The sequence below is a fragment of the Leptodactylus fuscus genome, chromosome 1 (assembly GCF_031893055.1).
Source record: "Leptodactylus fuscus isolate aLepFus1 chromosome 1, aLepFus1.hap2, whole genome shotgun sequence".
In the NCBI taxonomy this organism is placed as follows: domain Eukaryota; kingdom Metazoa; phylum Chordata; class Amphibia; order Anura; family Leptodactylidae; genus Leptodactylus; species Leptodactylus fuscus.
The window spans coordinates 262,186,955-262,319,026 of record NC_134265.1 but is presented as its reverse complement, the minus strand read 5'-3'; the positions used below and the strand labels follow the sequence as shown (position 1 = coordinate 262,319,026).

General features: G+C 42.1%; 4 protein-coding genes across 5 annotated transcripts; 1 reads left to right on the top strand and 3 right to left on the bottom strand.

The window, feature by feature from the left end:
- Positions 1-18,792: 18,792 nt before the first annotated feature.
- LRIT3 (leucine rich repeat, Ig-like and transmembrane domains 3) lies at positions 18,793-36,227 on the bottom strand. Its single transcript, XM_075286402.1, has 4 exons — positions 35,919-36,227; positions 32,198-32,670; positions 24,562-24,867; positions 18,793-19,969 (listed from the first exon to the last, which is right to left on the bottom strand). Exons 1-4 carry the CDS (start codon positions 36,032-36,034, stop codon positions 18,876-18,878), a joined length of 1,989 nt encoding a protein of 662 aa, XP_075142503.1. The 5' UTR covers positions 36,035-36,227; the 3' UTR covers positions 18,793-18,875.
- Positions 36,228-44,793: 8,566 nt separating this feature from the next.
- Positions 44,794-53,259, bottom strand: RRH (retinal pigment epithelium-derived rhodopsin homolog). Its single transcript, XM_075265390.1, has 7 exons — positions 52,956-53,259; positions 50,958-51,148; positions 49,815-49,914; positions 48,004-48,157; positions 46,809-46,977; positions 46,111-46,289; positions 44,794-45,591 (listed from the first exon to the last, which is right to left on the bottom strand). Exons 1-7 carry the CDS (start codon positions 53,092-53,094, stop codon positions 45,489-45,491), a joined length of 1,035 nt encoding a protein of 344 aa, XP_075121491.1. The 5' UTR covers positions 53,095-53,259; the 3' UTR covers positions 44,794-45,488.
- Positions 53,260-59,266: 6,007 nt separating this feature from the next.
- Positions 59,267-74,033, bottom strand: GAR1 (GAR1 ribonucleoprotein). The gene is made up of 7 exons (XM_075286799.1): positions 73,963-74,033; positions 68,461-68,663; positions 65,243-65,397; positions 64,248-64,307; positions 60,339-60,501; positions 60,117-60,209; positions 59,267-59,654 (listed from the first exon to the last, which is right to left on the bottom strand). Exons 2-7 carry the CDS (start codon positions 68,660-68,662, stop codon positions 59,644-59,646), a joined length of 684 nt encoding a protein of 227 aa, XP_075142900.1. The 5' UTR covers position 68,663; positions 73,963-74,033; the 3' UTR covers positions 59,267-59,643.
- A 7,362-nt stretch (positions 74,034-81,395) lies between these two features.
- Positions 81,396-122,012, top strand: CFI (complement factor I). 2 transcript variants are annotated; one of them, XM_075286736.1, is made up of 13 exons: positions 81,396-81,615; positions 89,137-89,383; positions 90,257-90,419; positions 91,398-91,573; positions 96,359-96,469; positions 99,522-99,629; positions 105,482-105,526; positions 107,451-107,486; positions 111,687-111,787; positions 115,103-115,206; positions 117,953-118,236; positions 119,855-119,956; positions 121,730-122,012. In XM_075286736.1, exons 1-13 carry the CDS (start codon positions 81,553-81,555, stop codon positions 121,945-121,947), a joined length of 1,758 nt encoding a protein of 585 aa, XP_075142837.1. In that variant the 5' UTR covers positions 81,396-81,552; the 3' UTR covers positions 121,948-122,012. The 2 variants fall into 2 exon arrangements, with proteins under 2 accessions (XP_075142837.1, XP_075142844.1); XM_075286743.1 differs by lacking the exon at positions 81,396-81,615 and adding an exon at positions 86,728-86,774.
- The last annotated feature ends 10,060 nt before the right edge of the window (positions 122,013-132,072 follow it).

The following is a 132,072-nucleotide window of genomic DNA, read 5'->3' as shown; positions in this document are numbered from 1 at the left end:
TTTATTCATTTTTTTTTTACACATCCCTTGACTTATCTGGTCATAAGTCAAGTGATGTATCTGCTGCTCTGAGGGGGGAGGGAGGAGGGGCTAAGTGCACGGGAGCGAGCCTGGAGGGGGGGGGTAGTTTACCCTTTGGGGGGAAGGGGCCGCCAATACAGACCCGGCATCCTCTGTAATAGAGAGGCGGATGCTGGGGAGGGTTAAACGTGGACACAGGTGCCTGCAACATCGCTATGCTCCTGCCCTGCATGAAGCCGGCAACGGCAGGAGCAATGCTGTTATTCCGCTCCCCCGCCCCCCCCCCAACGGAATAGCAGCATCAATTAAGTTCACACAATCATTAGGCTAATAGATATCTTCCCCATTCTCCAGCTTGGACAAATGGCAATTATATTGTAAATAGAGGGATAAGATTTTTTTATTTTTTTTTTTAGTTCGTGGAGTTTTCCTCTGCAGACTTTTTTTTTTTTTTTTTTTGAAATGTAGATTGTGAGCCACATATAGGGATCACAATCTACATTTTTCCTTATCAGTATGTGAGGAAATCCACACAATCACGGGCAGAGCATACAAACCCCTTGCAGATGTTGTCCTTGGCAGGATTCCAACCCAGAACTCCAGTGCTGCAATTCTAACCACTGAGCCACTGGGTTGCCCCAATAGGAGATTTTTGAAAAGATACAGGCAATTTCTATAGAAATCAGAATTTAGGCATATCCTGACAAAATCTCATAGAAATACTTATGGAGCGCTGAACATTCCTAACCCTCTGTCACTAATTTTGAGAGCTTGCTGAAATAAGGAGTTTCCTAAATTTCTTACTTTTTTTTTTTTTTGCAACATGAAAAAATGACCTTCACTACTCTAAGCACAATTTGTGTGTATAACCTGGGAAGAATGACACAAAGAAAACAGAATACTGTGCATAGAGAATGGCAATTCTTTGCCTTTCTGGGGATCAGTGGCAGGTGCGTAGCTATAGAGGAGGAAGAAGTAGTGATCACTACCAGGCCCTGGAGCCTTACAAAACACCAGTATTATAGATAGCACATGATAAGTGGAGACCCCCATTACATATTTTGCATTGGGGCCCAGGACCCTCTGATCAGGGGGTATTCTTCATGTCCAACATTTTATTAAGGGAACAACTCTGAAGCTATTAATATTTAACAAGCTCGAATGTTAGCAGGTGAGGATCTGGCACATACAGCTTCACATAATGTAGGTGTAGGAAAAGTCACCCAGATAATGTCCTCAACTCTCAAAGCCTTTGCTGTGTTGTCTGACCCAATGTAAAAAGTAGCGAGGATCACAGGCTATACAAGTACTCCCTCAGAACAATTCTGCAAATGTTATCAGTGTGTAATTATGTGCACAGCGTAACATTCACTGTACTAATGAATAAAATCCTATCAAATTCACAGTCCAATAGTAATATTCACAGCACTTGGGCCATGAAGTACTAAATGTAAAAATTCCTCTGATCAGCCATTTATATCCTCAGATATACTGACCAAGGAATTTATATAGAGGAAAGGGGATAGTTAGAATTTTGGTATGTGTTTAGTGATACATTTCAGGACATATATGATGGAACAGAGGTGTTTTATAGTTAGTACTTTATGATCAAATGACACCTCTGACAGTTTTTATATAAATATTTTTTAAATATACATTTTTTGAGAATTACAGGAAAATAAAAATGAAATACCATAACCTTGCCTAATCATGTGTGCAATGAACAATAACAATATATAGAATAAACTAGTAATACTAAGGACTTCTATGTGGAATGGTATTAACCCCCCGTGAATTAAACCAGTAAGGGTCCATTCACACGGAGGGAAATGGTGAAGAATTTGGTGTGGAATTTCAGAGCTGAAAAAAAAAGCCTCCCATTGACTTCAATGGGTTCCTTTTTCTGCTAAAGGAACTCATTGAAGTCAACGAGAGGCTTTTTTTCAGCGCTGAAATTCGACACCAAATTCCTCACCATATTCCTCCATGTGAATGGACCCTAATACTGTACAATAAAAATTCAACATAGACTGGTTGCCTGGGTTATATTAAGAAAAAACAACAACATTGAAGTCTTATGCAAATGCTTATGCTTATACTTTCACTGGCACACTGCTTGCCAGTGCGTTTGGTATTCCGTTCGGGGGGTCCCCATGCAACTCCACCGAACGGATTACCAACGCAGATGTGAATGAGGCCTTAGACTCACACATAAGAAAAAATTTATCAAATATTTTTTTACATTTGATAATTTTTGTACAAATTATGGCAAGGCAGACTCCAGTTAAACAGATCGTTAAAATAATATTCACCAAACACATTGATGTACATATTGCCTGCTGACCTATGTGCTTTATTTGTCACAAATCTTTATAATAAAGACATTCTTTTAATCCACTATTTGATAATCCGGGATGGTGAATAATCGACCAGTTGTTTCAGGAACAGATATGCAAAAGTTGATACATTTGACAAGTATAAAAGACAGAATAGAATCATTAAATAGAATGAATAGACAACAATTAGGAAATGGCTCTTAGTACCCTTATTTGTAGTACTGTAGGCCTACACTTTATGTAAAGTTCCTTATCAAGTACTATCCTATCAATAGTTTAACCAATAATTTATTTTATCAGATAACTTGGCACAATTACATCATATTGGTGTTGGATTAATATTGTACATGTATTAAACTGGAGATTAAAACAAAGCATTTGAATTTTGCTTACAAAGCATTGCAATGAACATATGACTGTAAATGATCCCTTATTAAATTCCTGTATTAAATGACTCCTAGCATTCAGCAGTGATATAATGTTTAGCTTACCTATGCTGTATGAAGCCATAAAACAGTAGTCCTGCATGAAAGGCATAGTAGGCCATCTGGGCAGTGGATCACACTCAAGGGTGTGTTTGCAGTTCTCAGCTAGTTGACATGCTTAAATTATGACACCAGACAGAGAACACATCTCATCGCCAACATCTAGATGGCAGAGCCTACCATCCACATATCCCTAGAGAAATTTTAGCTTTGTACTGACTTCAGACTTTTTCTCTAGTAAAAGGTGAGCAGGCATGAAAGCAAGATTTGATTTTCAAGAATGACTCTTTCAACATGGATCACATTGCTTGACCCCTAAGTAGTTTTGAACACATATGACCAGCTGCTTGTAGAATAAGCCAAAGAACTGGTCAGTGGTCCAAATGTCAGTGTGGGAAGTAAGAGACATCCTAGAGCTTGGCATTCAGGCTTAGCTACTGAACACACCCTTCTGAGGGGGCACAGCTGCAGATTCTGATGCTCCAAAAGGAAAGAAAGGACAAGGAAAGGTTATGTACAATGTGAACTTTGCTTCTCTGCTCTGCAACTGTGCTCAATGAGCAGCTATGAAGTATCAAGAATGCATTTGATCATGTGTACACTGCCACACACATTCTTGAGAGCACATAAAAAGAACTAAAATGTCCCCGACTCTGCCACATTGTGACACAGCAGGGACATTGTACAGCAGAACAATGCTACCATGTATGTGTTTCATTGATTCATCGCATTCTGATCTAATAAATAATCCCTGAATATTTCTAATGACGCACATTAATAATTACTAATGGCAGCATGGCAGTTCTCCCTTTATTTGTGTTTGTTTCCTCCTAAACATCCTATGACATTGGCCATAGTATGTGTGAGATAGGAAAATTAGCTTATGAGCTCTACTCAGGACAGTGGCTAATGGTCTGACTGATATGAATGCTAACAATTTCTGTATAGCACTGCAAATATGTTGCGTTATATAAACAATGGGAAAATCTTCCAGAAATGAAGCATTGGCATGGCTTAGAAGAGAGTAGTTAATAAAATCAAAATCTGGGCAGTGTGTAGTAAGCAAATAGCATTACTCATAGCATTACTCATAGCATTTAAAGGAGCTGTATCATTGGGAAAAGTCATTTTTAGCTAAGTACATACTTGCACAGTCTTTAGAAAGTCTATTTCTCACGTATCTTTTGTATGTAAATTGCTTCAGTAGTTTTTGAATAAGTAAGTTTTTATTCATATGCAAATTAGCCTTCTCCATGCAGTCCGGAAGTGTCTTTGTGCAGTGTTTGCTATTCTCTATGTGTATGAGAGCAGAGAGGCTGATTTGCTGATGACTCATCTCTCTGCTCTTTTACACATAGAGCAGACAGTACATAGACACTTCCGGAGTGCACGGAGAAGGCTAATTAGCATATGAATAAAAATAGACTTATTCAAAAACTACTGAGGCAAATTACACACAAAAGGTAGGTGTGGAATAGCTTTTCTAAAGGCTATGCAAGTATGTGCTTAGCTAAAAATGACTTTTCCCAATGATAGAGCCCCTTTAATAAGATTTGCGTTAATTTGGTTTATGTTGATAGTTGTCAGGAATGTTATCGGAACCCAAACTGGGTTCAATATTCTGATTGTCAAGTGGTGTCAAATTATTTGCAATCCACATGAATATATCTCTCGTGAGTTCACGATGGAAAAACTAGTTTGATGCACACAATTGGTGTCAAAGCAAGTTTTTGTTTATTGAAAACATAAGATTTTATACAGGAAAGTAAATGGTGTCAATTATAAAAGAGTATGCATAGAAACAGATAATTATGATAGATCATTGGCTGGAGAAGCCTCTTGGCACACCCCTTACTCATCTACATAATAAAAGCACATTAGTCATATTAGTCCTAAAAATTACATATCGCAAGGAATGCTTGAACCTTAGTTTTACTTTGGGAGAACACTGATTCTTAGCCCAGCTATGGGGGGGGGGGGCTTCTTACATAAGCAGTGTTGATCATCCCAGATTCCAAGCTGAAGGACAAGTTACAGACACAATTGTTGATCAGTTATGTTGGCCTATGTTGTCTGCTGTCTGACCTTGGCTATAGTACATTCTTATTAAGAACTGTAAGCTTCTTCTGTTTCTATGATTTTTAGGAAAACTAAGAAAAGCAAGCTAAAAATTAAAGAGAAATCACATTTCTACAACAGAAATAAAAAAAATACATATAAATTTAGATTGCAAATGGAATATTGCCACTTTATATAAAAATATAACCATACACATTGCATAACATTGGCTGGATCCATTGACTATCTAATTTGTAAGGCGGTGACCTGATTCTGTCCCAAACATAGATGTCAGGAGAAAAAGGGAAAAGGCATGTTAGTTTTCAACATGCCCCATCCTTTGTTCTCATAGGAGATAAGTGACTGACGTAGGTGTCTGTCAATGGCCTATTCCCCTCCGTGTGAATACATGAATGGAGAGCACAGGGTCATGGATGTGGAGGGGTTGGGAGGAATAGCTGTTGCCACACCTGTTTAAAGAGGACCTTTCACCACTTTTGGGCACATGCAGTGTTATATACTGCTGGAAAGCTGGAATTCAGCGCACTGTCAGCTTTCCAGCAGTATATAACACTGCATGTGCCCAAAAGTGGTGAAAGGTCCTCTTTAAGGTGCACAGCCACTTTTACCTGTGACAAAACTTGTTACTGTTTATGTCACATGAAATGTCAGGAGATTAGGAGAATTCTTTGCACTGTAGCAACCCAAGACTTGGTCATTAATAGAATACTAGAACATTGTTGAGACATTAGCTTTACCCCAACCCAGGTAGGTCAATCATCAACATACTCCTGAATACACAAATGGACAGCTGTTGTGACCTTCTAAGAGAATTTTGGAATTAATTTGGTTCATGTTGTTAGCTGTTACTTAGTTTACAACTATTGTATTGCCGATTTATTTAATAAAGATAACCATATACTTTATATACTATTGGCTGAACCTACCAACTATATAAGGTTAGATTCACATCTGCATTGGTGACTCTGTAGAAGAATTTTTCTTTCTGCCAATCTCACTATAAAACCGGCGAAAATTATGCTGAAAACTGTGAATGCAACCTGTTAAGACTAATGTGAAAAATAATGTGCAGTCACAACCATGTATTCTATCAGGGTCCAGGAGTTAGCTCCCCGTCAATCAAATATTGGTGGTCTGTCCTAAGGATATGCCATCAATATTAAATTTCCAGAAAATCCCTTTACAGAGAACCTTTCATGGTCCAGGGCACAGGCAGTTTTATATACTGCTGGAAAGCCGACAGTGCGCTGAATTCAGCACACTGTCGGCTTTCCCGATCTGTGCCCCGGGTAAAGAGCTATCGGTCCCGGTACCGTAGCTCTTTACAGTCAGAAGGGTATTCCTGACAGTCAGTCAGGTACGTCCTTCTGCACAGCAGTGCCTATCGCGCTGTACAGTGTGAGCGAGGATGAACGTCCCCTCCCTCTGCTCACAGTGCTCGTCCATAGATGAGTATTATCAGGAGGGGAGGGGGGAGTTCCTCCCCGCTCACACTGTACAGCGCGATAGGCGCTGCTGTGGAGAAGGGCGTACCTGACTGACTGTCAGAAACGCCCTTCTGATTGTAAAGAGCTACGGTACCGGGACCGATAGCGCTTTACCCGGGGCACAGATCGGGAAAGCCGACAGTGTGCTGAATTCAGCGCACTGTCGGCTTTCCAGCAGTATATAGAACTGCCTGTGCCCCGGACCATGAAAAGTTCTCTGTAAAGGGATTTTCTGGAAATTTAATAATGTAAGGGGCTGTGGGTCCTGATATAGAACACTCCGGTAAGGTACCTCTGTAACTCCTAATCCACAGACACCAATGCCTCTCGGGAACCCCCAAAGTTCTCTCACTAACTCCAGGGCAGCCTCCGGTTGTACCTTGGAATAAGATGGCTTTGACCTTTGTTTAACTTCTAGGATGAGTTCTCCTGCTGTCTCACTCACCAAGATGTCTGGTGCTAGAGATGAACTTCTATACTTCTGAATCTCTGGACTCAACTACTAACCGCTGAACTAAGCTTCTAACCGCTGAACGAACTTTCTTACAGCTGCTAGAGAATATAAACCCTTTCCTTAAACCCCACCCTGTTGTCTGTGTTTGGTCATGAGGTAGTATGCATCATTCAAATAACAAGAAATTGCAAAGATAAGTGCGTATGTACAGTAAAATGGCGGACACAGTGTACTTAAACCCACACAATAAACACATACACAGACAAGACATACAAGACAACCTCGGGGTACATGTAACAAGCACAAAACATATAGCAGCATTGCTCTGGGATTCTGCAGCATGCGAGTGTCATCTTTTTAAGTGGTTGGGGTCTCCGTCTTTAGGGTCCCTAAACGACAGAGGCCCAGACATTGTGTGAACCTAGCCTTACCTGCATTGCTTAGTTTGTAAGTGTTCAAGTTCAAGACAAGTTCAAGTACAGAGTCATGTCCCTGACAAAGAATTCTCTACTGTTTTCATGAGTGGCTACTTCCTAACCTTCTCCTTCTGCTCTGTATGAACATGTTCTTTCTGTTAGCTGTATTGATGCCATCAAGCTACACTGTGATGAACACAGCAACCACGTTTATTGCATAGCTTTGAAGTTTGTACCATATTAGGAAAGGTCCTAGACAATAGGGCATAGGGCCTGCATGACGGGGGGAGGATTAGGGAACACAAGGGTTACCTAGACAGTATTTAGAGCGGGTGAGGGGAGGAGGGGGTAAATGGGGGGGTGGAGTCAGAGCTAATAAGGGGAGTGCTGGGGTCAATCTGATAGTTGGAGCAGTAGAGAAGTGGTACTCACCAGTTCTTATGATGGCTGACTTGGAAGCATTGATGGCTGCAGTGCACGATGGCCAGGGGTTGGAAGAGAGACTCCTGGCTGCGGTACAGGAGCTCCCAGGCCAAGGAGCTTCTTCCCTGGTCCAATCCCCCCCCCCCCCCCAGCAGTCTCGGCCACCAGAGCATTTTTTCCCTACGGCGGGGCCCCATGGCGAACTTTTGACACGGAGCCACCCCCGACCGACACCCACCGAAGACCCCGACCGAATCCCCACCCCCGCATTCCTGCGCTCTCTATCATGCCCCATAGCTTCCCCTGTACACAGTATTATGCCCCATTGTGGCCCCTGAACACAGTATTACGTCCCATAGTGGCCCTTACACACAGTATTATGCCCCATAGTGACCCCTACACACACTATTATGACCCACTGTGGACACCCATGAACAATTATTATACTCTGGGGTCTTTTCAGACCCCAGAGTATAATAATCGGAGACTGAAGGGGGGGTACCAACATAAAAAACATTGTTACTTACTTACCCCCGGCTCTGCTGCAGTCCTTGGTGGTGTCAGCCCTCTTCAATGACGTCACATGACCCGGGACGCAGGTGCGGGTCATGTGACGTCAGGGACAGAAGTAGACCCAAACCTGCCCCAAGAGGTAAGTAACAATGTTTTTTATGTTACCTTACCTCCCCTGGACCTCCGATCATTATACTCGGGGGTCTGAAAAGACTCCTGAATATAATAATGATGTTTGTGGGGCCCGTGGCGTCAATTACCGATCCGGGCCACTGCCAGGTCCGTAAGTAAATAGGGCCCGTTACCGGCTGGAGTAAGGCCTATTAAGAAAAGAAAAAAATGCAGCGTTAGCGGCTGTCACCGGGCCCCTAATGTCCCAGGCCCTGTGGCAACCGCTACCCCTGCTACCCCGACACGCCACTGATTACTAATATACACCCCGCTACCTCAAATCCCCAATTACTTTATAGAGAGCAGGTGGGGAGGACAATATACTTGTTTCACTGTTTTTCCTGCTCACACTCTTTCTCTTATTGATATCACCAACTCCTCTATACTCTGACTGCAGGTTCATTGAATTAAATGGAGTTGGTCATGTGATAGAGAGTCAAAGCGTCAGCAGGGAGGGGTCAGGAACAAGAGCACTGTCCTCACCAGCTGCCCTCTGTAAAGGTAATAAACTGGAGACGGGTGTATATTTAATAATAAAGCTTATCAGTGCATTCCATGCATTGACTAAGTTTATCACTCTCTGGATATCCCCTTTAATGATGGGGACCCTGAACTATAAATTCTAAGGCCACACTTAATTCAGCCTTTAAGGGTTATGTAGTAATCTTACATTAACTTAGTGAGCACATGAAGTGAAGTTAGACTCAGAGAAGCATAAACTGTATTCCTCCTGTATGCAATCTGAAGATGGCAAGGATCATTCAACATCAGTACAGATGTCCTTCAGGAAGTTCTGCATTTGCTGAGCTTATAACTAGTATTAATGGACCTATGGACTTTGTACAGATGATCTCATGCTTTCACTTCTCGAGTCTAAGTGGGAACCTTGGACTGACCTGCGACCGTAAACCTTCGTGAGACCATGATCTTTTGGTAGCCTGATGATATTTTTCATGTATAAAAGTTCTTGCCTTTTTATACCCTTTGCATAGTGTGTAATTATGATGAATACTTGATCTTCTAAAGGTACCTTAAAGGGTACCTCCGATTATCAAATTACTTTTCAGAAATGAATAGTGCAAGTGAATATAAGAAACTTTGTAATAATCTTATTAAAATAATATGTTTCCTTCTCTACTTATGAGGGTGCATTCACACTGAGTAAACGCTAGCTTATTCTGAACGTAAAACACGTTCAGAATAAGCGGCGTCTAAAGCAGCTCCATTCATTTCTATGGGAGCGGGGATACGAGCGCTCCCCATAGAAATGAATGGGCTGCTTCTTTCACTCCGTGCAGTCCCATTGAAGTGAATGGGGAGTGCCGGCGTGTACGCTCCGGCATGAGCAGAGCTTGCCGTATACGCCGGCACTCCCCATTCACTTCAATGGGACTGCACGGAGTGAAAGAAGCAGCCCATTCATTTCTATGGGGAGCGCTCGTATCCCCGCTCCCATAGAAATGAATGGAGCTGCTTTAGACGCCGCTTATTCTGAACGTGTTTTACTGCATAAACTATTACCAGAAAAAAAAAAACGATAACCCCTTTAACATTCAGTATGTGTTTCTTCTACCAGTATAAGACCTGTAACTGATAGAGAAGACTCTAATTTTGGTGAAACTCCCAAGTCTTGCACATGTACATAAATATGAAATGGACGATATAATATTGTTGTAATATTTTTAATTTGAGTAGTTTATTTTCTCTTAGAAAATCCGCCCACGAACTGAACAGAGAGAGAATAAATTTATTAGCTCCTGGCTGAGATGTCTCTATGAAGAGTAGCAGCGAGATCATGTCCACTATGTGGAACCAAAGCAGGTGAAGTGTTTGTGTTACGATCTAGAACAGTGTTTTGTTTCTACTGGGGTCCAGCATCCTGTGTTATGTCTAACATTAAAGCATAAAACATGTCCTTGCATCCATACAAACTAGGATACTGAGGGTTTTTTTGTTTTTTTTAAATCTCCAATCATACCGGTGCATTCATATCTATTTATATGAATAGGACTATTCACATGAGAAATTTTTAGATGGTCCATTTTAATGGCTAGTGTGTAAGGAGAGTTCAGACAAAAGACAAAAAGCACAATATAGATTAATTTTAATTTTTTTTTATTGACTAGCAATAAGCAACATTGTAATAAAGTTATTACTGGCCCTTTAATAGATGATAAAATGGATCACTGACTCAAAGGTCAGGCCGGTGGAGAGAACAGAGTTTGCTGCAATCAGATCACCATGTCCTGAGATGCAAAGCCAACCAACCCAAAGATCCAGAGGAAGGCGAAACAAACTGCCCAGGGCAACCTCAGGTGGGCAAAAAACTCCTTCCTGAACCCAGAGGTGGAGATCGGATATTTCCCTGGATCTCAACTGTCCTGCTGCATACTGCTGTGTATATTGTTCTCTTTTTTTCTGGAAAAGAAAGAAAGAAAGAAAGAAAGAAAGAAAGAAAGAAAGAAAGAAAGAAAGAAAGAAAGAAAGAAAGAAAGAAAGAAAGAAAGAAAGAAAGAAAGAAAGAAAGAAAGAAAGAAAGAAAGAAAGAAAGAGCATATAATCTAGTACACTACACCTCCTGGCCCAAAGAGCGTACAATCTAGTACACTGCACGTCCTGCCCCGAAGAGCATACAATCTAGTGATCTACACCTCCTGCCCCGAAGAGTGTACAATCTAGAAGACTACATCTCGTGCGCCAAAAAGCGTACAATCTAGTGCACTACACCTCCTGTCCCGAAGAGCGTACAATCTAGTGCACTACATCTTCTGCCCCGAAGAGCGTACAATCTAGTACACTACAACTCCTGCCCCAAAGAGCGTTCAATCTAGTACATTACACCTCCTTCCCCGAAGAGCGAACAATCTAATAGACTACACCTCCTGCCCCAAAGAGCGTACAATCTAGTACACTACACCTCCTGCCCCGAAAAGCGTACAATCTAGTACACTAGACGTCCTACCACGAAGAGCATACAATCTAAATGACTACACCTCCTGCCCCGAAGAGCATACAATCTAGTACACTAGACATCCTGCCCCGAAAAGTGTACAATCTAGTACACTACACCTTCTACCCCGAAGTGCGTACAATCTAGTGCACTACACCTCCTGCCCTGAAGAGCGTACAATCTAGTACACTAGACGTTCTGCCCTGAAGAGCGTACAATCTAGTACACTAGACGTCCTGCCTCGAAGAGCGTACAATCTAGTACACTACAACTCCTGCCCCGAAGAGCGTTCAATCTAGTACACTACACGTCCTGCCCCGACGTCTTACTATATGGAACCAGTTGCCATTAGATCCACATACAGGGGTGATGGGGATGCAGCAGTAATCTGCATCATAAACCCTCATGGCCCTCATATTACATGGCCACAAATTGTAAAAGTTTTCACACTGATCTAAACACAATTTCTGTGTTCGTATCAGCATGCCCTTTGCTACTGCCCCCTATAGATTCCAATTGGAAACTATGTCAAAGATCATAGGGTGTAGATTTTTCCATGCAGAAAATTGATTTCCTATGTCATGGGGGGATAAAAAGCAGCCGGTTCTATCTTTATGTGAATTCAGCAACAAAAATGGTGCTGAAACTGCGTCGCGTGATCGCAATCAAATTAGCCCAGACGTTACATCAAAATTACAAATCATAACAGAAAGCTAAAGATTATCCTCAGATTTCTGCTGCAGTTTTCATGGCCAAAATATATGTTGGTTGTGGGCTTACTCTAACAATATCAGGAAAATGTTCCTGAAGACTGTGCGAAGGACTGAGCCAATATAAGGATCTGCTCACACGGCGGAAAATGAAGAGGAAATTCCTCTTCATTTTCCACCATTGGCATTTTTGCGTGGGTTAGCGTGATGGGATGCCGATGCAGGACATCAGCAGGCATCCCACTCCTGATTAGGTTTATTCAGGAGCGAGTCTTGAACCGCAAATTCCACGGGCGGAATCCACGGCAAGATCAAGCAGGACGCTTCATTTTTCTGCAGCCTTTTGCAATCTCTGCCTCCCATTGAAAACAATGGGAGGCGGATTTGGGAGGAATCTGCTCTTGATTCAGGGGCAGATTTCCCCCCAAATCCATGGCAAATTCCTCTGTGTGAACTGACCCTAAGAGGCTGTTCACATCAAATTTTTAGCCTCCATTTGATGTTTGCCTTGGGAAAAAGTTCCCAGATATTTCTCCAGTGGGAGACTAGAATGTATCACACTATATAGCAATACAATGTGACAAGTCGCCTATAGGATTCTACTGTAAAAATTGTAGACCGTGTGTAAATATAATATAATTTCTTTTTAACTGTATACCATTGTATGGAATAACACAATCTACTATACTACTACATACCTCAAAAATGGAATACTGTACCAGTCTGACAGACAAAAGGCACTCCTTTAGCCTCCATAGAGTGAATGAAGTCTTATGGATATGCCTGGCTGATAACAGAGAATAACAGCATTTAGCAACCAGGTTTAGGTTGCTTTGTTTTTCCCTATTATGATAAAAACTACCTAATAAAAGAGCCCCATTAAAGTGGTGGTATCACCCCTATGTCCATATGCTCTATATAGATGTCACAGAAGGGAGGTCCTAGTTTGTGACCCCTCATAAAGCAGAGCAGAAACCCCCTGATAAAGAAGTCCATACTCTGGAGTGACCTTGAGTGACCTTGTATAACATAGGGTCAGGGGATAATCGTATACATCAGGGAGAGAGAGAGAGTGTGCCTACATAGGCAGTACGGAGACTTACAAGTCATTTCTGCTCCGCTAGGGATTCTGGGTAAGAAATATGCAAATCTATTCTCCAGGATGTAATTAGGAGAACAGTGCACTCTGTACGCCGCCCTTACCTTGTATTACATATTCACCCATTCTTTTAAAATGGGGCAATGTAATACCACATGTGTCCTGAAGAGGGCACAACTTCCCCAGTGATAACAGCTGCGTATTTGGAGCTAGACCCATTACCATCAGCAGATTGCCAGCGGATCCCCATTTAGAGCAGTCTTTTTCCAGTTAGGACAACCCCTGTAAGGCCGGCTTCACACATGGAACGTTTTGTGCTTTTTTGGAGAGGCAAAAATAGAGCCCAGATGGGCACATTTTACCTAACGTCAGGTCAAGGAACGTTATTTAGAATTCCTTGTTACTGGCTCCAGACAGACAGTCCTCCAATTTCACATTGGACTGAGAAAGTGCATCAAATTGCCAGATTTGAGGAGCTTTTCAGCTGGTCAAGGGGCGCACATGCTAATTATTTGAAGATATTGGCTCCGTAGCTAAGATACCATGGCACCACGCTTACCATAGACTCAATTAGTTAAACGCCTCCCTATATGAGGAGGATACCTCTGTCTCTTATAACTTGCCTTTCTTTTTCCCTCTGTAACTCACCTTATCTCACAAATACACCTTTCTACTCTTCTCTCCTCCCCTCCCTACCCTCACCATTCTTTCTCTATGTTTTACACCTGGATGTAATAAATCTACACTACAGAACTAGCAATTGGCAATCTCTGTTAGAGACTCTATGTACTACAATTTACTACTCAATCTGTAACGTTGCTCATTGTTACTAGAGATGAGCGAACAGTAAAATGTTCGAGATTCGATATTTGTTATGAATAGCATCTCAATATTCGACTATTCGAACGAATATCGAACCCCATTATAGTCTATGGCAGAAAATGCTTTGCTACAAGGGATCCTACCATTCAACTCAGGAGAGTCACCAAGTCCACTAAGACACCCCAGGAAATGATGCCAACACCCTGGAAAGCAACTGGGACAGCAGGGGAAGCATGCCTGGGGGCATCAAGTACCTTTATTATGTCGGGATCCCCTGTCAGCTTGTGATATGCCGGAATGCATTGACCAGCATTGATTGGCCAGTCTACAACATTCGGCCAATCAACGCTGGTTCTGCCTGAGGAGGCGGAGTCTAAGAGCCATCCACAGCAGTTTCCATTCTGGTCCGATTTTAGACTCCGCCTCCTCCGGCAGAACCAGCGTTGATTGGCCAAATGCTATAAGACTGGCCAATCAACGCTGGTCAATGCATACCTATGGCGAAATGAAGCAGAGCCAGCCATGCGCTTAGCTTGGCTATTCCTCCTGTCACACACATCTCTGGTGTAACATAGCCCAGCACACACTCAGCACTGCTACATCTCTACACTCTGTTGTAGAGATGTAGTAGAGCGGAGTGTGTGCTGAGCTCAGCTACACACGAGATGTGTGTGACAGGAGGAGTAGATGGAGGGTTGGTTGGGTGTAGTGCTGAGCTGCTACAACAGAGATGTAGCAGAGCTGGCCGATGTTAGCAGAGCTGAGTGTGTTAGTCTGCTGCATACCTACCAGCTCTCCTACATCTACATCTCCTACACACTCAGCTCACCTACATCGGACCCTACACGCTCAGTTTATTGGTATAGACAAGCTGAGTTTGTAGTATCGGACACTACACGCTCAGTTTATCGGTATAGCCGAGCTGTTTGTAGTATTGGACACTACTATTTGTTGATTAAGCAGAGCTGGGATTGTAACGACTATCCTATTCACTACACAGCATGTACCCCATGCTGTGTAGTGATTAACCCCTCCCCCCCACTCCCACTGGTGTCTGCTTACCTGCAGCTCTTTGCTCTTGGTCCACTTCGATCCATGGTCCGGGTTTCGGAGCGCCCTGCCCCCTCTCCCTGCCTATTATTATAGAGAAGGCAGGGCTTAGAAGAGTGTGGGCGGGTACTGGGTGGAGATACTCCCCGCCCACACTCTCCTAAGCCCCGCCCCTCTCTCGACTAGTATTATAGAGAAGGCGGGGCTTAGGAGAGTGTGGGCGGGGAGTCTCCCCTCCCAGTACTCGCCCACACTCTCCTAAGCCCCACCTTCTCTATAATACTAGTCGGAGAGAGGGGGCAGGGCATTCTGAAACCCGGACCATGGACCGAAGTGGACCAAGAATAGGAAGCTGCAGGTAAGTGGACACCGGGGGGGTTGGGGTTTGTAGTACTAACACGCTCAGCTGAGCTATTCCTTAGTACTACTAACACGCTCAAATCGGCTATTACACTAAGGAATAGCCAAGCTGAGCATGTTAGTAGTACTAAGGAATAGTCAAGCTGAGCGTGTAGGAGAGCTGGCAGATATGCAGCAGACTAACACGCTCAGCTTGGCTATTCCTTAGTACTACTAACACGCTCAGCTGGGATATTACACTAAGGAATAGCCGAGCTGAGCGTGTTAGTAGTACTAAGGAATAGCCAAGCTGAGCTAGTCGTGTTAGTACAGGAGGAGTAGCTGGAGGGATGGTTGGGTGTAGTGCAGAGCTCTTTCATCTCCGGTGTCTGGAGTAGCCGGGCTAACCGCACGGGCTCTGCTATATCTCACTATAGGAATGCATTGACCAGCGTTGATTGGCCAGTGTACGGGCATTCAGCCAATCAACGCTGGCCAATGCATTCCTATGGGAAAAATTCAGCTCGCGCATATCGCAAGCTCACAGGGATCCCGACAAGATAGAGCCCCAAAAAGCTGGGTGAGTGACCTTCCCCCCTAAATAAAGGTTATCCCTAGCTAACCCTGCCTGTAGATCTGTCCCTGTCTCACATTCATATAGTTCAGTCCCAAATTAGTCGAATGGTAAATCCACCATTCGTCTAAATTGGAGGTTATCTGTTTCTGGCCGCCAATTCCTTTTTCCGATTATTTTTCACTGCCTACATTGTCGTATTTCCTGAATGGAATTTTTAGTGAGTTTGCCACCTGGTGTTCAATTGGAATCCAACACCTCGAACGGCCTGATATTCGATCGAATATCAATTCGATCGAACGCCGTTCGCTCATCTCTAGTTGTTACACTTTGACTCGAGATTGTTACTGATTCCCTTTTGTCTCACATACGACTGAGGCTTGGTTCAAACATCAGTATGCCATCCGTCCATTTAAATTCAGTTTGAGACTTTAAACCGGACTGATGCACATACTGATTGTATACTGACACCTTTTTATGCTGATGGCAAACCTGTCTGTCCCCTAGTAAAAGTAGAAAATTGTAAACAGAGTAGAGATAAGGACATTTATTATATGAGATATAGACATTTATTATATGTCCTTATCTCTACTCTGTTTACAATTGCTACTTTTAATCCCCTTATCTGTCCTCTAGGGGATGGACAGTGTTTGCTATCTGCATAAAAAGGTCTGCAAGGGCCTTCGGAAAGTATAAATCTTTTTACACTGGGGTCAGATATTGTTATAGGATAGTTTGCTCTATCAGTGACATATTTCTCAGAAGCAATTTCACAATCTAACGTGCTGCAGGTAGATTTGCTTGCAGTTTCTCTAAGGTCAGTGGTATGTACGGGCTCATCTGAAGCAGGGTGGATTTCTTGTAAATAGCTCAATTCACACTCACTCTCACCACTTTCTTCACCTATTACGTTGGGCTCATCAACAAAAACTGGCTAGATTGGGCACACTTCTCTACCTGGGTTGTTGCAACATTGACATTAGGTACACAATTCCTGCCCTGACCTCCTCTGCATCTGATACTATAGTAGTAGCAGTTATTGATATACCCCTTTAAGAACTGTAATAAGTTTACTGCCTGGGGACTAATGTCCCGGGCCCTGTGGCAGCTGCCTCCGCTGCTATGGCGGTAGTTACACCCCTGTATGACATCTAGTTGGTATTGCTTCTTTTACCTGCTGCTGGTTCCTGAACTCAGTCTGCTGCCCCTCCCCCCACCACATCACCACATTCAGGAATTGGGACAAGCAAGCTGTGAGAGGTGGGGGAGGGGCAACACTCATAGCAGCAGATAAAAGAAAAAATACCATCTAGATGTCACCAATGGCCTGCTGGGACAAGGTAAGGGAGGGGGCAAACATTTATTTTAAGGGGATCACAATGGCAGAATCTCTAGTGCTGGGACCAGGGGTGGGCGAAGGGGTAGCAGCCATTAGGGGCAGCACACGTGGCTGCTCCTCCCCCACAAGTGCTACCCCTAATGGTACTAGGTGAAGCACATGTGGGGGGTGGCAGAGGAGCTGTGCTTGGGGGACTGCTCCTCTGCCACTCCCCACATGTGCTTCACATAGCTGCCCTCAGTGACACCGTGTGCTAAAGCCTGCATCGATTGCAGGTAATAACCCCTCTGGTGTCTCGGTCAAAGCTGACCGAGGCACCATTTTACCAGTAATCGTAGGCACCCTGAGCAAGCTCCGGGTCCTATGTCCTGATTCTTTGACAGTCGGGAGCCTTGTGAAGACTCCCCGACCTGTCATTCTATACTTTCTATTGCAGGCTACTCTATGTAGCTTGCAATAGAAATGCCAGATTTTTGCAATGCATTAGCATTATACTGCATTGCATTAGTGATCAAACCCCCTTGGGTTCAGGACCCCTAGGGGTGCAAAAAATAAAAAATTTTTTTTAAAAAAGTAAAAATAAAAAATTCTAATAAAAAATTGAAATCACCCCCCCTTTCCATAGAACACATATAAAAGTACTTAAATACTGTGAAACACATACACATTATATATCTCTGTGTCTGAAAATGCCCGCTCTACAAAAATATTTTTCCTATACAGTAAACGCCATAGCGGGAAAAAAAGTCAAAACTGCCAAACCCACATCTACCATCTTCTATCAACAAACTTTAATTAGTGTTTCACAAGGTAAACATAAAAAACTGATCCGATTTTTTTTAGCAAAAAACTTATGCACACTGATGCAAATGGATGCACATCCGTTAATGGATCAGTTTTTTTGATGCGTGAACTGACATCAGTTTGCATCAGTTTTTTAATTAAAATAACGGATCAGTTAAACTGACGTGAAAAACATGATGTGAACGCACCCTAAGGGTGGGTTCACATCTGCGCCCGAACTCCTTTATGCAGGTTTCCGTTTCCTGCCCGAGAAACCGGGCAGGAGACGGAAACCGGCAGGCACTTTTCAAACCCATTCATTTGAATGGGTTTGAAAAGTTGTCTGGCTGTGGGCGTTTTGTGCTCTCCGCGGCAACACCTGTTTTTTTTTTAGTCGGACATGCAGGACTTTGTGTCCGATTAAAAAAACCTGGTGTTGCTGCGGAGAGCACAAAATGCTCACCGGCGGGCAGTGAATGCAGGTTTCCGTCTTCTGCCGGCAGGGTTCCGGCAGAAAACGGAAACCTGCATAACGGAGTTTGGGCGCAGGTGTGAACCCGCCCTTAAGTTATGTCACTTGATTGCTGTAAAAGAACGCAAAAAAAGGAAAACCCAAAGTTTAACCCACAGCTCTCCAACTACCATGTGATGATGGAATTTACTTCTGACATTATGAAAGGTAACTGAGGTAGTCTCCATAAAAGAGTTGTTATATTAATGAACATTCACAGTTTTTGGATTTTTGTGATTTTATTTATTGAAATCAAAAATAAAAATAGACCAGATGTAAAACACAAGAAAAGACAACTCTGTAGAATAGAATATTAGCAGTAATATTCAGGCCTGGATCCTTCACTTTTATAAGTCCCCTGTGAATCCATACTTGACCTTGAGCACAAAAGAAGTCTCTCTGATTCAGTTGTGTCTCTGCGTGTCCATAGCTCACCACCAGTGTTTATCGATCGAGGCCTGAGGGAAAGTGTCTCAAATTTAACATAGGTCTCTTTTAAGAGGTCTTCCTCACCTGGAGACTGGGGCTTACGTTGTAGTTTTATAACTTTATAAAGCAAGAAGATGATGATTGGCAAAACAACAATACAGGCTACACTGCTGGCTATTACTAAGACAGACACCTGGGACTCACTCTCCATAGATTTAAGTAGAACATCTGTAGAAAACACAATGCATTGGTCTTTCTTTGGTTGAGCTGTCTTTGGGCAGACACAGGCCATGTATTTTGTGTTAGGTTGCAAGCCATCAATTGTTACTCTATTTTTACTTGGATCTGTACTCAGTCGTAGCATCTCATCTTCGCCATACTTGGAATAGAGCACGGTCAGAGATGAGCTGTTTGTGGTGTTCAGGGTCTTCCATGTTAGTGTGACCCGATCCTCTGTTTCACTAATAACTCTCAGATTACGGACAACAGAATTTGTTTCTGTATTAACACCTACATTTTTAAGGGCATCTCCTTCCTTATTGCCTGGAGACGGTTGTGTTTTCTTGCCACCAGCTGCCTGTGTTTGACCTTTGGTGGTTTTCTGTGGTTTCTTCTCTACGTTTCGGATTGTTGTTGATGTTGCAGTAGTAGGTACTACTGTTGGTTCTTCCGTTGTTTGTGCTATTGGTGATGTAGCTATTACTGTCGGCATTGGAAATGAAGCTGTGCTTGTTTTGATGATTTCTTCTTTTTCCTCTGGTAGCATACTGATAGTCTCGTCTGCTCCTGCTCTCCATCCTAGCCGTGATGGTGATCCTGTTGTGGTGACCACACCAACCACTAAGACAGTTATTGATGCTTCTGATATGCCTGCCAAATTTTTAGCCTTGCATCGGTATTCTCCTGCATCTTTGTAGGAAATGCCATTCATACTTAGAATTGACCATCTGACACCATCTGCTGGAGACTCCTGGATAACTGTTAAGAAAATAAACCACATTTAGAAAGACATTATTTCATTAACAGTGATATGAATATCAATTTTGATATGCAATAGGCTTAAAATAGAAATTCTTCAGCATGTGTTATATTCATGAGGCTTTTGTCAAGGATATTAGGTAACATGCACTAGTTTAAAGCAAGTCACATATATTGAGTATACCTTTTCTGTGCCAAAGTGCCATCTTATTTTTCTCATTTTATCACATATATAAATTAAAATCACATTTTAATTCATATATAAATTAGCTGTTCTGCATATCAGGGACATTGGCATATCTGCCAGAGCAGTAGCTTTTACCTGTGGTCGCCATCCATCACTGCCCTCTACATCAAGAATGACAAGTGTCATGGCTCAGGTTAAGATTCGCCATTGCAGAAAAGCTGCTTCTGTTGCAGAGTTTGCTGTGTTTTTTGTTTTTTTTTAGCCAACACCAGTAGTGAATTTTGCAGAAAGAATAAGTATAATTGCTGGCTATATATTTCCCATTCCAGTTGCAGTTACTCTTGGCTTTGGCTCATAAAATCGTAGCAAAATTTTCAACAAAAAAGCAGCTTTCCTGTAACATGGGGCCTTAGAAATGATTGGTTGTTTCATCAAATGTGACCACATTTAGATTAAAAGTTGATCTTCTCAGCAGCAACATTGAATTTTAACTCAAAAAAGTCATGTGCGTTATGCAACTAATAGTACAACATCATATGAGTGGTTTATAAGCAAATTTGGTTGTTTTCAACTCCACTTGAAATGGAATATATCACCAGTTTTATTTTTTATCGATTTACTGAAATATACTACGTTTTTCTAATCTGTTTTTATTTTCAGATAGTAGATTTTGTATTCTTTTTTCTAAATATTTTGAGGAATGCCATAATCCCTGATCTTCTCATCTGCTCTGTCAACAACCTTTAGTGATACGCTTTACAGTACAGTCATGGCCATAGGCAGAGATAGACTGAAGCCGATTTATGAAGGTCATATTCAAGGCATGCTCTGTGCAAAGGGAGTAGATAAGCTATAATATCTTCTATTGTCAGTACCAGATGCAATAACAGGGGGTATGTGTAGTTATCTATAGAGGTGTTATCTTCTACTATAAATCCTGTCTGTTTTGTCTGTAATAGAAATAAAGTGACTCCTAAAAACTAAAATTTTAAAACTAAAATCAAACATTCTTAAAAAAATATGTTTAACGTAAAACTTGGTTTACTATTCTTGTTCCCCATTATTGATATTAAAAGGAACTTGACAGCATTTCATGACACTCTAACCTCAGGTGGCATTAAAGGGGTTGTCCCATCACAAGGATCCTATCTATACTGCTTGTTAATGTGGATGTAAGACTTTTCCTAAATACATTGCTTCAGCAAAACTGCTTTGTCCACTATCTTACTTTATTCAATTCGTTGTTGACACAGCCCTTGACTTATCTGCTCAAAAGTCAAGTGATGTATCTGCTGCTCTCAGGGGGGAGGGAGGAGGGGCTAAGTGCAGGGAGCGAGCCTGTGTATCTAGCTATTCCTGTGTCTACACCACATGACCTAACTCCCTGCTCTCAGATAGGGGAGAGGAGCTGCTTTCATTTCTTATGTTCTCCCAGTTATCAGGCTAGCTAATTCAATTGTGTTCATTATGGCAGACACAGGCAGTCTCTGTATGTAACACAGAATGGAGTTGCTCCTGCCTGTACTTAATAGTCCAATATTGTGCATATAGTGTTTAAGGACCTTTGATGACATCACAGGCCCTTCAGTCACCCCATAGGATCAAGATATGTGGTGGGTGGAGCTACACACTAATTTGGGGGCAGAGCTAAACAGCATGTTGCATGAGAAACCCCGCCCACCAAATGATGCAAGAAACCAGGAAGAAAAAAGATTTTACAGCAGTGAAGACTGGTGAGTATGCGACGTGGGAATACCCCTTTAAAGGAGTTCTCCATGATTCGATATTGATAGATGTCAAAATACAAAGGACATACTTTATTGTGAAATATTGCAATGTTTCCAAGGCCAGTAAGAGATGCACTAAAGTTATTAAAGGGAATCACCGCCTCCTTTCCTCCTGATAGTACTCATCCATAGACGAGTACTGGGGGGGGGCGTTTCTCCCCGCTCTCACCGTACAGCGCTATAGGTGAAGAAGGGCACTCCTGACTGACTGTCAGAAATGCATTTCTGACAGTGAAGAGCTACGGTACCGGCACCAATAGCTTTTCACCCGGGGCACAGATCGTGAAAGCGCACTGTTGGCTTTCTAGTGGTATATAAAACCACATGTGCCCCAAGTGATGAAAGGTCCTCTTTAACAAGTGATATCTCAAAATCTATGGGGGCTACAGAAATTACATTTTTTGTCTTTAAAAAAACACCAAGATGGCGGCTTTAGTTCTCGCAGCTCCGGAGTTAGAGCTGTTTAAATTTACAGTGTCTAAACGAGCTGTATTCGGGGTGAACAGTATTGCACTGGGCTCAAGCCCCGAGTCCATCTTGTCCACAACTGTAGGGGGATTAAGAGGCTCCAGCCTCTTAATCACTTCCGGACCGCCCATAGACTATATACGTCCGGAAGGTGGTTGTCTTGTTTTGATCTGACAGGACGTACCGGTACGTCCAAGCAGAACTCAGGAGCTGCATGAGACTCTGAGCCCGCTGTTATTTCAGTCGGAGCTCCCAGAGAGAAGGCAGGGAAGGTTTATTACCTTTCCTGCCTTCTCAATCACTGTGTATACAGCACTACATGAACGCGGTATACACAGCTATGGGCGCTGCCATGATGCGGCTGCCCTCTGACCCGGTGGTCACGTGATAAATTAGTTAAATGAGACATATGAGAAAAATGTTACAGCCCTCAAAACTGCACATACAAAAAAAAACCTAAAATATGTCTGATCCTGCACCAGAAATTGGCCCGGTACTGAAGTGGTTAATAACTCTGCAATGTCTCAGGAGGTCCTGTGTGCCTGAATTGAAATTCATGCTAGTTATGGGCTGGCATAGATTTCAGCTATAACTCACAGCAATTCTTCTGTGTATTCCCTGCTCTGCCCATCTTGAACCCCGCACTCTTTTTTATAAAAGTGATAATGAGGTTGCAAAAGGCAAAGAGTCTCATTTTGTTGTGCAAAATCCATGTCATATGTCAAAAATTTTGATTTTTAACATGCCTTGTGCAACAGAAAACCGACCTACAAGGCATGATAAATCAGTCCCATAGTTTGGAAAAAGAGCTACGCATGAGGGGACAAGCTAGCAGAGTCTTTTGGGCAGTTCCTTTCTGACTTCTCCACAGCCAGATCAGGTCTATTTCGCTAGGTTCACACCAGCGTCTGGACTCAGTTATCAGGTTTCCGTCTTCTGCATGCAGAAGACGGAAACCTGTCATGCCAAGTCTGGCTGTGAGCGCCGGTGAGCATTTTATGCTCTCCGCGGCGAAACCGTTTTTTTTAAACCAGACCTGTTTTGTGCAGGAAACCTGTAGAACGGAGTCCTGGGCGCAGATGTGAACGAGCCCTTAGTCTAGTACAGGGGTGCTCACACTTTTTCAGAATGTGAGCTACTTTATGAACTGACCAAGGCAAAATATCTACTACCCATTTCTTGTGGGCGGGGCCGGGGCGGGCCTGTGGGCGGGGTGGGGCAGAGTGGGCCTGTGGGTGGGGCCGGGCATGTGGGCGGGGTCAGGCGGAGCGTGAGAGCAGGAGACAGCGGCGTTCTGTGGCCGCCCAGGGATCCCCAGTGTCTGCTTTTTCACAGCGCAGGCTGAGAGTTATCTCTGGACACTGACAGACTGGGGCTGCGCCAGCCCTGCCTGCCAGTGTCCGGAGATGACTCTCAGCCTGCGCTGTGAAGAAGCAGCACCCCGGCTCCCTCCATCCCTAAGAGCAGGGAGCGCGTCATCCCCTGGAGCTGCTGCTGCCCGGCCTGCAAGTGTCCGGAGTGCTTGTTCACAGCGCAGGCTGAGAGTCGACTCTCAGCCTGCACTGTGAACAAGCAGACACCGGGGATCCCTGGCTGCATCCCGCAATCGACCCATACGTCCTTTGCGATCGACTGGTAGATCGCGATCGACGTATTGGGCACCCCTGGTCTAGTAGGTTAACATATTGATAGGTCTCATATGGAGAAACCTGTCAACAAAAAATCAAGATTATTTGTCAGGTTACTGTTCATACTGTACTGTTTCTGATGAGAGACATACCCATCACCCTTATTCATGCCAATTATTAAAGATACCTGTCATAAATGTAACAGAATATAATTTGGCATGCTTTGTATAATCATCACATGTTGTTTGCAGGAAGTCATGCTGGGGACCTTGAACATGAGTAACATGTACTGGGAAAAGAATTCCAAAACTCACCTTTGGCATTTAAGCTTCGGAGAACTGTAAACACAATTTATTACCAATATGTTATATGTTTACCCCCACCTGTACTTTCTATATTCGCTGCAAGAAACATCATAAAAGTTTGTATGGAGGAACGATTCAATACAAATTGTAGAGATGGCAGGAATATGTGGGCGATCATTTATGCTTAGTCTCATAACAATGACATGTTAAACATCACCTGTATAGTTATTAGCAGAGTTGTTAGTCCTACTCCAGATTAACTGTGGGGTGGGGTAACCGGTAGCATCACATCGCAGGAGAACATTGCTGCCCAATGGGGATGTAATTTTGGTGGCTGATGTCATCACAGAGGGTTTGAGACATTGCTCTAGTTCAGCTTTTTGGAAGAGGATGCCTGTCAGAGATTCAGGTCCACTGCAGACCACAAGCATATCCAGGAATATCACTTGTGGATCCACTATCTTGGAGAGTTCAATAAGCTTGGAAATGCGGCAGTCACAAAACCAAGGGTTGTCTTGAAGACCTTGAGTTGAAAAACAATAAGAAAAATAAGAAAAATGTTTACCTCAAAGTTTGCATCTTATAAGAGATCAGTGATAAAATGTGTATACTGTATAAAGAGTATACAGTGGTTACTTTACCACTACATGTCAATGCTTTCCAATGTACATATTCAGAAGATAATGGATTTACAAATACAGTACAATACTACCTACAAAATACAAATTTCTGCATGGCATCCTACATAGCTTATGGGCATTATTATTACATGACATGGATGACAAGTAGCAGGTCTAATTCTTTAATTGCCTATATGAAAAACATTGCCAATTATAAAGATATGAATTCTATTTCATTACATTTTTATTTAATGCCAGCTTCACAAAGTCCAACTACTGCTAGTATATTACCAATGTGCTGATAACCCCAGAGAACGGCATGCAAGAGAACATCCTCATATAAATCCACATACCCAATAAAGATACTAGCGAGCAATGGTGCAGAACAGCAGAAAAAAAATTGGATTTCACTTTAGTGTTTGCCATCCAGTGGTCCTGAATTCAGGAAGAACAAACTGTGCTTCTTGGATTGCTGTTTTAAGGCTTTATTATGCATACAAAAATAACCGCCTAGGGCGCCTCCTATGAGTTAGGGTGCAAAGAGAGATCATCATTAATCACTCCATGGAAGGACTGTGTAGCAATTGGTGACCATGGTTTCCATTGTTCACCACTCAGACCCTTTTCTACTCTGGCCCCTCACATGTGGTGATGTGTGCACCAATATACACTATATCAGTACAGTCACGGTTCCCAATGTTCATAGCACATCAGTGTGCAGTGCCTGGAGGAGAAAAGGAACAAGGATCTAAGAACTTTGAGTAATGAAAACCATACCCACTAATGGCAGGGTGTCATTATACTGTGGCGTGGGGCATAAGGGGCATTACGTTCTATCTGGGGCACATAAGGGTTTATTATACATTGGGGCATTATACTGTTAGGGGAATTATAATTTGTGGGGAACATAATAGGGCATTAAACTGTGATGGCACCAAGGTAGCACTATAATAAGCGAGAGCACAATGGTGGCATTATAATAAGATAAAGGGGAGAACACAATTCCTCTAAACCAGTCTTTCTCAAAGTGGGCGATAATGCCCCCTTGTGGGCGCTGGAGGCCTATAGGGGGGCAGTAAAGGGCACAGAGAAGATTGGGGGCGTTGAAGCGGTTTAGGGGGGCAATGGCTAATTTAAAGGGGTGGTATCATAACAAGGATCCTATCTATACTGCTTGTTAATGTGGATTTAAGACTTTTCCTAAATACACTGCTTCAGCAAAACTGCTTTGTTTGTCCACTATCTTACTTTATTCACTTCATTATGGACACTAGCACCTGGCCCCATGCTCATTGCTGAGGGAGCCACATGACTTAGCTCCCTGCTGTGTGGGGGGAGAAAGGGTGGGGCTGAGTGTACGGAGCCAGCCTATGTCTGCACCACACATACACATCACATACACATCACCTAGCTCCCTGCTGTGAGTTAGAGGGGGGTGGGGGGTGGAATAAGTGCTGCTTTCTTATATAAAGCATTCTAAATCCTACTGGGCTAAGGGACCTGGTCTCTCTGTTCACTAATATAAAGCTTTATTATATAGAGCAGTCTGCTAGTGGGCAGAGGAGCCAGGTCCTTTAGGATACTCCGTACAAGGTAAATCCAAGTCTTATTTTCACATGACACACATAATTTAATTATTAACATAATGACTGCGATTGTGATTCTTAAGATGTAGTAAAGTAAAAAAAATTTGGGGGGCGCTAGAAAATAATTAATTCTCGAAGTGGGCGGTAGACAAAATAAGTTTGAGAACCTCTGCTCTAAACTGACTAATGTACTAAAATACCTTTACTGGGCATGCTTTGCTGTGTCAGGAAATAAGCCACTGCTATAAGTGTCTGGGGTTTCTTGTCACCCTCTGCCTACTATAATACAGATGGATACTCACAGAAGACAAGGGAGATAGCTGTCAACCAACAACTATCTTCTGTGTATGGTCAGCTTTAAAAACAAACTTAAATGTATGACCCGTGGCCCACGATAAGTATCATTCCCCATGTTTAGGCTTACTGCTACAGCCTGCATAACAAATTCACATGAAAAGTCGAGTACCTTTGCACAATGCTCTACTTACTAAGTTCTGATCCTAATTTACAAGATGTATTATAGCTGAGAGCTGAAGTCCCTAATTCCTTGCTGGCTCAGTGCCTGAGCAGACCTTGCTCCAGGCATTTGCATTCTGGGATTCATAACCTTTATACCAGGCACTGAACTGTATCTTAAGTAGAAAACAGGTGCTAAACTAAGCCGTAAAGCTGACCCCAAACTGACAGTCATTGGCCCAGATTTACTATTGTGGTTACGACTAAACATTGGAGTAAATATGATGCATCGCTGGCATTTTCAATTTGTTAGCCATGTAGCTGTGGCTTCTCAAAAATAGGGAAGCAGCTTAAATGCGCCAAAATTATGTCATAAAATTCTGTCTAAATGTAAACTTAACTAATAGTTGGAGTAAAGGTAGACTTGACAGCTGTTGTGATAAATCTGGTGTACAGATACTGCTATTAGTAAATCTGGACCAGTATATGTTGCAATACATTGCTCACCAACATACATTTACTGTCATTAGAATAGAATACGCTTTCCTCACATGTATTTTTCTCATGTGATGAAACGTTGGAGCAGATTTTTACTAGCCAAAATAGTTTTTGTAATGTACAGATGACATTAGTCATTAACAGTCAGTTTATAAACTAGTATTGTATGTCTATGGGCTCTGACATGCTCTCTGATGCAAAAACGTAATAGAATAGAAATATACTGGAATTTGTCCAGGGCTGTACATAGCAATACATGCAAACATCAGGTGACAAAAGCAGTTCTGCACAATATTTTGTTGTCACTGAGATACCCAGAGTTACTTTCTGCCCCCTGTTGACAATAAATGTATCCATATACCTACTTTCAGAATCTCTTGTTCCTATTAATGTTTGCTCCAAATAATTGGCCCAATAATCTGGCTGTGTAAATATACTTTCGACACAATTCTATCTACAATATGTGCTTCGCCTGACTACTTAAACTGTTACGTGATGTTCTCAATTGACAAGAATTGTAGATGTTTGCCTATTTAATAGCAGAGTGCATAACAGAAGACACTATAGGACAGATTTATTAATCCTAAATGTGTGTCACAACCCCCTTCCGATCCTCACTTGTCATATTGTGAAATAGTGGGGGTTGGGTGGAGCGGGGGGCAGGGATGCCAACAGATTCATTACAACAGTTTTCTAGGATAAATTATAGTGGCATAAGTTATTATGGTGTAGATTTCCATTTCAACACCCCCTGCCATGGCCTGCCCAGCTTCGCACCGTGCTCCACCCATATTAGCACAATGTAGTGAGCGTAGCATGGAAAGGGTGTTGTGGTGTCTAGTGCAAGAAAGAGTGTAGAGGGTAGAAGGTGTACTGTAGAGATTGATAAATCTGCTTCATTAGATCTCCTCCTCCAGCCCTTTGTCACCCTACTATTATCTACAAAGAGTATGTTTTTGGAATCTTCTGGGCATGTTGTCATGTTTTATAGCTCTTTAAGACAGACCAGACTGCTACATTGTCCTATGGATAAAGTCCCATATTTCATAAAAAAGTACCAAGGGTGTCATATGTCATTGTATGATATACAAAGGCTTTACATTCAGAGATTTTTGTGGTCTACGTGCTCTATGAACAGAATCTAAGTAGACGATTACACTGCCCCCTAATGAAACTGTTCAACAACCTGCTAATGGAGTTCCTTCCAAATACGAGTATATTTATAATACTATCAACTTCCTCTTAGACATCTGAATATACTGTAACTAGAGGTATGATGTGTGAAACCAATTTATTGTTCCACAGGTAACAGAATATCATAGTGCTGGGGGTGAATAGTTATGAATTTTGGTACTTTATGCTTAATTTTTTCTTTCTGAATATCAGTGTCTGAAAGGTTAATAATAAAATCCACAGGGATTCAATGGTTAGACTGTAAAACATGACAAAGTCCAAGATTAAGGGACTACTTTTTTATAGGTTCCATGATAAACCAAAGGGCATTTGGCTTAGTCACGTTCCTTTGGTCCATGCTTAGTAATGGATTGGTCTGTCTTGTGCACACAGTGTAAGATTGTGGAATGGTTGATTTGGGACAATTCATTAATTAAAAGACTTAAAAGCAGGTGAAATAAGGCTGAAGGTTTAAGATGTGTTGTTTGAAGTCATGGCTATCTGCCTTAAACACATGACTGAGATTAAATGATTTCTGGAGTACAAGGCTGCTAATTGGGAAATCCCTGCTAATCCTGCCTCTCATAGCACAGTTAACTCTGCACAAGACTGGAGCGCTGACTATTTATTCATTGCTGCACGTGTCAAGTAGCTAAACTAACCTAACGTCTTCACTGGCAGAGATCTACACAAAGTAGTGCCCCATGGGGCAGTACAGAACATTTTGCCTAATTTTAAACAGCTATTATATTGATATTTCTATGACATTTCCTTTAACAGAACTACACTGCAAATTAGAAATGCCAGATATAGTCATGGCCCGGGTTCTAATATGAAAAAAATACAAATAAATAGGGATCAAAAAATGTGTCTTGGAAAAACCTAAGGCAATAGCAACATCCAAATTGTATAGCAAAAAACAACAAAATCCAGCACTGAACAATAGTTAACTTTTAATAATTTGTTGTAGAAAAAGGTCAATCCATAATACAGTCCAAATTATTCCAAAGGAGCAGAAAAACAAAAAGTCCATGAAAACAAAACATGGCAAAATAAGATCCTACATATAAACAGTTGAGCTTATGCGAGGGCTTCTTATTCATAACATGCTATGAGTAAGAATCCCTCGGCTTTGAAACACGTAAGCTCAGCTGTTTATATGTAGCGTCTTGTTTTGTCATGTTTTATTTTCATGGACTTTGTTTTTTCTGCTCCTTTGGAATAATTTGGACTGTATTATGTATCTGCAATAAATTATTAAAAGTTAAGTTTTATTGTAGTCTCTTTCAGGGCTGGATTTTGTTGTTTTTTTATATTCAATTCATCTACACTGCAAATTAACACAACAGATCTTAGGTCCCATTCAGATCTGCGTTTGGATTTCTGTTCAGGGAATCCGCTTGGGCCCCCCCCCCCCCCAAACGGAAACCTATACAAATTAAAAAGGGGTTAACTAAGAAAACCACACAGACTCCGTAGACTATAATGAGGTCTGTGGGATTTCCACTTGGTTTCCGCACAAAACATGCGGAAAGAAAAGTGCTGCTATGAAGCCAGCACATCAACTGCTGGACCTGATACTAAATTCTTCACCTAGTAACCTATCAATTACACCCTTGGCAAAAAGCATGTGCTTTGCATTCATTTATACTTCAAGTTGGGTTGGTTCACGGATGTCAGATATAATCTAATGACATAAGTTATCTTATGGTTTCTTATGACATCAATTTTGTTTCTGTGATGAGAGTGCTACCATTGGGTGTCTACCTGAGCTTGACGGAGAAACGTTGTATGCAGGGTTTTTCCATCTGTCAATATATGGCAGATTGATGCACAGTTTATCATCAGTTGTTCTAGACCAGTGCTTCTCATACTGTGGGAGTTCACAAGGAGTTTTTTGGTCAGGATTTTGAGGCATAATCCTCCTCAAAATCAGCCTCCAAAAAAAGCCTCCCAATAGAGTTCAATTCGGAGGCTTTTTTTGGAGGCTGATTTTGAGGCAGATTCAGCATCAAAATCATGACCAAAAAACTCCATGTGAATCTTTCTGAGGCGGGGGTCACTAGTGGTTGAGGCGCAAGTCCCTTCAGGGATTCTAAAACAGAAATTGCACTGATAATGCCAGACTTACATTATTAATGCAGTCAGCTGTTAGAAAGGCTGAAGGACCAGTTATGACATAATCACAAGGTACACGGGTCCTTCACCCAAGCTCTTGTGTGGAGATACAGCCATCATAGACGGGTACTGGCAGCAAGATATATCAAAAACAGGGACATAGGGATTTTCTCAATGACCATCACAAGATGATTGACTCAGTAATCCAATTCTGTACTAAAATGTATAATTAAATTACTCCCAAATCCATCATATTATTTAGGTCAACTATCATCAAAGGGGTTTTCTGGAAATGTTACATTTGGTAATAGATCTGATGTGGTCCAATTCCCAGCCAGCTTAGAGAAGCGCTACATCGCCTCATTATTTACCAGTGAAAAGTAGAAGAGGGGGAAACAGGTTTTTACTCAGAATTTTACTCTGGTTAGATATATTATCAGTTTTTTTATAATCACTTGTACTATTGATTTCTGCAAAGTTTGTTGAAACAAAAGTGCCTATTTAAGGATTGCCGGATGTTCATACAAGTCATGTTACCCTGTGCCACAGTAAATATCTGTATCTCAAAAGAAAACCTATATGAGATGTATAAAGATATTTAATAATAATAATTAGTAAATCAGACAGTGTTTAAAGGAGTATACCCCAAACCACCCACCCCACCCCACCTCCCCATATAGCGGTCACCAACTAAGAAGACAAGACTCAACTCATACTCCAAATCAGCCACCCCCCCCATACTCTCCCCCTGTTATACCCCCAAATCAGCCCCCCCCATACTCTCCCCCTCGACTCCAACCCCCCCCCCCCCACACACACACACACACACTTTACTAGCTTTGGCAATGCCAAATATCTATTTGGACGTGCCAATAAAGCCTATTTGATTTGATTTGAGTCTGTCACCAGATCCCAACACAACAACCTCTTTGGAGCAATGGCATTACCCTACTTGTTCCATGGAACTCATATGCCTATTGACAAAAACAGAGATATCTTAGCAATGGAGGCAATGTTTCACAAGGGAAAAACACAGTTTGTTTCAGATGACCCTAACCCATCTATCTGTGGGGCTGGTTGATATGCTAGGGTTTTGGTGACAGATTCCCTTTAAGTGAATTGGGATGAGTTATAATTTCAAGCACAGCCTGTGACCCAAAATGCAGCAGTGTCTGAAAGAATTAAAAGAAAAAAAATAGAGCCCTTATTCTAATCCCTTTAACATCCAGAGATGCAGGCTCACATGTTTAGCTGTAGCACAACTTGTCCTGTTGAGTGGTGCAGTAGCATTACATAACCCATTCAGGCAAAGCATTTGCTGGGCCACCATGAACTCCCAAAATTTTGTATTTAAAAAAAAACGTACTTATTGTAATCTTCAAAGTGCAATTTTAGACTTTACCTAGTATGACTCTTTGGTAAAGTTGCTCTGTACCCCTCAATGCTGGGTCAGAGAATGGAGGCCAGATGTCCAAGAGGTCAGAAGGCAGAGTGGTGAGCTTGTTGCTGGATATATCTAGGTATGTAATGTTCTTTAAGTAGCGCGCTGCCTCTGCTGGGATGGTTGCTATCTTATTGTTATGCAAGTCCAGTGTTCGCAGTCGAGGCATCTCTAATAAAGATTCCCAAGGAAAAATTGATATCAAGTTTCCATCCAGACGTAATTCATGCAGCTGTTTTAGATTGTAAAAGCTGCTTGAGTCAATGCTAGTAATAGTGTTGTAGGTGACCCAAAGATATTTCAGATCGACCAGGTAATAGAAGGCTTCAGTGGGAATTCGACGGATAACAGTTTTTTCAACCCGAAGTTTAACAGTGTCAACAGGAACATTGACAGGAATGTCAAACATGTCAGGATCATTGCACAAAACAGACCTGGTATGGCAAAAAAAAAGAAATTGATTTAAAGAATGGTATATACAAAGTGAAAAAATGTATTAGGTTATTAAAATTGCACAGGTATGGCACAAAATTTATGGCATAAAATGGCAAAATTGCTGTGTTTTTATATTTTTTCCCAGATAGAGTTAACAAAAGTTAATCTATGAATTATAGTTACCCTAAAATAGTGCCACTGAACACTTACAAACAAACATGCCCTCATACAGTTACATTGATGGAAAAATAAAAAGATCTATAGGACCTGGTATGTGACAATGGAAAACCACAAAAAAAAAGGTTTTGTAATCAAGGCCTAAAAGAGGCCGATCCATAAAGGGTTAATGTATTGTAGTCCCATAAACACCAAAACTAAATCTCCTCCATTTTAAGATGCAAGTTTAAGGTGAATTTAATCGCTGATATAGAAATCTAAGGTATACTTAAAGAGCACCTTTCACCACCTCACCTATTCTAGTTCATAGCATCTATTAATAGGTGCCACGCCACTGATCCAACAGTGGAATTTTCTTTCAAGCCTCCACCATTTCCAAGTAATAACCCCAGTTAGTTTTGGTGCCTGATGAGCTATATAAATTCTGTAATGTCAGAAGGGCAGTGTCAGGCAGGGGGTGTGATCCAGAGTTCCAATAATAGGGGGCAGTGTCAGAGCTCAGAATCACACCCCTTGCCTGCTCCTGCCTGACACCACCCTCCTGACAGTACAGAGCCTAAATATCATATCAGGCACCAAAACTAACAGCATCCATGCTCAGGAACAGTGTGAGGCTATAGGAAAATTCCAACTGTGCCAGAATCAGTGGAGCAGCACCTATTAATGATGTAAAGACCAGGACATGTTGGACGTGGTGAAAGGTCTTCTTCAAAGGGGTTATCCAGCATTAAAAAGTATGGTTGCTTTCTAACAAAAACAGAACCACATCAATCGATGAGTAGTGTCTGCCATTGCCACAACCTATAGGCAACTGATATTGTTTCCATAAAAAGAGGGTGAAGTCGCATCATATTATTTCCCCCCCGAATCTGGTGCAGATTCCTCCCGGATTCCACCTCCTATTGTTTTCAGTGCGAGGCAGAGATCACAGCAGGATGCAGAAAAAAAGAAGCGTCCTGCTTAATCTTGCTATGGATTCCGTGATTTGAGACTCCCTGCTGATTCGGCCCATTCATCTGGATCTAGTCAGCAGCGGGAAACCGTGATGGAATGCCTATACGGTGCATATAAATGTATCAGTAGTTAGCATGCGTGGCCATCATTTTATTCACTGGAGTGTCAAGGCAGTCACAACATATATAACCATAAGTCATTTGAAGGACTACTTCCTTCTTAACAGGGGTGAGTTGAGGGTGGTCTGAAATTGGCCACAAAAATAGAATAGCTAAAATAAAACAAATGTAAAGTTATGCAGTTGATTAAAAATAATCCACATGCAACATAGGGTAACTCTGCAAGAGTTAGGGGGGTTAATATGGGGGGAGGGGTAACGCTGCAAGAGTCACTGGTAGAGAAGGACCTGGGTGTATTTGTAGATCATAGATTAAATGACAGCATGCAATGTCAATCAGCAGCTTCTAAGGCCAGCAGGATAATGTCATGTATTAAAAGGGGTATGGATTCATGGTACAGAGATGTAATATTACTACTTCATGGGCTAGTTCACACGGAGTAAAATGGTGTGGATGTTGATGCGGGAAATATACATACAAATTGTCACCATTTTAACAGCAAAAAAAAAAAAACCAAGCTGACTGATGCAGTTCTAGTCTAATACTCACTGACCAGGTCAACCATTTAGTGTTTTGCTATTTCTTTTAAATAGTTTTTAGTAAAAAAAAAAAAACCCAAAAAACAAAAACAAAAAAACAACAAACAAAAACAATCACACACAGTGTCATAATTGTTGTCAATCATTATTATAATTAATCAGTATGCAGTAAAATGACTTTAAAAAGGGCTGGTGAGAGCCAAAAGGCAACAGAAGAGGAAATACTCATGCAAGTACTAACAATAAGAATGTGGGTGGCAATAGTACTTCTGGTTTTGGTGGCACTGCCAGTAGCCGTAGGATTGTTGTACTTCCTGAGAAGCATCATATCTTGCTCCCTGGACTACCACATTATTCCATGCTATACTACCACTCATGTTGCCACAGCTACTACCACTGCAACCACAAACTCAGACATGCCCTGTGGCCTGCTCCATCATATTATTCCATGCCATACTGCTGCTAATGTTGCCACAACTTCCACAACTCAGCCAGACATGTCCTGCGGCCTGGTCCACTATACCACACTTTGTATCCACTGCTTGCCAACCCTTTTCCCCTTGATATACATGTCACTTTCCTTTGGCATGACATAACTTCAGCTGTGTTTGTCTTAGAGAGCTAGAAATTGGATAAATAGGTTCATAGGAGCCCTGATGGTGTTATACACTATACAAGGTACAGTGGTGGTACTGTACTCCTGTAATCTGTTATGGGTACTGAGAAGAAGGATTCTTCAATCCAATAACAATAAAATAGAGAAAGTTCAACATTCCAATAACGTGTATGCAAGTTCACAAGATTTATTGACATTGCAACATAACACAAGACATATACACAAAAGAAAATCACTATAATATTTCCAATATATCATCCAGATTTCAATTTGCACAATGTTTCGACTCATATGAACTTTTCTCAAGTCATATCTGGGAGCTTGAGCTTCTCTATGGTAATTTGCTGGATGCCTCCTGCACATGATTGAAATGTCACGGTTTCTCTATTCTAGTGTCATACGCTATGTTTTAAGCCAATTTAAGTTGTGGTTTGTATCAAACTTGTTCAACCCAAAATGAATCTGGAACCTGAGACACCCAAATCTAAACAAATCTTAAGAGGTTTGCCTATCTCTAGGACTGGACTGTTGGGATAGACTGTTACATTTATATAGTTCAGAGACAACTGAACAAGTGTATAGTACTGTAAGTATAGTTATACAGATTATAAATAAACAGCTACAACTCATATTATCTACATTTCCTGAAGACTGTATAGATATTGTTGGATTTAACAGAATACAAAAGTAAAATAATGACCATTATACAAAGAAACCTCGATTCAATAAAATCATCTACATGTTGGCATAAACTCAGAGCTAAAATAGTTCATTTCATAATCCTTATCCGATCAATCGATCTAATTCGTGCTGTTTATAGATAGTATTTACAAAGTACTCACCTTGCCCCAGTCCCATCACTTCTACCATGAAAAATACAAGTGCACTGTGAGGGACAGAATGCCTCAAGTTTGGCAAAAACCTGTACTGTAAAATAAAAGAATATATAGAAAATCATGGCTTTACTGCAGCTAGGAAGAAGTCATCCAATGTTGAGACATCATTGTCCATGCCATGCAAGTGGCATTCTGTGAAATGATGCTGGAGTGGTATACACTCATTTAGTAATAGGAGATTACATGAGATTAACTGAGATCTAGAGTTACTTAACCTTCAAATGTGTTCTTCAAAGGATTGCAGGGTCACATTGAGCAGATGTAAACATAGTGCAAAGTTTTATTTCATCAAGTAAATCTTACACTAAAGAACGGACATATTTAATAGTATCCAACAAATATTGATGGCTCTATTGATTTAATCTTCATTCCCATCTTCACCATTTGCACAAAATCATGGGGAAATAAAACAGCTCGAGATACAGTGAAACCCTTCGCTTGAAAGATTCACACTGGCCCTTCTATTTGTCCTACTTCTAAAGATAGTTATCATGTGTACCCATATTACAATGCCTTCTTTCTCTAAACTCATTGGGTCTGCTAAGGTTTGCCTGACTCTGACTCACACCTTGTCCATGAAGGTGTCCAGTGACTTATTCCAAGCAATGAATTGTTTTGACTATATATGACTGCAGTCCACAACTTTTCTTTTTTGCTAAGCAACAGATTCTAGGCTTTTAGCAACTATGACCTTTATTGTTAGTCGTCAAGATTAAGATATGAGAAAAAATAGTAATAACAGATAATAGACAATCAAATGACAATATTATTAGGCAAAAAACATTCTACATTTTAGATGAGATGCATTTTATTGACCCGACTCCCAGACATTGTAAAAAGAGTTGTCCACTTTCAGACCATATTATTTCTATAATGAGAAGTTCTACAATTTTCCAATAAACTTTCTGTATCAATTCCTTAGTTTTCTAGATATTGATGTGCTGTCATTCATTCTGCTTACTTCTAGTGGATAAAAATCAGTCCATGGTCATGAGATGAACACACAAGGGCACAGCCCATTACCAGGCAGATGTCTGAGTATTGTGCTGTGACTGTAATGAGCTGTGCACCTGTGTGTTCATCACATGATCATGGGCCTTATACCACATGACCATGGACTGTATATCACATGACCATTAACTAATTTTTATCCTCTGAGAGTAAGCAGAATAAATGACAGCAAGCAAAGATCAGAGAAAGTATGTTGCAAAATTGTAGAACTTTTTATTATACAAACAATATAATTTACTATCATGGCTATAAGTGTTGGCACCCCTGAAAATTATTGCAATTACAAATTTTTTGTTATACACATAGCAAGATAGACATAATGTCAGACAAAAATCCAAAAATGGGCCAGACAAAATTGATTGGACCTTTTTGAAATTGTTGGTAACTTTGTTTCAAACATGTGATGCTCGTTCAAACTCACCTGCGGCAAGTAACAGGTGTCGGCAGTATGAAAATGACACCTGAAACCAGATAAAAAGGAGATAAGTTGACTCAATCTTTGCATGTGTTTATGTGTGCCACGCTAATCATGGAGAACAGAAAAAGGAGAAGAGAACTGTCTCACGGCTTGAGAACCAATATTGTGGGAAAATATCAACAATCTCATGATTACAAATCCTTCTCCAGAGTACATGATTCTCCTTTGTCCACAATGCACAACATAATCAAGGAGTTTACAACCCGTGACACTGTAGCTAATCTCCTTGGATGTGAACAGAAGAGAAAAATTGATGAAAGGTTGCAACACAGGCCTGATGATGAGAGACCCTCAGCTATGTATTTTACAGTTATCTATTTTGCCTTGGTGAGTTATCACCTGTTCAGACTCCTCATAGGGTGGCATTTATGACTGTTAATAAAACCTATTTAGCTTCAGGAATGTCTTCTCTGTAACCAAAGCCCTTTGTTGTTCCATACCTAGCTCCTAATTCCTTACCTGTGCTAACCTCATTATCCCAGAAAGTGGGCATCCTGGAGCTGTGAATTGAAAGACCTCTGAATACACAAACCCCAGACCTGGAGTCTGGAAGCCATACTTCAAAGGAAACATGGTTTTCTGATAATTTTTGCCCAGGAGGACAGGTCACAGTTGCACCGTTAAAGGGGTATTCCCACCTCACATACTCATCAGTCTTTACTGCTGTAAAATCTTCTTTCTTCCTGGTTTCTTGCATCATTTGGTGGGCGGGGTTTCACATGCAACCTGCCGTTTAGCTCCGCCCCCAAATTAGCATGTAGCTCCGCCCACCCATATTGGACTATGAAGTACAGGCAGCAGCAACTCCATTCTGTGTTACATACAGAGACTGCCTGTCTCCGCCATAATGAACACAGCTGAATTAGCTAGCCTGATAACTGGGAGAACAGAAGAAATGAAAGCAGCTCCTCTCCCCTATCTGATAGCAGGAAGCTAGGTCATGTGGTGTAGACACAGGAATAGCTAGATACACAGGCTCGCTCCCTGCACTTAGCCCCTCCTCCCCCCTCCCCCCAGAGAGTGGGCAGATACATAACTTGACTCATGAGCAGCTAAGTCAGGGCTGTGGCCACAATGAATTGAATAAAGTAAGATAGTGGACAAACAAAGCAGTTTTGCTAAAGCAGTGTATTTAAGAAAAGTCTTACATTCACATTAACAAGCAGTATAGATAGGATCCTTGTGACGGGACAACCCCTTTAAATTCCTCAGGTGCGCAAGACAAAGACACACAGTTTTAGTCCAAACGCAGTAGTGTTGAGAGTAGGGGAAAGGTCTAGACATGGAGCTCATTACCCAAAGGGAATTGGGGTATTGTTCTTGGTGTCTACACAATGGGAATCTCACCACAAACCCCATCATACCCCTCGTCTGACTCTGTGGTCATCTGGCGAGGAAATATGACAATTCACGGCTGTTTGGTTTCAAAGATGAAGGGTTGGACTTCCTCCCTAATGACATCACTCAGGGTGGAACCTGGGAGGAGACTAGGGAAAGATAAATGGTCTCACCTGAGAAGATAGAGTGAGTTCTGACCCTGGGAGCCAAGTGAGCAGATTGAAGCTCCTTGCTGGCCTAAATAATGCGTTCTTAGGCCTAGGAGGCAGGCCTCAGAGACTCATTTTGGTATTGTTTCCTTTCTTTCTTTTATTCATTTTATTTTATGTATTGTATTGTGCTTTTATCTGTATTTACTTGTATTCCTACATATGTTAGTGGCTAATGCCGATCCACTTGGGTTAATAAATATATAAAATTTATAAAGCTTGTTTCATATTATCCTATAAACCCAGGCACACTCACGGGGGGTAAGTGGAAAGTAAGAAAGAATGGTGATCGCAGTGTGCTAAGCGGCTTTCACAACAGGATAGTCTGGATCTGGATGGTGGAGAAGCAGCCCCAATCAATTTCCAAAGAAATTCAAGCTGCCCTGCAGGCTCAGGGTGCATCAGTGTCAGAGAAAATTATCCATTGACATTTTAATGATATGAAACGCTATGGCAGGGAACCCAGGAAGACCCCACTGCTGATAAGGAGACGGAAAGATTTCAGGGGTGCCAACACTTACGGCCATGACTATATCTCTTCATATTGGTCTGGAACTGAACAATCCCTTTAAGGCTAAAGTTACTAAAGTAAATTGTAATGAAAAGGTTTTAGGTTGAACTGTTTATTGACTCCTAAAGTCCCTGAAAGTCTGCTACAACCTTTCCTTTAAGTGTTAGAAATGGGCTCCATACATGTCTCATCGAAGGTTCTCTAATAAGCCTCGATTACCAGTTTGTCCCAATGGAATTATCTGATACAGTTATGTCTCCCAATATTCACAGGCACCAACCATAGGCACCTACTGGCAGAGATGAACTAGTAAAGTCCCAAAATTCATATGGTGCTCTAAACTGTGACCTACCAAACTCTGAAATCAGAATGTTTGATAGAACCTAAGGAGATAAGATGGTAAAGAGATAAGAAATATTGTAGTTTACAGCTGAAATTGGTACAATAAGACAAGGGAAGAATTATCAGTACCATCATGATCTGCTCCTTCTCTACTTCATATCTATTGTATAGTTATCAAGTGATTTTATGTGTAAAGGAACAGATGATAGCACTTTAATAGTCTTTAATCTGAAGTAATATTTATAAAATTCATTTATGTTAACTAGTATAAAGCTCGCCATACATGTAAAATATGGCTAAATTATCCTATAATTGCAAGTGTGTGGGGTCCTCCTAGTGTGGGACAGTTGGTAAATATTAGTGGATATAGGGATCAGACATGGTGGATTTCAAAATGCATGATCCTTTGATCTCATGGAGAATGAATATCTACCAAAGGGATGTGTCAGCTGCTTATTTAGTACTTCTCACTGAAATGTATACATGCTTGGTCAACCAAGAAAGCCCTCTTACATCTTGTGTCCCCGTATTTTCTCATCTCTTGTAAGAGCCCAAGAGCAGGTCCATTACTCCTATTGTTCGATATGTTAATTATTGTGTCACATTGTAATGTCTAATATTGTCTGTCCATGTACCATCTGATTTATAAAGTGCTTCAGAATATATTGGCGCAATATGCTATATTATATTATTATTAATTATTATTATTATTTTATTTATATAAATCCAACATATTCCGCAGCACTGAACAATATACTGGCACTATATAAATAAAACGATCATTAATATGATTTTATTTATATAGTGCCAACATACTCTGCAGCCCTTTACAAATAAGAGCCTATATGAGCCTGTCACCAGCTGGTACCTGTGAATATACAGATACTAAGTACATAGAGTAAAGTAATTTCTAGATAGAGGGGTCAAGTTCTGAGGAATAGAGTGGAAAGGATAGCTTAGTATAAGAAATTTTATATTTGTCTGTGGAGATGTAGAACAATGTGATCAGGTTGTATGATAAGCCTGCCTAAAAAGATGTAACTTTAGGGCATGTTTGAATCTGCTGTAGATGAATATTAATCGGATTGTCCAGAATAAAGTATTTTATGAGCTTTATGAGCGAGTGTGGTAATTTTATATTGTACTAGCCTCTGCCTGCGACTTGTTGTGATGTGTTGTTGGCGTTGATGATCCGCCTATATTCAGCAAATTGCTAACATCGATGGTTCACCTGCTCTGGCATTTCGGCAGTTCTCAAACTGTCTTGCTGCTGAACTTGTTCCTCGCGCTGTGCCTGTGATTGTTCCAGCATCTCATCAGCTGGCTGGGATGCCATATAATGAGTGTGTTGTTGGCATTGATGATCTGCATGCTCCAGCATTTCATCAGCTGTCAAGCTGGCCTGCTGCTGAACATGTTCCTCGCGCCGTACCCATTATTGTTTCTGGCATCTTAGCAGCTCGCTGGGATGTCTTATAATGAGCGTGTTGTTAGTGTCAATGATCCGCCTACTCCGGCGTTTCACCAGCTCTCAAGCTGGCCTGCCGCTGAACTTGTTCCTCGCACCATGCCTTTGATTGTTCCAGCATCTCAACAGCTCATTGTGACACCATATAATGAGTGTGTTGTTGGCATTTATGATCCGCCTGTTCCGTCTTTTCGGCAGCTCTCAAGTTGGCCTGCCACTGAACTTATTCCTCGCACCATGCCTGTGTTTGTACTGGCATCAAAGCAGCTCGCTGGGGCACCATATAATGAGTGTGTTGTAGGTGTCGATGATTCGCCTACTCCGGCACTTCAGCAGCTCTCAGCTGGCTTGCCGCTGAACTTATTCCTTGGTATCGTGCCTGTGTTTGTTTTGGCATCTCAGCAGCTCGCTGGGACGCCATACGAGTGCGTTGTTATAGTGTTGATGATCCACCTGTTTCAACATTTCGGCTGCTCTAAGAGCCGCTTGACGCCTAGCTTGCTCAATCCGCCTGACCTCTGCTTGAGGAGAAGTCTGTGACTTCTGGCTACCTTCATAGCTCTTGTGGTTTTAGAATTTTGTGACAAATTAGATTTTGTTTTACAAGGCATGTTTAAAATTGGCAAACTACCAATTTGGATTAAAGGGGTTTTCCCATCTCAAATGCTTGCAAACAATGGACTCAGGGGGCCACACGGTGGCTCAGTGGTTAGCACTGCAGCCTTGCAGCGCTGGAGTCCTGGTGTTCAAATCCCGCCATGGGCATAAAAACATCTGCAAGGAGTTTGTATGTTCTCCCCGTGTTTGCATGGATTTCCATCCCATATTCCAAAAAAAGACATACTGATAGGGAAAATGTACATTGTGAGCTCTACGTGGGGCTCACAATCTACATTTGAAAAAAAAAAACAAAAAAACAACAACAATGGACTCAGTGTTATCTGTGTGTTTACATAGAGAGATAACAGACCAGGCTTTGTCAGCAACCTTCAATTAACTGAGATAATGATGCTGGCAGGAACAGTTTAATGTAGTATATGAACATAAATTCATAACAGTCGTGAAGCCATGTCATTTACTGGGATAAAAAGTACCCTGTGTTAATCGAGATTACAAACTATCTATGTGCCAAATGTAATCCAAATCCATTCAGCCGTTTTGATGTGAAAGAGTAACAAACATACAAACTTCCACATTCATAATACAGTATTAGAAGGATTGTGTGGTGGATGGGCAACCAGTGCAGCTACTGGAAAAAGGTTGTATGATTGTGGTAGACAGGAGTGAAATAGTCATTTGAAGATCAGATTTCTCATGTTTATAGACTGCACTGAACTCTATCATTTAAAGGGGTTACCAGTTCCAGAAAATAAATGTTATTGTTTATATAATAAAAAGATATAAAGTTTCTAATACACTTTCTTTATCAATGTCTCATGTTTTTTTTTTTAGATCTCTGCTTGCTGATATTCATTGTTTACTTCCAGTATATAAAAATCAGTTCATGGTCATGTGATGAACACACAGGTGCACAGCATATTACCAGGCAGATGTCTGAGTACTGTGAACCTGTGTCCGTCACATGACTATGGACCGTATATCACAAGTCCTTGGACTGATTTTAACCACTGGAAGTAAACAATAAATAACAGCAAGCAGAGATCTAGAAGTCTTTGAGGAATTGATACATAAAGTATATTAGAAAATTGTAGAATTTTTCATTATACAAACATTAACATTCATTTGCTGAAACTCAATAACACCTTTAAGGTGTCTTTAAAGTAAACTGACTAGATACACATAGAAATTTTTCCCAGTATATTTTTACAATTTTGCCTTCAATTATTTATTGCTTCTTGATCACATAAAAAGAAGTCTGAAAAGTCAGTATGTGATTAATTCATTTCACAGCCAACCACCATGTTCCATGAGTTAGCAAAGCCGTGTCAATTCTGTAGGTTTTAGTAAACATCTCATTTCACATGCTGTATTCTCACTGTTTATGTAGTTGCTATAATTCATCGCTGCCTTCACTTATGGAATACCAGGAATATTTGTACAGCCACTAGTTGTTCCCATCCCTGGGTCTACTGATCAGGTGCTAAAAGTGGAAAATACTTCAGGAGTCTCATGTAGCTGTAATTTCCCTCTCTATATGTATAATTCAAACACTTGCTGCAAATGTAATGATTAAAGAAGCATAAAATTATTTTAGATGTATACAATTATTATTTATTTTTAGAGTATTCCATATTGATTTATATTGGGTTTACATAAGTAATATGAAATAAGTATAACAACTTAGTGGCCAGCTATGAGGGAGAGAGGACTCTACCTGTTAGAGCTTACAATCTACAAAAATGGCGACCATAGCTTATTTACTGAGGTTTGCGGAAGTAACAATACTCAAAATATTTCAGACTACAAGTACCAGCCAAGTATGCATGGTTATTGCAATAAGGAGAGGTGAATAAGGAGCTGCACTATATCTCTTAGGAACCAATAATCAGACATGTTAAAATCCAACACATCCAATCTTTTTTTCCCCAACATCTGCCATTAGTAAAGAGCTGATGGCCCTCATATACATTGGATCTGTGACCTGGCTTGGACAAGTTCTGTCTAATATGTACGGGCAGTTCTAGCTTGTAGCAACAAAGCCATAAAAAGAATAGTGGCCAAACTTTCCACTGGAAGAAAAAACTGACTGCAGGGTCCAACCCTGGAGTGGAAAACAAGAACACAATGACAAATTCAACAGGATTGTTGAACTGGCTATCTGATTATATTGTGATATAAACTGGAATATTCATAGGTATTATTTATTATTAGGGTTGAGCAATTGAGATCGGAAAAGATCGGATCCCGATCAGCGATCGAGTAAATTTCAAGATCAGGTTTCGATCCCGTCTAAAAAAGTTCGGGAACGGAATTCCGATCCCGACCGCTCAACCTTACCTGCACAGAACTGCTGCCGCTCCCGGGAGCTCCCAGCCATTGTTCTCTGTCTTCTCAGTCATTCACACGCCGGCAGAGCGCCGTATGCTTAGGAGAGTGTGGGCGGGTAATGGGAGGGAAGACGTGAGTCTTATGCCAGAAAAGGGGGTCGTGTACCATGCGAGTGCCAAAAAAAAGGGGGTCAGTGTGGGGGCTGTAAAAAGTGGGATCATATACTCTATTTGGGTGAGCATAAAAGGTGTCATATACTGTGGGGGAGGCTGAAAAAGGGGGTCATATACCCCATGGGGCAAAAAAAAAAAACAGGGGTCATATACCACATGGGGACAAAAAAAAAAAGGAGTTGTACGCTATGTGTGGAAGCCATAAAAGGGGGTCATGTACTGTGTGAGGGCCAGATATGGGGATTTTCTTTTTATCTGCAAATGGTGGCTCCTACAATTTGAATTACAGGGGCCCATCACACAACCAAAAATAGCCGGGTTGAGTATCTTTTTTGTGGGGAGAGTGAGCACCTTTGTATAGTTTGTCTCTGATGGCAGAGAGTCTAGGTTCAACGCTGAGCAGAAAGACAGTTTTTTGAAGAGCAGATGTTGGATTAAGAAAGGATCAGTCATTGAATTTCAAGAGGTAATGGGCAGCAACTTATCTCCATTTCCTTGATAACCACAACCCAACATTTTAACCCAACCCTGTTAAGGCAACCTTTGAATCGATGCCTCCATTGCCAAGATATAATTTTTTTTGTCACTATGCAAGCAAAATACTGGAGCAATAGAGTGTTGTGATTGCTCAAAAGACATAAGAGGGAATTCTCTTGTTGTTCCAAAAACTCAACTGCATTTTGACATACACAGATAAATCTTGACTGATTTGTGAAGGGAAAACATTATTTATTTCAGGTGACCCTAACCTATCTGTGGGGTGGGGTTGATAAGCTGGGTTCTGGTGACAGTTTGGCATTTATCTTTATGAGGAGTCCTATCTAATATGTATTGCCAGCTTAAATAACCATTTCCATGTACAGATTGTTGTCATTATTTTAGTGAAACACCTGAATAGATCATTTTGTGCAAATAGAGTAAATGATTAATCTTTCCAATGACCAAAACTGCTTAGTGCATTGGTTTCACAAATTGTTTACTATTTTTCCAGTAGACTTCTATTGTTGTCCATACAATGAGGCAAAATTGAAGGTACATTATGTCAATGTGCTTTGGGAAACACTCATTGGAAAGTGGTTGTCTAGTGTCACTTCTTGACGTGACTTGCATTGTACCATAGACAGGATTGCTCTCCTGAACCTGAAAAAGAAGACAGTGTAAATTACTTAGGTACGCAGAACCACATATACAACATATGGAGAATTTTTAGCTAAGCAGCCTTTAGCAGCTTAGCTAATGTCTGCTTGCAATGTCTTTTAAAGTCTGGGGTCATGAGGTTATTTCACCAAGTAAAGGACTCAGTGGTTTGTCTGCATCTATGTTCATATTGCACACAGTGTATGGTTTCCTGTTTGCATCAAGAAATTTTACAGGGGTACAGTATTTGCACAACAAGAACATAGATCCCTATGAGCCCAATATATGAAGTGAGTATCTCTTTGGTATATGCTAGCATAGGTATTCGGTTTACACTTTATAGAAAAGCATCAAATTCTCTGTTTTATTTTTTTCACAATGGTGTAGCCTAGGGGCAACACCTGTAAAGGTATGGTATATAGTTGTATGTATTTGAGTCATTCATTGGAGGTGTATGTTGGATGTCTGAATTGTACGTGGAGCCTAAGAAAACTATTTTATTAAAAATGTGGCAATACTTACTTCTTATTTGCAATGACATAGATGCAAGGATTGTAAAAAGTTGAAGACTTGGCAAAGAGAGGAGCTATGATAGCCATTGCTGGTGAAATTTGTTTAGGATCCCCAAAAGATGACCATAAGCAGACAATAGAGTATGGGGACCAGGCTATGAGAAACATCAGAATCATCACTACAGACATCTGCAGACAGAAACATGCAAAAAAAAAAAAAAAACATTAACATTATTAGCTGAGAACCAAGCCTCAAGTTCTGAAATAAATTTAACATAACCAAAAAATGTATAGTCAAGCAATATATGAGGCTCTTCCTCTTAACCACTAAACTCCCATAAAAGTAAATAGGACTTACGGAAACAGCGTAGCGCAGCAATCTATGCTGTTATTATAACATCAGGAGCTACAGAAACGGCAGTACTATGGCTGTCTCTATAAGTTACAAAAACAGCGTACAATAACCACATTCTGCTGTCTCTGTATCTCCTGACCACCTCAGGGAGGCAAAGACAGGGTTATTCCCATTTCAGCCATGAAAGGAGTACCCAGTGCTGTCCGGATTAGTCCTTCAGCAGCTTTGCCGATTTGTGCATAAACCTACCATGGCAGGAAGCTTTCAGACTACCCCATACACCCTGTCATTATCACTGGAAGTCCAGTAGAGGTAATGTCTCAGACTACTAATATTTTACTTTTCCTACCTACCTTTGTAACATCAGCCTGATCAGACCAATCCACATTGCAACCTCCAAGGCTGTTTCTGCTGTCATACCCCTTCATAGTGCGGGACACATTGTAGTAACAGTAAAACATCACCATCAATGGCACAAAAAAATTTACAGCAACTACAGTCATTGTGTAGGATATAAATGACCTGCAGGATAATAAATAATAATACGTTTATCTAACAATCATAAAGCTTTATTTCTGCAAATATATAACATTGTAATATAGAAGAATATGGCAAATTGTAGAAAGACAGCATCAGGTGACTGTATACTTACGAGAGGTGACACAGATGGTTGTGAGAGCAGCTGCAAGAGCCAGTATAGCTATAGATACATTATATTTAGGTCAGTCAGTCAGTCCTGCATTGAGAACTGTAGATGTGGAGTGGATGGGGTTGGAGGGAAAAGGGAGTATATAAATAGAACAATAGAAAGATAGAAAATTTACAAATTTAATGTAATGCCAAAAATTGTAGTTGGTTGGCAACATATAGTCAAGGAGGAATTCTGGGGGAGAGGCTGTGGCACAAAAAGAGGAAATGATTACTACGTGGAGGGCACTAACTGGAAATGAAGGGGCAGCTTGTATGCACAGACAAGTCTTCATGGCAGACTAGGCCTAAACAAGGAAGGAAAGGGTACATAAATGCTGTTATATGCACTGGATGAAGGTTCTGAGGAGAAGTTATGCAAGGGGACCCAAGCTAAGCTTTTGCACCAGAGTCGCTGGGAAAATTTGTCCCGTTACAGCAAATGCACGTGCCACAGGTACTACGGACTACAATCACATTCTTTAATGTATATGTAAGAAAATTACCATAGTGAGACATTAGTGTGGCTGCTTAGTAAGTGAAAGTTTGCATGAGATTGATTTTGTTCCATTGCTCTGATCTGTCATAATAAATCTGCCCCAATGTACTCGGTCAACATCTGTCAATATATATATTTTTCTGTCCGTTGTTCTGATCCTATGAAGGACTAAAGCAACAAACAAAAATGAAGCTAATGTGAAATTAGCCTAACAACATATTTGATTCTACTAGCAAAATAATTGCTGTGTTTTCCAAAGTAAATGTAGCAGACTCACTGATGTAAAAGATTTATATACAAATGTAACAGATCTCTATAATTCTTCCTCAATGTACTGTGCAGAGTAAAGGAGCACTTCTTACGCATCATTTTTCCTCCAGTTAATAGTACATGTGGCTCCTGTTGGGTCTGGGGCATAACTTGACCATCCCACAATAGGCATTACAGACCAGAAGACGGCATTTATCCAAGCTGCTATAATCATCGCTCCATAGTGAAAGCTTGTTATTCTTCTTCCTATGGAGAGAAATCTTTTACTAGAGCAGCTGATGGATCCAAGTAAGAATATATAACAGAACCTCAGGAAGTGCTCAGACATCTGTCCAATTGTGGCCTTTGAACATGTTATTAGATCAGCAGACAATAAAACTGAGGTAGTAACTGCAATCTACTGTTTTCAAAGAAGATAGCAGTACTAGAAATCTTGGCATGTAATCTACAGCTGGCTCCAGGTTTATCACTACTCTGGCATGCGGCCATTTCCTCCACTGTGACACTTCTCCTCTACTAGAATACTGCAGGCAATAATGGTGACCTCCCAGTGACAGACTCCAGTACTTCTGCCTCAGTACTAATACACATACTTGCACAGCAATAGTACACATCACAGTTAGCAATAGTCAGACATTTTAGAGGAGGGGGAGTTTAAACATGTTTCAAGTAGAAGCATAGCCAAAGCTCCTTGGTAACCGTAGAGGCTTCCTTTGTAGTGCTTAGATATTGCGGTTCCTATTGGGGTTTACTGCACTTTTTATAGTAATCAGGTGAATACATCTATGTATATGTTTGATTTTTGGAAACTACCTGGCAGGTGATGTTAAAGGGGTTGTCCCATCACAAGGATCCTATCTATACTGCTAGTTTATGTGGATATAAGACTTTTCCTAAATGCATTGCTTTATCAAAACTGCTTTGTTTGGCCGCTATCTTAATTTATTCACTTCATTGTTTACACCCCGTTTCTATGGCGCTTGAGATTATCTGCTCATTTGTCAAGTGATGTAGCTGCCTGGTCTCAGGGGAGAGGGAGGGGTTGGGAGCAGCTCTGAGCGGTTTGAGAAGCTCCGCTACTTAAATGACACAGATAGGGGAGGTGAGAGCTCCAGGATTTCTGAGTTCTTATCAGTCCGTTTAATTGAATTTGGCAGATAAGGGCTGAGATAGGGAGTCCATTAACTCTGTATGTAATGCAAACTGACTCAAATCCAGCTCTGCTACATCAGCTTCACACTGTGGTAATTCATTTACTACCAATCCCGTGCAAGTGAAACCCCGCCCACCTATGTGCCGAGAAAAGCAGGAAGTGAAGAGAGCACAACAGCCTGCAGGTTAGTGAACAAACGTCATGGGAATACCCCTTTAAGTTCAGCCCATACTTACCAAGATTTGGGGATTGGGTTCCTGGAGAACGGTGCATGCAAAGTGACATTTTTGGACATTGTCACGCACCCCTTATAGGAATGGTCACACATCTTCTGAACAACGGCATGCCCCCTTTTTAATATTGTCACGCCTTCTTTTTTGTGACAAGGGGACAAAATGTGCTGCCCATACTCTTTTTTCAGACATGACTGGCACATAAAGTAGCCATGTTACATATAAAATGACTGCTAGTCTAAGGGACCTGGAGATTTGCCTGCTCTTCTGGGATTCTGGAAGATTATGACTTTTTCGTGAGCCTCCCTGACATTCTAGGATTGTTGGCAATAATGGTTTAGCCTGATCTATAATTTGGCGTCATACGTTTTTTTTTTTGTGTTTTTTTTTTTTAAATTACACTGTTTTCAATTCACTATTTATTTCCCCACCTATACACACACGTATAGGCAGACAGGAAGAAAAAGCTACAGGTTAGAAAGGTAAATGAAGAAAGAAAATGAAATTTAGAAATTACCTATGTCAGGTCGGCAGATTGTCAGGTAACGATCAATGGCAACCACAGTCAGAAGTCCAATACTTGCCATTCCAAAGAAAATGTTTAAGCCAGCATAGATCTAAAAGTGAATATTCACACGGAATTTGTGTCACCAATAATACAATCAATATGAACGTTGTCTACTTTGGAGATCAGAATACAGATATAAGAAACAGGAATGCCCACATTTATTAAGGTCCTTGTGCCAGAATTCTGGTGTAAGTTGCATAATCATTTCTAAGGTTAAGGCCCCACGTTGCCGAAGTGCAGCTTTTTTTGTTGCAGTTTTCTGAGCCAAAGCCAAAAATGGCTGAAAAAGGAATGGGAAATATATAGGAAGATCAAACACTTCTGCCCTCTGCTCAATCCACTCCTGACATTGGCTAAAAAAAAAAATACAGCAAAATCTGCAACAAAAAAAGCTGCGCAACGTGGTGCCTCAGCCTTAGTTTAGCCGCATTGGTTATTGACTTGCAGGGAAAAGAACTGATGTTCACCCTTTACTAAACACTTCACAAAAGTGTCTAAATAACAGGGTGTGGTTTTGTTGAATCGAAAAACTATTATGACATTTACCCTATTAGATAATGATAGCAAATACAGGCTGTGGTATTTTTGCCCTTAATATCTTTAAAAATTTGAAAATTAATAAAGTTATATGATGAACTTTTTTTTTTTTAACCTTATTTTGTTACTTTGTGTCCAGTATTTAACAAGTTTATACTAACAAACTTTGAAGATGAATTAAATAGCTGGAATCCATAATTCAGTTACTTATTAATGTGCTGGACATTTCATACATACATTATGGCTACCAGCCACTTGTACAGGAGTGGCCTCTACTGGACACTTGCAGAACTACAGTGAGTGACTGCTGATTTATATAAAGCAGTAGACTAGAGTTTACAAGTTGCAAGCCACTTTCATAAGTATTGACAAATTATTGATAGACTAGCATCAAATGATATGGTTTCCGAGAGAAAACGTGAAATATAAGTCTGCAGATGGACAATAACAAATATAAATTGACAACACAAGACACATATCAGTCTTCTAATGTGAGTAAAACAATCTGCAGCCTCTTTTCATCTTACTCACAAAGGGGAATAAAAGCTTTTATACCTGGCATCCTACATTTCCAAATTTCCAACTTCCATGTAAGTCAGAGGCAGCAGACATAGGATAGCCAATCCCGCTGACACCGATGTCTGTGAATGCCAGATTGATGATGATGGCATTAGTCGCTGTACGAAGCTCCTTGTACTTAACAAAGATTCCCAATACTACAATATTGCTCAAAATGCTCACTACACCTAGGAGAGAAAATACAAAACTACATATTACAAAATGTATCAACTACCCAATATTTCTCTGTACAGTCTTTAGTAACACATTTGGATTCTATGATAATTTTTCACCTAAGGAAAAACAAAGTACATAGGAGATAGATAGATAGATAGATAGATAGATAGATAGATAGATAGATAGATAGATAGATAGATAGATAGGGTAATTCATATTATGTATCCTATACAGTGGGTCATTCTTCCAGGGATGTATTTTAGCTGCCAACAATCATATATTGGGTGGCTCCTTCCCGGCTCCAACTATTGCAATTACCTTATAGAGGATTTTGCCTTCTTCTGGATGAACAGTATAGAATTAAAGTTGAATCAGATGGACTTGTGCCTTTTTTTCAACCTTACATTATGTTACTATAAGTATAGTTGTCCATAGATATTATATTTCTGTTTGTAGATATTGCCAGGATTTGTAGGAAAACTACACCTGGTCACGCACATACGATAAATTATATCTTAATTTTACCAGGATTACACAACAAATATATAATTAATATATATTTCAGGTTCTCAGGACATTCCTCCAACAACAGTTGTAAGGGGAACTAATTTTTGCCTACCATCAGCCTAAGAAAAATCCTAAGGCCTTTAATTAGTATTGGCCAATTAGACTAAGCCTTTCTTATGTGTATAGTTAGATTACAGAGGTATTCCCACCTCACAATTGGGTGTCTTACAGATGCAGGCTTCACCTCTATAGCAATTGCTATGAGGCCCGTGGAGGGAAGGGGGCCTGCAGGTCCATTTTACAACACTTTGATCTCTTTATGACACATTCCCTCTACCCTTTTAGGAGATTATTAAACCTTAAATTAAAAAGCAGCAGTAGGTCAGAATATACAGTAGGTCAAATTAGGAAGAGGGCGGAGAAAAATGTAATTGAAGCAGTTACTGAATGTCAGTTGGACATATCAAGAGAAAATACATTATTTCTACAACCATTGCCCTTCTTTACTTTAAGGGGGAGGGGCAATTCTGTCCTTATCTATAGGGTCGGGCATTACAGAAACAGCCAAACAGGCTGTGCTACACTGTTTCTGTAATTCCCATAGACTATAGCACTCAAGTTATGGAAGGCAGAAGTACAACACAGAGCCAACGTTAGCATTTATAGGAGTTATGGAAACAGTGCAGCACAGAATACTTGACTGTTTCTGTAACTCCTGACTTGACGGTCCAAACATACAGCTGTGTATACATATTTCACCCACATGGAATACACTTTTTAGGCTGCATGTACATTTATTCTTCGTTTTTCTGTCATCAAATTAGTTTGTAATTGAAACAAATGGGCTGATTATGCAGCTAGTCATGGAATACGCCTTTAAGGCTGCAAGCATACTTGTTCTTTTCTCCATCATGGAGGTAATTGTCACAAATCAGGTTGGAACCCAGTTCAGGGGAGAGAAAACATTCCATAGGTAATTTTTAGGATTGGTTCCTATTCTCCACTGAAATAGGTCCAATTCTCTTTTTGGTAATTGACAAATGGGAGGATGGATGTTCCATAATGCAAGTGAGAATGAAGCCCACTATGTATGTGGCCCCATAAACATCTGATAGAATATCATTTTATCTGTGTATCCCAATACAACGATATTGTAAAAACTGTGAAATTACAAACATTACAATTGTAATGTTACATTGTAAATTAAAATTACATTGTAAATTAAAATTACATTGTAATTTCACCACTGTGAAATTACAAACATTAGAAATACAGAAGAATTGAGAAAAGAAAGAAAATAGAAGCGGATACCTGCTGTAATAAGATAAGCTGCAACGATATTATGCTCCCGCTGGGAGAACACAGAATGGACTTCTGCGGCGGCAGCAGAACCGTTAACCGAGACAGTTCCAGTTGGTTGTAATGTTAAGGCCTCTGACGTCTTGTCCATTGCAAACCCTGAATGTGGTGACTGCTAAACAGAGTTTTGCGACATTATCTCATGAGTTTCTTGAGAACTAAACTGATTGTATAGACGAAGGATTCTAGTGGCGATTCTTGCCCCAGTATAGCTTGTTAGCTAAACAAAGACCAACACAGAGCTCAGATGTTCACAATGAAGTGCTTAGTTTTCATTCAGAGCTCTTTTCTAGACAGCTTAAATTGTCACATGCCCTTATTAAGGCGCACTATGGAATGCAAGATGAATTATTCATTTGTATATCAACAAACTTTCATTTCTTGGGAATACTTACCTGTCCTCATAGCAATAGCTAGTCACACTGCAACTTTTCAAAAGAACAGTATAAGGATAAGTTCACACCAGATTTTTGCATCCTATTGGAAAGTAATGACTTGTTTATTTTATTAATCAAATTCACAATTAAAAGGGAATCTGTCACTAGGTTTATACTATCCTATCTGAGCTGAGCTTAACAGACCTGCTCACTATTCCTGACGCTTGAACCTGGGAGAAGTCTGAGGTCTTCTCCTTGGGAGACCTGTACGAACATAATACATCTTTTGAATCCTTGAGTACAATGCACGGTATTCCAAGAAATAATTTTTTACATTCCTTCAAATTAGACATGCACTATCCTCTCAATTCTTCCCACTGATCGGACATATTTCTAACTACCCTCTTATTGGAGTACACAGATATCAAGGCCCACAAGAACTGATCTCTATGTCCATTTGGTACAGGCTAAAGCAGGGGTGCCCAATACGTCGATCGCGATCTACTGGTAGATCGCAAAGGACGTATGGGTTGATCGTGGGATGCAGGGATCCTCGGTGTCTGCTAGCTCACAGTGCAGGCTGAGAGTCATCTCCTGACACTGGCAAGCGGGCTGCCGCAGCCCCAGCCTGCCAGTGTCCAGAGATAACTCTCAGCCTGCACTGTTAACAGACACCGGGGATCCCTGGGCGGCCAGAGAATGCCGTCTCCTGCTGTCACGATCTGTTCGGCCCCGCCCACATGTCCGGCCCTGCCCACAAATGCCCCACCCCGCCCATAAGACCACCCGCCCGCCCACATGCCCGACTCGGCCCCGCCCACAGGCCCGCCCCCGCCCTAGTAGATCTTTTGCCTTGGGCAGCTAACAAAGTAGCTCACACGCTGAAGAAGTGTGAGCACCCCTGGGCTAAAGTCTCTCATTTACACACACCTGCCATTAAGAAAGTGGCGCACCTTTATCCCTAGTCTAACTGATAGCATATATGGAAATTCGTATCAATAATGAGCAAAAGAATATGGTGGCACTGCTATAATCTTGGCCTATGGAACATTATATTGCAGGTTGGCAAAAGGAGTACAGAAACAAGAAAACTACACTATATAGAGGTGCTCACAACCTGTAATACAGATATACCACAATATGTAGAGAAAAGACAAAGTAGGGGGCACACACCATAGCATTGTGTCTTAAAATCAGTCTTTATTTCATTCTATTCTATCTTCTATCTATCTACTCTACTAAACTAATCCTTTGTGAGTTTGGATGTTTGTTCCTCAATCACGGAAAAACCGCTCCACCGATTTGGCTGAAATTTTCCACAAACATAGTTAATACACCCGATTGCACAATAGGCTACTTTTCGTCACAATAGCGCACATACGTTTGTGCCAGGACCCCCACAAAACCCAAACTCACACCACCATCTCTGCAATCTCACACACTTTGGACCATAGCAAGCCACAAAATTCACATTCCCCTCTACAGCTTAGCCCCTAACCCCACACAATCACATATACTTTACCACTTTGCCCCTCACCTTAACGATACTCCAGGAGGCTCTCTTTAACGCTCCGGAGCAGCCATGTTTGCCGACCCCCACCGCTCTGACAATCCACAACACCGCCCACCCATGTCAATACCCCTAGGCGGTCTAATAAATACAAAAAATTTTTTTTTTTTTTTAAAAAGTAAAAAAAAATATATATATATAAAAAAATAAATAAAAAGGATTAAAAATTCAAATCACCCCCCTTTCTCTAGAACACATATAAAAGTAGTTAAAAACCTGTGAAACACATACATGTTAGGTATCCCCATGTCCGAAATCGCCCGCTCTACAAAGCTATACAAATATTTTTCCTGTTCGGTAAACGCCGTAGCGGGAAAAAATGGTCAAAAGTGCCAAACCGCCATTTTTTCACTGTTTTGATTCTGATAAAAATTTGAATAAAAAGTGATCAAAGCAATAACATTTCCCGAAAATGGTAGAACTACAAAGTACACCCGGTCCCGCAAACAAAGACGCCCTATACATACCCGTACACGCACGTATGAAAAAGTTACGGCTGTCAGAATATGGCGACTTTTCAAAAAATAGTTTTTTTCAACAGTTTTGGATTTTTTTTAAGGGGTCAAAATGTAAATAAAACCATATAAATTTGGTATCCCCGGAATCGTAACGAAACACAGAATACAGGGGACATGTCATTTTGGTTGCACAGTGAACGCCGTAAAACCAAAGCCCGTAAGAAAGTCGCAGAAATGCATTTTTTCTTCAAATCCACCCCATTCTGAATTTTTTCCCTGCTTCCCAGTACATTATATACAATAAATAATGGTGGCATCATGAAGAAAAATTTGTCCCAGGAAAAATTAAGACTTCATATGGCTCTGGGAGCGGAGAAATAAAAAAGTTATGGGGTTTAGAAGGAGGGGAGTCAAAAACGAAAATCAAAAAATGCCATCGGCGGGAAAGGGTTAACTTCAAATACTTCTGTCCCAAAGTCACTATGTAAAGTTTCTCACAAAACCGTATAGCAGCTCCAATACAAATTAACTTCAACACAAAAGTCTCACGTATTCTCTGAATTACAGCACAAACAAGATACAAAGTTACATTTCATATCCCATACCTTATACACAGTACGAAAACCTTACCCATGCCTGTCTATACCCACTTCTACAATCACCGCAGACGAAGTCGCGGGTACCAGCTAGTAATATCATAAAAGTGAAAGTTTGGATGTTTGTTACTCAATCACGCAACTGCTGAACGGATTTGGATGACATTTAGTTTGTAACCTCGATTAACACATAGACTTCTTTTTATCCTGGTATAATGGCTTCACGATTGTTATGAATTTATTTTCACATACTATATTATACTGCTCTTGGCAGCAACTTATCTCAGCTAATTGGAGGTTGCTGATAAAGCCTGTTCTGTTATCTCTCTGTGTAAACACTCAGCTAACCCTCAATCCATTGCCGGAACAATCACAGGCACGGTGCAAGGAACAAGTTCAGCAGCAGCACAGCTTGAGAGCTGCCAAAACAGGCAAACCATCAAGAGCAGAAATTTGCTGAATATAGGCGGATCATCAATGTCAACAACACGCAGACAAAGTCGCGGGCAGAGGCTAGTACGTATGTTTATAAAAACGACCACAAAAATAAATGGGAGAGAGTAAATGCAGCTTTGACAGCTAGGCAACGACCATTTCACTCTGAGTGCTTTTTTTAAGTCTCACTTTTGCAATTATTGCTGTTTGACTGTCACTGCCTATTTGTCTTTTATAACATGTAGTAAAAAACAATCAACATGTAAAAAAAATTTGATGGTGTATTTATTTGCTCTAGTCTATGAAGCGTGATTAAAGTAAGGATACATATGTGATCCATGTTTCATTCTTATGTTACCTTATGGTGTTGGTCTGGGGGCCATTATTTGTAGATCAATTTTTTTTTATAGGTGCAGATGTGTGTCTAAAAACTGCTACACCCTACACTATTTAGCTCATAATTTGTGATAATATGTGAGCTGAATGTTAGCCTGCGATACAATTTTTTAATTAGAATCTAGGTTTACGTTGTCCGCCAAGTTCTCAGGTTCAGGACCAGACAATTTTCAGGCTTTTTTTACATGTGTGGTTTGGAGGGCTATGACATTTTTTTCATTTGGGTTACTCAACTCAGCTCCCTTATTATTACATATTCTGAGCTAAATGGCATAGGGTATGGCAGCTTGTTACACAGTTACACTCACCCACCCCTATACAAATTTGTTTTTCTCCAAATCTATAAAAGTGACTTACTGTATATAACGAAGGTATGTAGTTTATCACTATACTTGAGGGAAGTGACATACCTACGTCCTCATAAAAATGGGAGGTATTAAAGAGAATATATCACATGGCAAGCTAGTATATCTTTCATAAAGATTAGAGATGAGCGAACACTATTCGAAACAGCCGTTTCGAATAGCACGCTGCCATAGAAATGAATGAACGTAGTCGACACACGGGGGGTTAAGCGGCCGGCCGCCGGCAAAGTCAGAGTGCCGGCCACTTCCATTCATTTCTATGGGAGCGTGCTATTCGAAACAGCTGTTTGAAATAGTGTTCGTTCATCCTATTAGTATTATAAAGGTGAAAGTTTGTGTTTGTTCCTTACCAGGAAAAGGTAGTAGGCTACTTAAAATGTGGGTCACTCACCCCAAATCGCCACCGTGACCCTCCAAAGACACCTCCGGGCTCGCCTGTAGAACCTGGCATTCTGCCAGCGCTGGTCTGTCCACGCAACTCCTATTGGTGCATGGCAGGCTGTGGGCGGGCTATAGAGGCAGGGCTGCGGCACCATAGGTTGGGGGCTGAATGTGGGCGTGCCGATTGAGCAGGGACACAGTGAGGAAGATGGCGGCAGCCCACATCGTCCCGGAGCCGCAGCTATCCAAGCCCACCTGCACACATGCCGGACGGAGGAGGATGCTGCACCCGACACTAGACATACAGGTCAGTGCAGCGGGGGGAGGGGGTGTCCTGGGGGAAGAGGGGGTGTCCCCAGGGATACACCACATTCCCCAGCTTCATGTCCCCCTCCTACATCACCCCAGTGTAGTAGCACTTACCTTGGCCACGCTCTCTCAGTCCACATAGTTTGCGCGCTGCTGCCTTTGTGTGTTCTCTATGCAGCAGCGCGCGGCCCGGCGTCATAGCAACCTGACGCCGGGGCCTCGCTAGGACACACACAGACAGCAGCGTGCGGAGAAAGCAGCGGTGACGGAGCGTGGCCAAGGTAAGTGCTAATACACTGGGGCCGATGTAAGAGGGGGGCACGATGCTGGGGGCAGAGATGGAGGGGACATGAAGCTGGGGGCAGAGATGGAGGGGACATGAAGCTGGGGGCAGAGATGGGGGGACAAGAACCTGGGGGCAGAGATGGGGGGGGGGACAAGAACCTGGGGGCAGAGATGGGGGGGGCCAGAAACTGGAGGCAGAGATGGAGAGACAAGAAACTAGAGCTAGAGATGGTGGGACAAGAAAGTGGGGGCAGAGATGGGGGGACACAGATTGGACAAGAAAGTGGGGCAGCAATGGGGGAACAAGAAACTGGGGGCGGCGATGGCGGGACAAGAAACTGGGGCCAGAGATGGGGGGACAAGAAACTGGGGGCGAAGAGATGGGGGGACAAGAAACTGGGGGCGAAGAGATAGGGGGACAAGGAACTGGCGGCAGAGATGGGGGGACAACACATATAAGCGGTTCAACACCACTGCCAACCCACAGATGAAGTTGCGGGTAACTGCTAGTCTCTAATAATGATCTAAATGGATTTTCTGAAATTTTAGGCCCGGGCCCCAGGGGACACAAATGCCGCTATTTGCCCGCAGCGGAGACGCTGCGGGAAAAATCGTGGCGTTGTACAGTGCATGCAATGTGGATGGGATTCATGCAAATCCCATCGCCACTTTGCGGAAAAGATCGCAGCATGTCAATTATATCTACAGAAATGCCCGCGGCTTTCCCGTAGATATAAGGTTAACAGAAAGTCAGCAGAGGAAAACTCTCTGAACTTTCTCTTAAAAGCGCCGCGGAAAGAACCACAATGTGTCCACTCAGCGCTTTAGCGCTGCGATTATGGCCCGTGGGGCCTTAGCCTTAATATCCCTTAGGAAAGTCAATAAATATTAGAAAAAGATGGAATCATTACTTCTTCCACCAACAATAAAGCAGGTACCACTTTGTACATTGTGTAGTGGCCATGAGTGATACTTCAGTCAAAGTTCAAAGAAAGGTGTAGAATCTCAAAGAATGTTTTGCATCACTGTTGCATGTATGTATATAAAAGATACAAGTATGACATGTGGTAGAAAATTTATTGACATAGCATGTTCAAGTAATACAGATTCTTATATACAAGTCGTAGAATACTAAAAAAGGGTTCATGGTTTTAATTACTAAAGATATTTCTTACCACAAGGCTTCTAAGATATCAATCCTCATTTTTTAAAAAAACTTTAGTGACGCTATGCCAACTAAGGCGGCTTCTAAAGATGTACAAGAAAGACTTCACCAGTGTCTGGTACTGTATACATATGCTGTAGCAGTAAACATTACTAGACATCACTCTTTTTTCTCCTGTTGTTTTCTCTCATTGTATTAGTCCCATGTGAAAAACAAATTGAAGGTCTCTTCTTTAACCATGTATCTCCAAAGACAAGAGGGGGCGCTAAATGACGCCAACCTGTGCTGGGTTCGCATGGATTATCACCGGCCTCCTTTATAAAGGAAACAAAAAAAAAAAAAAAAAAAAAGTACACAAAAAATTAAACGGATTATTTGTATAAGGGCAGTACAATCTGAAAGACTTCCATCTGTACACCTCAAACATTAAATGGATATATTACAGGCTATTACGCATGGAATAAATATCAGATTTGTCCTAATATCTGTTATATCAATGTTGAGATAGATACACTTAAACTATGTAGTTTGCGCCCATGCATCTCTATGGTTATGCACAAACAAATCCTATGTCTAGTCATACCCTGCAAGCATGCACACTTATTCCAACGGGGGAAGGGGGATTGTCATGGTCTTCATGCCTCAGAAACAAGGGATCAGTAAGCTGAAATCCTTCTCTCTCAGCAACCTCCCCCTCCAAATAAATGGCCATCGATTATAAAAAAACAAACAAACAAACAAACCAAAAAACAGTAAAAAGATCAAACTATACTAACCTCTGAAACCACGGCCACCACCACCTCCTCTTCCGCCTCGGAAACCACCACCGCCGCCACCACCAAATCCTCCACGACCTCCTCTAAACCCTCCTAAGGGAGAAAAAAAAAAATATCAGCACACAAAACATTCCCTGGGTACAAACTCTTTAAAGGCACAACGCAGTGTCTATTACAAATAGGCAATATTTTGAAGAGGGGGGGGGGGGGGGGAGTACAAACCTCCACCTCCTCTTCCAAATCCACCTCTGCCACCACCGCCTCGACCACCCCCTCGTCCACCTCCTCTTCCGCCACCACGTCCTCCCCTTGGAGGGCCTTTCTCACCAGGCGGCCGGGGAAGGAACCTTTGTAGAGGCAGCAACTTTGCTGGGTCAATATAGAACTGTGAGAAAAAGAAAGTCAATGTAGCATTTACATTAAAATTTTTATTATATATATATATATATATATATATATATATATATATATATATATCTACACAAAGACTTATTACAGGGCCATGAAAACGGAGTTGGGGCCAGTTTTGGTTGGAGTTGAAAAAAAAGTTACTGACAACTTCAAAATAAGATGTTTAACTATTATATTATACAATTATTGATGTGGCTTGTGGCATATTTACTTTCATAGGAATTAAATCACTGGCTTTTCTCCTGAATTAGAAAAGCTTTGCCACTTATGTCATGACTATGGCTGTCCACTCATGAAGAAGGAGGCAGAATATGGCTGTGGAAAAATATAGGAGTCAGAGGTTTGACTTATCCACTATACTGTTGGACAACCTCTTAAGGAACCATGACCTACCAGAATGTGATTAACAGCAGGCATCATCTAAGTAGCTTGACAGAAGGAAGGGCTCCCTAAATCTGCCCCTTTAATAGAGTGCCTAAGGTTTACTATGACAACTAGCGCTTTACAAGGGACCACACGGTGGCTCAGTGGTTAGCACTGCAGCCCTGGAGTTCAAATCCCGCCAAGGGCAAAAAAACATCTGCAAGGAGTTTGTATGTTCTCTCGCTGTTTGCATGGATTTCCATCCCATATTCCAAAGACATACTGATAGGGAAAAAATGTACATTGTGAGCTCTATATGGGACTCACAATCTACATAAAAAAAAAATAAAAATAAAAACTAGCGCTTTACAAAGGCCCCCTAGTAACTGCCTATAACCCATGCCAGAGGTGTGGCCAAATACATCAGCTGTCAGTAGTCCACAGGCTATAATGGTTTGGAATACTAAGGGTATGTTCACAAGGTGGAAACCTTTTCCACTGTGCGAACTCTTCACGCGGCTGGACGTGACTGGATGCCGATGCAGTGTACCAACATCCCGTTGTCTCATCCCGCTCCTGATTACGCCCGAAGGAATTTGAAAAAAAAAAAAAACGCTAGCAGCTCTCATTCAAATGAATAGGAGCCTTTTCTGCACGTGGATTTTGAGGCAGATTCTGTGTCAAAATCCACCAAAAGACTCCGTGTGAACTAGTCCAGAGTATTTTGTATGTCATCAAATAGTGTCAATCGAGTACAGGGAATGAAGGGAAGAAAGAAAAAAAAAATAATCATTTTTTCATTTTAAATATTTTACTATTCAAAAATAGTAAAAATAAGAAAAAAATATATTGATATAATGAACCATAGGAATTATAGTGACCCACAGAATAAAGAAGAAAAGAAAAGTACAATAATGGGTTTAAGTAGGAGACAAGTAAATATACAGACATATTGCTTTGTGGGAAAAGATTTAATGTAACTTGTATTAATTTATAACTCTGATCGTTCTGAGCTTGTAAGTCACTAGTCAGTGACTCAGACAGCTATGCCTGTTTGCATACTTGCGCACAGGATCAGTGTTGGTCACTAAGGGCGGGTTCACAACTGCGCTCGATCTCCGTTTTCAGGCTTCAGTCTTCTGCCGACAGAAGACGGAAACCTGGCAGACAGTGTCCGGCCGTGAGCGCCTGTGAGCGTTTCGTGCTCTCCGAGGTGAAAACTGTTTTTTTTTTTAAACCGGACACAAAGTCCTGCATGTCTGACTTTGTGTCCGGTTAAAGAGGACCTTTCACCACTTTGCAACCTGTGCAGCTTTCTGCCCCATGTTATAGATGCAGCTGCATAGACTGTAGTGCACTTTGAATTACCTCCCTAGCCCCCCTCGTTTTGGAGCTGTGAGCCTCGTAAATTTTGGCGCCCTGTATGGTAATTAAGGCTTTAGTGTCAGAAGGGCGTTTCTGACGATAAAAAGAAAAGCTACGTCAGTCTGACACTGTCCAATTAGCAGTGGACAGTGTCGGAGCTGCTTCTCCTGCCTAATCTCGTGAGTTCTCGTGAGATCAGGCAAACGTCTCTTCACAGGGCTGCACAGAAGACCCGGAGAAGCGATCCAGACTGAGCACTGAAGTGGATGAAGGAGAACTTCAATGACATCTTCACAGGTAAGTGAAGAAACCCCTAAGCAATGAGCATAACTGCCCTGTACACCCTGTGGTCCTAGGTCTAGCCCCTATACAACGAGCATTAACCCCTATAGCCCCCTAGGCAATGAGCATTAACCCCTATAGCCCCTAGGCAATGAGCATTAACCCCTAGGGGGCTATAGGGGTTAATGCTCATTGCCTAGGGGACTATAGGGGTTAATGCTCATTGCCTAGGGGCTATAGGGGTTAATGCTCATTGCCTAGGGGGCTATAGGGGTTAATGCTCATTGCTAGGGGGCTATAGGGGATAATGCTCATTGCTAGGGGGCTATAGGGGTTAATGCTCGTTGCCTAGGGGCTATAGGGGTTAATGCTCATTGCCTAGGGGCTATAGGGGTTAATGCTCATTGCCTAGGGGCTATAGGGGTTAATGCTCATTGCCTAGGGGCTATAGGGGTTAATGCTCATTGCCTAGGGGCTATAGGGGTTAATGCTCATTGCTAGGGGGCTATAGGGGATAATGCTCATTGCTAGGGGGCTATAGGGGTTAATGCTCATTGCCTAGGGGATATAGGGGTTAATGCTCATTGCCTAGGGGCTATAGGGGTTAATGCTCATTGCTAGGGGGCTATAGGGGTTAATGCTCATTGCCTAGGGGCTATAGGGGTTAATGCTCATTGCCTAGGGGCTATAGGGGTTAATGCTCATTGCCTAGGGGCTATAGGGGTTAATGCTCATTGCCTAGGGGCTATAGGGATTAATGCTCATTGCCTAGGGGCTATAGGGGTTAATGCTCATTGCATAGGGGGCTATAGGGGTTAATGCTCATTGCCTAGGGGGCTATAGGGGTTAATGCTCGTTGTATAGGGGCTAGACCTAGGACCACAGGGTGTACAGGGCAGTTATGCTCATTGCTTAGGGGTTTCTTCACTTACCTGTGAAGATGTCACTGAAGTTCTCCTTCATCCACTTCAGTGCTCAGCCTGGATCGCTTCTCCGGGTCTTCTGTGCAGCCCTGTGAAGAGACGTTTGCCTGATCTCAGGAGAACTCACGAGATTAGGCAGGAGAAGCAGCTCCGACACTGTCCACTGCTAATTGGACAGTGTCAGACTGACGTAGCTTTTCTTTTTATCGTCAGAAACGCCCTTCTGACACTAAAGCCTTAATTACCATACAGGGCGCCAAAATTTACGGGGCTCACAGCTCCAAAACGAGGGGGGCTAGGGAGGTAATTCAAAGTGCACTACAGTCTATGCAGCTGCATCTATAACATGGGGCAGAAAGCTGCACAGGTTGCAAAGTGGTGAAAGGTCCTCTTTAAAAAAAAAAACAATTTTGCCACAGAAAGCCCAAAACACTCACAGGCGCTCACGGCCGGGCACTTTCAAAACCTATTCAAATGAATGGGTTTGAAAAATGACTGCAGGTTTCCGTCTCCTGTCCAGTTTCGGGCAGGAAACGGAAACCTGCAAAACGGAGATTGGGGCGCAGATGTGAACCCACCCTAAGTATAACTACCCAGTGGACATGTAAGCCCAGAATGAGAACCGGTATAAACAAATTACTGCAAATCTTTTCCTATAATACTAAATATCGCCCTGCTCAACTTCTCCAGCTCTATAATATGCTGCCAGCAGACAACACTGCAGGTTCACTTCAAATGTGCTGAGCCAAATAAAGCACATGGCAATCCAATACCATAAAACACTCACCTTCTGTAACTTCTTAAAAGATGATGCTTTCATATTATCAGATAGCTTAATAGAAAAATACTTGCAAAAGTCATTAAGGAAGTTACACATTCAGCAGTGTACATGTCTACCGGAGAATGAAACCATTCTACAGAATTTAAAGTTTACAGCACAGTATTCTGCCGTAGTTTACGCAAAGAGAAATTTGCATGCAACAGACAGTAACTGTGCAGAGAATTTCAGATCATCTCCACAAAAACATTGTTTAGATGGCCTATATGATCTGCCCCTAGAAATGGATCACTGCATTAAATCAAATACAGCTATACGTGTACTATTGACTAGTTACATTACAAATGGCTCGTTAAATTCTTTGTAAAATGATAAGAGATGCACATGAATTAATGCTGTGTATCAATTCCTCTGCATTCTCAAGATCATATCTTGCTTACTTCTACAGGTTAATAAATTGCCTATATCATGTGATGAAGACATTCGTGCACTGGTGACAAGCTGGAAACTTGGATTACTTTTCAATATACAATGAACAAGCTTTATTTGCTGAAATGATCCTGCTTAAAGGGCTCTATCATTGGGAAAAGTCATTTTAAGCTAAGCACATACTTGCAAAGCCTTTAGAAATGCTATTCCACACATACCTTTTGTATGTAAATCGCCTCAGTAGTTTTTGAAATAGCCAGTTTTCATTCATATGCTAATTAGCCTCCAGCGAGCACCCGGAAGTCTCATCAAGCACTGTCTCTCTCCTGTGTGTACAGCACAGGCTGCTGCTGACTCATTTCCCTGCTCCCAGCTATGCAATAGAGCACTCCTTTAAAAGGTACTCAAATGACTCAATGTAAACTGAATAGGGGATAAACAATTGTGGAAACACAGGCCAGTGTAAAAGACAAGCTTCACATGACAGAATTGTGGTGGAAACATACTATTATCACAGAACACCACAATATTTAACAAGGCTCATATCTTAAGCAAAATAGGTTTATAAAGGATACAAAGTCTCTCAGCTGCCCAAATATTTCATCCACTTTTCCAATCTGTTCTTTATTTTCCAGGTAAATAGGAGCATTGAAGTAAGGCACTTTCTTTTCTTCTGTGATACATTTACACACCACATCATCTTCACAAGGATGCATAAACTCACCAACCTCTGCAACAATAACACAATTAATGCAAATTTTTAATCTTCCCAAGTTATACAAAGCATATTGTGCAAGTTGATTATCAATATGATCTGATAAATATTGTTGATAAACTCAACTAGTCCAATGAGCCTAAGGATTATTTTACAACTGCAGATTTTGGGCCACAAACAGCAGCAATAGACAAGAAAACACTCTCATAGGGGCTAGTATGTCATCTGATCACAGGAACTTTTACAAGGGCCGATATTTGGATGAATTCCCAATCACTGGCCAATTTTAAATGCCCTAGTGGGACACGTAGTGAAATGCAATTTTCAAATAGTGTTCGCTCATCTCTAGTATTAATATTTGCGGGACAAATTGTTCTTCACCATTTACATGTACTAGGAAGCTGGAAAATTCAGAATGGGGTTGCTTTGAAGAAAAAGTGCATTTGTGCGACGTTTTTATGGCATTTACTGTGCAACCAAAATGACTTTTCACCTGTATTCTATGTTTTGATACGATTCCAGGGTTACCAAATTTATATGATTTTATTTACATTTTTACCCCTTAACAGAAATCCCCACAATTTTTTGTCTAAAAGTCGCCATAGTCTGACACCAAAACTTTTGTTATACCTCTGTGTACAGGGATACATAGGGTGTCATTTTTGCGGGAACAGGGGTACTTTTCAGTTATAGCATTTTGGGGAATTGCTATTACTTTGATCACTTTTGATTCAAATTTTTTTATGAGGCAAAACAGTGAAAAAACTTTAGTTTGACGCTTTTGACTTTTTTTCTCACTATGGCGTTTACTGCACGGGAAGAAATATTTTTATAGATTTGTAGACCGGGCGTTTTCAGACACAGGGATACCTAATGTGTAGGCGTTTCACAGTATTTAACTACTTTTATATGTGCTCTAGGGAAAGGGGGTTGATTTGAACTTTAAATATTTTTTTTTTAATGTATTTATTATACCCCCTAGAAGTCTTGAACCCCAGGGGGTCTGACGATTAATGCAATACATTACAATGTGTCCGGGTCTGGGGTTGCTAGCTGGGGTGGTATAGACACACAAGTCCAGTTTCTTTAGTCCAAACAAAGGTAGAGTTTTATTTTCACTCAAAAATATAGTGCAGCAACAAAAGGAAACAATACAAAAATAAATACCTGCCCGGCTAGGCTCTAACTAAGCATAGAATAGGTTACCTCACCTAGAATAACAGAAATCAAAAGCTAGTTGAATCACTAAGGATACAACTCCAAAAATATGACCTCTCAGTTGTCTCTCCAGCCAAGCTCTGCCACAGTCTGCTACTGGAGCTGGCTTCTTAAGCCTCCCTTGATGAGCAGACTCTCTGCAGCTGAGTCGCTGCCGGAACACCCCAATGTGTGGACTGGAGGGGGGTGGAATGACAGGTCCCACTACCAACCTACCTGCCATTCCTAAAACTCCAGCCCAGTAACCGGAACTCTGAAATAACGCTCAGCAGACAATAGTTATCTGCTGAGAAACATTCTTTCTGGAGTTTTCTCATCTCACCCACCTTAGTAGTCTGGGTGAGACGTACACCCCCCTCCACTACCTGACCAGCCATCGGCTTACAAATGCTAATGCATTGCATAAGTCTGTCAGTTCTATTGCAGGCTACATAGAGTAGCCTGCAATAAAATCAATTGAATGACAGGCTGAGGAGCCTTTACAAGGCTTCCTGCTGTCATGACAACGGGATTCTGGCCCTGGGAAAATGGCAGTGCCCACGCAGCACCGGGAAAATGGCTCCTCGGTCAGCTTCAACCAAGGCGCCAGAGGGGTTAATGCCCGCTATACAGCTGACATCTTGCTGTAGAACTGAGACTGCAGCTACTGTGTTTCCCCGTAAGTAAGACATCCCCAAATATAAGATCTATTGTAATTTTTTCAGGCTTAGAAATATAAGGCATCCCCTGAAAATAAGACTCAGCGGCACTCATTGCTAAAGCCATCACACCGTTCAATATTAACATTATCTGATCAAATAAAAAATTTCTTATGTTGATTTTGCTGCTCAAAGCACATATAAGAGACCATTGCAGTCGATGCTGCATCTAGGGACTGTTGTGCATGGGTGAGCTGGAAGAGGCCCACCCCCACCGCATATGATGTTCTGTGTATGCACAGGAGAGCCTGCTGCACTGCATCCATTGTCCCTGCTTCTCTGCGATGAGCTGGGAGAGGCCTGCCACCTACTGTATAAGTACAGACAACGGTGGAAGCAGTGCGCCTCTCCCAGCTCATCCAAGAGCAGCAGAGACTATGAACACAGCACAGCAGCAGGTACTTTTTTTTTTTTGTTTAACAACATATATGAATTTTTGGTCATGAAAAATAAGACATCCCCTGAAAATAAGTCCTAATGCATCTTTAGGCACAAAAGTTAATATAAGACATTGTCTTGTTTTCGGGGAAACACAGTATCTCTAACCCTATACATTTAAACCCTTAGGATTAGCAATAACATATTAGGGGATTCCCTCACTGTGCCCCTTCACACATACAACGTTCAGCGGGTTCCAATGTTTTATCATGGCAGTTGTGGGCCTAATCAACGCACCCAAGATCTGCCATTCTTAACCCTCTTTTTAAGTCCTGCCAAGCATGAACAGCAGAAAGAGTGAATACCATTTATACATTAAGTTCTAAGCAGCGTGAAATGAGGTAAAGTTCTCAAAGAGATAAAAAAATAAATAAAGTTAGGAACAGAGCAAATCGATGTCCTGATGGCCAAATCTGGCTGAAGTGGTCTTCGGGAAAGGTGACAGGTCCTCTATGAGAGAGGGTGTGGACCCCTAACCTTCCTCTTAGCACACTGTTCTGTATCACAAATAGCCACTACTGCATAGTCAAGCAACAAATGCCCAAAGATTGGTCCGACATGCTCATATATGGTACAGATTTACTATTCAGTGTGCCCAATTGCAGGCATATTACAAGAAAAACGTGCTTTTTGATGACTGTATGGTTTAAAGACAAAAAAATAAAATAAAAATTAAGGTATATAACAGACACTTGGACAAAGTTGTATAATTTCATAAACATACCAACAACGTATTCTGGTGGTCCCTGATCAAAGCCTCCCCTGTTAAAGCCTCCACGTCCTCCACCTCTTCCTCCGAAACCTCCTCTTCCTCCGAAACCACGTCCTCCTCCTCCGCCACCTCCTCCTCCTCCTCTCCACCCGCCACCACCACCTCCTCTGCCACCTCCTCCACGATTAAAGCCTCCTCTTCCTCCAAAAGACATCCTAAATACAGAGAAAAAAAAAAAGACATTTTTAGAAAAACTATTTAAACTATAAATACAGTGAAGAATCTCTTACATAACCTTACAGAAATGCCTTGTGTGTAATTCTCTAATAAAAGTATAATATTATACCGTGATTGTCTCAAGCATGTGTCAACAGTCCAACTCTCCTAGTCACGCAGACAGTAATGTAAATGAGTTGTATTATGTAAACCGATCCTTAGGAAGATTAGAGCACAGCTGTCATCGATTGGGTAAGCTGCCGGCAAGCACAGATGAATGGCCATTCATATAAAACATGGACTGGCGCCCGTGATTGGCTACAGCAGTCACCTAAACAAAACATGACCCTCTAACATCAGCTGGGAAATGAGGACCTGAGACAGGCAACTACATTTTTTTTTCTATTTTAGAGCTCCATTTACTGTCCATTATTGTATTATCTTTGCAATCCCAACCTCCTTTCTTAAGGTCCGTATGAGGAGAGCTTTTCCTTAATCCTATAACTTGATCAATGCTGCAGTCCAGCTCTGTGAGTAAGCGGCGCTGCCTCTGTATACGTATACATAACTACTGGACATGCCCCACTGATGTATTTTTATTTATTTATTTTTTAATAAATTGTATATTTATATCAAAAATAGAAATAGACAACAAAACACACAAATAGAGGCAGGGAACCAACTGTAAAAAAAAATACAGACAATCTGTATAGGTGTGATATCACACAAGGGATAAACTTACAGAAAAGTATACGCAAAACCAGAGGGAGGAAAGGAAGGAGATCCCACTGATGTATCTTTTGGCTCTCTGGATTTGCCTACCGATTCGGTCCACACAATTTCTACATAGGGCATGCCCAGGCAGTGACATCAGATGTTAGTATGAGGTGTGAAACCTCGGCCTCCTGAACTACAGGCACCATTCCCACTTGATAATCTTAGTCATTATGTGCCACAAACCAAGCTGTTCTATCAAGGAATACAGCTGGTTATATATCAAGTCTTCTTGGATCCCATTAGACACTAACTAAGGTAATCTGATGAGTCCCGGTGCCTCTAGAACGTGTCAAACCATAAGGCAACTTTAGGGTACTACCCTGGAAAGGGCAGGAGTTCCTGTTGGGGGTATAGGGCAAGGATGAAACCCACATTAGGATTACAAGCCTCTATCTAGGACCGCCTTGCCTTTTAAGGGACCAACTCTAGCAAAGCAATATTTGGGCTGACCAATCCCAAATCCATCACCCAAAACATCCAGCTACATTTTGTGAATTCCTGTAAGATGAGTCTAATTCATACAAAGGGGAGACTGGTCTAACATTCTGGTCATTCTCTAGGTCATGGTAACTAAATTTATGATTGTCTGTATATTAGATATCAAATAGTGACCAAGGGAGTTGTCCTTGCAGTTTTAAGTTCCCGCTGCATGTGACTGCTTAAGAAAATACACAGGACATCATTTGCACACGTCACCTGCAACACCCCAGTTCCTTTTCTTAGCACGCTGATTATCCTCAGCAGTCACAAGCAGTGGGGATTTCCATTGAAAAAGTCCTAAAGTCCTGGTGCAATGCAGGACAGACAGCAGCCTGGGACACTGGAGCACCGGGGACAGATAAGTATGTTTTTTTTTTCTGTTTGTTTGCTTATTTTTTACCTTCCCTGGCCTCCAAAGGGGAAAAAAGTGTTTTTGCTGGACAACCCCTTTAATTCTAACCTTTAACAGGTTGTTTCTTATATCCTTGTAAATGATTTTGTGAGGGTAAGACTTTCATACAATTAATGTATTTGTAGTTTTTAATTTGCTACCCATAGATGTTAAAATTAAAAGAGAAGAAAGAATAAAATAAAAAAAGATGAAGTGTTTCTCATCTTTTTCTCACACCAATGTTACGACAGCAGGTTCTGCCCCTTGACCACGTCTGGGCCCAGCTCTACAGTGATGACAGCAAAGGAACCCACGTGGTCACTGCAGGCAACCAATCGCCTCAGCAGCCATGAGCTGTAGTTAGGTACATTACTTTGACAACCACTGAATATCAGCAGCTCTCCAGTTCGACTGATACAGTGGAGTCCCAACCATGGCATCTATATACCCACCAGGACATTCAAGAGAGCCTTAAAATATGTTCCTTACTTATTTGCAATTTGTGAGTCTAATACTTGAGACTAAACAATTTATAGCTGTTTTACATTTATACATAATTAAATTAAATATACCAACAAACTCATGGTAAGCCCATGTGGGCACTGTCCTCTATTACACTCTACCTGTAGGTCACTAAGGCTCCGTGCACACATCCAAGTGGGGCATCCAATGGTCCATTCCATGCTGATGAAAAAAGACCAGGTCCTATTCAGCTCTGATAGGTGATTCCTCAGGCAAGCCCGACAGGAGTGAAGGGGTAGGGAGTAAGCGCGCACACTGGTGTGCGCGCCTACTCCCTACCCTTCCACTCCTGTTGGGCATGCCTGAGGAATCACCTATCATTGTATCACGCTGTTCCACAGCGTAAGGGAAAGAGCTGCTGCTTTAACACCTTTTATATGCTCATATGGCGTTGTGACTATTTCACAACACCAATAGGTAAGAGACTAATTACATATCACCAACAGTGTTTATAATTACTACACTATATTGGCGCTCGGTGTCTCTCCCATTTTATCTTTTTACTATTCTGCTCTGCGTCATTGGAACAGAATGGATCTCAAGCCCCCATAGAGGTGATTGAATCATGGAATACACTCTGATGTCACCGAGTGTCATCCCGCTGCAAAATCAGCTCCACCTCGGATGCACATTTGGTCATATACATGGGGTCCAAATCAGTCTATTGTACTTGTGTTAGAATTTTGTTCAATTTTTTTTTTTTGATAAACCACCATAGAATTAAACTACTGTTAATAGTCATCAGCTCATTGCCACAGTTTTGGCTACTAAAAAAACATTTAGACCCGGGGTACATAGCAACTTTTTATAGCTCTACTAATTGATTTTAAGTATTGAGCTGCAACTGCACTCCAAATTAATGCATTGAGGCAGATTTATTAAGACTAATGTATTGTACGCCAGTCTTCATAATTCACCCAACATCAGAATTTAAATCTAGCAGAAAACTGGCTAGAGTTATAATGAGTACATTAGACTGAAATGTCCCTGCCTCGCTCCACCCACAGTCGCACAATGCGGCAAGCGAAGAGCAGAACGGGGTTGTTGCCCTTCCTTGGGCCAAATGTGCACCTCAATATTAACCAAACATTCTTGTGCAGAGGGATTGACAAACCTCACTCATTGAGTTAAATACAATTTTGTGTCCTGCAGCTGTCACTTAATTAATCAGTGGTGCTACATAAATTCACAGTGTAGCTCTGGCCTTAATTTGCTGTACAAAAACAGCATTATTCTGTAGGGTAAATAAAAGTACCAGGTAGGCTTGGCACGGAGGAATATTCATTCAGCACAAAGATGACTCTCCCATAAAACTGCATACTTGGTTTGGTCAAGAGCCTATATTCATTGTGAGATACCTCTGGCACCCATTAATCACTTCTTGATACAGACTTTTTTTTTTTCTATCCCCAGCCTTCCAGAAGGGATGACTTTTTTTTATTTTTCAGTCCACAGGACAGGGCAGCACAAGGAGTACTCAATAATAGTACCATGTACTGGGAGGCTGGAAAAAAAAAGATCTATCATGTTACGCTAGGTTCACACTAGTGTTCAGCTTTCTGTTCTTTGGATTGACTTGGGGACCTGAATAACAGAAAACTAACCTGCTTAAAAAGAAGTTACCCGCCGACCCCATAGACTACTTTTAAGCAGGTTCGGGGATGTATGTATAGTGAGCACTAGTGTGAGCCTAGCCTTCCCATTATTCTGCAGGTCTGTGCAGTCACTGCGATAAATAGTTTTTGTTAATCAATATTTTTACAAAAATTGTTTGGATTACTTTTTATTCAATTTCTGGAGGTAAGGTAAAACAATAACAAAAAAAAGTTAGAGTCCGCTTGGGGACCCTGCAAACGGAAACCTATATACCAGGGGTAGGGAACCTTCAGCTCTCCAGCTGCTGTGAAACTACAACTCCCAGCATGCTCCATTCACTTCCATGGGAGTTCCAAGAACAACAGAGCAAGTATGCATGCTGGGAGTTGTAGTTTTGCAACAGCTGGAGAGCCGTACGTTCCCTACCCCTGCTATATACATTAAAAAAGGAGGCCATGTGGTTTACGCACAAAACATATGGAGCGAAAAGTCCTGCAAGCAGCAATTCTGTCTCCGCATGTTTTGTTCGGGAAACCACACGCACCACTTTATAGTATATATAGGGTCCATAGGTTTCCTGCGTATAGGTTTCTTTTTTTATGCGTATAGGTTTCCATTCACAGGGTCCCCAAGCAGCTCCCCCAATGGAAACCCTAACACAGATGTGTAGGGCCTTAGCCATTTTGATTATTTTCCCCGTGTTTTTGCATTACCTTTATGTGATAAATATTTTTACTATGTTTATAGTTGGAGTATGTTCCGATGTGGGGATACCTAAAATACAGAACTCTGCTATCTCCAGCAGTGCTGTAAAGAATGAATGACGTGCCAGTGAGCATACTCAGCTTCCAATTCCTTTCTGCCGAGAGAACCACTCTCCAAACCTCAGGATTTATTAGTGTTGCAGCAGCCATTCACCCACCAACTATCAAGTTATCCCCTATCTTGCAGATATCTTCAAAACTTGAGCCAATCCCTTTAAATGTTTATTATTCATACGAACAAATTGCATCATCCACAGGATTCCTGCATAGTTGGGGCCTAACAATCCAATGCGTATGGTCAGCTTTAGTCTTCTGCTGAAGATTCCAAACAGACTGCAGCACACCCAGGCTTGGTGAGATTTATGAGGGATGTAGGATCTGCTTTCTATAACTAAAAAGGCAGCCATGATCTCTCTTGTGGCACATGGAAAGAGATTCTAGACCACAAGTATAAATGTGTGTTCCCCTTGTGTGTCCGTATACAATACATATTTTGGTAGCTTAAGAACTATATAGATATATGCATGTATAGAATAGACAGCCGGCTGTGTATGTACACTTGGCAGCCAGGAATATAACTAAATGTGAATCTGCCACCAGGAGCCACGTGACTGGGAAGGCAATGCTGAGCCGAGCAAGCCGGGTGTGCGGCGCTTAGTCCAGAAACCTTTGACTCTCTATCTCTTGTGGCACCGTAGAGGACACGCTAAGACTTAAGAACCTAGCACGTGCGATACATCTGAGATTAGCACATACAATAACACTTACCTGCCGCTCCGTACCTCGACCCGCGGTGTCTCTCCTCTTCACTACACGTGGAGCAAGATTTTGGTCACATCCGGCGCGCTCTGATGACGTCATCTACAGTAGAAAACTATCCATTGAAACTTTATTGAAAAGCTAAATAGAAAAAAATATTATCCGATCTTCTAGGAATGAAGGGGATTCATCTCATTGTCTAACCAGTGGAATTGTTTCTCGTAACAAAATATTTGTAACGAAATACTGCGCAATGTAAGCACCTGTAGTGTTGTATTTCAGCCACCAGGGGGAGTTCGTTGCAGAGTTTTAAGTTTACTTGTTACCGATGACGGTGGTGTGAAACGGCGCTCCTATGTCATGTGACCAAAGAGACTAGTGAGGCTGTAGATATACAAATGGATCATCTGCCTGTGGCTTCAGGGCCATGTATATGTGACATTATACAGTATTGCACTGCAGTGTGCAATGTCATGTCAATTTGTATTGGTAGGTGGGGAAGAGGCTCTGCAATTACTGCAAAAATCCCAGATCTGTTAATGTTTGGGTCCATTCACACAGTTTTTTGGTGCAAATTTTGACGCTGAATTCGCGTCAGAATCCACGTGGAAAAAACGCCTCCCTATACAGTTCTATGGGTTCTGCTCGCTTTATTTTTCCACTTGTGGAATTTTTCCACAAGCTTCCTTCAGGCGTATTCCGTCTGCAAATAACAACGCAGTCAATGGGAGGCAGAAAATCCAAGTCACAGATTTGGGAGCAAAATTGGCAAAAACCGTGCAGAAAAAACGCTAGCGGTTTTTTCAAGGTCCATACACTATGCTGGAGGGAAAAAAAAACAACTAAAAAAGTCTCAAAAAATGCTCCAAAAACCACTTCGCAAAACTATTTCCTAATTCCTGAAGGCGATTTTTAACCTTGCCGAAATCCTCACCAAAAAAACTCTGTGTGAACGGATGTTTAGTGTAATTAACCTTTACGTAATACAGACATTTTCCATTTTTGTGTTTTTGGTTTTTACTCCCTGCATTCTGAGGCCTCGTTCACATATGCGTTTGGTATTCCATTTGGGGAGTTCGCTTGGGAACGGACTACCAAACGCATTACAAAGCGGTGACCAATGAAAGCACACAGATCTCATATAGAGGGGGCCACGCGGTGGCTCAGTGGTTAGCACTGCAGCGCTGGAGTCCCGGTGTTCAAATCCCACCAAGGGCAAAAAAAAAACCCCATCTGCATGGAGTTTGTATGTTCTCCCCGTGCTTGTGTGGATTTCTATCCCATACTCCAAAGACATCTGATTGGGAAAAAATGTACATTGTGAGCTCTATGTGCAATCTACATAAAAAAACAGATCCCATATAGACTATAATGAGGCTCATATGTTTTCCACACAGTATCCACATGAATTATGCAGAGAGGAAATTAGTTTTTGAAGTACTTTTCTCTCCGCATGACTCGTGTGGACAACACACGGACCCCATTAAAGTCTGTGGGATCTGTGTACATTCATTGCTCAATGCTTTTTAATGCGTTCAGTATTCCATTTGGGGGTCCCAAGCGGACTCCCTGAACAGAATACCTAACACAGATATGAACTAGGCCTAAAAGCCATGATTTTCTCATTTTTTTGTGTACTTAGTCATATGAGGGCTTGATTTTTGTGTGACAAGCAAGGTTTTGTGTGATCCACCACCTTTCTCCCCTATCCCTCCCCCAGGGTTAATCATGAGATATCTCAAGAGGAAGAGCCTTTCTTGCAAAGTCTGACATAGAGTCTCCATTTGTTTTGTTGCCAGATCACTCTAGTTGTTTTTATTTGTTGGGCAATTACCTGAACACCTGCAAAAGGTGTTGAGGGATTGAACCAGCGACTTGAAGGATAGGTCGGAGTCCAGGGTTATCCCAAGGCAACGGACCTGTGGGACAGGGATAAGTGTGGTTCCATTAACTTTGATAGATGGGTCAGGTGGAGGGGCTGTACAGGGTGGGGCGAAGATGGTGAACTCTGTTTTCTCCATGTTGAATTTGAGAAAGCGGGAGAGAGAAAGGAGACTACAGCCGCTAAATAATCTAGAACTTCAGCCAACAGAGAGGTAATGTCTGGTCCAGAGATGCATATTTAGGTGTCATCGGCATAGCAATGGTATTGAAAACCATGAGATTCTATGAGTTGGCCCAGACCGAGGGTGTAGATGGCATATTCTGCAATTATTTTGAGGTTTGAATCTTTTCTCGAACGGATGGCTCATTTTGAGACTAGGTATTACTGGTATGATATTTTGTTTGTGAGACCTAGTAATTTGGAGTTTTGCAGGTATTTGTTGCAGGTTTTTTATTTGTTGATGGCATATGTTGAGGTGCCAACCAAAATTGAGGGTCATGTAACCTGAAGAATAACCAGTATAGAAATCACTACAATGGACATGGTTTTCTCTTGCTGTCAGATATCTTAGTTGCTTAGTGACCTTGATTTACCTTGGTGGCTAAAGAAGTAACACTGTCTTAATAGCAACCTTTATTGGGTTTGTCAGTGTTTGTTTGTTATATGCTTATAACAGCACTGATTTGGCTTCTCATTTGAGCTTGAAGACAGATGATCCTCTCCTCTAAGCCCTGTTCGTGTGGCGTTAGGCCAGTAGCCTCAGGGCAAGGGGAAGAGACACCTGTTAAGACATATTTTGTTTCAGCTCATTTAGTATTTAAGAAACCATTTCAGAGTTAGTTTTTGCATGTATATGTGGATGAGGGAGTTGAGATTATCTAGAAGTGTAGGGTTACAGCAGTATACACTGGGTATAGTCCTGACCACCTGCTGCAAAGCTATATTATTTTTAAGAAATATCTATTGGCCGCATATTTACATATACTGCTTACCTAAGCTGTGTGTTGCATGATTTTATAAATATCTTTTTAGCCCAAGAATTATTTCTTTTATTTTTTATTTATTAATAAAAGAGAAGTTTTAGCATCTTTTGATATCAGTGTCTCCAATTTGGATAAAATCCTTCTGTGAATAACGTGTTGGGGTGCCAGGCCAAAATTGAGGGTCCTGTAACCTGAAAAATAACCAGATTAGAAATCAATCCAATGGGCATGGTTTCCTCTTGCATTCAGATAATCTGACGGCAACTCATTAAAATGGACATGGTTTTCTCTTGCCGTCAGATATCTTAGTTGCTTAATGACCTTGATTTACCAGTTCTTGGTGGCTAAAGAAGTAACACTGTCTTAATTGCAACCTTTATTAGGTTTGTTGGTGTTTGTGTGCCGTATGATTCCCAGGGGGTCCACCATCCTAAGCATTTCATTAGCCAACTAAGTGATTACATGGAAATCTTTTACTTTGGCAAGTTTTCTTGCATTAGATTAATGGCTGAATGGAATGTCAATAAGCTAAATTATGCAACATGGATCGGTAGCTGTTTACAGAGACAGTTTGGGGGTAGTTCTGGGTTCATCTTGTTAGGTTTCCTTGGTCCAGGCATTGATAGTTTGACAAGGAATATGACCCTCTAGACACGTATACACGTGTCCGAGCGCAGCGCTTCACAACAGAGCCCATTGATTTCAATGGGAAGCGCACGTATATGCCGATATACGCACGCTTCCCATTGAAATCAATGATCTCTGTTTTGAAGCGCCGCGCTCGGACACGTGTATATGTGTCTAAATGAGCGGCGCGCTTACGCCGTGTGAAGGGGCCCTTAGGACTGTTTACTATGGTAGCGGGGCAGTTATGTGGTGATAGAATTGTCAATTCATTTTTAGACCAAGAGAATAGTGGTGGAGCGTGTGGTCACTTCTTTGTTGACAAGTTGTCTTTCAGTTTAGCGTTACTCCATCATTTATTTCTTTACTATTCTCAGTATAAAATGTAATTTCAGGCCAAGCATGTCACAGAAAGGATAGTAAAATAGCAGAGGTTTTGTCTCATTCCCCGATGCAGCAATCCTGGGGGATGCATCCATCAGCAATGGTCAGAGGGGATCCCTGTCCAAGTCATCAGCGGTAGAGTTGAAGTTATGATTTTGATCCACAGTCCTGTCATTCCAGCAACATGCTCCACCACAAAGCATCTAAAGTTTGGTTGAGTTTCTCTGGGGGTAATTTCGTGGCCAGTATCTGAGAACATCTGAAAAGCATGTTCTTTTTTTTTTTTTTTGTTTTGTTTTTTTTTGCTTTGCTACAACAGATGTTTGTGTGCTCACCCGACTATGCAGTTAAGTTTTCTGGGCTACCCTTGCCCTGGCTTTTTTTTTGTTACTTAGGATAGATGAACTGGTATCCTCCAGAGGTGGTAGGGTGCCTTGGGGTCTCAGATGTAGTGGTACTTGAATCAGGGTTAAAGTTTGTGTGAGCAAGTCCAAGATGAACCAGAGAGGCAATGGTGTGTGGTTGGCATTGAGTGGTTTGGCAGGCAGCACTTGCCTTTGTCTACTGGGAAGCTCTGAAGGTCTGATGTCACACTGTGGGATTGAGCTTGGGTTGTCCTTCGTCAGCCTTCAGATGGTGAGGCAACAAAGTGCTCCTAGGGGTATAATTGTTGCCTGAGGGTTTACTTATTAGCAGGCAAGTTTGCAGTCTGTTCTTTCTAATAGTACACATGGGGAAACATGCAAGGAAATTGTTCAACATTCACACATATAAGTTTTTTAGGTCCATGGTGGTGTGGTGCCACATGCTGGATGGTGATAATTCTTATTTGTTGTTGAAGGGTGGTATTCATGTGAATCTATGACATTTTGACATAATTTTATTCGACCTGCAAGAGTGAGTCGAGGGTGTTTTGGTTTTGTTGAGTGGGAATGGCCATATTGCCCATGGGGAAGTTGCTAATTTGTTAGGCCAAGTTAAATTGAGTTTATATGTGTTAATAAAGCTCTGGTCATGGCCCACTTTGTCCACAAAATGAATAGTGTTTTTATTTCAGTCATCAAGCTGTTGGTGGTGACTGCATAAGGTTTGGGATGATCACGTCTATTCAGCCATGATGAATATACAGTCAATAGAAAAATTTATCTTTGTACCGTATTAGACAGTGGATATGAAATGTAAAGATTGAGAGTCCTCAGAGGTTTGATAACTTTTTAATGGCTAACAAAATATGATGACATATTGCGAGCTTTCGGAACAACTCGGTTCCTTTATCAGGCTGATATAACACAATATCTGAAGGCAAGCACGTTTATACTGGAATACAGGGTTTGATGTAAAGCAGTACAAGTAAATAAACACATAAAAATGTCCGTTCACTGAAAGGCTCTCTGAGTTTTATGATTGCCTTGATCAGTGACGTGGTGTTTAGTTGTTGTAAAACGACATAAAACCATGTGACTGGTTTAACCCCCCTTGGAGTGTGTCAAAGGTTGTTATTAGTTTATATTAACTCACACACACGTTGAGCTTTTTTGCTTTTGAAATTTCCTCTTAAAACCAGGATCTTCATGTCATTGATGATATTATGCTTTTGATTGCAGAAGTGTTTTGGCACAGGAAGGTCCATTCTCTGCTCTGTAATTGTATGACAGTGCGAGTTCATCCTCATCCTAAGTGCCTGACCTGTCTCTCCTACATACAGACCCCCAGTGGGAAACTTGGTACATATTATTAAACACACCACATTAGGTGTGCTGCAGGTGAAGGTACCTGGGATCTTGTAGTGCTGATTGGAGTTGGTTAGTATGTGCTGGCAGGTTTTGCACTTTTTCTGTCTGCACAGAAATGTTCCTGTGTTAGTTGGAGGTGACAGTGAGCTGCTAATAACCATATTTGTGAGATTAGGTGGCAGTCTATAGCACAGGAGAGGGAGGTCTGGAAATATAGATTTTAGGCGGTCGTCTTTTTGCAATAGTGGATGTAGTGTGATTCCTCTCAGCATCTCCAGATGTGGATTGTACGTGATGACCAGGGTATTGTACTTTAATAAATCCGATCTTGGGATTCTGGTGGCCCTGGCTATTTGGTTTTCAACTGTTTTTGGATGGTATCCCTGCCTCAAGAATGTATTTTTGAGGTCACCCAGGTGTTTGTCCATATCTACAGGGTCTGCACATATGTGATGGTATCTGATAGCCTGGCTGTAGACAATGAAGTTCTTCATGTGTTTGGGATGAAAGCTATCCCATCTTAGGTAGGTTGGGCGGTCAATCGGCTTCCGATACAGCGATGTCTGAACTTATTTCAGATAAGGAGCACTTGAGCGTCAGGTTGATGGTGGGATGGAACTGGTTGAATTGTTTATGGAAGGTTTTCAGCTGTTGTTCAGATCCAGTCCAAACTGTGCAGCCTTCAGATATAGTGTTATAATTAGAGATGAGCGAGTAGTATTCGATCGAGTAGGTATTCGATCGAATACTACGGTATTCGAAATATTTGTACTTGATCGACTACTACTAGCTATTCGCAGTAAATATTCGATTCAGAACCAGCGTTGATTGGCCGAATGCTATACAGTGTATAGCATTCAGCAAATCAATGCTAGTTCTGCAGCAGGCTCGTCCTTACTAGTCGGGAGAGCTGGCAGCTTGCTGTTACGAGGGAGCTTACTTTTTCTCATAAGAATGCATTGACCAGCGTTGATTGGCCAGTTTACAGCATTCCGCCAATCAACGCTGGTTCTGCTGGAGGCTCGTCTGTGAGGAGGCAGAGTCTAAGATCGGACCACAGCAGTCTCCAGTACGAGCCTGCTGCAGAACCAGTGTTGATTTGCTGCAGGCTCGTCTTTGCTAGTCGGGAGAGCTGGCAGCTTGCGGTTACGAGGGAGGTTACTTTTTATCAGCGCAACTGCAAGCGCTGTGCAGTTAAAGCGCACGGACCACATAGATTCTACTCGAAACGAATCATCTCTAGTTATTATATCCTGATGAAGGAACCTTATAGCAGTTCTGAAATTTTTTGTTAGCCATTAAAAAGGTATCAAACTACTGAGGACTCTCAATCTTTACATTTCATATGCAGCCAATGTTTTATAAGACAATGTGAAACAATCACACGTTAATAAATATTACTACAAATATAACTACATGATCTCTCCCACTGCAAATTTCACCTTGGTGGGCTCCTGGCACTGATTCCCCCACACCAACCTCCAGATACAAGAGGCAGCCGTATGCTAAGCCTCTTGAACTCCTGGTGTTCTCTTTAATCTGTAGTTTAGAGAGACACAATAATATGGATTATGAGTTCGTGAATAATTGTTGATTCCATTTTTAAGGGTTTAGATTTCACATAACACATTTGCCTTTGTTGAGCGATTATCTCAAGGTTGCTGAAAACTAAGCAGCCACTCCTTAATCAAATTCCATGCAAGAAGGAAATAAAAAATAGTGAAACAATGACAGTGAAAACTTTAATGACTGCTGTCTTTGTTCTGACCCTTGTGTATCGGATTAGGCTTCCTGGGTTGTGATGGTGATCTAAATCTATAGGGTTCAGATTCCAGTCAGGTGTTGTGCACACTCACAGTACTTCTACAAATAAAACTCTACGGCTTGTTAGATCAGTGGTTAAAGATTAAGCATTGAGGATTTCTGCTTAAATTCGCTACAAACTGATATTTTGGGAGAAAAGACACTGACGTTTGTGAGAGGCATCAAGATGAAGATCGCAGGCATAACATGGCTTATGTTAAGCCTCATCATCACTGTCAGCATTACATTGGTAAGATACTACGGTGATTTACAATTTACACAGGTGAACTGATCCTTATTCTGATCTCCAGTAACCCTGTGTCCACACTCCAAAAACACTGTAAATGGAGCTTTATTGAATATATCAATATTTTAGCAACACTATATTCTTATACTTAACATATATTCTATATACTTATATTCTTAACACTATATTTTTTATATCTTTTGGTAATATTTTGTCTTTTGTTATAAAATTGCTATTTGCATGTACTATAGTGTAATTAATTCTATGCTATTAGTCTGTAATTGTTTAACACATAATGCGGCAGTATATAGCACAACTCACAGAACACAAGTATTGTGACAAGAAGCTTCAGCAGTAGTGAAGTAGAAGTAGGAAACATTCAGTGATCATATATGTGAAGCTGTTGTCATCAGATTCCCTTTTTTTGCAACGTGAACTGTTCATCTCCTTGTGATTTCAGTTTAGGTACTTTTTTTTTTTTTTTTTTATTGAGTTTGAGCACTATAGAAGTCTATGGTCTGGGGGTTGCAGCAATAATGTGCAAAAAACAGCCCCCGTTTTATTCTCATCTAACTCAGCCTGACTCTGTCATGCATCTTTCACAATATTTACAGTTGCTGGGTTACTCCACAGATTACAATTGATCACTTGGTTTCCCAGCATAGGAAACCCTTTAACCTTAAAGTGTAACTGTCATTTCACTTTTTTTTTTTTTTTTGTTTGCTGTTGTGTGGGAAGTGATATCTGAACATGGTTTGTAATTTACCCTATTAACTTATTGTACTTTCTTTTAGCAAAAAACAGAAGTTCTAAAATTCTCCCTTAGGGTTGGTTCGCACCTGTGTAGGTATTCCGTCCAGTTAGAGTCCGCATGGAGACCCCCGAACGGAATACAGATGCAATTGCAAGTGCTGTGCTGTAAAAGCACTCGGACCCCATAGACTATAATGGGGTCCATATGCTTGCCACGCATGAATGATTCTGAACCTCTATTACCAATATGTATTGGTAGCATGTGAAAGCTGAGAATCTCAGAAGCACTTTCTAGGTTCTATAAAACCAAAAATACAGGCATTTGGTATTTGCTCCTTCTATATATTCTGGCAATAGAGGGTGAATATGGGACAGATTTCCCTAATATTGCTTAGAGTGTTGCTAAGGAGAACATTAGAACTTTTTTTGTTGTTGTTTTCTGCTAAAAAAAAGAATGATAGTTTAATAAAGCATATTGCAAAGATTTTCAGCAAACCCCTCTCTATACGATAAATAAAAAAGGTGAAATGACAGTTACACTTAAAAGCTGCATGCCATTGATTATAGATCTATTCATTTCATGCAATGAGCCCAGGAATGCAAAATGAACAGATATAAGACGAGTTCAGAGTTGTGCCCCAGGCTTCTGACCTCCTTCACAGACCTGTGATAATACACTGGTGTGTGTTTAAGGCCATAGAGAATAATGGGTCATTTCTCTAGCTGGGCAAACCATGGCTAGCACTCTGACAAAGCCCACAAGTAGCAATTGGACAGGGATATTTAACAGCCAATTATCAGGAATGAACATTCATACAAGCTCTGCTGTGGCACAATGAAAATATATGCCCCGAGTACGATAACTTTACTGATCGTTTTCCCAGTATGTCACAATGAATGCTGTTTTGTAGTTGATTAGAACTCATTCAGAAATATCTTGAGGTCTAATAGAACCTTCAAGGAACTCTTTTAGCAAAAATGGATTATCTTAAGCAGATAACACCTTTAGGGTGAATTCACACTGAGTAAACGCTAGCTTATTCTGAACGTAAAACACGTTCAGAATAAGCGGCGTCTAAAGCAGCTCCATTCATTTCTATGGGAGCGGGGATACGAGCGCTCCCCATAGAAATGAATGGGCTGCTTCTTTCACTCCGTGCAGTCCCATTGAAGTGAATGGGGAGTGCCGGCGTGTACGCTCCGGCATGAGCAGAGCTTGCCGTATACGCCGGCACTCCCCATTCACTTCAATGGGACTGCTCGCAGTGAAAGAAGCAGCCCATTCATTTCTATGGGGAGCGCTCGTATCCCCGCTCCCATAGAAATGAATGGAGCTGCTTTAGACGCCGCTTATTCTGAACGTGTTTTACGTTCAGAATAAGCTAGCGTTTACTCATTGTGAATGCACCCTTAGGTTGAGGTCCCACATTACAGAAATGCAGCCTTTTTTGTTGCAGATTTTGCTGCGTTTTTTTTTAGTCAAATCCAAGACTGTATTGTGCAGCAGGTAGAGGTATAAGTGATTCCTATATATTTCCTATAACTTTTTTTTTGCCATTATTGGCTTTGGCTTAGAACAAACGCAGCAAAATCTGCAACGAAAAAAAGCTGCGTTTCTCAAACTTGGGTCCACAACCTTAAGATTATTAGGTGGTAGGGGCTACGGGCCATTTACTTAAAAGTGAAAACAATCATTGTTTTCTTACATGAAGAGTTACTGTGAAGCACTTTCCGACAATAATTTCAATCACAGGAGATGTATTAAGCATTGATATTTACGCTAGTTTTCTAATATTAGGTACTTCTGATGTCTTACTTTATGAACAAGGGCATATATATCAATAGGGTACATATATCAATAGTTGTTAAAAGTGGGCTGAACTAGGATTTGATTTTGCACCTATTTCCCTACACTATTTTCAGATTGTACTTGCGCTTTTTTTTTATTGATAACAATAACATATAGGGGTAACAGCAACACAGCGTGTGGTAGAAAGTACATACAATCACATAATTCTGCACAAAGCAGATATAATAAATATAACTTATATTAAACTATCAGAATGTACAGATATATGAACGATAGAGAGGTAGAAAAGTATCAGAGTGTAAGGGTAAGGGTACAGTAGAGAAAAGAAAAAGGAGAAGAAAGAGTAAGGAAAGAAAGAAGGAGAGAAAAAGGATGGAGATATTTCCCCAGCAAATGGGGGGGGGGGTCAGGTGATGGGAGATGGGTCAGTGGCGAGAAGGGGCATGCAGGGGGGTGGGACTAATCCAGTGCACAAAGTTCCAGGGCTATGATGCTTGCTGGGGGAGAGGTCTGCAATTCCTTCTAATAGTGCCAGGTCTTCTAAAATTTGTCTTAGGAGTTAGTAATGGAAGAGGTGAAATTAACCATAACCATAACTGACCATACTAAAATTGGCTAAACTCCTTAAGGAGAAACCACCTATTAGGTGTGTGGAGACTTATACAGCCATAGTCGCTCCACTGCAAGGGAACATGGGAAGAATATGCAAATCTGTCTCCCAAGATGTAAATAGGAAGACAGTGCCTCTGTTATGCTGCCCTCTATAGGAAGCACCCTGTAATCTGGTCTCTCAGCCTCTCGCTTCTACCAAGTCAGTTCTCTCTACGCTGCGCTGACGAGGTCCAACCAGACCGAAACGGCTGTCCATAGCTCAGAAATTGACTTGGTAAAAAACCCCACATTATGCAGTAAAGGCTTCTGGGAAAGTCGGGCATGATGTTCAGCACACCTACCACACACCTCCTCCACCATGGTTTGACCATGGTATGTAGTGTGGTGGGGACCCGGCTCCAATGTGAAGAGGAGCTTATAGCTCACATCCTGGAACTGAGAGCTCTTAGAAACTTTATGAGTCAACTCAAATATGCAGTCTCTCTGTTCCGCCAAGAATTTGAGATTTAAGTCTAACTCCCAATTGAGCAGGAATGGCAGGGAAGGTTGATCAGGAGAGTCTATTAGGAAAGAGTAAGTGACTGATAGGGTATGTGCATAGAGATTCCAAGGATATCATAGTAGTATGACATGTGGTTGGGGATGACAGTGTGCAGAGAAAGCTTTGCAGCAGGAGGGCACACCATATGTATAGTGTAGATAGGTCCTGTAGACAGAAGGGTCTAGGGGCATCCGCCATTATAATCCTGAATACATGTGGGTAACTTGGAAGAAGCTTTCATCCATGTGCAAAATGGCATTTCTGTGAACCTGGATTGCCAAGAAATGGGTAGAAAGCAGACTCAGAGAGGAATAAGTGGTCACGAACCAGCTTATGAGAACATACCTGCAATGTAGGGCCAATAGTCAGATGTTTTAAGAGGGCTTTAAGTGGTGGGTGCTCAAGCCATGGAATCATCTCCAGCAGGATTGTAGTGAAACTCTGTTTTATATGGACACAGAGTTTCTCTGTTGCATGTATGCACAAATCGATGACGCAGGCCAGATAGGTTGCATTGTAATACAGTCTTAATTTTGGGACAGTTAACCCAACCCAGTTTTTTGGTTGAGTGAGAAGCATCCGTCTTATCCTTAGCGGGTCTCCCCACACATGAATGAGGACTGGATAGATGCCTAAGTCCTAAAAAAGGGAGGCACTATGTTCATCTTGAATATAGTGCATCACTCTGCCAGGTAAAAATGCCCTTGGACCAGATATGGCAGTCTGACGTAATTGTATGTAGGAGGGGCAGAAAATTCAGATTGAAAATGTCTTTAGGGTTAGCAGTTAAATCTGTATCTAGATAGCACAGGAGCCAATGTGGAAGCCAATACAGGCGAAAGCGTGATATACATTGCCTCAGACTTAGCAAAATTACTCTTGAAATTGGACAATTTGGAGTAGGGCTGGAGAGCCACTCTCAAGTTTAGCAGAGTTATTGCTGAATTTGTAACAAAAAACAAAAAGTCGTCTGCGTATCCCATGATTTTTACCTCAGATGTCTGCAGTGGTACACCCAAGTTGTCCGAGTTTGCCCGTATCTGACGGAGGAGGTATTCTAAGGGTAATATGAATATGAGAGGTGACTGTGGGCAGATCCATCTCATATCGTTTTTAATATGAAAGTCCTCTGAGAGGAACCTATTCACATTCACTTTAGCCATAGTGCAAGAATAAAGTGAGTGGATCCACTGCAGCATATGCTTATATGCTTAAGGGTCTCCTCTATAAATAACCAACTGACTCGATCGCAGGCCTTTTCAGCAGGCGCATGAGATGTCTACCATCTAAGCGGCTCTATGGATTAAATTAACAACCTTAGTCGTGTTATCCTTTGCTTCCCTACCGGCCACAAATCTTGCATGGTCCTTGTGAACAATCTGATCCATCAGGAGCTTGTGCTTGCTCTTAAAATGACTAAACCAAAAAGTATATTATGAAGTTGATGTAAGTATAAAATTAAACTTTGAAAGGATTCTCAAAAGTTTATAGATTGTAAATTAAATTGGTAGTCAATGGGACTCCTATGGTTGGATCTTCCTTAACAGAGGTAAAAAAAAATAAATTACCTTTCCTCATTCTTTGGTAAAAGGGAGAAAGGGGTTTAGTCAGGGGTGTAGCTAGGGAGGGGTAACCAGGTATGTGGCACAGGTAATGGGTGTCAGGGTAACATCAACAAGTTACTTTTATGTATTTAGATACAGAACCTACTACAGCTCTGGTTAGGTTATCTAACAACTACATGTAAAAATATAGTTCAATTACAATAATGTACTTTCTTTATTACTAAAGGGTATAGGTTTGAAATAATTTTGTAGGTGAGGTGCTATAGGACTGTTTTAATAGAATATAGGAAAAATTTTGTAACTGCACAAGTTACCTAGAGATTTCCCACCGCACTGACCACCACCACCAAAAAAAAGTTGCCTAGTTATTTGTTCCACTGTCAGGGTCCATTCACACGGAGGAAAATGGTGAGGAATTTGGTGTGGAATTGCATCGCTGAAAAAAAACCCTCCCATTGACTTCAATGGGAGGCTTTTTTTTCAGCGCTGAAATTCCACACCAAATTCCTCACCATTTTCCTCCGTGCGAATGGACCCTCAAGCTCACATGACCAGAAGTGATGACATCACTGCACCTGTATAATTTAAAACCATTCAAAAAGTGAATCGGGGAAGAATATCTATTGTCTGCACTGACTCTGGAGTAGAAACTGGTTGCCCATTTAGCAGCCAATAATGTGGCCCCACTGAAGTTTGACTCTGTACGCATGACAAATTTAGGGTCAGTCTTAAAAAAAAAACAAAAACGTCCCTAACGGCTGTAAATTTCTAAAGTACACAAAAATAAAATGTTACTGTTGCATATTATGTGGATTTGCTCTATAATTTTGCACCATAGTGCCTTGTTCAGATCTGAGCTATGCTTCATAATTGAGATAAAACACTAAAAAGGAAATCTACTATTAGAAGAAGCCCGTTGTCGATCCTTGACCCTGTATTCCTATTAAGTTCACTTTCTGTGGCTTATTTACAAGCTTGTGTAACATATATGTCTCCTAGACCAAAGCAAATATTTGGATAGTTAAACACACATTTATCAGGAACTGTTGTGAAATATATTACTACATTGTCAGATAAACATTTTTTTGTATTTTTTAACTGATGTTTGTCTAAGATATTTGAAGGCATACTGCAACTCTTCAAAAGAAATTTCATGGCATAATTTAAGAAACATCTCAATAACATTAAATGAGAAAACTGACATTAGTTTATCTCTACGTAGTGCAGGGGTTTATTCAGACTATACATAGAAGATAACTATCATCCAAACATTCAGCCAACAGCTATTTCAACCTACACTAGCCTATACCGCACTGTCAAGTAAAAAGATAGGGCCATTGAAGTCCTTATCTGTCCCAATATGGGCTGTGTTGGGAAATCCCATTAAATGATTGACCAGACCTGCCAAAATTGGCAGCTTAGGGGCAACACAGTGGCTCAGTAGTTAGCACTGCAGTCTTGCATCACTGGAGTCCTGGGTTCAAATCCCGCCAGGAACATCATCTTCAAGGAGTTTGTATGTTTTCCCCGTAATTGCGTGGATTTCCTCCCATTCTACGAAGACATACTAATAGGGAAAAAAACATACATTGTGATGCCTAAATGGGGCTCACAATCTACATTTAAAAAAAAAATTTAAAAAAATTGGCAGCTTAGCCCTTCAATAATTTAATATGTATAGCCAGCTTTAGGGAGTGATTCATGTCCATAAAGAGATTATCCCCTGACATGTCTGACAGTATTTTAATATTATAGAAAAATATAGGATTGCTCACAGCTCCTAACTGATGGTAAAGAAAAAAAAAAAAGTTTTCACATTTACTCACTTGTCAGACGTTGGTGTCTCGAAAGAATAGCCGTGTAGCCGATCAGATCCTGGGGAATGAGCGCACAGGAAAAAAGGTATCCCTCGGCCGGACCGATAGCAAGAGCTGAACAACTAGGAATAATCCTGCACACTATTTCATGGAAGTATGCGAATAAAAGTGAAGTTTTAATCCACATTCTCTTAGTATATTAGTGTTCCCTGGAAAGTTTCTATATAAGAAAACAGGATATCATCAAAGAAAGATGTTGTTGACCCCCCTAAACCAGACAGTACTGTCAATGCTTTAGTATCAGGGGAATTCACTACCTAACAACACATTGAAAAGCAATATAAACATACCTAAGCATATAAACACACAGATTGAGAACTGTAGCTGATATATTTCACTTTGGTAACATCTTGTTGTCTTTCACAGGGTGCAGTGTCACAGAAAACATGTTGGGATGAGAAGTATACAATTAATTCATGTCATAAAGTATTTTGTGCTCCGTGGCAGAGATGTGTGGATGGAAATTGTATTTGTAAGATACCTTACCAGTGTCCTCGAAATAAGACCATGGGAGCTTGCAGTGGCAGCAAATCATTTCAGAGCTACTGCCAGTTAAAGAGTGCTGAATGCTCCAACCCCAAATACCAGTTTTCTTCTGCGTCTCCATGCAATGGTGAGAACATCAAAATCTCTGCTATGTATTGTATACATTGGATTTCCAAATATACAATGACTGTTTCGATTTCCTAGTTGCTTCCACCTTGGACAACACGATAGATGTGTTTGAGGGTGTGTGATATTCATTTTATTAAGTATTTTTTTAGAATCAATATTTTATGAACAATTTTTCTTTAGCTAGAAGAATCTGATATTGTATTCATTGCAATTAAAGGGAACCTGCCATGATGAACATCCCATTCAATCTGTGGGCACTATATGATAGAGCAGGATGAGCTGTGCAAATTAATATATAGCTGTGTGGGTAAATATTCAGTATAACTTGTAATTCATTCATTTAAATTCTTGCTCAGGAATCTGATATGCGGTCTTATGAGTGAGTGACAGCCTTCCTTCCATAGTGAGCAGTCAATCACAGAGACGGACCGCCTATCAGGCATCTATGCCCCCAAATGAGGAGCGATTAAAACAACGGAGAGCCAGCGCTAGTGTGAATCTCGTGTCTGTTGTTACCGACGTGCACCACATTTTTAATATTTCCAGGTCAAACTGGTCAAACATTGTAAATGAGATTTCTAAAGGACAAAGATCCAAATTAAAATAGATCTATACACCATTTTGTGAGATTAGCTCATTTAAGTATAGATTGGGCTATTTTGCAGGCAAAAAATTATGGGGAAAGTGACACTCTGATTTATGAGAACCTTATCATTAATAATACAAAGGGTTAACTTTCTACAAGGATTAGTCCAATGCAACCTTGAAAACCATTTTCAAAGTTTACATATACAGTAATAGCTGAATTAATGAACATTATGTTATCAATTACAACATAACATACAAGCATTTTATTTTCTTTACATTTTAGGTAACTTTGTAATGTCTTTGAAAAATAAAAACGGAGATAAAGTTAAAAACAACGGTATTGTAAAAATACAATTACCCAATGAAAATAGTGAATTCTTTGTGTGTTCTGAGAAATGGACAATCACAGAAGCCAATGTAGCCTGCAGACAACTTGAATTTCCTCAGTAAGTTACAATACAACTGTTCATGTTATTTAGTAGACCATTCTTACAATGGTATGTTAGTGGCTTAGTGGTAGTCTTGAAAATGGACGATAACTAGCAAATGACTCTGATCAACACCAATGAACAGTACTGTGAGAAAACGCTTCACGAAAGAGAAGTTTTAGTACTGTACTTTAGATTTCTCAGTTAACAAAACGTGAAGTGAATGAGCAAAACCAGCTGAAATTCAGCAGTCTCCATTATAGTTTATGGGGTCCGCTGGTAACAATGGACAGGCTCTCTGTCCTTCGAGCCCCCTGCAGTCCCAAACGACGGAGAACCGGATTCTAGTGTGAACCTAGCGTCACTCTGTCATTAATCATGTCTCCTGGGCCTCATTTCAGCACCTACCATGACCAATTTCAGTCATGCTTACTTCTACTAGGACACCTACCAACATCAGAAAACTTTTTAGACCTCCTTCAACACACAATACTGTATGATTTGATATAGAACTGTTAGGACTGTGTGTTTCAGAATCCTCACTGTGTAGGGATGTGCAACGCAGCTCTAAATGAATGGGGCAATCCTGCAATTCCCTCCATAGCCAGTAGTTGAGAGCAAAGTTATAAAAGAGAGAACTCACAATAGCTGCAGTCCTTTAGTCCTTAGGGGTGTGGGGATTTTGGCAGTCTCATCTCCAGTGATCTGGAAGGGATGCCATTTCCTACAGATGGGAAAACCCCATGCTCAGCACATGTTCACACAGGTTATGATAAGAATTTCAGAACAGACCTTGCAAAATCTTCATGAAGTCTGCTAACATTCTGTAATCTAGACAGGTGAAATGGGAATTTTACATGGCAGAAAAACCCCCTGCAGAATAATGACTAATTTTCTCCAAAAAATATTTTTTAAAATACAGATTGGATTTCCTAAACAGCCTTATTATATAGCCTTATACATTACTATGCAATCTGTTTTATTGATTTTGTCCAGGGGTGCTTCTAGTCAGAAATTACAGAACAATATCTCAGAAGATGACCAAAATCAGCAGGAGTGTCTTCAGGTGACATGCCGAGGATTTGAGACCACGCTGGCTGAATGCGCTATTAAGAAGAGCAAAAGTGCAACGAATAAGCGAGCTGGTGTTTCATGTTATAAGAAGACAACTGGTGTGTATTAAATTCACACATCTAGACATAAAATAAAATACACACATCTTTCTGTCATGGTTTTTCTGGTCAATAGTCAGGCCTGCGATTAAGAATAAGGCCCGGTTCACATCTGCGTTCGGTATTCCATACGGGGAGTCTGCTTGGGGACCCTTGAACAGAATACGAACGCATAAAAAAGCGGTGAGCAATGAAAGCACACAATCCCCATAGACTATATTGGGGCCCATGTGTTTTCCGTGCGGTGTCTGCACAGAACATGCGGAGAGAAAAGTACTTCACAAACTACTTTCCTCTCCACATGACTCATGTGGACATCCCGTGGAAAGCACACGGACCCCATTATAGTCTATGGGGTCTGTTTTTTAGTTTAGTCTTTATAATAGGAAAACTCCCAAAATGGTGTCTTTGCATAACTGAGGCTAAAGAGTAAGAAATAGATTTTGAAGGGGTTGCCCAGTTTTAGAAAATATGTTATTGTTTGTATAATGAAAAGTTATAACATTTTAGCATTAAGCTCTCCAGCGCCTCGGTCAAAGCCTTGTAAAGGCTCCCAGGCCTGTCTGCAGTGATTTTCTTTTGCAGGCTGCTGTATGCAGCCTTCAAAAGAAATGACGATCTTATGCAATATATTGTAATGCATTAGCTTGTTATATCTACATGCTGTGACCCCCCTCCTCGTGTCCTACAACCAAGTCGGCTGTATTATTATTATTATTATTATTATTATTATTATTATTATTAACATCAATCCGCACAGAGAACTAAATGATCCTGCAGTGTGTCTGTGTTTCTTTCTTTTTTTAGTTGCTCTGATTCCTAGGATTTCTCTATCTGCCATGAGCTTGTATGTGTTTCTCTCCTGTTATATACTACTGTACCATCTATGAAACTGTATCACTGAAATTTCCCCATTGTGGGACTATTAAAGGAATATCTTATCTTATCTTAATGCATTGCATTAGTGATCAGACCCCCTGGGGTTCAAAAACCCCTAGGGGGGTCTAATAAATTAAAAAAAAAAAAAAAATTTAAAAGTATTAAAAATTAAAATCACCCCCCTTTCCCTAGAACACACATAAAAGTAGTTAAATACTGTGAAACACATACATGTTAGGTATCCCAGTGTCTGAAAACGCTCACTCTACAAATCTATAAAAATATTTTTTCCTGTACGGTAAATGCCGTAGCGGGAAAAAAAGTCAAAAGTGCCAAACCGCCATTTTTTCACTGTTTTGCCTCTGCTAAAAATGTGAATAAAAAATGATCAAAGCAAAAGCAATTCTCCAAAATGATATAACCAAAAAGTACACCCGGCCCTGCAAAAAAAGACGCCCTATGCATCCCCATACACGGAAGTATAAAAAAGTTACGGCTGTCAGAATATGGCGACTTTTAGAAAAAAAAAAAATGACACAGTTTTGGATTTTTGTTAAGGGGTTAAAATGTAAATGAAACCATACAAATTTAGTATCCCCGGAATCGTACCGAAACATAGAATACAGGTGACATGTCAATTTGGCTGCACAGTGAACGCTGTAAAACGAATCCCATAAGAAAATCGCAGAAATGCACTTTTTCTTCAAATCTCCCCATTCTGAATTTTTTTCCAGCTTCCCAGTACATTGTACAGAATAATTAATGGCGGCATCATGAAGAAAAACTTGTCCCGCAAAGATTAAGACCTCATATGGCTCTGAGAGTGGAGAAATAAAAAAGTTATGGGGTTTGGAAGGGGGAGAGTCAAAAACAAAAAAACTAAATCAAAAAATGCCGTCGGCGGGAAGGGGTTAAAGGGGTTGTCCGGGATACATTTAAAATTATTCCCTATACTAAACCCTCCTCCTTCTTCCTAACTTCTAATTGAGTTAATTAAAAAAAAAAAAAATCTACATTTACCAATATTCCTGGCACATTTTCTGATGATCTGGTGATGTTCGTTTCTGCATTTCTGGAAATGAAGCATCACCAAAACTTTCCCCTCCCCGTTCCCATCATACTTACAAATCTTTAGTCTTCTGGCATGAAGCATCACTTCCTCAAAACACTGCTAAAAGTATTTTGGTGCAATTATTAACCCATTAATAACACTAAAATACCTTCTCCTCCCCCACCCCAAAAAAAAAAACCAAAAAAAAAAAACCACCCTTAATTCCTCTCAGGTTACTAAATCTGCTTGCTGGCATTCTTTTCCATTTTGTTTACTTCGGTGGATAAAAATCAGTTTACGGTCATGTGCACAGCTTGTTATGGTCCTAGCACAGTCATCTGTCTTGTAACATGCTGTGGTGTGTCAATCACATGGCCATTCACAGTCAGCGTGTGACGCAATAGTATTTAGTCATGTTATAGAGGTCAGTGGATGACGTGACAGTATTTAGTCCTGGTATAGAGGTCAGTGGATGACATGACAGTATTTAGTCCTGGTATAGCGATCAGTGGATGACATGACAGTATGTAGTCCTGGTATAGCGGTCAGCGGGTGACTGGACAGTATTTAGTCCTGGTATAGTGGTCAGTGGATGACATGACAGTATTTAGTCCTGGTATAGCGGTTAGTGGATGATGTGACAGTATTTAGTCCTGGTATAGAGGTCAGTGGATGACATGACAGTATTTAGTCCTGGTATAGCGATCAGTGGATGATGTGACAGTATTTAGTCCTGGTATAGAGGTCAGTGGATGACATGACAGTATTTAGTCCTGGTATAGCGATCAGTGGATGACGTGACAGTATTTAGTCCTGGTATAGAAGTCAGTGGATGACGTGACAGTATTTAGTCCTGGTATAGCGGTCAGTGGATGGCGTGACAGTATTTAGTCCTGGTATAGAAGTCAGTGGATGACGTGACAGTATTTAGTCCTGGTATAGTGGTCAGTGGATGACATGACAGTATTTAGTCCTGGTATAGCGATCAGTGGATGACGTGACAGTATTTAGTCCTGGTATAGAGGTCAGTGGATGACGTGACAGTATTTAGTCCTGGTATAGCGGTCAGTGGATGACGTTTACAGTATTTAGTCCTGGTATAGCGGTCAGTGGATGACATGACAGTATATAGTCCTGGTATAACGGTCAGTGGATGACATGACAGTATTTAGTACTGTTATAGCAGTCAGTGGATGACGTGATAGTATTTAGTCCTGGTATAGTGGTCAGTGGATGACATGACAGTATTTAGTCCTGGTATAGCGGTCAGCGGGTGACTGGACAGTATTTAGTCCTGTTATAGCGGTCAGCGGGTGACGTGACAGTATTTAGTCCTGTTATAGCGGTCAGTGGATGACGTGACAGTATTTAGTCCTGTTATAGCGGTCAGCGGGTGACATGGCAGTATTTAGTCCTGGTATAGTGGTCAGTGGATGACTTGACAGTATTTAGTCCTGGTATAGCGGTCAGTGGATGACGTGACAGTATTTATCCCAGGTATAGTGGTCACTACGTGACATGACAGTATTTAGTCCTGCTATAGCAGTCCTATTTGATAATTCTATATGTATAGAAATGGTTTATTGCGTGTAGTATTGCGTGTAGAGGTAGACATATGCCTTGTTGCTTGTGCACCTGATTTTTAAAGGATCACTCGCAACTAGTTTGGCGATGAAAGAAAATTTTCTTGCATATTTACAACGCCTTTAGGCTAAGGCACCATGCTATGGAAAAGACTGCGACAGAAACACATTGTGTATTTTTCTGCAGCGTTATGAATTGTGATCTCAGAGATTTCCTCTGCAGACTCTCTGCACCTATTATACAGAAAGTTCCAGCAATTCCGCAGGTATAATTGTGTTTTTGAAAATGCAACTTTTCCACTGCAGGTTTTTTTTCTGCATTGTATGGATGAGGTTAGCCAGAATCCCATCCACTTTGCAGGTACTGTAAAATGCAGCGTTTTTTTTTTGCTGCTGTATTTCTGAGGTGGCCAAAACGCTGCGTTTTCACAGTGTGGGGCCCCAGCCTTAAAGACATTAGGAACAACACTGTAAATACCAGTGATAGGCACAGCAGCACATCCCATTAACAGAATATGACTATGTAGTAGGTACAATATTTCAATATTTGGGGTCCAACTTTTAATTTTGCTCAGGGTACCCTTTTGTTTAAAACCGGCCCTGGTTCCAGTGACGTCACAACCTCTGGGTCATGTGATCAGGAAGTAGGTTGCTCTGCCCCCTGGATCGCTCCATCCCCTCCCCACCCCCCAATCTCACAGGTAATTAATTACCAGTGCTATGGGGGCTGGATTTACTATAGTCAGACAACCCCCATAATTACTGGTGAGATCAGGGACCAACCCAGGGGGGCCAAACTCATCCAAGGTCAAATGGTTCATCATCAACATCCAGAGGACCAGGTATGTAAATTAATACTTCCCAGACAACCCCTTTAATGAAAAAATAATATAGTAAAATTCCATCAGGTACTTGATGGTCCAGAAGTCATGTTAATCCATCATGGGATAAATGTACTAACCATAACATTAACCTAATAGTCAAATTTATGGGGAAAAAAGGGAGCTGCTGAGTGTCCAAACAAACTATATAAATCGAGAAGAGATCAATTATTACAGGTCTCCCATGGGTGCCACATTGACGATGTCTAGATGAGGGCATTTAATCATGCCAATGGGGGCACGGTTATAGTAAATGATAACTTTAGCAATATGGCTAAGTATTTAATTACTGTAAAACAAATTATATATAAAATAAGTACGTCGTTTCACCAAATTTCAAAGGTCTGGCATATTTAGTATTCTGGATTAATGTGCTATTGTGTCATTGCAGAATGCAACGAAGATCAGTTCTCTTGTGTCAATGAAAAATGCATTGATCGTAATCGAACTTGCAATGGGCAAAATGATTGTGGAGATCTCAGTGATGAACTCTGCTGCACAGGTAATTGAGTTTTTTGTGAATTTTTTTATTTTTTAAATTTTGGTCTGCAGGGGGGATCTCAGCATTGTAATACTGCTGACATTAGTGGTGTAGAAATCAGGCTGCAGTCCTGAGACTGGTGTCAACATTATGATGTACAGTTAATAATATTGGGAAAGGGATGAATATTATGTAACCTTTAAATACAGTGGGGCACACAATTATAGGCCTTTGCCACTTTTGTGGTGTTAGAGGGCCATTCACCACCTCTACCAACTCCAGTTTTTAGCATCTGTTAACAAGTGCCGCTGCACTGATTCTGACCTCTAGCCAGGGGTGTAACTACCGCCATAGCAGTGGAGGCAGCTGCCACAGGGCCCGGGACATTAGGGGCCCGATGACAGCCGCTACTGCTGCTGGGGACAGGTAAGAAACAGTAGTTTTTTTATGTTTTCATTCCCCCGGGTCTCCGATTATTATAATAATTGTTTATGGGTGTCTACTATGGGCTATAATACTGTGTTCAGGGGCCACTATGGGGCATAATACTGTGTGCAGGGGCCACTATGGGGCATAATACTGTGTGCAGGGGCCACTAAGGGACATAATACTGTGTGCAGGGCTTACTAAGAGACATAATAGAGTGCGGAGGAGGGGGTCGGTCGAGTTCTTCGGCATCAGTGTTGGTTAGGGGGCCCCATGTCAAAAGTTCGCCACGGGGCCCCCGCCATTCCTAGTTACGCCACTGCCTCTAGCCCTCATTGTTTCCAAACGATCAATGCTGTTAATTTTGCTCTGTGATTCGCTACTTAGGCTCTGTATTGTTATGAGGGCAGTGTCAAGCAGGGGCAGGCAAGTGGTGTGATTCTGAGCTCTGAATGACGCCCCCTGCCTGATACTCCGTTCTGACATTACAGAGCTTAAATAGCAAATCAGGCTGCAAAACTGCATTATTGCTCCACTGCAAGGGAACATGGGAAGAATATGCAAATCTGTCTCCCAAGATGTGCATTTTCTTCCCATGCTCATGAACGGTGAGATAAAGTTCCAACTGCAATGGAACCAGTGAAGTAGCAGATCACCGTTACCCATATAGCATGGCTTTCTGTATTGTTTACATACTGCAAGCCGCGCTGCTCACTCGCCATACAAACTATAGCGTTCAATTAGACAGCGCTGCAATACCTACACTCACTGCTACAGTTCGTATATGTAGGTATTGCAGCTCACGTTGTCTAAGTTCCAGTGATCGTGGGGTTCCCGGGTGTCAGACCCTCGCAGATTTAATATTTAATGTTTTTACACCACCCTTGCCAATTTTCTGGCAGGACAATCAGCCATGATCAATTTACTATTATTTCCACATGCTTTCTGGCATAAATGATTCCAAAAATCTATGCCAGCAAGGAGCTGGTGCACATTTTAATATGGACACTGGCCATGCTATAAGATGTACCTAAATTATGACAAAGCCATTATTAAGATCAGATTGTGAAACCCAAGAGAAACAGGAATTGATATTATGCTAGGTTCACACCTGCACCTGGGTTTCCATTCTTCAGGTCCACTTGGGGACCCAAAGGGTCCATTCACATGGAGGAAAATGGTGAGAAATCTGGTGTGGAATTTTCCATGCTGAAAAAAAAAAAGCCCCCCATTGATTTCAATGGGTTTTGTTAGTTTTTTTTTCTCCACTAGTGGAATTTTTCACTAGCAGAAAATTCCGCTAGTGGAAAAAAAAGCTAGCAGAACCCATTGAAATCAATGGGAGGCTTTTTTCAGTGTGGAAAATTCCACACCAAATTCCTCACCTTTTTACTCCATGTGAATGGACCCAGAGAACGGAAACCTATCCCGCTTAAAAAGCAGAGACTCGTGTAAAAATAAACCACAACAATAGAATGGAAACCTATCCAGGGCTAGGTTAAGTGGGAAGAACAGAAACCTATCCTGCGTAAAAAGCGTTGACGCTGAGTTCACACCAGCGTCTCAGTCTCCGTATCAGGTTTCCGTCTTCTGCAGACAGAAGACGGAAACCTGTCAGACCGTGTTCGGCCGGTGAGCATTTTATGCTCTCCGCGGCAAAATAGTTTTTTTTAACCAGACACAAAGTCCTGCATGTCCGACTTTGTGTCTGGTGTAAAAAAAACGGTTTCGCCGCGGGAGCATAAAACGCTCATGGGCGCTCACAGCCAGACACTTTTCAAACCCGTTCATTTGAATGGGTTTGAAAACTGACTGCTGGTTTCCGTCTCCTGCCCAGTTTCGTGGAGGAAAAAGAAACCTGCATAATGAAGACCCCGGGCGCAGATGTGAACGAGCCCTTACTTGTAATAAAGACAGAATTTAAAACAAAAAGTGGTTACTCATGGAAACCCCCAGACCCCGTAGGCTACAGTGGAGTCTGCTGTGTTTCCACCCAATTTCTGCCTGAGTAATGCAGAGAGTAAAGTCCTACTTGTAGGATTTTTCTATCCACATTTTTTTAAGCAGGTATGTGGAGGGAAACCCCAAATGGAATACAGGCCCATGTGTGAACCTAGAGGTGAAATTTATATACAGCTTTGTGAAATATGTTAGTGCAAAATAAGTCGTAACAACATATAATGATATTAATTGGGTATTAAACAGGTTGTTTCACAATCCACAAGATTGGAGATAGATGTCTGATTTCTGAGGACCCGATTGCTAGAACCCCCTATGATCACTATAACGGGGATCCCCAGCTCCCTATTCCTCTCTACCGCCTAGCTGCAGTGATGAGGATTATTAATGAAGGAGCAATTGAGCATGATTGCTGCCTCTCCATTAAAGTCTCTAACAGAGATAGCCAAATACAGCTAGCACTCAGTTATATTCATCAGTTCCTTACATTTCATGTACCTTTGCATATTCCCATTTAAGTCAGGTAAATGACATGCTGTCATGTAGTGTATATTGTAAAAAAAAAAAAAAATGAGGCAGATCTTAGTCAACTTTATGTCTTCTGGCTTGCCTGCCATTTAGATTCTTGTATTTTTGAACTATATATTTTTTTTATTCTTATTTTATATATTCTTTTGTGTCATTTCAGAATGTGCAAATAGTTTTCACTGTAAGTCAGATACATGTATTCCAAGGGAATATATGTGCAATGGTGAGGTGGATTGTATCACTGGAGAAGATGAAGTCAACTGCAAAGGTAAAATAACAAGAAGTCACCTTCTATTCTACATAGCAAGAAATAGAAATATATTTAAAACACCTATTTTAAGTCTTGCGTTGACAAAAATGTGGCTTATCCATATAAATGGCACACAGATCTACGTGATATTGGCATTAGTAAATTGCAGCACACCAATCAAACAAAAAAAAACCCAATATCGAAGATTAAGTTACAGCCTCGGTTACGCCAGTGTAAATCTGCATTTTATCCACATGCAAGTGAGGGACAAAGGGCTTTGCCATGAATCTGCAGGAGACAAAAGCCCAGACAAACCAAAGCACACTTCCAAACACATTCCCTCATTTGCACATGCATGAAATACCACTTTACATATAGTTTCAAAGGTGTTGTTTGAATGATATCAAAAACATATCAAAAGAGCAAATAGAAGGTCATTCATAAAATCCGTCCAAAAGGCAAAATAGAATGAAAAGGATAAAAAGGCAAAAAAAGAAAAAAGGGAATGGAGTGCACTATAGTGCATAAGTCAGAGGGTAAGATGAGAGGGAGATCCTGCCTAGGAAAAGGAGTGTGGACATAGCGCTTAATCCTACCAACAAACTATAGCTGAAGACAGTATGTCAGGCCTGGGATGCTGGACGTATTGATCCAGGGTGTCTAGAGCCTCTCATAAAGTGTGTGGGTGTCAGAAATGAAGCATTTATCTTTTCATGTAGCATTATCATGTCTACTGGTCTAATGACATCAGTCAACAAAGACATGGATGTTTCCAGCTGAAACCAATATGGATTTGTGCAGCCAATAGTATGTATTGGAGTAACGCTAGGTTCACACCTGCGTTCGGGTCTCCGTTCTGTGGTTTCCGTCTTCTGCATGCAAGAAGACGGAAACCACAGACCGGGTCTGGCCGTGAGCAGCGGTGAGCGTTTTATGCTCTCCGCTGTGAAACCGTTTTTTTTTTAAACCGGACACAGAGTACTGCATGTTCAACTCTGTGTCCAGATTTAAAAAAAACTGGTTTCACAGCGGAGAGCATAAAACACTCACCCCTGCACAGCTTTCAAACCCATTCAAATGAATGGGTGAGAAAGAGTCCTGCAGGTTTCCATCTCCTGCACCTGTTTTGTGCAGGAAACAGAAACCTGCAGAACGGAGACTGGGCGCAGATGTGAACGAGCCCTAATTTATATTGTAGTAGACTTAAGAAAGAAAAACTCGGGCGGACTTTGGAAATGACTGTCCGAAAAGTCCTTGCAGCATTCTATGAAGATACCCAGAAGCCATCACCAAATCCCCCAAATATGAAGAGCACTGACTAAAGTATCACAACCTTAAAAACAAAGGGTAGAAACTGCTTAGTCTATAAGGAACCAAATAGGTCCTGTAAAGAATTTTTAAAGAAGACTCCAGAATGGTGACTTGCCAACTTCCTTTGCTAAAGAACATGCATTGAGCTGGAGTTAGGGTGCTTTCAAGGTCCTGTTCCCAGGCTGTCATAAAGTCCAGATTTGGGTGGGGCATTCAGTATATAAAGGAAAGAAGACCTCTATCAGCTGCCCTATAGAAATACAGTCTCTCAAAGTTGGTGCAGGAAATCACTGGATTAAGTGGAGTGAGTTAAAGTAGGAAGTAAAGACCTGATTAGTCCTGAGTCCTCTTTGAGCTTACGGGTCTTTGCTTTTTGAGAACATGTAGACATGTTATTAAAGGGATTCTACCACTAAAACACATTTTTTTCTAGTTAACACGTTGGAATAGCCTTTAAAAAGGCTATTCGTCTCCTACCTTTGGAAGTGCTTTCCGCCGCGCCGTTCGTTCAAAATACCGGTTTGTACCGGTATGCTAATTAGTTCTCTCGCAGCGATGGGGGCATCCCCATTGCAGGAGCAGCGATGGGGGCGTCCCCATTGCAGCTCGAAAACCGACCGCAGCGCCGTCTCTATGGTCTTTGGTATACTCCCCTTCCTTCTTCAGCGTCCTGTCGGACGCCTGCGCAGTACGCTGTGTTCGGCGAAGATTGCCGAACGTACTGCGCATGCGCGAAATTGCGGTGCCCGCACTATGGCTGGAACCGCAATTTCAGATCCACCTCGGGGAGACCCCACCTCCTGGTCAGGTAGTGGAAGATTTCCTGATGTAAGGACCATTCGCCTTCAGTCGGGCGGCCTCTGCTGAGTTGATCCACTAGGATGTTCAGGCGGCCCTGGATGTGTACCGCAGCCAGCTGGGAGAGGTTCCGTTCTGCCCAAGAGAAGATCCGGTTGGTGACTTGCAGGAGCGAGGGGGACCTGGTTCCTCCCTGCTTGTTGATATAATGGACTGCGGTCCGATTGTCCGGCCTTACCTTGACTGCTTTCCCCTGCAGAACCGGTGCAAACGACAGAAGGGCTCGATGAACTGTGGTAAGCTTGCGCCAGCTGGATGAGTGCGTCCTCTCCCGCTGATTCCACGTACCTTGTACCGGGGTCTCCCACAGATGAGCTCCCCAGCCTGTGAGGGAGGCATCTGTAGTCAACAGGGTCCAGGCGGGCTGGACCGAGGACTTCCCATCGCGCAGATGGGTCCACCAGGGCAAAGTTTGCCGGGTGCTGATGGTTAACTGGATAGGCTTCTGTAATCCTGTAGGACTGTGGTTCCAGACTCTCAAGATCTCGTTTGTAGTGGGCACATGTGCCATAGGGCCCAAGGAACTGCTTCTATGGTGGCGGACATCAATCCTAGGACCTTCATGGCCGTCCTGATGGTGACCCTCTGTGTAGTAAGTGATGCACCGCCCGAGGAGGGTAGAGAGATCGTCATGTTGAGAGAGTCTAGAATAAGTCCCAGGAACTGAACTTGAGTTGATGGCACCACCACTGACTTCTGCCAGTTTACCAGCCACCCCAACTTGTTTAGTAGAGCTACAACGGTCTGCACCTGCATGGTAAGAATCTCCTTTGAATGAGCCTTGAGAAGCCAGTCGTCCAGATACGGGACTATAAATATGCCTTGAAGGCGCAGGGCGGCAGCGACCGGAGCTATTACCTGTGGGGGGCGGAGGATATGCCGAACGGGAGGGCTGCGAACTGAAAGTGCGCCTCTTTCCCTTCTATGTATATGGCAATCTTTAGGAACTTTCGATGTGCCGGAAAGATGGGTACGTGGAGGTAGGCGTCCTTCAGGTCCAGAGTGACGAGGTGATCTCCAGGCTGCAGAAATGGCAGCACTGACCTGATGGTTTCCTTACGGAAGTGCGCTTTGTGGATGAAGTGATTCAGGTATCTGAGATCGATGATCATGCGCCACTCGTCTAATGACATGGGGACCAAGAAGACTGGAGAATAGACGCCTGTGCCTTGATCTGCGTGGGGTACCACCTCCAGCGCGGCCTTGTCCACGTACTCTTGAATCGATTTCTCCAGATGAGGTTGTTTGGAGCCCTGAAGAGGGCGGGTTCTTACCATCTTCTCTGGCGGCTGGGAAATAAAATTGATTTTATAACCCTCCTGGATCGTCTGGATGACCCAGGGGTCCCGAACACTCTGGCACCAGGCATCCACATAGTGGGAAAGACGACCGCCCACCACGGGGGGGGGGGATGGGGAGGGGGGGAGAGAGGTGGGGAAATTAGAAGGAGGTTCTCTTACGCCCACGAGAGGAACCCCGACCTCTTCCTCTGCCGGACCGCCGCTGGCCTCTGGTTTCTCTTCTAGAGGCTCCCCGACCCCGAAAGGAGGAGCTCTATCCTTCTAAGGGCTGAGGCAGATTCTTGCCCTTGGAGTCGGCCAATCCCTCCATAATGCGGTCGAGCTCCTTCCCGAACAGCCGGCCGGGTTCAAAGGGGACGCTACACAGGCTGTTCTTGGAGGTGAGGTCAGCCCTCCAGGGCTTCAGCCACAGGGGCTGGCGAGCAGTGGTAGCTAACGCCATAGATCTGGCGGCCAGACGGGTCTGGAAGTGGGTGGCCTCCGTCAGATGGTCTACCAGCAAGGTGATGTCCGACATCGCCGCTAGGAGGTCGTCCCGATCCACTCCGGAGTCAATGTCTTTGGCCAGAGACGAGACTTCTGCCCGCAGGCCAGTGGTTACTTCATTGGCGACAATGCCAAGAGAGGCCTGGGCAGAGGAGGCCGAATACACTCGCCTCAGGGATCCTTCTACCCATCGATCCATAGGATCTCTCAGACCTGACCCATCTTCAGTCGGGAGGATCGTGCGTCTTGATAGTTTAGCCACAGCCACATCTACTTTAGGCGGAGGGCCCCACTCTTTTAGCTGGCTTTCAGAGATAGGGAATAGGGTTTTAAAACGCCTGGATGGGGCAAAGGGTTTCTCTGGGCGCTCCATTCCCCTTCCATCAGGCAGAGCATCTCTGAAGAAGGCTTGAAGGTACGGGACCTGAGGCTTGAGCCTTCTCCACCCTCCCGGACTCTGATCCTGAGTGCTCTGAATAATTTTTACATCTTCTCCATAGGGAAGATCTCTTTCTCCTCCTCAGAATCCGACGACGACTCCACATCTCTGAGGCGCAGGTTCTCCAAGGGTGGAAGGGATAATTCACACTCCAGGCATGGTCTCTTAGCCAGGTGGGAGACTGAGGTTTCCATTCTCTTCATGGAATCCTGGACAAATCCCTTCACCCAGGATACCATCTCATGCATGGGGGTCGCCTCAGAGGAGGGAGCTCTACATCCCTGACAAAACCGGTACTGGGAGTCGTCCGGAAGAGGAATCCTGCAGGTGGCACACGCAAAGTGCTTTCTTTTAGAAACTACTTTCCTCCGTGGAGGAATGGTGGAGGAGGAAGAAGAAGACATTCTGAGGGAGAAGAGAGAAACACTACTAACAAACTTGCCCCCATGGTGGGGATACTCCCCTCCCCCCCCCCCCCGGCCACCTCCACCAAACCTCACTCGGCGTAGAAAGTTAGCTTTCCACAGGACACGAGCTTCTTCGTGCTGCTTGTAACCGGAGCGACAAGCACTGAATGGTGGGTAGGAGGGGATTTTATAGGCCAGGGGGGCGGGGACTTCTGGAGGGAAACGCCCCCCTCCTTTTCTCAGGGGCAAAGTTTGGATAGAGGCTAATGGGGAGGGGGCCCCCTCAAGACTTCCAGGCTGCAGGACCCTCAAGGGAGGGGAGGGGGACCCCCCTGACCTCCCTCCGGAAAAAACGCTCGTGTCTAGGGGTTTCTTCGGGCCGCCGTGTGACTCGCGCTACTGCGCATGTGCGGCGGACACCCCAGCCGGCGGACCCAGGAACCTAAAGAGTGGTTCCTAGGTCCGGAAGTTCCCCCCTGCACAGGGAAGCCCCGGAGCCAGCAGAGGAGACGCGGCCAAGCGCGCGCGCCGGAGAGCTCCCCCGGCGGGGGAGACGAAGTAGCTCCAGGGGAACAAAAAGAGGAGCAAAGAACAGAAAAAATAAAGTCTTCAGCTGTCAGGTAAGAGGGGGGAGAGAAGCAGACCCCTATGAGAGGTCAGAACCCCTGCTCCCCCCTGACCACCTGTCCTGTCCCACAGGACAGAAAAAAACACAAGGGAGGAGCAGGTCTTCCGGCCTCTTATAGGGGTCAAAGCTGTTAGGTAATTAAAAATTCCACCTGTCCTAACAGCTCATACGGACAGGAATACCCCAGTTGTGCTGCTGTTGGGTGTAGGGGGAAATTTAAGATCCATGGGACTGTAGCCAACCTCCCTGGACAAATTCAATACAAAATAAAGGACAAACTTTATTTTGGATTGAATTCATTTATTATGACTTGATACTGAAGATAACTTGATATTCAGATGCAATGATATTGGGAAACATAATTGGCGATAGTAAATGTGACTTTTAACCATGACTTTCAAGCTAAGCTAAAATACATTATTTCCACTTTATTATTTTAGATCCTTCAGAAGAAGAATCAGAAAATACAAAACAAAGTCTTGATGGTAAAATTCAGTTTACATGTCCAACATGTGTATTTGTGTGTGTGGCTATGTCACAGGAGGTCCTAAGCTTTATCAATCCTATGAAATATTTTATTCTATATGCTTCTCTTTGTTATGATATAATATGCCTTGAAGGGGTTGTCCGGGATAAAATGTAATTCCTACACTAATCTAAACACCCTTCCCTCGACTTCTTTCTAAATTACATAATTTATAAAAAAAAAACAATGTATATTTACCCATATCCCTAGGGTGGTCATTTGACTGCCCCAGGGACATTTACTGGTTATCTGGTGACATTCCGTTTTCCGTTTCAGAAAAGGAACATGACTAATACTCATTCCCTCTAACCCAACATACTTACCTCTCTTCCTTTCAGACTTCCTCCTGTGGGATGGCTCTTCCCTCTTTTCTGACTGCCGGCTTGCACAATAGTCCGTGTGTTGTTCTGTACTCTGCAGCCGGCTATCCATCACTACTGTGCAGGCATGGAAGGTTACTGCTCCCACGCCTGCACAGTAGAGGTGGATTGTTGGCTGCAGAGGACAGAGCAGCGCCAGGGCTATTGCGTGCGCCAGCAGTCAGAAAAGAGGGAAGAGCCATCCCGCAGGAGGAAGTCTGAAAGGAAGAGAGGTGGGAGGGAGGGCTGAGTTAGTTGGGAAGGGATAGTAGTGGGCGGGATAGCTAGAAAGACAGGGAAAGGATGGAGAAGGGATGGGGAGGTAGTGATAGGGAGATAGTGGGACTCAGCCTAGAGGTAACATGATGCAATAGCTAAGACAGCAGGAAGCTAAACCAAATAAACAAATGCAGAAGATGCCAGGAGCTCCCAGAGAAACACAGAAATCACTTAAAACACTAAAGGTATTTGGGTGCACTTATTACCCCATTAATAGCAATAACAGACAGTTTATAAAAAAAACATTTTTTGCCCCGAAAACCCCTTTAACATTAGGGTCAATGGAGTACGGCTGTGAGAAGGTGCTGTTCTTCAGAACAAGGTTCAGAAGACCCTTCAGCTTTTCCTTGCACTTCAACACAGCTCCTTTTAACTGAACATTTACATTTTTTTTCAGCACTTTTCATTGTGTTTTTGTTGCATTTTTATTAAATTTAAAAGGAAAAAATGCAGTATGTCAATTAACCTGCAGAAATGCCAGTGCTTTTGACTATCGACTTAATAAGGGAAAAACAACTGCAAAGAAAAGCACAGCAAAAATGCAATGAAAAACAATCTGGAAAAAAAAGTTTTCACTGCATTTTTTCCACAATTTTATTTTAAGTGTGGTTCACTACATGGGGCCTTAGCCTTAAAGGGGTTGTCCAGGCAAAAATGGACAACTCTTTCAACGTTAAAATCGGCTGGGTGCAATGAAAAAAGTGAAAAAAATTACCACTGATGCCAATCAGCAGCTTCAGCACAACTGTGGAAGAGACCCATCGGAGCAGAAGAACCGGGAGGCACAGGAGGACACCTGAGCAACAGAGAGTGGTGAGCACTAGCACTGGAGTCTGTGTAAGAGACTCTGCCACAGATTCCACTTAAAATCAGCGGAGAGAAAAGTCTTGCAAGGAGGACTTATCTATCAGTTTCAGTATAAAATCAGTGGAAACCCGGCGGACCCCATTAAAGTCTATGGGGTCTGTGGGTTTCTGCGTGTAACTGCTCTTTAAGCAGACAGGGTTCCCATCTTTTGGGTCCCAAACGCTAATGTGAACCTATTGTCAGTGCTACAGACTTGGAGAGAAGCATCTTATCTGTTACCATGTAGTCATAACATAACAATGGGAAGACTGTAAAGAGAGTAATTCTTCCATAACATAGTAAACATAAAGAGTGACTTTGATCTTGTATCATATGTGTATAATTACGTTCACTTATCCTATCTCTCTTATACACTAAGCAATATCTTCTATTGTTTAGAGGGAAGCAATGCAGTTAACTACGACATTGATGCAGGTAAGCAAAATGCACTGAATTCACCAGCACTTAAGTTTCAGAGTGTCATATTTGCTAGAAACAAATCATGCAGTATATGTACCAGTTTGGTATATATACCCAACATTGCTTCAGGTCACATTCATGGATGGATCACATGATATTGACAACCCTTTGAATTTATAGAATTACAAATTAAATAAAACATTACGTAACCCTGGGAACCTTCTTGGTAGCTTGAGCCCTGGTATGTGATGCCCTATAGGTTCTAATAAGTCATCAATCCAGGCTTTCCATGAAATCTCCACACCTGAGGTAATGCGTTGCAAAGGGGGAGGGAAAAAAAAATGACTTATGGTTTTTGGGAAGAGCATAAAAATTAGCAGTAGAAGGAAATTTAGGCATCAATTACTTTGCAAACTTTTGAACAAAAACACCAAGTGTTAATCCTCCTTAAAGAGGACCTTTCACCATATCCGGGCACATGCAGTTCTATATACTGCCAGAAAGCTGACAGTGCACTGAATTCAGCGCACTGTCGGCTTTCCCGATCTGTGCCCGGTGTGAAGAGCTTACGGCCCGGTACCGTAGCTCTTCTATGGTCAGAAGGGCGTTTCTGACCATTAGCCAGGAACGTCCTTCTGCCTCGCGGCGCCAATCGCGCTGTGCTGTGGAGCGGGGAGGAACTCCCCCCTCCCTCTGCTCACACAGCTTGTCCGTAGACTAGCATTATCAGGAGGGGAGGGGGCGTTCCTCCCGGCTCCACAGCACAGCGCGATTGGCGCCGCGAGGCAAAAGGACGTCTCTGGCTAATGGTCAGAAACGCCCTTCTGACTGTAAAGCGCTACGGTACCAGGACCGATAGCGCTTTACACCGGGCACGGATCGGGAAAGCCGACAGTGCGCTGAATTCAGCGCACTGTCAGCTTTCTGGCAGTATATAACACTGCCTGTGCCCAGATATGGTGAAAGGTCCTCTTTAAACTAAATCAAGGTGGGACACTAGAGGGGGATAAGATTCCAATATATGGTATACCCTATTATCCTGAAGCAGAGTGAGAACCTCTCGTCTATAGCCTATCAAGGAACTGGTATAAATTTATTAATAAATGTAATCTCCTAGCAGTCACCCGCGACTTCGTCTGGGGGTTGGCGGTGGCGCTGAACCGCTTATATTTCTTGTTCTCCCATGTCTTCCCCCAGTTTCTTGTCCCCCCATCTCTTCCCCCAGTTTCATGTCCCCCCTTCATCTGCCCCCAGTTTCTTGTCCACCCATCTCTTCCCCCAAGTTTCTTGTCCCTCCCTTCGTCTGACCCCGGTTTCTTGTCCCCCCTTTCATCGGCCCCCAGGTTCTTGCCCCCCCATCTCTGCCCCCAGTTTGTTGTCCCCCCATCTCTTCCTCCAGTTGCTTGTCCCCCCATCTGTGCCCCCAGTTTCTTGTCCCCCTTTCATCTGACCCCAGTTTCTTGTTCCCCCTCATCTGTGCCCCCAGTTTGTTGCTCCCCCCTATCTCTGCCCCCAGTTTGTTGACTCCCCATCTTTGCCTCCAGGTGCTTGTCCCCCCCTTCATCTACCACCATTTTCTTGTACCCCCTTTCATCTGCCCCAGCCTCATGTCCCCCCCCCCCCATCATCCCCAGTGTAGTTGGACTTACCTTGCCACGCTCCACCGCTGCTCTCTCTGCTTGCTTGCTGCACATCAGTGTCGGGCGGCTGGCTGCGTGTGGTGTATAGGAGGCAGAGCGAGGGCATCAGGTTGCCATGACAGCCGGAGCCTCGCTCTGCCTCCCTGGCCTGTCAGGCGTGCGCTTGTATTGCAGCCTAGGCAGGTAGACTGCAATCCAAGCGCCGGTATCATACAGTGCATTGCCGAATACCGGCGCCTGTATTGCAGGGTACCAGCCATACGCAGCCAGCCGCTGGACACCTATGTGCATCGAGCGAGCGGAGAGAGCGTCGGGGGAGCGTGGCAAGGTGAGTCCAACTACACTGCCATCTACTACTGCCATCTGCCACCATTTTCTTGTCCCTCCCTTCATCTGCCCCCAGTTTCTTGTCCCCCCATCTCTGCTCCCAGCCTCATGTCCCCCCCTCACATCGTCCCCAGTGTAGTTGGACTTACCTTCCCACGCTCCACCGCTGCGCTCTCCGCTTGCTTGCTGCACATCAGTGTCGGGCGGCTGGCTGCGTGTGTTGTATAGGAGGCAGAGTGAGGGCGTTAGGTTGCTATGACAGCTGGAGCCTCGCTCTGCCTCCCTGGCCTGTCAGGCGTGCGCTTGTATTGCAGCCTAGGCAGGTAGACTGCAATCCAGGCGCCGCTATCATACAGTGCATTGCCGAATACCGGCGCCTGTATTGCAGGGTACCAGCCATACGCAGCCAGCCGCTGGACACCTATGTGCATCGAGCGAGCGGAGAGAGCGTCGGGGGAGCGTGGCAAGGTGAGTCCAACTACACTGGGGCCAATGAAGGGGGGACATGAAGCTGGGGAATGTTGTTCCCCAGCCCCCTCCCTGGGACACCCCAACCCCCTGTACCCGCTGCACTTACCTGTGGTATGTCGGGTGCAGCAGCCTCCTCCGTCCGAGAGCTGTGTAGGTGGGCTGGGACAGCTGCGGCGCTGGGACCCTGTGGGCTGCCGCCATCTTCCTCAGTGCTTCCCTGCTGAAACGGCATGCCCACCTTCAGCCCCAACCTATGGTGCCGCAGCCCTGGCTCCAGAGCCCGCCCACAGCCTGCCATGCACGAATAGGAGGTGCGTACACAGACCAGCGCTGGCAGAAAGCCAGCTGCTGCAGCCGAGCCAGAGGATTGTTTGGAGGGTCACGGTGGCGATTTGGGGTGAGTGACCCACATTTAAAGTAGCCTACTACCTTTTCCTGGCAAATATGTGTGTGTGTGTGAAATTTCCCCAAAATCCATTCAGCCGTTTGGCTGTGATTGAGGAACAAACATCCAAACACACAAACCCAACAAACATCCAAACTCACAAACGTTCACCTTTATAATATTAATAGGATAGGATACAGCACTGATAAAATTTGCTGCCTCTGGCTACCACTAGGGGGAGCTCAGAGCATAGTAATTAATACAGCTACCATTGAACTCAATGGGAACTGTAAAACTCTCCTTACACTGTGCTCCCCCTAGTGACTGCTTGAGGAAAATGCAGTGAAATGGTGTTGGGAAACAAAACAGATAATCAGTGCCAGGCCCCCTTCCCCAACAGCCATAGGAGCTGTATGGCCTGCCTACAGGGAAGGTAAAACACTGCATATGCTTTAACCTTTTAACATGTTTTCAAGAAAGCAATACCGTGTTTCCCCGGAAATAGTTCATCCCCCGAAAATAAGGCATGGGGGGCCACACGGTGGCTCAGTGGTTAGCACTGCAGCCTTGCAGCGCTGGAGTCCTGGTGTTCAAATCCCACCAAGGGCAAAAAACCATCTGCAAGGAGTTTGTATGTTCTCCCCGTGTTTGCATGGATTTCCATCCCATATTCCAAAAAGACATACTGATAGGGAAAAAAATGTACATTGTGAGCTCTATGTGGGGCTCACAATCTACATTTAAAAAAAAAAAAAAAGGCATGGGGGAGGTTTCTGTTTAATTGCCTTATATAAGGCACCCACCGAAAATAAGGCATCCCCCAAAAACCATTGCAGCCGGCTGAACACTGTGCGCGATGTTCTGTGTGCACAGGAAAGCCGGCTGCTGCCTCTGCTATGATACCGTAGGTTGTATTCACTGCCCCTGCTGTAGGATGAGCTGGGAGATGTCTGCTGTGCATATGCTGCAGGGAGTTGGCTGTCCCAGCTCATCCCACAGGAGCCAGAACAGTGGTATCACAACAGAGGCAGCAGCCGGCTCTCCTGTGCACATGGAACACACTGCACAGCATTCAGCTGGCTGCAAGGCCCACAAAGTGAGGCTCTCTGGCAACTGCCGGCAGCCTCGCTAAGCCCCGCCCACCACTTCCGCTGCCGCGATCAACAGCAGCACCAGTGCTGCTATGAAGATGGGGAAGGTAAGTAGCCTACCTCCCCCCTCCCCTCCTGCATGTCTTATGGAGCAGGTTGTCCCCCGCGAAAATAAGACATGTCCTATACTTAGTATGAGAATTTAATATAAATTGTATATGTATATGTTCTAATTTTCTTCAACTGAGGCCTTGTAACGTGACTCACTTAAATGGCTATTGTTTACCTTATACCTAAAAAGAAAGAAGACTTATAAAGAAAAGTATTTCAAGTATCACCTGTGGAGTTCCTAAAGAGCCCAAAAGAGTGAAGAGAATCATTGGAGGAGAAAAAGCAGTAAAGGTATCTTTTATTACTCTGCATATTACAAAAACACTCATACAATGGAAGTAACACTAAAGGCACACTCCACCCAAAACTAATGTTTCCTGTGCTCTATTAATGAAATTTGTTGTTCAGTCTCTGCCCTGTTTTTTTATCTCATAACTATTATACTGAGATTATTACAGAGAGGTAATACTGGTCAGAAAAAAATAATAAGACATAACTTTTATTAATCAATTTCATTAAAATAAGTGTCTGTACTTGACGTCTGACACTAGTATATACCATATTTTTCAGACTATAAGGGTGCATGCACACTGAGTAACGCCGGGCGTGTATGAGAGCCGTACACGCCGGCGTTACAGCAGGGCTGCCGAACACTTCCCATTCACTTCAATGGGAGCGCTCGTAAACGCCGCTGTTACGAGCGCTCCCATTGAAGTGAATGGGAAGTGTTCGGCAGTCTGCCGTAATGCCGGCGTGTACGGCTCTCATACACGCCCGGCGTTACATAGTGTGCATGCACCCTAAGACTTTTTTCCCAAAAAATTTTGGAGGAAAATGAGGGTGCGTCTTATAGTCCGAATGTGGGGGGAGGAGCAGATTTGCAGCATGGCCGTGCTACTGCCACCGCTGGTTTTCTGCAGCGGCAGGAGCGTGACAATACTGCAGGCCCCGGCAGCTAAAACATTCCCCGGCATCCGCCGGTCTATTACAGCAGATGCCGGGGACTGTCTTAGCTGCCGGGGCCTGCAGATTGCCACGCTCCTGCCGCTGAAGAAAACCAGTGGTGGCAGTAGCGCGTCCATGCTGCAAATCCGCTCCTCCTCCGCAGGTCCCAGCAGTTTCAAACTAGCCCCGGGGCCGGTCCCCACCGGCCCAATACCTTTAGTGATGCAGGCCGGCTCCTGCACGGCGAAGCCGCAGGAGCCGACCTGTTCCGATGACAGCCGGGAGCCTAATGAAGGCTCCCAGGCCTGTCATAGATATATATATTACTATCGCGGCTAGTCTATGACACTCCGCGATAGTAATGTATAGAATCTCCCATAGACGGCAATACACTTGTATTGCCGTCTATGGGACTTGCAATCAAATGATTGCAGGTTCAAGCCCCCTAGGCGGGGGATAATAAAATAGTAAAAAAAAAAAAACACTTAAAAAAATATAATAAAAAATAAAATAAATAAAAGTTCACCTCCTTTCCCTAGAATACATATAAAAGTATAACATTACTGTGAAACATATACATTAGGTATCCCTGTGTCTGAAAATGTCCAGTCTACTAATATTTTTATGTACAGTGAACGTCAAAATCAAAAGTGCCAAACCACCGGGTTTTTCTCACCGTTTTGCCTCTGATTTAAATAAAAGGTGATCTAAGCAATAAACATTTCCCAAAATGGTATAACTAAAAAGTACACCTGGCCCCACAAAAAAAACGCCCTATACATCCCCGTACAGCTGCAGGAACACCTGTCAATGTGGCCTTGCAGCTGTTCCAAAACTACAACTCCCATACATTAAATATTTTACCATTTTTTGCCTGAAATTTTTTTTCCCCTATTTTCTCCTCTATAACCTGGGTACGTCTTATAGTCCAGTGCATCTTATAGTCCGAAAAATACGGTATTCTCTGATCACCAGTCATATACAGGGTAAATGAAACAGGGTACTGGTAATTTTTAGTAATCTGCTATTAATCTGTAATATTAATTTCCACTCTGGTGGCAGATGTAGTATCTCATGTACATCCTGAACCTCCAATCCAACCCAAAGTATAACCTAGTCAGTTCAAAATCATCTGTGTCCCATTACAGGTGCAGATATCACCTCTGTAGCTTTGTTCAACTAAATACCACTAGGGGATTCCTGGGGAAGTGCAAACTCTATCCCACTACGTGATAATCCCTCAACTCAATGGTGCAGCCTAACAGTAAGTTCACACAGGGTTTTTTGGTCAGGATTTTGAGGCCGTATTCGCCTCAAAATCCTGACCAAAAAGATGGCTCCCATTGAAATCAATGGGAGCTGGTCAGGTGTTTTTTCCGGGAGCTGGCATTCTTCCTCCCGACTAGGTCCATTCATCGGGCCTAATCCAGAGTGGAGTGCGCGACTGGATGCTAGTGCAGGGCATCGGCATTCAGTTACGGCTACTCGTTTTTTGGACCGGAACCTGAGGTGGCCTCCGCCTCAGGTTCCGGTCCAAAAAACCCTGTGTCAGGGCAGTCCGAGGGTACAATAGTGTCAACCCGTACTATCTGTCGGTGTCTGAATGAAAAGGGACTGTATGGTAGGATACCCAGGAAGACCCCACTTCTTACCCAAAGACATAAAAAAGCCAGGCTGGAGTTTGCCAAAACTTACCTGAGAAAGCCAAAAACGTTTTGGAAGAATGTTCTCTGGTCAGATGAGACAAAAGTAGAGCTTTTTGGGAAAAGGCATCACCATAGAGTTTACAGGAAAAAAAAGAGGCCTTCAAAGAAAAGAACACGGTCCCTACAGTCAAACATGGCAGAAGTTCCTTGATGTTTTGGGGTTGCTTTGCTGCCTCTGGCACTGGACTGCTTGACCGTGTGCATGGCATTATGAAGTCTGAAGACTACCAACAAATTTTGCAGCATAATGTAGGGCCCAGTGTGAGAAAGGTGGGTCTCCCTCAGAGGTCATGGGTCTTCCAGCAGGACAATGACCCAACACACACGTGAAAAAGCACTAGAAAATGGTTTGTGAGAAAGCACTGGAGACTTCTAAAGTGGACAGCAATGAGTCTAGACTTGAATCCAATAGAACACCTGTGGAGAGATCTCAAAATGGCAATTTGGAGAAGGCCCCCTTCAAATCTCAGGGACCTGGAGCAGTTTGCCAAAGAAGAATGGTCTAAAATTCCAGCAGAGCATTGTAAGAAACTCATTGATGGTTACCGGAAGCGGTTGTTCGCAGTTATTTTGTCTAAAGGTTGTGCTACAAAGTATTAGGCTGAGGGTGCCAATACTTTTGTCCGGCCCATTTTTGGAGTTTTGAGTAAAATGATCAATGATTTGACTTTTTTTTTTCATTCTCTTTTGTGTTTTTTCATTGCAAGCAAAATAAATGAAGATATTAATTGCAAAGAGTTTGTGCTTGCAATCATTTTCTGGAAGAAACTGAGTATTATCTGACAGAATTGCAGGGGTGCCAATACTTTTGGCCAACACTGTATTTGTTCTAGGTACTTAAGCATCCCTTGAGTAAAATGGAGAGGAGATTCAGATTTATTTTGTTACTTAGGATTGTTAATGTGTACTGACTCTTCCGTGAATGATATGTAATTAATTTTGTTTTTCATTTCAGAATCAGTTTCCTTGGCAAGTGGCCATAAAAGATGGCTCCAAAATTAACTGTGGAGGAATTTATATTGGTGGCTGCTGGGTATTGACAGCTGCTCACTGTGTCAGGTACAGGGCTTTACATTCAATTCAAGTGTGTCTACTTTTTGTACCTAAATACTATGTCCACCATTCTATTCTGATTACGGTAATTTTATAACTATATATAGGGGTTAAAGCTTAATTTTCTCACATCTCTGTATCCCCGTTTCCTTACATACGGCCATAGTTACATTATAGAATTCTGACTGCCTGTATACAAATTTAGACCATGTTCACAAAAAGAAAAAATCAGCTTCCAGATCCACTGCAGAAATCTAGATATCGGCTATGGGTTAGCAGTCTGAACTGCCGCTGGTCTGCACACAGATATACCCCTAGCTTCTGCACTCAAACTGTACCAAGAATTGAAAGAAACTCCACTGTAGAAGTAGAACAATGGAAATAACAGAAGTACTGGATATTTAAAAAGATGGATACCAATGGAGTCCATAATATTATCTTCTCAATAATAAGGTCTGATGGGCTTCCAGGCAGGTTTCCATCATTTTCCTGTACAAAAAAATTCTTGCATGAAAGAATTTTTTACCCATAATTTTTAACAGATTCTGGGACGGATCCTACAACATAAGTGCATTTAATCACAGCATCATTTTGGATTTGCATACGCTTCATGGGAATTTACTAAACTAACATGAAATGGTCCAATCAAATATTAGAATACTTCACACAAAACAATAATTTAGAGACATATTTCCATGTATTTTTTTATATTAGGTGAAAAGTTTTGCTAGGCTTACTTATAACACTGCCCTTTTCTGTAGAGTTTTCTTTATTAAAAAAAAAAAAGAAAAAGAAGAAGAAAAAAACGCCATAAGAAATGCCAGTATTTCTTAGGCTGGGGCACCACGTGGCGCAAACAGTAATTGCAAAAAAATATGTGCAGTGAAAACGCTGCGATTTCCAAAAAAATTGCAGTTTTTGGAAATCGCAACATGTCAATTATACTTACAGAAACAATTTCCCTATAGGTATAATGGAAACAGAAAGTCCGCAGGAAATACCGCAATGCATTTCCGCCGTGGTTTTTCCTGTAGCGTTTTTGGCTGTGGCCCTCTATGATGGGGCTTTAGACTTTCAGTCCCAGCAAAGTAAATGAGATTCTATTTAATCGTATCCTCACATTGCAGAAAAAAAGTGCTGTGTAAAATCTAGCGTTTTCAAAAACACGTTCATTTTATCTGTGAAAACAGAGCAGAAAAGCAATAAAAAGCACAAGCATTTCTTCTGCGTTTTTTTGTAGCTGTAATATGCTATGTGTGACCTTTGTTTAACCACTTCAGTACCGGGCCAATTTGTGGTCCAGGACCAGACACATTTTCGTTTTTTTTGTATGTGCAGTTTTGAGGCCTGTAACATTTTTATCATATGTGTTATTCTACTAATTTCTGTGTCTTTTTTTCTGTGACACATAGGGCTTTATTTTTGTGTTGTTTTTATCTTTGCATTTGTTTTAATTTTTTTATATCTAGGAAAATATAAACATAATAGGAGGAAAAACGTCTGTTTTTCACTTTTATTTAATAACATAAAGTGCTACTGAAAAACTTTATAAAATAGTTTTCCTCTCCATTACGGTATTTTCTATTTTATATGGTGTCGTCAGGGGTGGGGCCATAACCTTTAACAACAGTGTTTTATTGGCGTATTTTATTTATTTTTTAAATTATTTTATTTACCTTCTTTTTAACTTTTCTATTATTTTTTTTTATTTGTTTTAATATGGTGTCCCCATAAGGTCATAATAGACCTTTGGGGACATCTGATCACTGTTTCTTTTGTCTTGTAGACTGATTTAGCCCCAGTTGCAGGAGGAATACAGCCTGCATGTTAGTATATACAACTTACAGAGCTGATCTGGGTGCTGTAGGACCCAGCAGCTCTTGTAAAACGCTGAGCTTGGCGGATTACGTAACTGCCGGGTCAGAGGGCGGCCACATCATGGCGGCGCCCGTAGCAGTGTATACAGCACTCATTGAGTGCTGCTTTCTCTCTGGGAGCTCCAGATGAAGTTACAGATCATGCAGCTGCTGAGTTCTGTTTGGACGTACCAGTACGTCCTGTCAGAACAAGGCAACCACCTTCCGAACTTATATATCCAATGGGTGGTCTGGAAGTGGTTAAAGGGGTTGTCCAGATAAACTAATTATTCCGCTAAACTCCCTCCCCCACCTAACTTCTAATTTACTCAATTAAAAAAATTTATAATTACCCATATCCCTGGAGTGTTCATGTGACTGCTCCAGGGACACTTTCTGATTATAATACAGTGACATTCTGTTTGACCGCTTCAGACACGGGATGTCACCAACACCCCCTACCCTATCCCCTTAAATACTTACCAGCCTTCCTGTGTCTGAGGAAGCAGTCCTTCCCCTCTTCTTGTCTTCTAGTAGTGGGCGGTTTTTTAAACCAAATCCAGAAGTGGATTGAGCAGAAGGTAGAAGAGCTTCCTATATGTTTCCCATTCCTTGCTGTACATTTTGTAGTATCTGTGTGGTATTGCAGTTCTTTCCCCCTCAAACACATGGGGAAGTGCTGTGTGTGGTACTACCCACTGCCACTACAGAAACGATGACGTGGTTTGTGCTAATAAAGACACCACAATGCTTACACAAACATTAGATATTGTTGGTTTAACATAAGGATATCCCTTAAATATTAAATTCTCAGATAACCCAGATAAATATGCTTGTTTTAATTTAAGTAATTATTTGAAAAATTCTATTTTTAAGTTGATATTTCATGTTTGCAGGTCAGACCAGGCCCACAAATACCGTATCATTGTTGAGCTCCTGAATATTCTGGCTTATGACAACGACATTGATTCCTTCCCAGTGAAAACTGTAAAAGTCCATGAACTCTACAACCCTAACACATATGAAAATGATATTGCTTTGCTGGAAGTTCAAAATATATACAAACAACCGACATGTATGCAAGCTGACAATAATCTGGTACCTGCTTGTGTGCCCTGGTCACCATATCAATTCAAAGCAGGGGACACTTGCACAGTATCTGGATGGGGACGTGGAGATGGTAAGCATCTACAATTAAAGGAAATCATATTCAATAATGGAACTTTTTTCTCTATATCATTTTGCAGTTCTGTAACAACAGAACTTGTACTTTTGCATTACAATGACAAATACAGGGGCACCGACCAGGGGCATTAGCGCTGGGTGCCTACTGTATAAAACAGTAGACACCCGGCGGCTATGGGTGTCATTGGGTACTAGTACAGCGAATGTTGGGAAGGGGTTAAAGATGACCCTTCGCCACCATCACCAAGTCCAGCTCTTTGCATCATTTAATAGTTGCTGCTTTACTGATTCCAGCACAGTTGGAATTTTTTATCTAGTCACTACCTTTGCAAGCAATAGTGCTATTAGTTTTGGTGCCTGATATGCTATTTAGGCTCTGTACTGTCAGGAGGGCGGTGTCAGGCAGGAGCAGGCTAGGGTGCGATTCTGAGCTCTGACACTGGTTGTCTCTGATTGGAGCTCTGAATCACATTCCCTTTTCTGCTGCTGCCTAACATTGACTGCCTGAGAGTACCAAGCCTAAATATCATATCAGACACCAAACTTAACTGAACTGATTCCATGAGAATGGTGGGGGCTAGAGAAATCATTGAACTGGCACCTATTACTAGGTGGTAAGAACTGGAGTTGCTGGAAGGTGGCATAAGGTCCTCTTGAAGAGACTGTGCCTAAACTGAGTTGTGAATCCAGAGTTTGTGAGTAAAGACTCTTTGTTCTGTGCCATCTTCTCATGAACATGGTGTTGTGGGATATACTACCTGTCATATTATGTACATCACACACTGAGATGGAACAGAAAGCTCGGGACCCCCTAGTAACTAGTAGGGGACCCAGCGGTAAACCTCCCAGCGCTTAGACTCATATCACCTCTTCACAGGATAGGTGATACATTTAGATTAAGGGTAATAAAAAATAAGATGATTTTACATTTCTTTTAAATAACGCCTACTGGAAACATTGCTTTTTATAATATGAAATTGGTTGTCCAGTTCATATTTTTATGATTTCATAGCACTGTCACTGGGGATATAAACATAACAAACCAGGACTCGCCTGTCCCTGGATCTCCATTTCCAGCGGCGGCATCTTTGTTGCTTTGTATGTACAGTACAGACCAAAAGTTTGGCCACATCTTCTCATTCAAAGAGTTTTCTGTATTTTCATGACTATGAAAATTATAGATTCAATTTTCATAGTCATGAAAATACAGAAAACTCTTTGAATGAGAAGGTGTGTCCAAACTTTTGGTCTGTACTGTATGTCTCATGCTGTTTGTGCGAGGGGAACATTTTAGTCAATTATAGGCCTCAACAGTCTTGTGCCATTTGTAAAGAGTTCACCACTAAGGCCTGTTATTGGCTACAGGGATCCCATAGCACAAATGGAACATCTCTGGTGAAATCAGTCGGAGACCTGTATTCAGACCAAAGGAGCAGTCGCCAATAGAAACGGAGGCCCAGGGAGAGATGAGAACTCATTAGTTATGTTTATTGTCCCAGTAACAGTGATATTAAATTATAAAGAAAAAACAAAGAAACTGGACAACCCCTTTAATTTAACAACTGAAATACCAAGTAAATGTAACATGTTCTTCATCCATTTGTGACATACAGGATTAAGCAAAGTGTTTCATTTAAAGTGGGGCCATATTCACCTGATGAACAACTGTTCAAGTGTTTACAAGGAAAGATTCTTTGACAAAATGGAGTGCGCAGGTAAGCCTAAATTCTTCCATTGCTGTGCTACTTTATGGAAGAAAATAATGCGGAGACTCTACAAATTGTCTAGACTTAAAGGGGCTCTATCATTGGGAAAAGTCATTTTTAACTAAGCACATATATGCATAACCTTTAGAAAGACTATTTCACGCCTACTTTTTGTATGTAAATTGCCTGAGTGGCTTTTGAATAAGTCCGTTTTATTAATACGTTAATGAGCTTCCAGCCAGCACAGGAAGTTCCCAGCAGCCTCATCTCTGCTATTCCCTCCTATCTGTGTGTGCAAACAGGAAGAAGGAAGTCAGCAGCAGCAGCCTGTGCTGTACACATACATACATAGGAAACAATAGGCAGAGAGTGCACGATCAGACTTCCGGGGTGCACCAAGAGGCTAATTAGCATGTGTATAAAAACAGTCTCATTCAAAAACCACTGAGGCGATTTACACCCAAAAGGTAGGTGTGGAATAGCCTTTCTAAAGGCTATACAAGGATGTGCTTATCTAAAAATGACTTTTCCCAAAGATCGAGCCACTTTAAGAGCCCTTGCACACAAGTGAGTCCAGTCTGAGGAATATGGTCCACGTGTGGGCCATAGTACTGGAGTGGACTTCGCCTTGTGCATAGTAGCCGCTGCATCATAGTAGGCTATTATGCAGTGAGCTCCCGAACAGTAGTGATGTGATATAACATCAAAGGCCTTTTACTCTCTATATAGAGTGATGTGATATAACACCAAAAGCCATTTACTGTACAGCGGATAAAGAAGCCCAAACTGCAAAGTAAATGCTCCTGTACTCCAAACTTTAAGTAATTTATTTTATGCTACATAACCAATCTGCCCTAAACTACACCTCCCATGAAGACAATGTTTCTTATTACTTTCTAAATGAGAAAAGTGTGTTCCACATTATTACTTGTCATATTTTAGTGGTGCAGCTGATGGCAAAAATGTGTGAACTGATTTAGAAATGAGAAGCAATGGAGAGAGAGAAACGTTAATATCTCTAGGGGTTCTGTGTGGATACAGTAAAAGGCTGGCTAACTGACTGCACACATACACCGGAAGAGTAATCAATAAATGACTGGTGATTTTGTGGTGCCTTAGCCTAACTTTTCTACACCTTGCATTAATTCCACAGTCCGGCAAACTGCTCATGGCATAAGTCTTCATAATAATATTGGTTTTCAGCCAATACCATTAAAACCCACTATGGGTTTGTTCGCACAGAGTTTTTTGCCAGCGGATTTTGAGGCGGGATCCTTTTTTTCCCGCTAGCATTTTTATTCAGCTAGCGGGAAAAAAAGCGACATGACCTATCTTCAGGCAGATTCCTCCTGGAAAAACCCATTGAAGTCAATGGGAGGTGGAAAAACCACGTTGCGGTTTTTGACATGTTCTTTGCAAAGACCAAACTAGCTTTTTTCAAAGAGAAGTTTTCAGGTGTATACACTGTGCTGAAGCAAAAAAACAAAACAAACTAAACTAAAACTAAAAACGCCTCATGTAAAAAACCGCATCAAAAAACATGTCCTAATTCCTGAAGCAGATTTTTTCCGCTGCCAAAAAACTCCATGTGAACATACCATATTACTTCCAACTGATCATTCCATGTAAAATAATAAAACAAGATCTGAGCGACTCTGGTAAATTAGAGCTTATAAAATCTTGTAACGACTTATACATGATCATACAATATATCGAAACTGTCATATATGAAAATGTCCTAGGAAAATGTATCTTATGGTTATTATTGCTTTACTCTTTTAGGGACTTATGATGGATCAATAGATTCCTGCAAAGGCGACTCAGGAGGACCCCTGGTCTGCCATGATGCTGAGGGTGTGGCATATGTTTGGGGTATAGTAAGCTGGGGGGAGAACTGCGGTGAGCCTGGTTACCCTGGTGTGTACACAAAGGTCGCACATTACTTTGAATGGATAAGTCGACATGTCACAAGACCGCTTATTGCAAAATATAACATTTGATGAATACGACAACATTGTCCACAACTTAGTAATGCTTTGAACTGTCTCTCCCTATATATATATATAAATATATATATATATATATATATATATATATATATATATATATATATATATATATATATACACACACACACACGGCAATAATAAATAATAAAAGCTTATTCCTTCTTGCAGTTTTTATCAATAGTCCTATTGATTATGTAATTTCAATCAGTTTACTTTAAGCAATATGTAGAAAATTCTTTGAGCTGAATTAAAGTTTTACAATTCGTGAAAGTCTGTCAAGTTTTCATAATTAGTAAAATGAAGCTGCTAGGATCATGTGACCTATTAGGACTGAGGATTCTTGCACACTGGTCCAAGGCGCTCTGTACACTGTGCCCTTAAATTGTAACTAAACTTTTGAACAACGTTTCTGGCAGCATTTGTGTTAGTAATACATTTTGTGATAATTCTTTAAAGTGACCCTTCACCCTTATATTCTCTTCATTATACACACAAGCCCCAATACACTATATACAGAGCAAAGCAGGGAAGAGCTTCCAATAGAGAAGCAAGGTATAGGGAAAATAGTGTAGTACTATGTAGCACAATAAAATGTACCAGGTGCCCCAATGCAGGAATTTACATTGCAGAAAAAAACAAAAACTGCAGGCCATAATGTATTTACACAGGCACACAATAAAGTTTTAGCTGGATACCCCTATGGGAAAACACTTCTCTAGGCTATACTATAGCTTGTCAGACCTAAAAGTCCTGATTCTCTAGTCAGTCCACAAACTAAGGGTCCCTGACCATGATGTAGGAGTGCTTCTGAACCTGCCCACTAGGTCCTGATCCTGGTACCTACACGCTATGACAATCAGCCATGCACCGACACCAGATGTCCAAACCCCATATGTCCCACCAAGAAGCAAACACTGAGTCAAGCAGGAGAAGACCACCCATGAGGAGCCAAGCACTGAGGATCAAGAGATGAGGATCGGATCCCATAAAAGTTGAGGACTACTTGATCTACACCTATATCTGTACCCTATATCTGTGTCCCCCTCCTCATTCCTCAACCTCCCACTACTCTACCCACCATACTACATGGTTTGTATTGTATTGTGCATGGTATTGTTAGTTGGGCACTATGCTGTATGCTCTGTACTGTGCCAAGTTGTCAAATCAATCCCCAAGTGCTATTCTATTTTATTTTAAAAGGTAAAATTTGGGAATTCAAGCTGATGATAAAATTTATATAATTGACTTACTCTAACACCTGGATTTATGAGCCCTTATTTGGACACACTTAACCCCCCCCCCCCCTGCATCAGACTGACTCATATGACTCCAAGCCACACAATATCCACTCTTAACCCATATAACCTCACTTTTATTACCCTACCTTATCTTACTAACATATCACCTCATGAACTAATTCCTTTAGTGTATTATCTTCTAAGTGTTGTGTTGAGTTCCCAATCATTCATTTGGAAATGCCTGAAGAAGGAGTCTCTGTGCTTGAAATGTAATTTTTCTGGGTAGCTAATAAATATATCATACCTACAACAATTTTGCCTTTTTTGATAGAGAAGTAAGTGAAATAATGCAGGATTTTGTTAATAAAGGAGATAAACTTTGTTTCATGACACCAGCATACCAAAGGATCCTCTGGCCAGGCTATTATTGATTTTTTCAAGATCAAAAAAACCATAAAACAAAATAAGTTCATGTTCCTTTTCTATACTTACTATGTATCTACGCTAATGTGATCTCCCCTTTCCCACTAATCCTAAACCGCTGCAACCAGTCAGCTCAGTCCATGATATCATGCCCTGCCGCAGTGTCACACATGTTGCTACAACTACAACCACTCAGCCACATATGTCCTGAGGTCTGGTCCATCATATTATTCCCTGCTGCACTGCCACATATGGTGCTACAGATATCACTAACTCTACCGATACCTGGTCCATCACATTCCACTATACCCCACTGTCAGCTTTCACGATCTGTGCCCCAGGTGAAGAGCTATTGGTGCTGGTACCGTAGTTCTTCACCGTCAGAAGCGCCTTCCTGACAGTCTGTCAGGAGTGTCCTTCTTCACAGCAGCGCTTATAGCGCTGTACTGTGTGAGCGGAGAGGAACGCCTCCTCCCCTCCTGATAATACTCGTCTATGGACGAGCACTGTGAGCAGAGGGAGGGGGCGTTCCTCCCCGCTCTCACATGACAGCACTATAGGCACTGCTGTGAGGAAGGGCTTTCCTGAATGACTGTCAAGAACGCCCTTCTGATGGTGAAGAGCTATGGTATCTGCACCGATAGCTCTTCACCGGCTTTCCAGCAGTATATAAAACCGCATGTGCCCCAACTCATGAAAGGTCCTATTTAAAAATAAAACTCATGAAACAGGCATGTTTTGGAAATTACAGTGTGTATCTCATTTTACCGCAAAGTGGGGATGGGGACTCACGTGGCAAAAATACTATGGGAAATCCCAACATTTTACAGTTCATGCAAAGTGAATAGGATTCTAGCAAATCCCATCCACACATTGTGGAAAAATATGTGCAGTGGACTCGCTGCGATTTCCAAAATTGTTAGGGTTTTGGAAATCGCAGCATATCAATAATACCTACGAAAATACCGGCAGTTTCCCTATAGGTATAATGGAAGTAGAGAGTGTAAAGTGTTGCAGGAAAAACCACAATGCGCTACTGCCGCAGTTTTTCCTGCAGCGCTATTTTGTTGCAGCTTGCTTACTAATAAAGCCCAAGTGCCACTTTCATTAAATTATTTGCCCCCTCATAGTATGCCCGATTCCCCCTGACATAAATACTGCACCCCTAATTATCCCCTATATCAATGACCACCCCCTTATGTTTATAATGCCTCCTAATGTAAATAACTTCCCCCTTGTAGTCATAATGCCCTCTAATAAGCCTTATATAAATGACCATCCTTATGTTCATAATGCCCCCTCCCATATAGTTGTAATTTCCCCCTCCAAACAACCCCTTGTAATATTAAAATATCCACAATCAAGCTTTTAAAAAAAAAAAAAAAAAAAAGTTATACTCATCTAGCTGGGATCCTGATGAATGGAGCCATCGCCTCTTTTACGTCTAAGCACAGGACATCTGTGTATCAGCACAGGCGGCGCGATGCAATGACGTCATCACGTGCTTGTGCTGAGAGGCAGAAGTCTGCCTTCTCATTGTCTTGCAAACTGCAGGCCTCATGTGGCTTGCAGTTTACAAGACTGGCAAGTTGCAGGAAGCATTTTAACTGCAGACACTGATCTACTTAAAAGTAAGATATATTAATGGCGGTGCCTGGATGGGTCCAGGGCAGCCACCATTGGCGTAACTAAGTTTTGTGGGCCCGGGTGCAAACTTTTGTCCGGGGCCCCCTACCCCCTTCCTAGACCAAATTCTTTATAGTGGTGGTTATGGGCACTGAAGCAATATCTAAAATACTTGAAAGGAATAAAGCTTTAGTATGCACAACTGCAGTTATCAAGAACACAGTGAGTGAGCAGCACAGCACCCGGAATGTAAGCAATACTGGGACAGTATTACGTGCTCCACAGTGTCCCCCAAATAGTATTTTGTGCTCCATAGTGGTCCCCAAACAGTATTACGTGCTCCATAGTGGTCCCCAAACAGTATTACGTGCTCCATAGTGGTCCCCAAATAGTATTTTGTGCTCCATAGTGGTCCCCAAACAGTATTACATGCTCCATAGTGGTCCCCAAATAGTATTTTGTGCTCCATAGTGGTCCCCAAACAGTATTACGTGCTCCACAGTGTCCCCCAAATAGTATTATGTGCTCCATAGTGGTCCCCAAACAGTATTACGTGCGCCACAATGGCCCTCAAACAGTATTATGTGCTCACCAGTGACCCTCACAAAGTATTATATGCTCACAGTGCCCACACCACAGAACCTGAACCCCCCATTCCTCCTTCTTGCTCACACACAGCCTGCACACCCATTTCCTCCTCATTCTCACATAGACTGCAACACCATTCCCTCCTTTTGCTCACGAAAAGCCTGAACCCCCATGTCCCCCCTCTTGCTCACAATGTTCTCTTCTCTCCTCCTCACCTTCCATCATACTGTTACCAGCAGACTCATCTTCCTGTGTAACACCACACTGTTTTGTACCATCCCGTGTAGCTCTGCCCACACATGACATCATCACAGGTCCTTAAAGGGGCTCTCTAAGCAAATTTATGCTGAAAGAGCCCCACATATGCGTGAATAGCCTTTAAAAGGGCTATTCAGGCACCGTAAAAGTTATATTAAACTACCCCCCCCTCTTGTTTTAAAATAAAACCCTAAAAGAGAATATGTCAAACTTATCTATCGTGCACGGTGGGCGGGCATTAAGGGTCCGACGTCATCTTCAGCCACGCCTCCACTTCCAGCGATGTCTCCGAGTCCCGTCTTCCTCCAGCGCTCGCGAACTGCCATTGATAAAAAATGGGGCGGGTGCATGTGCAGTAGCAGTAGTAGTAGTAGCAGCATTGTACTGCGCATGCACCCGCGTCAATTTTTATCAATGGCAGTTCGCGAGCGCCGGAGGAAGATGGGACCCAAAGACATCGCTGGAAGAGGAGGCATGGCTGAAGATGACTTTTTAAAGGCTGTTTACGCATATGTGGGGCTCTAGCAGCATAATTTTGCTGATAGAGCTCCTTTAAACCCAATGTTATCTGCTGCAGGATGAAATCTCTTTGTCCCTCAGCACCCCACATGGTCAGCACCCAGCAGCCCAGTGGGCCCCCGCAGGAGGTTGGGGCCCTGGCACTTGCCCGGGTTTGCCGGGTGCTGACACTGGCCCTGCTTGTAGCCTTGCCAGAATGCCCAGCTGTGAAGCAGCGGGCATGTAGGACCTACATCTCCTCCATCTTGGGCATGGTCTCCTGCCATGCTGAGAAATCTGAAAGACAGAGAAAAACAAACAAAAAACGAAGTTGACCAAGGGGAGAACAAAAACCACCGAAACAAGGGCAGGGTGGGCGGGTGATCCTCACACCAATTGCTGAGGGTAAGATGCCACCTATGGCCCTGCACAGATGTTATATAAACACGCCTCCCTCCCAATTCTTTATTTACTTATGTCACCAATTTCACAGAAAAACATGTGCTCCTTTTGCCACTCAGTCCATGGCCCTTTCCTGTTGCAGGTCAGGGCCTTGCAGATCTGCAGTGGTCCCTGGTGTCAGACCCTCGTATATGTAATATTAATGAGCAATCCCAAGGATAGGCCATCATTAGCAGAAAGCGGATCACTCAGATTACCCTCAGCAGTAGACATGAAACTGCCCTGTACCAAAGTACAGATACTAACAATGGGGCAGTTTACCATTGTACTTTAGGCTAGGCTTGCTGTGGTCTGATAGTAGGATGAAATAGAAGCTCACTTAACCATAAATAAAGATCCAGACCCAGTATGTGAGTGTACCCTCCAGTATTCCCATATATCCTGTTGTACCAATGCCTAGATGGTTTAGGTAAATTGACATGAGATGACACAGCTCTCACTCCGGTAATAAAACAACTGTGAGAAAGTTACATGTCATTTCATAAATCTCAATAAAGGTGGAAATATGCCTTAGCAAAGATCAGCATTGAATGCTATTGGTCAGTTACTGATCGCATGACCAGGGCCATGCATGCGGCCAAAGCAATATTAACCCTTGAACTGAGGTTGTCACTTCAGAGTGACAGTTGGCGACTAGTGATGGAGGAGATGTCTGCTGGACCAGAGCAGAGCGCAATGATGGAAAACAAAGAAATTATTATTTTGGATACCTCGGAAGAGGAGAAAACATCTATGATACGGATATATCCGAAGAAAGTGCCTGTTGGACAAAAACAGAGCACTTACCTGGATGAAGAGGATGTTATTATAATCCTAGACTCATCAGACGATGAGAAGAAGACTTCTAGCAAGGGCCAAAGGAGGAAGAGGAGAAGACCATCCCGTCCACTGAAGTCCACCCATCCATGGATTTATCCGGAGGATGTCTCTGCTACACTAAAGCAGAAGACTTACATGGAGGAAGAGGATGTATTGATCATCGTGGACTCATCGAACGATGAGAAGAAGACTTCAATCAAGAGCCAAAGGAGGAAGAGGAGAAGAATATCAGCAAGCTTGGTGAAGTCAGCCATTCCACAAGTTGATCTACTAAAAGAAGATGTGAGGGGGAAAAGGCGAGCCAAAAAGAGGAACATCGTGAATTCTGCAGTGGACAAAAGCACACCACCTGCCAAGATCCAGAAAGAAGATCTGGATGAAGACCAAAATGGTTCAGGTAGGCACACATACTCTTATCACAATTCATGTTTAGAGTACCTCCAACAAAAGGTTGCAATGTATCCAACTGCATAGGTATACAATAGAATATGTTATCCATAGGATCTCACTGCACAACATAACATACTGTATACTGTGAGGTATATATATTTTTTTTTTTACTTTTATCTTTCTATAAAATACATATTCACTCATTCTATTACACAATTTCATAAGTTTTTTGCTATTCAGTAGCTGCTAATGTGTTTATAATGATGTTCTGCAGTAGCTGAGGTTCAGTAGCAGCTCAGGGCTCGTTCACATCTGTGCCCGGTCTCCGTACTTGAGGTTTCCATTTCCTGCCTAAAACAGAGGCAGGAGACGGAAACCTGCAGGAGACTTTCTCACCCATTCATTTGAATGGGTGAGAAAGCTGTCCGGCCGTGCGCGGCAGTGAGCGTTTTGCGCTCTCCGCCGCGAAACCGGGTTTTATAATCCGGACACAGAGTCGGACATGCAGTACTCTGTGTCCGGATAAAAAAATCCGGTTTCGCGGCGGAGAGCCTAAAACGCTCACCGCCGCGCACGGCCGGACCCGGTCTATGGTTTCCGTCTTCTGGCATGCAGAACACGGAAACCATAGAACGGAGACCAGAACGCAGGTGTGAACCTAGCGTCAAGTGTATATTATGATGTTCTGCAGCAGTTGTGGTGTGTAGAGTTATGTTCTGTAGTTGTCGAGATGTTTATAATGAGGTTAAAGAGGACCTTGCATGTCCTCATGATAGTGTGGTTTTATATACCACTAGAAAGCTGCACACTGGTGTATAAAACCGCACTTTCATAAGAGAATGAAGTGCTGCAGCAGCTGAGCTGCCCTTAATAAGTTTTCTTAACAGTTAACTTGTACTATAATATTTCTATAGCATCTCAGGAGAATATAATGAGGTTCTGCAGCAGCTGAAATGTGTATAATGAGATTCATTAGCAAACAAGTTGTGTATTATAATGTTAGGTTTTAGCTGAGGTGTGTGCCATAATGTTCTGTATTAGGGGGCGTTCACACTACTGTTGATGACCGTCAGTAGTGTCCATAGCTATTGTCCATTACAAGATTTTAGCAACAGACACTCAGAAATCTGTTAAAATTTCCATTCATTTCAACGGGATTTTATCTAGTGTCCATTACTGTCCGTTTGTGTCGTTTACACCCAAGTCCCTTTTTTTACCAGCAGATAAAAAAATCCTACCTGCAGGACTTTTCTGTTTGTTAGAAAAAACAGACGGCAAGTGTCCATTATTTTTTTTAACATTGAAGTCTATGGGCAACGGACTTATAACGGACAGTAACTGATAGCCATCAATTACTGTCTGTTTATGTTCGTTATGATAGGTGTCCATTTTTTTTTTTTTTTTTTCATATAGACACCTTCATAACGGAATCCAACGGTAGTGTGAACCCTGCCTTAGCTGAAGTGTTTGTAATGAGATTCTGAAGCAGTTGAGGTGTGTGCTATAATGTTCTGTATTAGCTAAAGTGTTTGTAATGATGTTCTGCAGCAGCTGAGGTGTGTTCTATAATGTTCTGTATTATCTGAAGTGTTTGTAATGATATTCTGGTGAGGTGTGTGCTAAAATTTTCTGTAAAAGCTGAATAAATAAAAATGTGCCCTAGTGGCCCCCAGATAACTAATAATGGCCCCAGGAGCCCCTATGCAAGAATTAATTTTCCTCAGTGGCCTCTAGACAATTAATAATGTCCTCAAGTGGCCCCCATACAAGTAATGTCCCTCAGTGGCCCCCTGAGAACCAATATTGTTCCCAAGTGGTTTCTAGACAAGTAATAATGTGCTCCAGTGGCTCATAGACACGTAGTATTGTCCCCTAGACAACTCATAATATGCCCCACTGGCTCCCTGACAATTAATACTGTCACCCAGTTTCCCCTGACAACTAATAGTGGCCCCCTGACAACTACCAATGTCCCCCAGTGGTCCACATACAACTAACAATGTCCCCCAGTGATCCTCTGACAACAAAAAATATCCCACAGTAGCCCCATGACAACTAACAATGTCAGCCAATGGCCCCCTGACAACTAACAATCTCAGCCAGTGGCCCCCTGACAACTAACAATCTCAGCCAGTGTCCCCCTGACAACTAACAATGCCCCCCAGTGGCCCCCTGACAACTAACAATGTCTCCCAGTGTCCCCCTGACAACTAACAATACCCCCCCAGTGGCCCCCTGACAACTATCAATGTCCCCCAGTAGCCCCCTCACTACAAACAATGTCCCCAAGTGTCCCCCTGACAACTAACAATGCCCCCCAGTGGCCCCCTGACAACTAACAATGTCTCCCAGTGGCCCCACACTGTAGTTGTGCTGTATAAATATAAAAACAAACCCCACTTACCCATCCCCCGGTGCTCTGGGATCTTCCTCCTCTTCTGCAGATGGATGCAGCAGGTCTTCAGCAGACATCACTAGCTGATACCTGAGTAATAGAGAAGGAAGCTAAAGGCCTGCTGCTCCGTTCTATTCAACCATATCTCTCCCTCTTGTCATTTATTATGGAGGTATTCACTGCATACTTATGTATTTCATATGAATTTGTAATATCATGGATTGAGTTCAATTATTAGACTTTGCACTATTTCTATGGTATATAGTTACATATATTGTGATTTGGGGATTATATATTTATGGACTATACATGTGGGTGTAATTAATATCATATATTTTCTTGGGTCTTGTCAGTTACATATACCTGCATTATCTGCTGTAGGGAGTTATCTATATCTGAATTTGCCAGCATTGGATTTATTTCTTATGGTGTTGCTATCCATGTAAGAATTCTAGTAGGTTGGATAATGCCATCTATTGCACTGCTCAAGAATTATTTTTTGATTGATTTTAATTGTGTTTGTTTCTGCAGCTTTATATCTCATGATTGAGTATATGTGATTATGGATACTGATTAAATAAAGATGAATTTTGGATAAATTAATAGTGTTGTTTTGGGGAAATTCCTAGTTTTTTTTGGATCTAGTATTTTGGTGTTCCCAAGTTGCTTATTAGATTATGAGACTTGTTATTTCCTATCTATTGTAGTTAAAAGGAGGCATGCAGCCCCTGGGGGTCTTCGCGGCACTCCGGTTGTGAACCGCGGAGCTAAGGGAGCCTTCACACAGAGGATACGCTCCGCTCATTCTGAACGTAAAAGTCGTTCAGAATGAGTGTGTAAAAACCAGCTCCTATCGACTTGAATGGGTGCGGGCATACGAGCGCTACCCATTGAAAGCAACAGGGAAAATAGCCTCCCATTGATTTCAATGGGTAGCGCTCGTATGCCAGAACCCATTCACGTCAATAGGAGCTGGTTTTCACGCGCTCATTCTGAACGACTTTTACTTTCAGAATGAGCGGAGCGTATACTCCATGTGAAGGCTTACTAAGGTGTGTAATATATTATTTGGCAGCAGCTAAAGTTCGGAAAATGAGGTACAATGCCTGCTGAAATGTGTACGTAGGGTTCTGCAACAGCTGAAGGATGTGCCATAATGTTCGGTATTAGCTGTAGTGTTTATAATGAGGTTCTGAAGCAGCTGAGGTGTGTGCAATAATGTTCTATATTACCTGAAGTGTGTATGATGAGGTTGTGCAGCAGCTGAAGTATGTGCTATGATGTTCTCTATTAGCTGAAGTATGTATAATGAGGTTCTGCAGCATCTGAGTTGTATGCTATTAATGCTCTGTATAAGCTGAAATGCTTATAATCACGTTCTGCATCAGCTGAGGTATGTGCTATGATATTGTGTATTAG

Excerpts from the sequence above, each read along its gene's own strand:
- LRIT3 (XM_075286402.1), bottom strand. The coding sequence starts at position 36,034 with ATGATTTTCTATATATTCTTTTATTTTACAGTACAGGTTTTTGCCAAA. Across the intron at positions 32,671-35,918 it reads AGTGATGGGACTGGGGCAAG|GTCTGTTTTGTGCAATGATC; the intron begins GTGAGTACTTTG and ends TTGCCATACCAG. Across the intron at positions 19,970-24,561 it reads CTCTGCTAATAACTATACAG|TTATCCAGGAGTCTCCAGCA; the intron begins GTGATGTTTAAC and ends TTTTCTTAACAG.
- RRH (XM_075265390.1), bottom strand. The coding sequence starts at position 53,094 with ATGGACAAGACGTCAGAGGCCTTAACATTACAACCAACTGGAACTGTC. Across the intron at positions 51,149-52,955 it reads AGCTTATCTTATTACAGCAG|GTGTAGTGAGCATTTTGAGC; the intron begins GTATCCGCTTCT and ends TTTCTCTCCTAG. Across the intron at positions 46,978-48,003 it reads AACTGGAGGAAAAATGATGC|GTCATTTATATCCTACACAA; the intron begins GTAAGAAGTGCT and ends ATTATCCTGCAG.
- GAR1 (XM_075286799.1), bottom strand. The coding sequence starts at position 68,662 with ATGTCTTTTGGAGGAAGAGGAGGCTTTAATCGTGGAGGAGGTGGCAGA. Across the intron at positions 64,308-65,242 it reads TTGGGCAGCTGAGAGACTTT|TATTTTTCTATTAAGCTATC; the intron begins GTATCCTTTATA and ends GACTTTTGCAAG. Across the intron at positions 60,502-64,247 it reads CTTTTAAGAAGTTACAGAAG|TTCTATATTGACCCAGCAAA; the intron begins GTGAGTGTTTTA and ends TTTTTCTCACAG.
- CFI (XM_075286736.1), top strand. The coding sequence starts at position 81,553 with ATGAAGATCGCAGGCATAACATGGCTTATGTTAAGCCTCATCATCACT. Across the intron at positions 89,384-90,256 it reads TTCTGCGTCTCCATGCAATG|GTAACTTTGTAATGTCTTTG; the intron begins GTGAGAACATCA and ends TTTACATTTTAG. Across the intron at positions 96,470-99,521 it reads TGATGAACTCTGCTGCACAG|AATGTGCAAATAGTTTTCAC; the intron begins GTAATTGAGTTT and ends GTGTCATTTCAG.